Genomic DNA, 121,896 nt, shown 5'->3' with positions numbered 1-121,896 from the left:
CCTTCCCATAGCCATTCCACCCCATCCCGCTGGTGCAGCTGCAGCTGTTCCTCAGTTCTTCAGTGTGTCCTTGCCTGTGGCTCTCTGTACTTCTGCTTCCACTCCTGCCCTGCTCTGTACCCTCTGCCCTGCATTCCTGCACCTCTCTCCCTGCTCCTGCCTGGAACTGCCTGCCCCACCTCCCAGCCTTGCTTCTGCTGTGTCCCTCCCTCTTGCTGCTTTGCTTTCCTGGTGTAGAGGCCTTCTATCTATGGATGAACTTCCATGCCTGCCAGACAGCCCTATTGTTATTTAAAGATGCTGACTCTGGGAGCCTCATCGCCATCAGGCAAAGCTGAGATCTGTCTGAGTCAGAGTTATCTCGATCTGAAGCATATTCTAGGAGTGATTAGCTGCCTAAACGTACACTGTAATTATCTGTGCTGAGTGGCTTCTGCACATCATTGCCCATTTTTCTGAGTGTTTTTATTTAAGTTGATAATGGAAACGAATAAAGCCTTAGTTCCACTCTGATTTTGACACTTGTGCCAGAAAATATCTGAAGATGAACATTTTTGTGTTCACAATAGTTAGATTAATATTTAATTTGCTGGCATCCAGCAAGCTGATTAGTTTTCCTCTGATATGGCTCAACTTTGTAATTACAGGAACTGGCTCCTCCTGGTTTGTGCCGGGGATAAGAGGCTCAGAGACCGTCCTGACATCACTGTGACTACGATTTCACCAGGCTGACACACTGCGAGGTTATCATCATCTGAAATCTCTGCTCCTGGAAAGAGGTACAGACTGGGACCTGCTCCGTATCTTCTGAGGACAGAGAAGATCTGTCCTTGATTGCATTTAAAGTGAAGGGAAATAGAGTGGAAACAAGATGCAGCCATGTCAATCTCAAGGAACGTGTGATGTTTGCCTGCTGCTGCAAGCCAAGCCTTCCTTGGTGACACAGCCCATCTGGTGCTGCAGGCGTAGGGGAGATCCTGCATCACTACAGTTTGTCTTACGCTGGGGATGGGCAGAGCTAACCGAGACACAGGAGGTCCCCCCTTGATGGTGATCCTCTGCTGAGTCTGGGGAACGCTGCAGGTGGGTTCTGCCAGTGACAAGCCATTGAAAGACCTCCAGCACCACCATGGAGGCAATCTGAGAGAAAGCTCAGTGTGGCATGGAGAGCTGGCTAGTTCGGGGCCTCTCTTTGGCCACAGCCATTAGTAGATGCTTGTGAAAAGCCTACAGCAGACAGGGTGTGGATTGCATGATTATTTGCCCGCAGTCCTCAGAGATCCTGCTCACAGTCCTTCTGGAGTAGTGGTTGTGTCTGACCATTGCACTGAATTAGCAGGTGGGGCTGTGCTCCAGGAGTGTCTCTGAAGCCTCTTGAAACCCATGAATATGTCTGGGCTCCACAGCATTGTGGGCAAAGAGCTACATTTGATTCTGGGGTCATACTGCCCTTCCTCTTCCAGCCTGATATCGAATAATTTCACTGGCACCTCGTGATTCCTGCATTGTGAAAACAGGGGCTAGTGCACATTTGGTGTGCTCTTGTGATCCCTCCTGCTAGGGACTGTCCCACCTTCCTGACTGCATTTGTAGGCGAGTTGTCTGCCTGAGTTTTGCTGGACCCTCCCTCTGCCTGCTCTCGGGAAGGCAGAGGCAACAGGCAGACTTGCATCCTTTGTTCCCAGGACCACGCTCCCAATGCTTCTTTCACAAATGGGACTACCACCTGCGACTCAGTCGTCCAAGTGATTAAGCCTTTCCTATTTGCTCAGAGAGCAACTATGGCTCAGAATCAAATTCAGCCTTTAGAATTAACCCATCTGTAATGTCCACTAAGTCTGGATTCCCCTGACCAGTCATGCAAAGTAACATCTCGTCTTAGTGCCATATTCATCTTGCACTGTCAGTTTTACCCAACTCCTAAGCACTCAATAATAGGAAGGCTGTCAGGGTGTTAGTTATTCATTAGGTTTCCCTCACTTGAAGAATATATCGTTGTCATAATATGGCACATTGCACTGGGAACAAACTCCCCATGCAGACAGGGATTAGGGCCATTTTTCAAATGCTGCTGACTGTTAATTTGTACATTGTTTGAAGGGAAAAAGTCTTGTTAGAACTCCATTTTGAGCATTACTTTGATGGAGCATAGTGGGCAGTTTCGCATCCTCTCTGATAGCTAGGGGACAAATGGGTGCCGGTGACAGGGATGCAGAGCACTAACCCCTCTGGCAGTATGTGCCCAGCGCCGCATACACAGTTCTCATTCGTGCACCCAAAGCTAATCAGATGAACCTCATCAAAATCCACTTGTTCAGCAGCTGACTCTACAATAGCTGCTGGCTGCTCAGCCTCCATCCCTCATCACTGTCCTCCAGAACTGTCTGCCAAAACTTGATCAATGAGAAGTTCAGATATTTTGTTTAGCTGCAGTGCAATCCTGGCTGGGTGAGAAAAGCACCAGGCTAGTTCCACAATGAACCTAGCACTGGTAGTAGCCAGTCCATGGGCAGCTGGTCTGCTCAGGAGAGGAATGAGAGATAAGAGGGATAAGTCTGCTAAAACTGGGAAGGAAAAGTTGATCTTCTTATATGGAAAACGTGAAGATAGTCACAAGTCTGCAGGCTGGTGTGGAGGGAACGTGTCGGTAGTGACAAAGGGAGACCATTTCATGCCAGCTATAAGGTTCCTGTTGTGTCCCCACCACTGAGGAGTACTGGGACAAGGACCTTCTGCAGTAATATTCTTGCTGAGACACAGTGCACTTCAATTCCACCTGTGCAAAGGGCAAAGTGAGAGATGCACTATGCCTGTGCAGAGCTGGCTTCTTGTGGAGCTTGGGGAAAGCAGGTCAGGCAGCACCCTTAGGTCTGTCACCTTGTGTCTTCTCAGGCCAGAGGACTGTTGGGTTCAAGGGCAGCTTAATGATGGAAAGGAGAATTCATTAATATTCAGAACTGCTCCATTATTAACTGCTCCAACCAGAGCAGATCTTCTTTCTATTAAAGCTGCATAATCATAGAATCACAGAATGCTTTGGGATGGAAGGGACCTTTAAAGGGGTCTGCCTTGCAATTGGCAGGGACATCTTAAACTAGATCAGGTTGCTCAGAGCCCCATCTAGCCTGGCCTTTAATGTTTTCAAGGATGGGGCATCTACCACCTCTCTGGGCAACCTGTTCCAGTGTTTCACCACCCTCATCATGAAAAATGTCTTCCTTATATCTAGTCTAAATCTACCCTCTTTTAAAACCATTACCCCTTGTCCTGTCGCAGCAGGTCTTGCTAAAAAGCCTATCCCCATCTTTCTTGTAGGCCCCCTTTAAGTACTGAAAGGCTGCAATAAGGTCTCCCCACAGCCTTCTCTTCTCCAGGCTGAACAGCCCCAGCTCTCTCAGCCTTTCCTCACAGCAGAGGTGTTCCATCCCTCTGATCATTTTTGTGGCCCTCCTCTGGTCCTGCTCCAACAGGTCCATGTCCTTTCTGTGCTGAGGACCCCAGATCTGGACGCAGTGCTCCAGGTGGGGTCTCACCAGAGCAGAGTAGAGGGGCAGAATCACCTCCCTCGCCCTGCTGGCCACGCTGCAGGTGATGCAGCCCAGGATATGGTAGGCTTTCTGTGCTGGGAGAGCACATTGCCGGCTTGTGTCCAGCTTTTCATCTACTAGTACCCCCAAGTCCTTCTCCTTAGGGCTGCTCTCAGTAATCTGGGGAGAGGGGAAGGAGTAGGGCTGTATGTCTAAGTACCAGGGCACTTGCTATTCTCAGCTCTTCCGAGTTACTTTTCATCATCTGAACAGCTGCCCCCGGAGAGCTCTGGGAAGGAGGGACAGCAAATACTGTAGAGCTCATGGTTCAGCCACCAGTTCCCACAAGCTGAGTGTCCTGTTTGCTTCTAGAGCAAAGCAGCAAAGTGGAACAGCCGCTGTTGATGGGGTGTTCTGAGCTGTGATGTGTCTCTGGACTTCCTTCCCGAAAGGCAGAAAAATAAAAAAGGAAAATTAATCTCTCAGGGGCAAACAAATCAAACCAGCAACCTCTGCTACAGCTCGTAGCTTGCTTAAACACAGGTCTGGACTAGAACATTTGTTGCAACTGTTTAGTGACCCATGCTCTTCCCAGATTCATCTTATGAACTGGAAAAAGCAATTTGTCTGCCCATATGCCCTGAAGTACTGATATTTGTTAAATCCACATACTTCGAAAGCCCTAGAATTGAACTACTGGATATGTAGAGAGAAAAGCAAATAAAGCCAGCCGTGATATGTCCATTTCATCTAGATAATATTCTGATAAGTCCTGATTTATTATCTTTATGTCTTAAGGCCAGGCAAGCCTCACGGGGTCTCACCTTCATCCCAGTCATAAAGTACAATGAGGCAGGAGGAAGAGAGTTTGAGAAAGGAGAGCCAGAAATCCTGTTTGCCTGTGGAGGTGTCCGAGTGGTTCCTTTCCAAGCTTCCCAATTCACACAGTGCTGTCTACTTGATCAGCTAGCTGGCACATCAGCTGTCCCTCTCTGCCTTGGTGCCAGGGTCATGCACGCTGCCCTCAGCATGGCTGCAGTGAGTCCTGCCACCTTGGCTCTGGGGTGCCGGCATCTCCAGGGCGTGGTGCCCATAGCTGCCCAGGGTGGCTGTAGCACTCACCCTTATGCTCTGTTCTCCTTTGCAGAATCTGACCTTCCTTCTTTGAAAAATTATTATGGTAAGAAAGCCCAGGCTGAAACCAAGTTATCAATGACAAGAACAATATGAGTATCACCTGTGAACTGGGGATAAATAATAAAGCAAGACAAACACAAGGCACACAGAGGGTAATTAAAACCACAATACCTAGGGATATTTCTAAATGAAAAAAATAATCTTCACATTGAAATTGCAAAATGATGCATCTCAGTATATTAATTCTGCCCAAATTAGCAGTGCCTAAAGAACTTCTGACATTATCTGCTAGCTTCGGGGAGGCTGATGGGGTGAGCAGAGCAACAGAACTTTGGTCTTCCCATTCAGCATGGCTTGGTCTTTGGGACCACAGGTGGGGAGAAGGCGCTGCATTTCTGCATCTGGCTTCCCTGCTGGCCTGCAGCTCCCTTCCTCGGGTCCTGAGAGACAGCACATGGCCTCAGCTCTCTGTGCAGGTAGGAAGGGAGCAGACAGGCGCAGGATTTCCCCAGCAAAGTGCCTGCTCTTTCAGCCAGCTGCTGCTGCTGTGGCTGCCATTTTGTCATATTATTCCTTCATGTGTTGAAGTAGGGAAAAAACTGGAGCAGATGAGGATCAAAATCTTTGTGGTGTCCAGCACCTTTTGTGGGGAACTTGGAGTGAAATCACAGAAATCTTCCAGGAGATTGGTTCATTTTTAATGATACAGGATTATAGTTTGTCTGTTTAATTCAACCTGAGTGACATAATATCTTTCATTTGGACTTATTACCAGCAGAGCAGTTAGTCTGTTGGAAGCAGACCTAGGGCAGGGCATTTTGTCATTATTTTAAATTTTCTCTATCTGACAAACTTGAAGGCCTTGAAAAGACTAGAGCCATTGTAAAGGATAGAGCATCAGAGAATAGGTCACACAGTGTATTAAAGAATGAAAATTGATTCATTCTTTCCTCTGTTGAATAAGCAGCTGTACTTTGGTCCCTGTGATCCATGAAATAAGCTGTCAGGGAAATAGGAAATGTGCCACATTTGAACTTCACTCATTGATTCCGTTCTGATCTGAGGTGCAGTATTAAAATGCATTACAGTGGATGCAGAATCTGCAGCAGTGACAGCAGCTAGGCCTAGCTTGCTAGTCAGTTGTCTGGGCTATTTGTTATTAAATTAATCAGTGCTTTACAATGCTGGGACTCATTTACTTAGGTCATCTGGTCAGAGCCAGCTAACAGGAGGAATTTCACAAAAGCGACATTTGTTAGTTTTAAATAAAATCAAAGGCTACAGAGAAGGCTCAGGAGGAGTGGTTCTAACAAGATCTATTGGCCCTTTTATCTGGAGAAGCAATTTTCCGGCAATTCAGAGATTCTGACAGTAATCAATGTAAGAAGGGGTAGCAGAGACTTCTGGAATATGGGATTACTAGCTGGAGCATGTTAGGCCAATTAATGCCTGCAACTCTAATAGACTGTTTAGCTGCAAAATTAAATGGAGGACATTCCCGTTATTGCATAAAAACCATACCCAGTTTCATTTTTTTATAACAGAACATACCTTCTTCCTTTACACACATTTTCCCAAGTAAAAAATTAAGCTTGTTGTGCTGTCCTTAAGTAGCGTACAGAGGATTGCCTGCAACTATTATTTGCTATAGTAAGTCTATTTTATCCATACTGAAGTGTCTTTTGCTTCTTTTGTGAGTTCTTACAAGTTTTATTAAGTAAAACATTATTTTTGCTGCCTTTGCTTTATTTGCCTCAAAATTGTGATTCATAAAGATGGATTTTTATAATTAAGGTAGAAATGAGAAATAACCCCCTATATATAATTTAAAATGTTGAAATCATAGACACTATCTAACTTCTGCTTTAAATCACAGGAACAAACTGTTCCCCATTAGCAGCCCTAATTAAATCCATTTTTCTATGAGTCTTTGGCAAATTCCATTTTAGTAAAGCTGTATTAAGCTCGCTTTTATTTCCTCTTGCTTTGCAGAATTCTCTGTTTGAGATGAATAATAGGTCGAATATGGTATGTGACGGCTCTGTAGACTCTGAAGATATAACATGAACAAATATATTGTTCTGGAAAGCTGGCATAAGAACACTACTGAGGATTTAGAAGCATCTCAACTACCAGACAGGTAGGAGCACTACCATTCTGGCCTGGGGAGTTTATATGTGGTGCAAGAATTGGCAAACATCATGTAGCAAAGAGGCTGTGGAAAGGTGGGGGAGGCTTGGAGAAGGGGAAGAGAGGGAAAGTACTGAAGCAAGCAGCGTGCTGTTCCCCCTCTACACAGCACATTCAGGTGTTGCACTCCTGAGCTCTGGTCTACCACCTGCTGTGCACTGCTGGTGTTGTCCTAGGCCTTTTATGAGGAATGAGCAGTTACAGAGGAGTGGAGAGGAGAAAATTTCTGAGGATAGCCAGGTCTGCTTTTCTTCAGTATGTGCAGTCATATGGAGATGTGTTTTCTGCAAGGCTGTGCCGAGTTGCCTGTAGCATCTAATCTGAGTCTTTGTGTCGAACCCGTCTAGCAGGGGCCACGCTCCTGCTGAATTCAGACCTGTTTCTGCATGTAGATCAAAACCTGGCCTGGGTCACTGGTCCTGTGCACAGACAGCTTTGTTAGGGTGATGCTCACTGATGACTTGACTGAGGAAGTAGTGCACAGACCAGAGAACGCACCTGAAACAGCCTCTCATTTTGCAGTCCTTGTGTGTGAAGATTAACTTACTCCCAATAACCTGCAGCAGTCCCAGAGCAGCAGGCTTACTCCTATCCTCAAGCGGCTCCATCATTCATTTACTGTAACGATTGGCTTCAGCCTTCGATTTCCTCTGTGGAGCATATTGGAAAGAGGGAGGCTGAGCTGTGAACATTAATAACAATGAATAATAACAGTACGAGTTCCACAAGCTTTAACAATCAAATGAATCAACAATCAGGAGAGTTTCATTAATAAATACTTGCTGGGGTTAGATGACAAGGGAGCTAGTGCCAGAGGTGTGTATATCAGTTAAAGGCACTTACCGTGTGTGATCCGCCTCTCAGCTCCTTTGCTTACCCACCTCATGGTGGGTCCCCTATTCTCCTCCATGATGTGCCGTGGAGGGGGCAGGGGCCAGAAGGAGCAAAGGAGCAGACGCCTTGCACTGTGTTTTTCTGTTGGTATCTGTGTTGGGTTTACATGGCAAGGTTTTGGTAGCAGGGGTGCTGCGAGGGTGGCTTCTGTGAGAAGATGCCAGAAACTGCCCCCATGTTGGACAGAGATAGTTCCAGCTGGCTCCAAGATGGACCCGCTGCTGGCCAGAGCTGAGCCCATCAGTGATGGTGGTAGCGCCTCTGTGATAACATATTTAAGAAAGGGGAAAAAACTGCTGTGCAACAGCAGCCAGGAGAGAGGAGTGAGAAAATGTGAGAGAAACAGTCCTGTAGACACCAAGGTCAGTGAAGAAGGAGGGGGAGGAGGTGCTCCAGGTGCTGGAGCAAAGATTCCCCTCCAGCCCATGGTGAAGACCATGGTGAGGCAGGCTGTCCCCCTGCAGCCCATGGAGGTCCACGGTGGAGCAGATTCCACTCTGCAGCCTGTGGAGGACCCCATGCTGGAGCAGGTGGATGCACCGGAAGGAAGCTGTGACCCCGTGGAGAGCCTGCGCTGGAGCAGGCTCCTGGCAGGACCTGTGGCCCTGTGGAGAGAAGTCCATGCTGCAGCAAGTTTGCTGGCAGGGCCTGTGGCCCCGCGGGGGACCCACACTGGAGCAGTCTGTTCCTGAAGGACTGCACCCCATGGAAAGGACATATGGAAAGGATCCACACTGGAGAAGTTTGTGGAGAACTGTCTCCCTTGGGTGGGACGCCATGCTGGAGCAGGGGAAGAGCATGAGGAGGAAGGAGCAGCAAAGACGATGTGTGATGAACTGACTGCAACCCCCATTCCCCGTCACCCTGCGCCTCTGTGGGGGAGGAGGTAGAGAAATCGGAAGTGAAGTTAAGCTCAGAAAGAAGGGAGGGGTGAGGGGAGGTGGTTTTAGATTTGTTCTTATTTCTCATTATCCTATTCTATTTTGATTGGCAATAAATTAAATTAATTTCCCCAAGTCAAATCTGTTTTCCCCATGACAGTAATTGCTGAGTGATCTCCCTGTCCTTATCTCGATCCATGAGCCTTTTGTCATATTTCCTCCCCCTGTTCCTGCTGAGGAGGGCAGTGATGGAGCAGCTGGGTGAGCACCTGGTGGCCAGCCAAGGTCCACCCATCACAGTGTCATGCTGCAGGAAGGCATATGCCCTTCAAAGCCAGGGAGGTGGGTGCTGCTTCTTCTCAGCCTCTGGCTCACACAGAAATCCCTGCTGGGTGCAGCAACTCTGTGTGCCACCCCTGGTTCACTGCCCTTGTCTTCGCTTGATACCGTAGGGATCTTGTTACACTGCAAAGGCAGTGGTGCAGAGTCTGGGGTGACTGGTACTCCCCTAAAACACAGGCAGGAGTAGGTAACAGAAGTTGGTATAATGTTGTGCCATTTTACTTATAGGAATGGAGTAGCTTCTTCATGACTCAGGGTAAAATATTCCCTTTCCAAAGCCACCAAAGTAAAAGCTGGGAAAGACCTCTTAGGTTACCGTATATTCCCCTCAGGACAGAGTGAGAGGTGCAGAGTAGGGCTGTCTAGCTCATCTTTTGCTGCTTTCTCCTTGGGTGAGCTAAATCTGGGCTGGTTTATAACCTTTTATACAGAGCAAATTCCTGTGCCAAGGGGAGCAGCCCTCGTCATTAGGCTTTTACTATAGCAGCAACAAAAGGAAATGCAGGCTTTGTTCAGTCTGGTTTGAAATCCAGTATACAGCAGTTGTAATCCAGCTAAGGAGGGTTTGAGGGTCAACTACCAATGTGTTCATTCATTTCAGGAAAAGAGAATGACACTTTCTGTAATCATGATTAAAGGAGCTGTTAATGTCTCTTTCAGGTTTTCCTGTTACCATAAAAGCAAGACATGTGGTTTTCTCTTTTTGGATTTTGTAGCAAATATGTCATCTGCCTTTTTTTTGTCTGGGCTGTTTGAAGTCAGTTTTGTGAACTTCCATGTTTTAAATAACACAAACTATTTTCTACTAGAAGCCCTACCCCGAGGCACATGATGCTAATAGAAGGGACACCTGGTTTCAAGAGAAATCACAGAGTTCAGGGGTAAAACAGAGCTCTCTACAGTTGCAAGGGGTAAAACTAAGAGCTGTTGGGCTGAGGATCTGTGCAGGAGTTAGGCTGCTTGCCAGGAAAAGATGCCTCCCTTATAAAGGCATGGGGTTTCACCTCAAAGACAGGGACTGTGAACCTCATTCCAGCGTGTCTTCCCACCATTTCCTGCTGCCTTTATGCATTCAAGTGACTCTGCTCCAGTCTCTGAACCTCCTCCACCCTGCCATGCCTGGCATGTAGGAGCTTTCATCAGGTGCCACATCACAGGTAATTATACAGCACACTGCAGATGCTTGTGGTAAGCAGGTTTAGCATGGCTTTTTTGGCCAGGGCAAGTGTGTTACGCTGCTGGGCTAGCAGACCTGGGCTACCTCTGGGTGAGTGTGGAGAATATTTCAAAGCTCTAGTAACAGACATAAACCCTTTGCATACCTGTGCCCATGATGAATTGTGTGCAGATCTGGCCCCTGCATGGTAGTAATGGAAGTGGTGCTGGCTCAGATGAATCTTCACAGTGAAGGAAGAGTGCAGAGTGGCACTTGATTTCTGAGACCGTGGTGCCCTCTTTTCCTGCTCCAAAAGGAGTGTCTCTGTGCTTGTCTCCCGGTATGTCCTCTGTGATGAACGATTTTGGAGTGCAGAGGTGCTATAAGGTCACAATGTATGTGTGCTCAGAGAGAGCAGTGATGGGGCTTCAGGTGCTCAATAGTTTTTAAGTCCCTTTTCTCTTTGATGGCATCTGTTGGTTTGGTCACCCAGCACCTGGGTAGGTCAGCATTGCTGAGCACATCTGCTGACGCCCAGTGCAGTCCATACATTTGACCTCTAAGGTTTGGGCATTCCTATGGGCTTTGTTCCCAGACTGCTTTCATCTCACAGGCCTAACAGGGCTTGTAGTGGTAACATACAAAACCGCAAGTCTAACTTGCAAAATTAACAAATAGCTCATGAGAGAAAGCACTCTGGACTCTGGTGGCTTCTTGTGCTATTGTGTGCATGCAGCGTGGCCAGAATTGTCCCTGGGGAAACCCCAAAAGCCAGTGAAGTGAGTCACCCCACAGACATGTGTTGAGACCTGTGGCCTTCTGTAGTTTTTTCCTTCAAACTAATTAGTGCTGTGCAGATGTTGAAGCTATTTTTTCTTAGTGCTGTTGCTTTTCATCTTGTATCTGTGTTTTGGTATGCTTGTTGCCTAATTCCACTGAACCTTCCTCTTGGCATTAGGAATCTCTTTGTCAAGTAGATAGAGTGCTTGGCAGCCTCAGAGCTCTCCATCTTGTTCCCCTGTAGCCTTTGGGCCTCTTTGCCTTTCCGGATTGCAGGGACTATGGAGAGGTGCTGAAGAACAACTTGTAAAGTACCATGTGATGGTTCGTCTTTGTGGAAGTGCTATTCCTGAGATGCAAACAACACCCAGTGGTCTCATTTTTGTCCTTGATCATACATAGGTGTCCTTATTTCTTGAGGACCACTGGGACCCCTTTAAATTGCTCCTTTAAGTCAAGTCCACCTGACAGTTGACATCCAAACTTCTCGTACAAGATGAAAGTGCTTCTCCTTCGATGATAAAGCGCTGGCCATTGCTATTTGTGTGCCATGCTGGCATATGCTCTCAGCATGTGCAAGGGCACTGCGTCTACAGCACTGGCAGCTTGGGGCTTTGTTGCTTTAACTCCGCAATTGCTCTGACCTCACAAGCTGGACAGCTGAGTACACTTACCCCGTGGAGATCTGTGATCAAAAACCCTGTGAGTGCTCCTTGTCTGTGCATTGTAGCAGCAGAAGCTCCAGGCTCTGGATGAAGCTGATATGCAAAATGCTGACCAGTCACAGCCATTAGGGCTTCTCGCTCCACTGCGTAGATGAGTCAGGCTGTGAGGTGTGGTATCCAGGCTGGGCGCCAAGGCAGTGCTTTACATTCTGTCTGAAGCTCTGCTGAAGCTTTGATGGATAGGATATCCCTTCTCAGTGCCTCCCTAATCTACTAGCTGTATACAGCTGCTTCGTCCTGTTTCAGATGTGGGTAAAGTGATCCCGCACCAACAGTAATGCTGTAAAGGCTGTCAGACTTGCAGAAAATGTTATATAAGCTAAATAATAGTAATGATTTAATAAAGATGCTGTTAATGATTATGAGCTCAGCCAGAAATACAGCCTGTTCGGTCTCTTCTGAAGGTCGACTTGCATTTGCCTCTTCTCCTGCTGTGACTAGCTACTCTCAGGATTACCGTTGTTTTTTCAGCAGAAGGCCCCACAGCGTGCCATGCTGGACATTTCTAAGGACTCAGGAGATGCATCATAGCCATCCTGCTCTGGCATAGCACTGTCTGTGTTCCTGACATGTCTGTGCGCTTTATTGCTTGATTGTGTTGGTAGGTCTGTTACATCTTGCTCTAGCAGTCTGTTGGATTTCACTCTTTACCTACAGTCTATTTTCTAATGCTCTCAAGATCAGTGTAAGGAAATCTTCACTCTTTTTCCAGGCCGTATTTGGAGTTCTTGGTCTTGACAGATGCGGTCCCTGTGTGTTGGTAGTGCAACGGGAGATTACTGGGGAAGGCTAAAGCTGTTACTGGCTCACAAGAACATAGAGTCATGAAGCAGCCCTGGAATGTGTAATATCAGTTAAAAGTGACCAATGCAGATATGAATTATTAAATCTATTAGCATGGAGCTGCCATAATGAAGTGTCAAATTCTTCATAAAACCAATTCTTATTAAAAAGACCTAAGATGAAAGGCAGAGTAGATTCTAAAATGATGGGAACTGAGAGGAATGAGAGAACACAGTATTGATCATCCACACCAGTCATGTCTGTTTCTATTTAGAAATATGAAAAACAGATTAATGAATTAATGATCCAGTGTCAAAAAGGGGCCCAGAGGGAGCAAGTCTGTTTAAGTCATGTGACTGTGACTGTAAAAACCTCGGCACCGTCAGGAACTGGTAAGAAGACAGCAATGGGAGAGGGGCTCAGCAGCAGTGGTTACAAAACCCCAGCACAGACAGGACACGGAAGGGATGCATCAGATTTTAACTCCGTGACAGCGAATGGGCATTGAAGGTCTGGGTTCCCGGGACACGCAGCAGGCAGCGCAGAGGTAAAAGACAACCAGCTGTATCATCCACTGGGTTGAGGTTCAAGTTTTCCAGCTCAGCCATTAACAGTTGTGGTGAGTTAACCCTGGCTATCTGCCAGATGCCCACCAAGCTGCTCTCTCACTCTGCCACTCTCAGCAAGATGGGGGGAGAAAATAAGATTAAAAAGCTCCTGTGTCAAGATAAGGACAGGAAGATCACTCACCAGTTACCATCAGAGGCAAAACAGACTCGACTTGGGGAAGATTAATTTAATTTCTTGCTAATTAAAAATAGAATAGGATAGTGAGAAAGAAAAACAACACTAAAAACACCTTCCCCCCACCCTCCCTTCTTCCCAGGCTCAACTTCGCTCCTTCACTCCCTACTCCTCTCTCTCCTCCCTCTGCGTGGTGCAGGGCGACAGGGAATGGGGGTGGTAGTCAGTTCATTACGCTTTGTTTTGCTGCTCCTTCCCCCTCATGTCTTCCCCTACTCCAGTGTGGGGTCCCCCACGGGCTGCAGATGGATATCTGCTCCACCATGGACGTCCATGGGCTGCAAGGGGACAGCCTGCCTCACCATCATCTTCACCATGGGCTGCAGGGGAATCTCTGCTCCAGCACCTGGAGCACCTCCTCCCCTTCTTTCTCCTCTGGCCTTGGTGCCTGCAGGGCTGTTTCTCTCACATTTTCTTACTCCTCTCTCCCCAGCTTTTGTGCAGCATTTTTTTCCCCTTTCTTAAATATGTTATCACAGAGGCACCACTGGTGTTGCTGGTGGGCTCAGCTTTGGTCAGCAGCAGGTCCATTTTGGAGCCAGCTGGAAATGGGTCTGTCCAACACAGGGGCAGCTCCTGGTCTCTTCTCACCGAGGCCACTCCTGCAGCCCCCCACTACCAAAACCTTGCCATGTATACCCAATACAACAGCGATGGCAAGTCATAGAGAAGGACCTGCACAGACACTGCCACACCTGGAAAGAATTTGTGTTTGCTCTGAAACCTGCGCAGGTGTTCTGGCTTTTCCTTACCAAAGCTGAGCAGCTTTTCCTTGCTTCAGCCTGAATCTGTGTCCGGAAAATCAGAAAGTAATCGCAGAAGACGAGAAAAATGAAACCAAGGTGTGAGGCAGAAACACCCCAAATTCACCTTTTGAGACTGAGACTTATGATAGGAACTGGTAAAAGATGTAGAAACAAGGTTAAAGAGAGACTTTGATGGAACGTTTTGTTTCCAGGAATAACAGTTATCAGCATTTCTTAGCATACAGTATAAATTTGCATGTCTGACTTTGTGAATCAACTCTCATATTTATACTTATGAGCATCTGTGGGTTTGTGCTCCTGAATAGAGGGCCAGAAGTCTCGGGAGACCCACACTCCAGCTCAAGCCTTTTCTCCAGTTACCAGCTGATTTCAGAGAAGGTCCCACAGTCATACAGCTCTTGGGAAATGTATTTCAGTTGCCCATAAATTAATTTCTAAAGCTTCAGAAATGCCTTTTCCTTCAACCTTTTCAGTGTTCCAAAATGCAACGTGTGTGATCTGTGAAGAAGGGGATGCTTTCTGTCCCTACAAATGCAGACATAATCGTGTTTGAGAACATCTCAGCTTATTCATTATTCATCTAGGGACATGCATGTGTAATTCTAGCAATGTGTGAGTAACTTTCCCTGGTACTGTTGCCTAGGGGGATGCACTGTGAGGCAGATAGCTTAGGTTTTATTCTGTTACGTGGTGCTGATTGAAGGCATGGCCTTGGGAAAGTTATTTGACCTCTTTGTGGATCATTTTCTCAAAAACCAAAATGGGCACAGGGAAAATTGTCCACTTACTTACATTCCACTAGAAATCTAAATTCAAGTAGAAAGCCAGTCAAGAGATTCTGAGAGGAAATGCAGAAAATATTTGAGAATTTGGGGAGGCATTTGGAAAAATTCCCGTTGAAAATCCCCTATATGCCATAGAACGACAGCAGTTGTTTGCTACCAGCATTAATGTATCGAGTGTATAAAAGGTCCTTCTCCATTAGCCGCACGTATTGCTGTGATGTGGGGTACTGGTACATCTTCCATGTCACCCATGCCATGGGGTGATAGAACAGTCTCATAGGTTCTACTTGTTTTAGGGTGATAATGCTTTGTTTTGTGTATGTACACACACATTTCTGAAATTGCTGTGCAATATTCTACATAAAGCTCCTTGAAATGGTTTCAGTGAGATCAAGTAGCTTGTAAAAGCATGATTTACTCAATCAGGATTCTTGTCTACATGTAGCTGGTCATTTGTTGCACCTCCTCTTTTCAACTTGTGTCGGGCTGGTGTAATCTTTTACCGGCACCTATTTTGCACACCCGGCCTCTTTCTGGTTGTGCGTGAGCTAATGGTGCTGCTGTTCACACCTTCCTGTGCATGTATTGCAACACCTTCCCACACATACGATTAAAAGGCAAAACTTAATTTTGCAGAAATTAATTGTGTTAGCAAAATGGTTTTTAAAACACTCCGGAGAATGTTCTGTCAGCTTGACAGATGAAGGTAATGCTACAAAATGAATTTTGTTGACAAAATAATTTCAGGGTGTTGATAAAATGCATTTTGTCTTCAGAGTGAAAAATACCAGACTGACAAATACTATTGTCCTTAGAAGTGTTTTTCCAGCTGTCAGTCAATTATTCCCTTTTTAAGCCAGCCAATGATAGTTCTTCGTATCTGAAAAAGCTTTCGTAAAAGATAGCATAAAGCTCTGAAGGACAAAATAATTAAACTTTGATTTGTTGCTTTCAAATTGAAAACAGCTTTGTTACTTTGATGAACAAGGATTGGTTGCCTGCGAAGTGGAAACAGGTGGCAAGCGTTTGATGGAGATTTGACACGTGTTGTGGAGAAGAGAGGGTGGATTCGGAGCTGGGTTTCTTGAAACAGCTGTTTGTTTGAAAACTTACTGCTAGACTATTTGAATACGTTGCAAGCTTTTAAAATGGGTTTCCTGCAGATTTCACAAGCCATTTGCATGCACTTAGAAGTCTCATTTCTTCTTTCCATTATGTTGCACTTCTTGAGGGTGAGAGAAGGGACGCACAGCCAGTTTTCTGCCCGCAAGCATGCGGCGTTGGCTGTGGTCAGCCGGCGGCAGTGCGCTGGAGGTGGGCCAGGGCTGGCATCGCCCGCCTGCCCAGAGCGGGGCCCGGGGCCAGGGGCTCTGCTGCCTCTGCGCCTCCCCGCTCACGGCTGGCTGCGGGGCTGGAGCCCGGAGCTCGCCTGGCCTGCGGGCTGGTGGGGCAGTAGGGGTGCAGGTAGGGGGGCAGCAGATGGGGCCCAGCGGCCAGTGGCAGCACGTAGGGGATGGCAGGAGGGCCTGCGGTGCAGGGGGCCTGCTCCTGGGCAGCCACGCTCCTTCCCGGTGGCTCTGTTCTGCTCCAGCAGCGGCTTCCCACGGTTCCTGCCTGCAGGGCTGGGCTGCCTCACCCCCGGTGAGGTACTGCCTGCCACTTGCCACCCTGGCTTACAAGACTGACTCTTCCCACTGTGGCCAGAAGGCCCTGGGCTTCCATCTCACCCATTTTTAGGATGGAAAGCCTTTCCAGGGTGACAGCCCAGAGGCCACTGGCTCTGTGCAGACCAGGGCAGCACAGGCAGAGGCTTCCTCGCTGTCGGCTGCTCAAGGTGCTACTGCAAGGCAGAGGCTGAAAAGCAGAGAGAGCGGGTGAGGCTGCCTCAGCATGCTGCAGGGGTTGCACGGTCTGCAGATGTTGAGACTTTGCATCAGTATTTCCTACAGTGACATAGTGACATCAACAAAGACATGCCTCTGGAGCATAGGCAGCTGGCATGGCTTACAAACACCAATACCATCACCAGGCTTCTGGTTCAACCTTAATAATAATATTATGGACTTAGAAAAAAATCTCTGTGTCCTTTCAGCAGCTCCCAGGAACACTAGGCCCCTTCTCATGAGAGCTGTATCAGGTCAAGCCCAGAAAACCAGTGCCAAATCTGATGAGATTTTATTTTTTAGTTACTGGACCAAAGTCCTGCCTGGTGCAGCCCAAGAAAAAGTTAACCAATTTCCAGTAGGCATAACTGGAGTCAATATAATTATTTCAGTCACTAAGTACATGGAGCTGTTTCTCCTAGATGCTGTTTTGGGTAAGGATCTCTTGGGCTCTCTAGCCATTCTGCTGCTTCCCAGGAGGGTGGCATGCCAACATTTTTTCTGAAACCCTCTGGTTTCTTATTGGGATCTTGGGTTCAACAGACACATCCTGCAGCACAGAAAAGGAAGGAGCAAAATCTTGTGTTATGTATGAACTGGTCTCTACTGGGATTTTTGAGGAAGCTTGAAGTCAAGGAGATAGTCTTGTGTTGAGGAAATGATGCTTCGTTGCCAGGTTGTATTTTTTTTCTTCTTTATCAATACTGGCATAACTAATTACATTAAAGCATAAATGACCTTGTTGGAACAGCTAATCTTAGTCAAATGAGTGTGCCACTCCCACAAGTCACTGGAATGACACTTAGCATAATAGCTCCTTAATATGTGGAACATCTGTTCTTTGTTTTTTAAATAATCAGTGACTCTTCCTCATTACCTTCACTTACCAGTGCCAAAGTGAGCCAGCCATCCCTCGCATAACATTTAAACTTTTTCACTTCTGGCTGGATGGGGTTTTGAAACCACTGACAAGAAAATAAGCAATATCAAAACTATAAATTATCTGAAATCCCAGTTACAATTAATGTGTAATAATTAACTCATGGTAATTAATGGCACTGGCTAATAAATTAACAAAAGCACAGTTTCTCTTTTGGAATTAGAGTAACAGGAATGCTAGTAGCATGAGTTATGCTTTCAGTCTTGCTTTTAAGGGGGACTGTCTTTTGCTTTAGGAGCAATAGGATTGAAACCCCTCCAACAAGCTGAGCACAGTGGATAATCTTTTAAAACATGCTAAATACAAGAGCCCTCAGTGACCGTCCAGTCAAGCCACACCATAAGTAGAGCTAGCTGTCTACATAAATAGCTGCTCTCGCTGCAGCAGTGCACAGGCTACTCGAACACTGTTTCGGGAGAGCCAGGTGAAGAGATGGGCTTCCCGAGGCCCTGGAGGGCAGTGAGCTCTGGTTGTTTCCCTGCTGAAGAACAGCCCCAGCACTGTCTGCCTGGGCACTTCTGCGGCTTGTGCGAGGGACACTGCCATGGGCAGAACGTGCCTCAGGTGACAGAAGAGCCATGTTTGGCTCGTTAGGCCCAAACCAATCCCTCCAGCTTCGTTCAGGATGGCAGGGAAATACGATGTGGCTATTCCCTGGGAGAACCGGGATGTCTGAATATTATTTGCTGATTGAACTTCAACAGAACTGTGCTTTCCCCTTCCATGCTGTCTGTCTTTAGGAGGCAGATAGCAGCCTAGCTTCTCCCTGCTGGGGCGTGGAGGACAGGGAGAATCAATACACACCTACTAATCTGCCTTCAGTTCACTTCTGCCTTTTAAGCTCCTTGGTCCCGTGGTACAATCACAACAATGCTAGAATAACACCTTAAAACCAATCATTTTAATGGGAACACACATAGTATAAAAGGTCTGACTGTCTGTGCACACATATACCATCAGTGGCTATTACCCAATAAAGCTGTCAGATAGAGAAACATCACAGCAAGTCCTTGAACAATATCTCCTCGAGTTTAAACAGAGAAAAAGCTTCTCACAATTCATTTCTCATAAAAATAAAGAAAAGAGGATCAATAGAAGCTGGACAAATGAAGCCGGGTTGCTTCCTATAGACAAGGAGAGAAACAGGGTTTGCAACCACAGGTGCTGGCTTTGGGAGGGCAGCCCACTGGCCATGCAAATCACCCTGACAGACTTGGCAGGAGCCCTCAGCTGCTAAATGCCAGTGTTGACTGCATGCATTGTCTTCTCCCAGGATTTGACTTTTATTCTGGAGAAGAGCAGGAGCCCAGGGTCCTTCCTCGAGAGCTGATAGGCCAGGGACTGCCAGACAACCGTGTTCTCTCTGCTTCCTCCACAGTGAGAACACAGCCTTGGCACAATGACAAACCTGAAATAATGAGCAGGGTGTAAATGAGCTGCTCTGCTGCACTCATGCCCTCGTGTTGGTAAATGCTGTCAGCACCCTCCTCCACTCTGCGCAGATGCACCCAGAAATTCTAGGCTTCATCATCCCATTTTTGCAGCAGTTCTTGGCCCCAAAAGGAGGTGTAGAAAGTGCTTTAATTTCTCTGTAGCGATTAGGAACACAGTGCTTCCTTCATGACATACTGTCTGTGCTTCTGAGGCTCCTGCACACTGAGCCCTTTGTATTTCTCTCTTCACAGTGTGAGTCCCACGATGCTCCACTTAATGGATGTTATTTAGGTTGAAAGGTAAGCAGCTTAAATGCTTTGCTTTCTAGCATCTGTGTCCTGTTAGAGCCATCTCTCACTCACTCTCAATTGCACATTTTGTTACATGAACATGTTTAGATAGAACAAGGATTTTTCTCTCCTTCAGATATTTATAGTGATGACTTGTGATGTAATCAATAGGTTTGCAGAATCTCACCCTGCACCATCGCATCTTTATTCTTCAGAATGATGCTCACTGCAATATTATAGCTAGGACTGACAAGATAAAGCTGAGTTAAAACAAATTGCACATTATCTGCTTCCATCCTGCTGTTGAGATTGCAAAAGAGAACAAATGAAATTCTGCCAAAGAGAAGCTCTTCTCCTTCCTCCCAAGCAGACGAGCGGCAGCTACTGAGGCAGACCAAGAGCAGCTCTGACAGAAGCTGTGCTGAGATGGGGCTCCTGTTCCCTCACCCCCAGCACATGACCAAAGTGCTCTGGGCCAGGCTCCAAGATCCGTATCCATCTTGCCTCCATGCTAGATCCCAAGCACATCTTTCCAAATCCCTCTTCGGTCTTTGCTCACTCAGCTCCTGGGGATCTCCAGGATTCAGCACGCCATTATAGGCCATACAGGAGTAAGGTCTGAGCTTTCGTTCTCCTGCAGCACACCCCAGGAGGTATAGCAATAGCTCACACCCGCTGTTGCCTGGTCTTCTTACCTCCTCCCCCAGGAACCACTGCAAGGAGAAACACTTTCAAGGAACTGGGATCATAAGACAGTTCTTCCCTCCCTGTCACAGCCAGCAGTGAGACAGTTTTCATGGGCCCAAAGAACACTGATGTCCCACACAGTCCCAGCAAGAGATGCTGGCAGGATCCCTTCATGGGCCAGTCTGAATGCTGGCTGTCTGCTCTGCCAGGCCTGCACCACAAAGTCTGAGTATTTGAGGGTGCTGACCTGCTGTGAACCTGCCTCTTGACAGCACATGCTGGAAGCATTTTTTGAACGACTTTGGGAAAGCAGGCTGGCTATGGGGAGGTTTGGCTGATTAGCATTTGAGCAAAGTGGTGTTCAATATGGGTATGTGTACTCTTTGCTGAACTAAGAGATAACAGGAGCTCTTCATGTAGTGAGGAATTAAATGCAGCCTTTTCAGGAAGCCACATGCTCCCGTAGTTGATGAGCAGTTGAGGGCATCTTGCCAGAGAGCTGCCCAACTAGGGGACTCGGCACAGTCATGGGGCAGTGTTTAATAACTTCCACATGGCTCCTTTGTGCTGTGGAATTATCTGACTTTGTTTCAGTCAGTGAGAGTGGGATGCTCTTTTGGGCACAGAAACTGCATTAAAGAACATTATGCTATCACTGCTCTGGATGGAGCTGCCAGGAATTGCTGCTTCTTGCTCTTGGCTGGAAGGTGGCTTCACTCTTTTTGTTATATGAGGTAGGTATATTTAAGTTCACTTGACAGGAAGCCTCTTGACTTCAGCAAGAAGGCACTGCAGACAACTCTGGCTTAGAGGCCAAAGAACTTCCCACTCTGGTTGCTGCTACTGTGAAAAAGAAAAAAAGAATTTCTCAAAAATAAACCACATTTGACCTGTAAGCGCAGAGCATAGCTTGGCAGATGGCAAGGGAGGAAATGAGGGATCAGGCACTGGGAAAGATAAAGGCAAAATACCACCTGATTTCCATCTACTTAAAAGCCAGTTCTTTACTGGGAAAAGTTGCAGACTCTGCCTCTGCACAGCTCCCTGCCTCAGTCTGTGAGTGCTTGAACCATGGACACCTCCAGTCTGAGACTATGAGAGCTGCAGAGGAATGCTTAATGACGTGACTGCTATCCCAAAGGATAATTACTGATCTGAACTACCTGCAACGCCCCTGGAAAGCTGTTTGTCATCAAAGACATTATTTAGCTAGCCAATAGCAAATAGTAGTTTTCAAATACTCCAGGAAATAAATTTCTACAGATTTTGAAGATACTAAAAGGGATAGATCATTATTACTTGGTATTAGGAGTTATTTTTCCTAATTCTGTGTAGAAAAGTCAGGCATGTGCTGGTAAGCGGAAGGAGCAGCAATCCTATGTAGCCTTAGTGCCTTGGTTCAGAATATCCTGGGCATAGTGGAGTCGGGAAAGACACTTCCTCCTTCTTTTTAGGGACACAGAGAGGTTATCTCCAAGCCCATCATTCCTGAAAGGCCTTTTAATTGCTGCAGGGCCAGTTCTGTTTGGGACAAGTCCCTGAGCAGTGTCCTCCTGGGCACTGGACTGTGATGAGCTCTGCCAGCACCCAGGCCCCACACAGCCCCAGGCTCTGCCCAGCGGCTTGGTCAGGACCTCAGTGTCAATAGCCCACGGTTCCATGGCTGGGGGAGGATTTAATGGCCACACCAGCCAACCACCTGCTTTTACATCTAGCCAGAAGGACACAAAGTATGTATCACCCTTGGCACTGGACCATCCTGCCTTGGGAGGTGTATCTGGCACGGCACTTGGGCTGCCCTTGGCATTGCAGTCCAACATCAGTTAATGCAACTCAGCAGGGAGTGCACCACATGCACATAAGGCGAGTGCAAGATGTGGCATTTGTGGAAAGGCATGTCAATGCCATGCCAGTGTGCTTGCCTGTGGCCGTGGTCATCATTGCCTTATTGTTGATAGAGATTAATTAGTATTTTATAGCATATATGTGGCGCGCCACCCCCTATTTCTGTGTTAGGGGAACATAGCTAACCGCCCTGGTTCGGCTGCTGGAGCGCACCCTGGGACTCATTCTGCCCATGACTGCCCAGTCAACAGAGGTCCACAGCAGTGGAGCCGAGCGCATGTGTCCCTCTCCTGGCCTCCTTCAGATGCACGCAGAACCTTGTGAAGAGTGGATGCAGCCAGCTTCCTTGTTAATACTGGGAGTATCTTGCACCTGCAGTACTATCCCATTCTAGTAAGGATGCTGTTAGTAAATGTAGGGCTTGAAAGTGCCAGTTGGGTCCAAAATAGTAATGAAATTACATCATAAATGCAGCAGCAAAGCTGATGTGGTTCCCCGTTAAACAACTCAGCTGTATATCCCATTTCATAGAGCTCTGAGGAGGCACTGCAGATTCCCTCCCCCATCCCATTCAAAGGAGCCCTGTCTGCTTTGAAAGCCTGTATTTTTTCCAGCATATCAAGGGTTTGGTTTCTTTGGACCTGACTGCAGATCCAGGAGGCCTTTGTGTGTATTTCACAGGGCTCTGTCCCTGCAAACAGACTCCTTTGGTTTTCAAGCTAGTGAGGTCCAGGATCTGCTCTGTCTTCTCTCCCTTTATATTTGTATCACTGTTCTATTACAGCAAGGTGCTGCAGAGAGGAGATGAAAAGAAGCTTGAAAGTCTGTTTCTGTGAAAGCGTGAATTTATTTTTAAATCTCTTGAATTATTTACTTTGTCTGCCTTTTTTTAATGACAGGTGAATACGTTTATGACTTGTTCTCTTTCCCAAGGTAGCGCTTGGCATGAAGGGAATTAATTACATGCAGAGTAAATGCAGCTGATGTTAATTTTCAAGTCAAGTTTCAGCTTTGCTGAAATTTCAGAAAGAAAGTAGTGTTTTATAAATTAAAAGAAGGCTTGGCATTTGGAAAGGCAGCAGAAACAGAAAACAAACATACTAGATGAGGGAAACTTGTCTTTAAGGATGTACTCCGGCAGCTATCAATAGACAGCTGTGGGAGATCAGTGTGGCAGCCCATCAGCTGTACGTGGAGAGTGTAATAGACTCCAGCAGCATACCAACACCTTTGGCAGGAATTGGTTTCAGTGGCAAATTGCTGGTCTGTGGCACGAGCTGCTGCTCTGAACTGACAGGGTGATTAAACTAGTTGCTCCTTTCTGTGAGAGAGCGCATGCCCTGTGCACTGCCAGGAAAACCTCATTCTGCTTCAAAGCAGTTTAGATGCTGATACCACCAGAGCTTAACTGAAAAGGATCCTGCACTGCTATGTCTGCACTGCTATGCAGGTGCACTACTGGCAGGACAGGCGAGGCTGTGGTTCCCAGGAAAATCAAATTACCATCAGCATACATTGACAAACTGGTCCCCTTTGTTGTTCCATCTGAGGCTAACGCATTTTGGTTCCTCCCTCCAGAAGGCTGGAATGATCTTACATTAACTCCTGCGGTATGAGAAATCTCGGGAGCACAGCCCCAGAGCTGGATAGGTGCAGTGGGCTGGAGCAGTGGTGCTGGCTCTGGCTGGACTGGGTGCAGGAAATGCCGTGCTGGTCTCCAGCAGACAGGCTGGACATGAGCGCGAGGACCCTGGCAGCTGCTTGCCAGCCCTCAGGAACTTGCCCCTGCAGGCAGCTGACATGGAAAGGGTCATAATTAATTTAACTCTCCATCCGTCAAGCCCAGTTTCCATCCCTGGAATGACAACTCATACGTGGTGCTTTGGAAGAGAGTGGTTCCTTCCAGCCTTCAGTGCTGCTTATAGGCAGTGTTGCCCTGTGCAGCTTAGCAGACAGCAGATCTGTTTTAAATGTGGTCTTCTGATTTTTATGTGCTGTAGTATTTACTGTTCCAAGTTCTTATGTCCCAGGTTTCCAGCTGTTTTGTTTAAATCTGATGGAGAATGACCCTGGGAGCAGAGGGAGAATCTCTGCTGAGGTGAAACTGCTTTGGCTGTCCACTGCCAGTGAAGCACTCTGAGCTGAGTTGCAGTATAATCCATGTCTCATCTGCATCACTTCATCATCTTCTAACAAGCAGACTACAGTTTAGTGTGTCTGAGTGAATTTATTGCTCTGGGTCTTGTTCTGAGGAGCAATGACTACTGGGTGCCCCATTATCTTTTACCTCATGTGTGTATGAAACAAACAGTCATCTCATGCTTCCTGTAGCTTATGGCCCATATCTGATAGTGGAATGTAAAATGAGTTTATGATTTAGAAGTAGAAAAGGTTAACTTTAAATAATAATAAAAAGTTAAAATGCAGAATAGAAGTGTTACTTCAGTTTTTATGGGTTCTACACAATTTTGGCTTCTTCCCCGAAGGATTTAGTATAACTTAATGAGAAAATTGCATTCAAATCCTGTGGGCTGCTCTGCCGTGACTGAAGTGAAATTAGGGGAGATATACAAAGAAGTTTTACAGAAACCGTTGGTATGGCTGCCTGCCAGGGGAAGCACTTGGTGCCTGGGCTGTACTGTCCCTTGAACGGAACAGAGATGGGACAACAGCAGGCTTGTGGTAAGAAGGGAGGACACAGCTGCGTGCTTTTGAGGCCATAATGCTGCACTGATGGTGCCTGGGGCACCTGAGAGCACAGGGGCCTCTTCTTGCTGTTCCTGCCCCCGGGGATGTTTGCTGAGAGCTACTGGGAAGGAGCAGCTCATCAGATGGCTTCTTGCTCGGAGCATGGTTCTTGTTTTAAATTTGTTGTTGGCTTGTTGATGGCAACTTACCTTCCTAGGGCTTCTCAGCATCCAGTGCCACGGTCTGAGGCCTCCCAGAAGGAAGGAGTACCAGTGAGAGATTTTGCCATCTAGCCCAGACCCATGGGCATTGCTTCTGTCACCCTCCTTAGCCTTGCTTGAGGTGTTGTCTGAGATCCAAAACTTCCCGGAGCAGTCCCCTGAGCACATGCACAACCAAGTTGTGGCTTTGCCTGTCCCACACACTGTTCAGAGGACCATAGAAGGATCCTGCTGTACACAGGCAAGGTGCTCTGCCTCGTCCTCCTGTGAATGCTGTGCGGCACACAGCTCCCTGAAACTTGGGACAGTCTTAGCTCCTGGTCTTTGGGAACAGAGAGGTTAAAATCACAAAGTAACTGTGGGTCTCTGCCCATGAAGGGCCCTTGGGAAGGGCTGCTGAGTGAGAAGGACCACTAGGACTCAGCTCTGTTTGCACAAGCGGCAGCGGGGTGTGCTGCAGAGCTCAGTGCTCTGCAAGCTTGCCTGATGCCCCTAGCAGGAGCACTTGGGGGTGTGAGCACGCAAAGGACCTGGGTTGTTACTCAGCGCTGACATTCCAGACATGACTGAGCCGTTTTGATGAAAGAGATGGAATATGACAGTTTTACTATTCAATTGTTTCTTATAGATTTCAAATAAAAATAAATTGGCTTCTTTTAAAAGAACAAACTGTGGAAAAGCTTTTGTAAGCAGAAGTGAGTGGTCTCTGAAGCATGGCAGACAGCTCTGTATTCACAGCCAGCTAACAAGCTCTTCAAGGCCCAGTGCAGAGGGGGCTGGACTGAAAAGCCAATGCCTCTTCTCAGCTCTGGCTTTGCTTTGAGTCACTTGGGGAAAGAAATGCACAGGAGGAAGGGGAGGAGGTTTTAGAGTCTGAGCATCCCCTAGAAGGCTGGCTCATCCCCAACACCATTGCAACAGCACTGCAGACAGCACATTGCTGCCACTGGTAAGCTCCTGCCAATGCCTCCCGTCCCCAGCGGCGGGGTGCTTCTTGCAGAAGAAGCAACGAAAACCGGTGTGAGACTGGCACAGTCTCTGCCGTTTCTGTTGCAGTGGGGTGCAGGAGGCCAAACAAGATCAAGTGTAGCTGCTGCCCAAACATTCTAGGAGACATGGTTCCTGCCCTGGGGGGCCGACAGGCTCGGCGTGAAACTGCACGGCACAAGCAAGGAGGCAGCGGCCTTGCCTGCATGAGAGGGATGAACTCCTTGGCCCTTCCAAGAGTGGGTTCTTTGTTGCTGGAGTGCCTCCCTCTCAAGGGCAGGCATGGGGCTGTGTGAGCTGACTGTCTCTGGAGGGGCTCCCCATGGGTGCTGGCGTTCCCGGGGCTGCCTGTGGCAGACTTGGTTTTTCCAGGGTGCTGGAGTTGGTGGTAGAGTGGGTCTGCTTGGGTGCCTCCTGGACCCCTATCCCCTTTGTGAGACTGCTTTCCACAAATGCAACGCATCTGGGGAGCACCACATCTACAGGCACTGCGGTGCATTTGGTTTGCATTTAGAAGGAATTGCTGGCTTAGGAGGTTTATGTGCTGCTTTCATAAATCACAGGCCTGTCATTGCCCTCCAGGCAGCGCCCTGCTCTGCAGGACTGGTAGCCTCTGCAGACTGCCAAGCCTGGGGTGGTGATGGGGGACACTGTGCTCAAGCTGGGGCTGGCAGCGGGTGCTGGGGAAGGGCAGAGTGACCACCAGGCCCCCAGGTGCAGTCTGCCTGCAAGGGAAGGGTTTGGTGCACGTCCCCAGGAGCTGCTTACTGGCAGGCCGTTCCCAAGGAATTAGCAGAAATTTGTGCAGACAGAAAAGTCAGGAGGGCAATTGCCCTGCCATTAAACAGGCTGACAGAAAGTGCAGGGCCTGCATCTGGAGCAGTGATGATATGGACTGTGTCTGTCAGGATGGGGCTCAGAGGGCTGGATGCCTTGCTGTGCCCCCAGCCTGGGAGGAGGGAGCTCGGTGGGGCCAGGCAGCCCCCACTGCTCCTTGCACACATCTCTTGGGAATGCCTGTGGTGAGAACCACAGGCTCCATCCCCTCAGGGTGCTGTTGACCAGAAGAGCTCTGTGCCCTGGGCTGAGAGGTCACTGTGGCCCTTCAGCACTGAGCGGCACTTCCCTGGCACGAGTGTTGGCCAGGGCCAGGACTGCAGGGCCCACAGCAGCTGAGGTCCTGGATTCTCCTGCTTTCCTTAGTGCCTTCATTAATGTGGCAGGCTAGAGAGTCTGGCCATTCTTCTTGGGCTCTTTGCACCTTTTAGCTTTGCTGCTAAGGACTAGTGTATGCTGGGCTATCTGTTTATCAGCTGGAGTTTGCTAATGAAGGTATAAGCGTTCTGGATTCTTTGGAGGACTTTGTTTGCAAAGACCCTGGGATACATGAGCAAATGGCTGTAAGGAAAATGCCTTTCATCTTCATCACAAAGCCTTGGAGACATCACTTCATTCAGGAATTAAATTGCAAGAGTCATCTGGTGTCAAATAAGTTTCATTTAATAGGTCACTCACTTAAATAAAGTTTCTGTAGAAATCGATATCTCTTTCTCCTGCAATTGACAGCTCAAGACATTGAAAATGGCATTTTTCACATACGGTTTATTTAATTTTAGGAGGAAGAATCCCTCCCACACCTGCTTGGTCTAAGCAGCGCTGGTACAAGGTTAACAGTCTGCTGAGGTGGAAACCTGTCCCATCCTTTCCCATGGGGATAATGTGAGGTCATTTTACATAGGCTTGCCAGTCTCATGTGCAGCCAGGATGCCATTGTCATGGGGCTGTACCAGAGGGGTGTCCACAGCTCACTGAAGGAAACAGGGACAAGTCATTGTCTTCTCTCTTACAGATGAGTTTGGCAGGGCAAAATGCCTCATTATATATCTTAGCAGAACTAGACTTTCTGTAGAGGCAGATATCTGTGAGCTATGAAGACTGGAGATTGCAAAAGGGACGCTTCTGTGTCCAGAGTAGGTTAGTCTTGTAATCTCAGCCTCCCTTAAGAAAATGGGACACCTTTGCTCAGTGTTTTTTATTTCAGTCCGATAGTATCCCACGGGGAAGGGAGGAGACTCTGGCAGACTTCTGCACCATCTCCCAGGAGAACTCTGTGTAGGAAATGAGAGCTGTTATTATTCCTACTATAGTGAAATAATTGTTTCTGAACACTTGCTGTTTCCTCCACTTACTTTTCAGTCTTAAGCAATTTCTGAGATTGACATGCCGTCTCCAGTCACATTTGTCTTGTTGTATGGCATGACTGATGCAATTACAGCTGACATTGTCACAGCATTTTGCACAAATGCCTTCAATTGCAGGCTAGCAGATGACCCCTGAAATGAGCAGCAGGAGACATCAATGCCCTAAACTTCCTCCACAGGAAAGAGCTGCTGGCTCTCGGGGAACATGTGGCCAGTGTCAAGTTTTTCAAGCAAACGCTTTCCTGCTGGTTGTGTGCAAGAAGCAGCGTTATTACTCCACTCTTGCACAGCCTGCACGTGGACTTTCCCTATCAGCGTTTTTGGCCACGAGACACAACTTGCAACCAATGAGAGTAACTGCTTTGGCAGTAGACATCAGTTTGAGACGACTGGGCAGTGCACAAAGTGCTTTGCCTCCTCTCTGCCCCTGGATACAAGTGCCAGCAGCCACTGTGAGGTGTAGAGCGGTGAGGGATCGGGGACTGGCCCAGCGATCAAAGCCAGGCTCTGCAGGGGTGCATGTCCTCGCAGAAAAGGAAAACTGTCACTCCCTGGGTATTTACTGTGGGAGAGTGGCAGTGTGCTTGCAAATGCTTTTCTATGAAGAGGGACAGCAGCACCTCAGGTGGGGTGCTGTGCAGGGAGAGGAAACGCCTTGGATGTGAGTTAAGCAGTGGGAAGAGCACTGGAGGTGTTGGGGACACCTCTGCTAGCTCACGCCACAGGCGCACGGGATGCTCACTGGGTCTGAAGCATAAAACTGGGGTGGAAATTTCTTCTCCTTGGAGTGTACAGCTCCAGGAGGCAAGGCATCCATGGGACAGCAAATACTGGCTCTCGAGCTGAGAAGCAGGCAGCAGCTGTCAGGAACGCTCAGCAGGGCACCAGCCGGCTCTGGAGCCACCGGCGGGGGCTTGCGGCAGGGCTGGCTGCTGAACACGCTGCGCTCCCCCTGCCCCGGGACGGCTGCTCAGATGCAGGGGGCAGCTCCTGCTTTCCTGACAGCTCCTTGCTGTGGATGGGAGAAGCCAGTTGGTCTGCTAGAGGGACAGGAGTGGCTGTGCAGTCCTGCAGCATTCTGGCTGTGCTCAGTCTCATTGCTCTGAGAGTGTAGGAAGGCACTTTCAGGACACGGTTGGAGCAACTCATAGCAGCTAACCCAGATCTGATGGCAGTTCCCCACTCCCCGCCCGCAGACTGAATTAGGTGCTATGTAAAACCGCCCAAGCTTTTAATGACCTCTTTCAGACACAAACTGACCATCTAACTTTGCACAATTCACTGAGATTCCATTTTACTCAAGGAAATAAAAATAATAGTTTAAACCGTTTCAAATATAGCTGTAAATCCCTAACAACATTAACCTTTTCCAAAGCATTAAGCTGATCCCCGGTGGATTCTCAAAATTGCTATTAGGAGGAGGCACGAGATACTCTCTCCTGAACTTCATGTTCCCAAAGTAAATAACAAGCGACGCTGAGTGTGGGGTTTATTAGCTTTGTGACTGGTGCCTCCCTGTCTCTTCACCCTATTCTGAGTCATCAAACATTAGCACTTGCTGCATTAGGAAGGCAAAAGTTCATGCAGAGAATCACAGATGTGAGGAGGGGGACTAAGGTGATGTCTGGGTTCAACGAGGGAACAGCAGCTGCTGCAGAGAGCGTGGGAACAGTGGAGAGCTGTCTGGCTTGTACAGCCGTGCATCTTCCTTTGAAGAGATCTGAGGCTCCGGTGTTCGATTGTCAGAGGGACTTGGCGGAAGACAGCAATAGCGGGAAAGGTTTAATTAGGCTTCTGAGTCCAACTCATTCATTAGACAAGACCAGATCCAGGATTTCATTGTGGTGCACTGGCTGAGGGAAGGGAATGGGGACCGCTGAGCTCTCTGGGGCCACAGAGGATTGCCCCTAAAAGGGTAAAGTGGCCTAAAGGAAACACCTTTTTGATAATAACACTACAGTCCTGCCCACGCAGGAAAAAACAGATCAGGGCCTTTTTACTGAGAATATACTCCTGCTGTGGCACATCCATCTGGGGCAATTTCACAAGATGAATACTATCATAAGGGGACACTGCATTTAGTCTCCCCTGGAGCTGAAGAAGTCCTCTCCGGGTGGCAGTCCCAGACCGTGGGATGGGAGCAGGGGAGCAGGAGCCAGGTCTGAGGGGGTATAAGGGAAGGCTGATGCCAGCAGGAGGGTTTGCAGCAGGAGTGATGCAGATGTGGGGCAGGCAGTGTGGAGCAGTATTTCCTAAACATTGCCTGCCATGGGGCAAGAGAGCAGGAGTGGAACTGGCTAAGGAGAGATACAGGAATACATACCAGCAGGGACTGGTCTGAGATTAGGCAAGAAGGGTAGGTGAGCTGGGCCTGGGAACCAGAGCAGCAGGTGGAAGAGTTTTGCAGAGGGCCTTGCTGCAACCCTCTGGAGCCTGCAGCGGGGGAATTTTGTGTGCTGTCAGGGAGATGAGGAAGGGCAGGCCCCGGGGCTAGGGAGTGCTAAGCCTTTGAGATGCCTTTCTCTTTCTTGTTGAAAGAATCTGTACCAGGTACACCGCATACTGGGATGGGAATCTTGTCTGGGTAGCCTAGCTGCAGCCCAGCCATGCTGGTAGAGATAAGAGCTGTCGTAGCTCATCCCTGCCTGGTCCTGCCACGAAGGTGCTTGGTGTCCCTGCTAGGAGCAGTCCTTAGAGAAGATGCAGGGGCTAGCTGCTAATGGTAACGTAGCAAACCGCATCTCCTCTGATACGGCTCAGCACCATCTCTGCTTTGCTGTGTCCCTGTGGAGCCTGGCTCTGTGACAGACTCCAGGAGATGGAGCTCCTTTTCTCAGGCTTCCTTTGGTCACATCTGCACCTATCCTGCTGCTGTGCAACTTTCTGAAGCGCTGGCTCTACTATCCATTCATAGCGTGCTGGGAGAGCAGCTGCAATTGTATATCCAATAAGGACAGATTACTTCTAGGCTGCTTCAAGTGCCATTAAAAGACATTTAGTTCTAAGAAAGGACAAGTTCACATTCTATCTATCTAACATCCTTAATGCTTGTAATTTCTATGAGCAGTAATATTGATTCCTGGGGCTGTGCTGACTATAACACAAATGGACAGCAACTGGTAGGAGGAATTTCCTAACCCTGCTATATTGGGTCCCCTGAAGATGCCTGAAGAGTGATTTGTATGTTCCCAGCAGCTGTAATCTGGTAGTGACAAAGGCTTGTGACCTGCGTGCTATCAGTTACGTCCTGGTTGCCATTTCCATGGCAGAAGCTGGGCAGGGAAGCAGCTTTGTACGCTCAGTGCTCTCTAGTTTTCCTCTGTTGTAGCCCCTTGTCAGGGGCCCTCAGGCTTTTATGGCATTCTCAGTCCTCTAATGCAGGGCCAAGCCCCTGGATGTTTCCTGCCTCCCGGCAGGCGTCCAGTGCGGAGGCAGGAGGCGGGAGGCAGGTGCCTGTGCAGAGCAGTGCCAGCAGATGTGCCCGTTCCTGAGCCAGCCACGGGCGAGCCAGTGAGGGTCGGCTCAGCTCGTAAGGGCCCTGCTCCGGCATGCTGTGCCTCTGTGGAGTGGCCCTGCGGAGAGTGGGGTGGCTTTCAGCAGTGAGAGGCAGGCTGGAGGGGCTGGGTGTCACCCCACTGTGAGCAAACGGGGACGGGCCCGGCCTCTGATAATGGTGTTCTGCCCCGAATGGCAGATGCTGTGTTCATAACTTGTTTTAACTATCTCCCCACACTGTTTTTAGACTGAACAGCTGACAATTAACAAGCCTGTTACTACATTCATCCCAGGCACTTCACATTGAATTACTGATATGTTAAATATCTGATTACCTTTGAAGCTAACTGGCTTACAATAGATCCAGCACAACAAAAGCATTCTCAGCTCTGAGAAGGTGACAATCAAAATTGGTGCCATCTGTTTTTATTGGTAAGGAGCAGAAAACTCCTTTGAGCTCAGAGAAGATATCACAATTGGAAAGCTATGATACATATCTAAAATATGACTCCATATTTCCCATCTTTTCATGGCTACAGAGCTTTCAATAGTGCAAAGCCAATTTTTATTTGAACATATTTGTGAGATTAACCTAAACCATGGGCCTGGGCTGCAGTTTGCCCTTCTGATAAACAAGGATAAACATAACCGGTACTAGCTGAGAAAAGAGATCTGGCAGTAAACAGAGCATTATTGAAGAATGTTATTTTCAGAGGTGCAGCTGCTTGTCTCTGACAAATTAAAAAGGGAAGCATCTGCAAGGCACAATGGGAAGAAAATAGTCCAGGAGAGGTTTTATCAACACTCAGAGGTAATAGTCCTGTGGAGACAGTCTTCTAGTGCTCTGCAAAGTATTATGATGCTATATGTTAGTGTTCAGAGAGCTGAAGTAGGCATTTGTATGCATTGTGCAAGTAATGGTATGTTATTTAAACATGCTTTCCTCTAAGAGTCTGTATTCTCTAATTCTCTGTCAGTAAATACACGTCTTTTAGAAGGGTTTCTTCCAAAAGAGGAGGGAGTTCATCCTTCAGTGCTTCTGGTAGGAGAGAGGATCTATAGACCATCTCCCTGTGCCTTCTCCAGGCTGACACCAGTCCCTCGCACTCCCTGGTTTTGTCTGGACATTTTAGTAACAGGGTGAAGACAAGCACAAGAAAGCTCCTATCAAGTAGTATGCCCCGTGCTCTTGCTCCCTGTAGCACACCTCGCAAACACCTCCTGTGTCTCGCCTCCCTGAGCAGCTGCCCTGCCTCTCGCGGCGTTGTCGCCTGGGACCTCCCTCCAGTTCTGCAGCAGCAGCAGGTTGGGAGCCTGCGGCTGCCCCGTTCTCACACTGGCAGCCTGTGCCTTGGGAGGTGCATTTTGTTTGCACTGCGGCTGTGGGTTAGCACCGTTAGACCACAGAGGGAGGAAAGGAGTTTATATTTATGTGTGAAGTGTGTGCATGCCATTCGAAGAATTGCCTGAAAGTGGAAATAACATTTACAGTTGGCCAGGAGAACACCCTCTTAATTTGACTTGACGTTTATGATTTCCCATGTGTTTCTTAAAGAAGCATCTTTTCCCACTGTGTTTTAAGTTAACTGTGGTCCATCTGGTCTCTGTGCTGTGTCCTACCCAAGGCCCTACACCAGGTCCATGAACCTGCTAGATGTTTGGGTACCCCAAGCATGGCGTGAGCTCTCTGTGCCTCCTTTCTTGCAGCCCAGCAGTGGGAATCCCTGCCCGAGGCTCTCCTTGGAGCTGCCCAAGACAGGATGGTGACTCAGCAGAGCTGCTGCCCCATGGGAAGAGGGGGACATGGGAGGGCAGGCCCCCAAACACAGCACCTGCGCATGTGGGCTGTGGGAAACACCTGCCTGGAGCCCCGAACAGGTTCTTGGGTGTTCACCTGCACTCCATATTTAGTGTCTGTCTGTCTTCCAACCCTTCTCTAGGACCGTCATTTGACCTGGCTTCTGTAAATTAGAGTGTGGAGTTATTTCAGAATATGCAGACTCAGGCAAGTCTTGCCTTTGACTACACTGGTAGTTGAGATTGTATTAAAGAAGCAGCTACAGCTCCATAGCGAAGACCTACGGGGAGACAGCATTGACCTTGCAACACTGGCTTTCAAAGTGTTCAGAAAAACATTTGGAGAAGCGTTTGGAGGTCTGTACACCAGAGAGAGCTGTCCTGAAAAGGCACAGGGCACTCCAGACTATCTGGGCTGATAAAGCAAATTCCCAAGGGAGCTGGGACAGCCTGATTTGAAGCAAGTCTAGGACAGGAATTCAGGAGATATCTGCCACATTCAGACAAGAGACCAAATGCTCTGCTGCTGACAGTGGTTGAACAGCGTTGGGGCTGGAAGGGAAGGTAGGAAGGAGGTAACCACCCGAGCAAGGGCAGGGAGGGAACTGTGGCAAGGTAGTATCTCTTCCCTTGCTACAGCATAAGTTCACCCACGGTGCAGAGTGAGCGCATCCAGCCTCCCCAGCTGCTCCGCACGGCCACTCTGCCAGGACTTGGCAGGACCTTTAAGGGGGACTGCAGGGAAAATGTGGCAGGCTCAGCTAGTGGTTGGAGCAGATGACTGCAAATCAAGGACTCTGTCTCCTGCTGTCACACACATGTAATGGACGCATGTCTGTTACTTCTTTGAAAGGAGTATTCATGCTTTGTAATGCAGATGTATTCTTTCATGGAGATGATCTATAATGCATCAGAGGGGAACGTATTTGTAGAGGTGCGACAGAGGTGTTACTCCTCCTGCTGTCTCACACCTTTCCTTAACAAAGTGAGTTTGAGTTTTACAGTCAAACAAAAGGTGGAGATGAACCTTTTGTAAATGGTAACACTTAAAATTCCTGCTGCTTTGAAGCTGGAGGCTGAGCAGATGCTGCATGCTACAGCCATTGCCCTCCTGAGATCCTGGGTTTTAATTCACCTCCGTTTATGTCATCTGTTCCCTTTGTGCTGGTGTGACACTGTAAAATGCGCTCAGCTCCCAAGGTGCCTGTGGAGCAAATGAGTTCCTGTTCCAGCTCTTGCTGCTTGTGTCCTGCTCATCCTTTTACAGCATGTTGGGCAGCTCCATCTGCAGCCAGGTTGAGCCCCTCTATGGACCAGTACCTTTCCTTGAGAGAACCAGACGTTCCAAACCAGTTCCACAAAGCTGTCATCTGAGGAAAATCTTGATCATCTAGCCATGTTTTTACACCTCCTGCAGCATAAGCTGCGGGGGTCATTGGGGAAGTTGTCAACAAGTTTTCAGAAAAAAGGAGCCTTTTGGGGGGGGTCAGACTACCTTCCCATGTGATGAAAGCACTGACTTCAGTAATGCCTCTTCCTGGGAACCCATTTGCATGGGGAACAGACTGCATGCTCTGAGGACTTCCGTGTGTTTGTGCTGGAGATGGCATTGGAGATGACACAACTAAGTCCTTAAGTCAAGTCAGGCTTAGGTCTGCCACTTTGCTAAGTGCCAGCCACCTCCTTGGAAGGAGGAAGAAAAGCGTGGGGAGCAGGCAGGAAGGCAAGCTCTCAGGTGGCCCTTGCAGAGATCTTGTCATCCGAGGACCAGGGCAGTGTGCTGCACAAATAGGTTGTCCAATTCTAAGGTAAATGTTAAGCCTGGAGACGGATGTGGTTGTGGGTACCCAAGGAGTTTCTCTTCCAGAACTGCATTAAGCATCACCTGTGGGACTTCAGAGAGCCTGCAGAGGGGAGCTGGATTGCCTCACAGACTTGCTATAGCTAATTCGTGGCATGATTTGTAATAATGGTAAGGCAGAGGAGGCTCTTAAATCTGCTTATTGCCCCAGAGGAGTGTCTTACATTTCTTGTGTTGGAAGACTGTTGCTCATGAGCACAAGGCTGCATCTACAGCATCAGGCTTCTTGGCTCTGAGTAAGAGAAGCAAGCCACGTGCTCTCACTTGTGTACTTGTGGCAAGCAGAGAAAGGATATTTTATAGAATTAATTCTAATAGCACTTAGATGCTTTCTCCAGTGTCCATGACTCAATCAAAGGGCTAGTGAAAGAATGGCACAAGCCCATATTCCCAGGAAACACTGCCAGGTGTCTCATGCTGGCTGGAGTAGAGCTCTGACCCTTGTCTGCTGGACCTCAGTCCTCTACATGAATTATGTTTCCCTGGACAAATCCAGTGAGATGTAGATGAATCTGAGATAAATACGGTTTCTATAGTCCTTGGCACTTCCTTAGCAGAAAAAAGTTAACTGATATAGTTTATTAAATGTCTTACAGTTCTTCTTTGGTCATGTTTATCCATAGGTGACCATCTATTTTCAATACGATTATACTGGAGGGAACTGGCAGCAAATTCCTTCAGCTACCCAAAGCTCGGTCTAGGGCTTGGTGCTTAACATGCTGCTGCAGTACAGACACATCCTTTAAGCATCAAGAAAGAGATGTGGATTGGGATTTTTTTCTTCAAAAAATGACATTTTGAAGTAGGTTAAATCTACCACTTTTCCACATTTTCTCAGAGAGAGATTTTGTCTGGCTAGTGTACGTGCTTTCCATGAGAAATTATTTATGAGCTCCTGAGTCCCTCGTCTACTTTTCTTGATGTAACAATAGTAGATCTGGAGGAATGACCAAGGTTAGGTTTATAGTCTCACTTCAGATGTAGTGCCAAGTTATTCAGTGCTTCGTTTTGTTAGTGCCTGAACCAAAGGGCTATTTATCTCAGCAATGTCCTTCAGATTATACCTATATACCATTTTACCAATAAGGCATGCACCTGCTGCTCTAATCCCAGAAGAAATCAATGTTTCATTTCAGAGATGCCAATTCTTTTCTCTCCCTCCTTTTGCCATTCTTATGAAGACAAACTTTTTTAGGGGGTGTGGGAAGAAATACAGAAGGATTGTGGAAAAACCTTGTCTACTTCAGCTACTGCATCCTGTTCAATTATGAATAATAGGCCAGCTCACTGTAGGGCATGGTCATCGGGGTTTAAGTGATCAATATATATGAATGGGATAGGACATATTCTTTGTTGGAGTCCCCTCCAAATAGCTGGCCTAGACTTCTACGGTCCTAGTGGGACGTGTAAGATGTGACCATGTCATTACTGTCTTTGCTGGCCAAATGCAAAACTGTAGCTCAGCTCCTTGCTCACAGCCAGTTATCTATCCTGGCACTTGTATAATTATAATACATGCTTTATTGCTTGTCAATATTTTAACCTTTCTGACACATTATCCCCTAGGGCAACTGAGCAACCTTAATAATATAGCTGATAATTATCCTCCACATGAATAAAGTTATCACTAGGGTCCTGTATAAATTACATGGAAAAGATGACAGATTTCACTGGCTGGTCATCACAAAAATGGGAAGAGGCACAGATTGTGACAGCTTAATGGGGAAGGTAATAAAACCAACAATAAAGTCATTTATAATATAAGCAGTGATTCTCAGGCCCTTCTATTTGTTTTCATGCTAATAGAAGATAAATGTCAGATTAGGAACAAGACCTGAAATTTCTATTAAAAATATTTGGAAAATGTCATTAAATATCAGCAAAGAAGTGGCAGCGTGGGTCTTAATTACCTGTATGAGGTCCTTGGAAGCAAAGTGGGGATAATAGTATTTGCTTTGCTGTTTCCTGGGGGGCTGCAAGGAGTAATGTTTCTACAATGCAGGACCCTGTGCTGTCCCTGCAGGCAGCAACTACCCCTCACTTCTGGAAGGAGCAGGGTGTTGTGTGGTGCCTCAGCAAGAGGAAGCCTCCCAGCCACTGAAGGAGAGCGGGACAGGGACCCTGTCAGGGATCCCAAATTGGGTACATCACGACTGTTTTGGCAGGCTGCAGGTTTCACAAGGAACCCAAGATGTCATTATAAACAAAAAAAAGACTTCAATGCAGGTGTGAAAAAGCCCTGCAGCAGTAATGGAGTGGTGAGAAAGGGGAGGGTGCATTATAGTGTATATGAAGGTATAAGACACACTCACTAGAAATCCATGAAGGACTGGTGTTTGCATCTTTAAGTTACATGTCAGTATTGCTGGTTAGTCATCTGGAACGCACACTGTGAAAATGCATGTGTGCAGCCCTTAACATTTATACTCCACACTAACAAAAGGTTTGGGAGTGCGAGTGAGCAATGGTGGGAATATGGAGTGAGCAGAAGTGTCTCAGGGAATGGCTGAGACTCCCTGTGTTGAGACCAGGGTAACAGCTGAAAGAGTGGCAGAGCAGGAGGCTGCCGCCCAGCTCTCCTGGGGAAAAACCTGGGTGGCCTGGGTACGGTATGGTGCTGCGGCAGGAGGTGCCACGGGCTCTGCCCTGTGCCATGCAGGTGCTGGGGAGCTGAGCAGATTGGGGCTGGCGTGGTGCTCCCCAGCAGAAAAGCACAGGTGCTGCCTGGGTGTCACCCCCTGCATGCCAGCTGCCAGTGAAGCCAATGCTGCTGAGGCTGGAAAGGCAGGAATGGCTCTTCCCAGCGAACAGCCTGGCCTGGGCTGCCCTGGCTCTGGATGGTCTCTTCAGCATTCGTCTTGGCACAGGGATTAATCTGAGGATGTCTCTGGGACGCAGGCTGGGGAAAAGGTGGGGAAGGGAGAGTGATGGAAATTATATTTGTGTCTGTGCATAACATTCGTGGTGTGTTCTCTCGCACTTCTTGTAAACAAGCGCTTTGAGGTCTGAGCCCTGGTGCCTCCAATCTAGCGAGTGCCTTATTGATCAAGTCTTGCCATTTGATCCCCTGAACTGCCTAGCATTGCACAAAAGGGGTAAATTGCTCCTTATACTTTAAAACAACCAGAGTGTTTTTAGTGCATGTAGACCCATATGATAAATACAGAGGCACAGCTGGGATGAGAATAGCAAAAAGCAGAGGGATAATTAACAGCTGGAACACCACAAACCAGTTCCCTAGCCCAAGCCCTGGAGGAATGCAATACATTCATCATGTTGCTCTCTGGGCTGATGCTACATCTCTGGGGTGTGAGGTATTGAATTACAGTCTCCAGAAAATATTGTTTGGGGAATGTTGAGGAGAGCTGGTAAACAATGTGCTGGAAGGTGACAGATATGTTTGCAGCTTCATATAGCGCTTTCACAATAAAAAGAGCCATCCGGGGTTTTCCCGTCGCTGCCCTGCCTGTCAGAACTGGCAGGCAGCAGGCTGTCTGCCAGGCCTTGGTGGGGGAAGTCAAACTCAGCAGCCAGTGGGCTTGCTCAGTTCTGATGACTGTTTTCTTTAAATGATTATTTTATTACTGAGCGCAACACTAACAATGGCTGATGAACCTCAGGTTTAATGAAGCACCATCTGTGATTCAGCTGTTGTAGAAAGCAGCATGAAGAGAGCTCTTAACACTGGCTTTGGGCATAGTCTAGCCTGGACACTGCTTCTGGGCTCTCCTGTCCATGGTGTGGTGTCACGGAGGGTGCCAAAGAGGTTCCTAGCTCAGAGCTGCTGTCCACACGATCTGGACATAGCCAGCCATCTCCCCTGTGCTTGCACCAGGAGCTGCACCACAGCCACACAAAGGTGGGGATGGTGGAGGCAGCCAGGACCTGCTTTGTAAGATGCTTTCCTTTCTATTCCCCTTCTTCACAGGGAATCATTCAGAAGACTTTGATCTAGGATGACACTTCACTCCTACAAACCTGCCAGCAAGTCATGGCAGTCTCCCCGAGTCAAGTTCAGGGCTTTCTCTGGTGCTGCCTACCTCTCAAGCATCCTGCATAACCTCGTCAGTGGCTCCGCTATGCAGTGTTCCAGATTAATGGTCAGATTTTCTCTGTGTGCTGATGAAAGGGGGAGTTTTAAGGTGGTCTGCTACCTGTTAAAAAATCCCATGAGAATCTCAGAGAGAGAAAAAGACACAAAAGAGCTGTTTACGTGGGAAAATCTACCAACAGCAGTATGTTTCTTCTGGGGCAATTTTCCCGCACATGTAATGAACACTCCCAGCAGTACCAGAGCATATGACGCCCACCTGGATGTCTGGTGGGGATGCATCAGATGCTTTCTGCAGAAGATGTTGGATTTAAGGTTATTCCATCCTTGCTCATGTGCCACCTCCAAGGGAGATGGGTTGTAACTGGTATGGCATTACAAATACTGCTGCAGAAATCCTGACAGTATGGGAGGCCCTGAACTGGAGAGCTCTGAGCCACCTGCTCTTGCAGGAATCCTGAGAATCACAGCGTGTCTCTTTGCAGTGCCATGACTATGAAAATCCATGAGGACCAGGTTATGGACTTTGAGGCCAGAAGAAGACACAGCAATTGCCTAGCCTGATGTCTTGCATAGGCCTGGTAATAGGTCTTCCTGCAAAAATTGGAGAGCTTTATAGCCAAAGGGAAAAAATTGTCCAGTGCTGGAGCAGTTCCGGCCTTCCTGGGGAAACTCTTCCCATGACGAACTTCCCCTGCTATTGAACTGTTCATTTTCAGACTCTTGCCCACATGCACTCCAGGACTGCCCAGGTACTGCATGGGAAAACAGGGTATTCTCGGGCGGGCAGTTGTCGTTGAGCTGCAGGGTGGACAGAGATCAGGGTGCTCATTACAGAGCGTGTCTCATGTCAGTAGCCCCAAGAAGGAACTGCAGTTCTCAGGGAAGTACAGTGCAGGGTTTCACTGGTCCTCAAGTGTTTGCCTTGCAGTGCAATCTCAGTGTAAATTTCTACCCTGTCCCTGCACCTTGAGGAGCACAACGTGTAGTAGTGGAGAAAGACAGGTCAAGGAAGAGCAAATACATTCAGCAAGTCCCGGTGCACCTCCGATGTGAGAGAAAGGGATGAGATGTCACAGATGAGGTGGGAAGTGAGATGTTAGACAGGAGGGAGCATTGTGGAAAAGCAAGCAAGAGTTTTGGTTTTATTTTAAGACCTGCCACTATCTAGTTGTATTTCTTCATCTTTCTAGGGAAGCACCTAGAGACCTCAGAGGTGGGAGGTTTTCTAAAAACATAGACAAAATTTCTGCTAAACATCAGCCTGTGCTTCCTCGGTGCTTTGGTGATGCCGTGCAGGTGGTTGTTTCCCAGGGCACATTGCATGAACAGAGGACTGAATCCTGCTTGTGCTTGGATCAGGTGCCAGGTTTGCAGTCTCCTCCTTGTGCCTGCATATGATGTGCACATGTTCATTTCCACATTTGTACCTCTTGCTTTGCCTTGGCTGTTGCCCTGGGCTGTGGTGGGCCTTCTTCCCCAGCAGGGAACTCTGCCTTCTGAGGATGTGTTGGCTGGAGATGCTTCCATAGGAATTTTGCAAGTACTTCTATTCACAACTCCTTTCATTGTCATGTGGAAGAAAGAGGTGGTGGATGGCAGCAGTGATGGGAGGGCCTAGGGAGATAGGCTTGTTTGTGCCATGCCTCCAGCAGAAGGGCTACAAATCCTGCTGTATGTGCAGCAAATGGCCTGAGGCTACAGGCGGCATGTTGCGTGGTGGACCAGGAGGGGCTGACATAATGCTGAGCATCAGCTGCGTTACACTCCAAAGCATTGGAGAATTGCCCCTAGCAGAGATGCTGCAGCCCGAAGTGCAGTTGCAGCCAGCAGAGCTGGGCAGGGCTCCCTGGGAGAGCAGTGCCCACAAGTATTGGCCTCCTGACGTTCACTCGGGGCTGGCTCAGGCAGCTGGCTCGGCCAAGGGCCTCCTGCCTGGCTGGCTGGTGCGGCTGCTCTGAAGCTGTGCAGAAGTGGTGGTGATGCTACAGCTCTCACTCATGTTTTGGCACAGCGTATTTTAAAAATGACCGGTTGTTCATGCTGTTTCTGCGGGGAGTGACGGGTTAGCCCTTGGGGAGTTCAGAAAGGTTTTATTCTGCTGTCAAGGATAGGAAAGTTAAAATAACCTTGAATGAAGTAAGTAAATAAGCAAAATTGATGAATCTCTGTTCCCTTTTTGCTCCTTGCTGCTTCAGCTTTCCCTCTTCTTTGTCTGCATTTCTCTCTTTCTCTTTTTCTTTCCACCTCATTTCCCCTGAAAGGTTTTCAACTTGCGAGTCAGGTTTCCCAGCATGGGTTCACCTGCAGAGTCTCCCGTAGCAGGTGTTGAGAAGATCAGTGTGAAAGCTGCAGTTCTCCCCCAGCTTCTTGCTTGAAGGAGCAGAGGGCAACATGGGGAAGACGAACCTTTCTCGGAGAAAAATATGAGTGCGTCGGGAGCCCAGTCGCTTGTCCCTGGCAGCTCAACTTGAGAACACGGCAGAGAATGGTTTCTGAAGGGAGTATGTTTCCAGATATCCCTGGCTGATGGGTGTGCTCTGCAGCTGGGGCTGGGCCACGAGAGTCACCCGGAGCTGTGGTGGGGGGATGCGCAGCTGCGTGGGACAGAGCAGAGGTCCTGTCCTGGGCTGCCTCCCACCGGGTGCTGCGCTGGCTGCACTGGCCAGCCCCTTGCTGCGGTGATGGAGCACACCCTCTGCTCCTCAGGGTGCCCTTCAGGGTGGGCTTGATGCTGCACTGGGGTGCGGACATCGTGGCCTGCCTTATCCCATGTCTCTGGGGCCTGGCCTGGACACGGCCTCTCTGGGCAACAGAGATTGGGATGGGATGAGCCAGAGAGTCAACAGGAATGTTTTCTGATGCCGCCTGCCACCAGCCAGAAGAGGTCTCAGGTTTCTTCTCTCTTGTGCGTGGCTCATAAGGGCCTGAAATCCTGTGGCAGGTTGCTGAGCTTGGTGTGCCCCTACATGGGGAGGGACCTCTTGGTGGAGACGAGGAAGGATGGGTTCTTACTTAGCTCTGACCTGGCAGCCTGCAGTGCTCAGTGTTGGCCTCTGCAGCCCGGTCCTGGGAAAGCCCAGGCCTGCCTGCCTGCTCTTGTGTGGACCTCTGCCACTCCGAACAGAGAGCAGTGTCACACCAGCAACAAAAAGCTGAAACAGCCACATCTTCTCTGTGATTTTTTTGCCTGAACATGAAGTTTTTTCACTTCCACGCTTGTGGGTGCATTCCAGAGTGGCTGCCTTGGGCTCACTGCCATGTCCCCCAGCTCGCAGGGCTGCTGCTCAGTGTCTCTGTCCATCTCTGTCCATGCTGTGTCTGCTCTTTGTTTCCTCTAGAGCCAGCGGCTCTCTTAGCAGGTAGTTCTGGGTCCGTTAATTGGGTTCGTGGCCTCAGCTCCATAATGATACTCACCCCATTTCAGCTCCTACAAGCTTGGCACTAGCTGGAAAGCACTGGTGTATGTGATCATTTTTAGAAGCTTAAAAGAGAGGTGAACTCTTCTGTTAGCCCTAATAAAGGTGCTGATCAATAAAGCCTAATTAAGGTGCGAGTCAACTGGCCTGTGAAGCAAGGGACCCGGAGGCAGAAGAAAAAATGTGAGGAAAGGAACTCTGCTGTGTTTTGTTCAAGAAATAGCTTTCCTTATCCCAATTTTTCAAGCAATAAAAGCCATGCAACTGAAGAGCAATAACTGCTCTGGGCATTTGCATGTGGAAGTCTAGAAAACACATTTCTTTAGTTCTGTTCTTATTGGAGGTTTCTGGTTAGGGAGAGAACCTCTAAGTGCTGCCTACACTGGAGCGGCAGGGTCCCTGGGCAAGTGAAGGCCTGGGCTCCTCTACCTGCACATGATATGGTCTTCTGTTGTGCCCATTCCTTCTTCACTCCCAGCAATTGCTCACGTTGTTTGGACCCAGGGACCTGCTCTGCCCTGACCGAGCTCAGCTCAGCTCAGCTGCAGCTCCGTAGGGCATGCATGGAAGTCAGCTTTGCAGAGGGCTGGGCTGGTTGGAGCCTTCCCGGCTCGTGGGAGAGCTGAATGAATGCCCCGTATGCCTGCTCCTGAAGAGCAGCGAGGTTGCCTCTGCCTCCTGAGGAAGGCCGAGCTCATCCAGCAGACTCTGTTGGAAGCAGAGCAGCTGCATGGTGCCTTCCGTGCAAAGCTGTGGATGCAGAGGCTGCTGGCAGGTGCATCTTTCATGAGCACAGCTGAGCTGGGAGCACAGCTGAGATGGAAGCAAGCAGCACGGCCAAGAGCTGAGAAAAATGAATGTGTCCCACTTCCTGATAGCCCAGTCCTTTCCCAGCCTGGACTGCTACTCAGCTTACAGCTCCCAGGGTTCTTGTGGCATCAGGAGCAGCGTGGTGCGGGTCCACCCACAGGCTGGGCTGCTGCGAGGGGAGAGCAGCCTGTATGCAAGAGCCAGCAACCCCTGGCACATGTGGTGCCTGAGCAGAAGAAGGCAGCCGGAGCAGTTTTGGAAGGGCGGGCATCTGCTTCCCCTCCAGCATGGAGCTGGCTAAGCCAGCAGCTTTTATGGGCTCTGTTCCTGCTCCAGAGCGGCACTGTGATTACAGGACAGACATAAAGTCACAGAATCACTGTCAAAACCTAAAGTAAAGAATTTGGCTCATAAAAAGTGTGTCACCCAAACAAACAGAAGAAGAGTTATGACTTTCCATTTTCCCTTCCTGGAGCCAAGGGGAGAGTGTGCCACTATAGCACATGCCCGAGGAGCTGATAGCGGCCAAAGTGGAGCATTTCACTGCCCCTGGGGAGGCCCTTTCAGAGTTATTAGTCATAAGTTTCTATTTAATGTACTGATTAGGGCCAAGACTTGTAGACAGCCACTGACTGTGCATGTGAATTGACTTAAGCATTATTATGTACGACCATCATCAGCTCTGCTACCCAAGAAGATTGATACACAGAATGAATCTTCTCAAGCTGTTTCTGAAAAGATTCACGACACTGCAGTGAAAGCAGCTTCCAATGGGAACCTCTGTGTACTGATGTCAGCATATATTTTATTCCCCTTGACTACAAGGGCTGGTTAGGTTATGAGCCTCCCACTGAAATGGACTGCATACAATTGCCACATAATTGGTTCTTTTCCGTGTAGGCTGATGAAGTTATGATTCACCCCTGACTCCCCCAAGAGCTGCAGTCACAGCACCATGGGTTGCTTATCTCTCATCCAGCTGCACTCACTTGCCTTCCTTTCCACCTGGTATGCACAGAAGGGAAGCCCCAAGAACAGAGTGCAGGGAGCAGCTGCTGGGCATGGTTTGAACCCTGGGCTTGCTGTGTAAACCAGCAGTGGGACTGCGGGACTGCACAGGTTCATAGGGTGCTGGTCCCGGCAAGCAGGGTGGGGATGATGTAGCAGGTTCAGCTGCAGAGTGATGCTGAAAACGGACTGCTGTGACCATCAGTCTTTGGCAGGTGCTGCAGCCCAGCTGTCCTGCCTTTGTCCCAGGACCACATAGTAGTTTTCTGCTGTGGCATGTCACAGCTGCTGCTCGTGCTGGTGCTGCTCAGGGCAGAGGACGTGGATGCTTTCAAATCTTGTGCTGATTGTATCCAGCTCTGGTGAAGGCTCAGGAGGCCTTGGGAAAGAGCATGTCTCTTTGCCTCTTGCTCACTTCCCTGTCTGATTTGATCCTACCAAGGGGCTGTGACTGACCCTGAAAATCTCCCTGACTCCCAACTAAGCAGATACATAGAGAAGCACAGGATGCCTATCTTCCTCCTTTGGCCTTGTCCTCCTTCAGACACTGCCCCTCACCCCAACACAGCTCCTCTCTCCTCTGCTAGGCCTACTTCATTCTGCAAACATGTGGCTGTCCTCTGGGCTGGTGTTTTACCGTGGGACTGAGCAGTGCTGCTGTGTGGAGCCATCCTGCTTCTTGCTCCTCCACTCCTTGCAGGCTTGTACAGCATCTTCACCCTGTGTGATTAGAGTCTTGGGGTGAAGTGGGGTAGGGTGGTGGGGATGCTGCTGCTGGGAAGACTGTGCATGATGGGGAGCAGAGCCCTCTGTGAATGCTGCCACACTGCACTGCTATTTGATAATGTCGGCACTAATTTTGTCATCCGTTTACGCTTGGTGGTTAAAATGTCCTCTTAGGTCTTCCTCTAGGAACAAAGCTTTCTCTAAAATCTGTGTACTGATCCTGTGTCCTGAGTGCTTTTGCCTGCTGGGGGGAGAGCAATGCTGAGATGCTCTGGAGGTCTGTGGCACTAGTACCCTGGTAGCTGGTGCTTCCCAGCCAGAGCTGCAGCCAGCCATACTTTCTCCTTTTTCAATCTCTTGGTCTAAGTAGGATAGCATGGCAAATAAGGGTTCCTTGTCCCAGCCCTCCCTCACCCCACTTGCTCCCTTCTGCAGAGTTCCCATGCCCTAGTTCCCCAGGGCTGGATATGGAGGCAGCTTTTGGTAGAATCGGGGCACCTGGGTACTCGTCTGCCTGGCTTGAGTGCTTGTCTGAGAGCAACACTGCCGTTACTCGTGGGACAGAGTCAAGATGCAAATGAATACTCATTATTCTTCAGAGTAAGTAAGTCCGTGGCTTGCAAGTACAAGCATGGGTAAATGTTTCATGAACATTTCAGGGTTTTGGTTTTTTCCTCCCAGACATATAAAATCTTGTAATAAATGCAAATTTATAAACAAGTTATTAATTGGTGTTAAAATGCCAATACAAACTCCATCAGAATTCCAATTACCAGTGACCATGGGCAGTGTTTCCTGTATCAGTCAGAATAAATATCTTTTCAGGTAAACAGAAACAGCTTGCTAAATGCCTGATTTTTGTCCCTTTGAGTAGCCATGTTTAGATCAGCTTTTCAGAAATCTTTCTTCTATTACAGCAACTTGAGAGAATCCATCTTTAATAGATTATAATGAAAATTTAAATGTTTTGTATATTAAGCAGTCTGCTAGATCTGTTTGTTAATGTAACTGTAAATAATTGCCAGATACATGGGCAAGGTACTTAGCTTGCTTACTGGCATGAGCTTCTCTGTTAGGTACAAAGCAGGCAAAGGGAATGAAGTCCCAGGAGATCCATTGGAATGAAACCACCTTAAATTGTAACACTGCTGCTGTAACTTCTCTCATGGTACCCTGGCAGGGCACGTGCAGGTTTGCTCCAGTGATCACCACCTGGGAGCCCCCATCAAGGCTGGCAAGTACTCCCAGGGTTCCCAGGATCTCAAGGTGCATGGGCTGTAAATAGCCATTTTCTGGCCGTCATGTCTTCTCATCTACGTAATCCCCCTTGTCCTCAGTCTTTGGCAATTAACCCTAGATCTGCAGCCCTGCCCACAAGTTTTGCATGATGGTGGGGCAGCCTGTGTTGGTTTCACCTGCAGCCTGTGAGCTCTGCTCTGTGGGGGGAACAATGCTGATTTATGCCACTGCAATCTGGCCTTCCACAGTTAGTGTGGTGAGGAGACCCTTGAGTTAACTGGGACAAGGTCAGCCATTCCCAAGGAAATGCCTGTCTGCATGGAGAACTGCAAAACCCAGACGTGAACTCCTGCCAGCCTGCCATGTGGGCTGCAGCAGTCCCAAGCCCTCAGTACTGCATCTCTCCAACACAGGCAGTGACTGGTCTGGGAAGAATGCCGACACGCAGTCCCAGTGCCTGCCTCTGTGCTGACTTGGTACCCTGTGCTGCTTCATGTTGGGACTGCAACAGTGCAGGGTCCCTTGGCTGTCCTGGGCTTAGCTCCCCAGTATAACACTGGGGCTGCTCACCAGTGGCGTAAATTGAGTGATTAGCTCCTTCCTTGCTGTGTCCCTTGGGTAGCTGGCCTGGGCTGGACTCCCCACAGACTGTGGAGCTGTCCCTGCCCACAGGGAAGCACCCCCAGCACTGCATGTGCTTCTAGCAGGACCTGGCTCGCTGGAGAAAAATCCCTGCAGCCCCTTGGGGAGTTCAGCTGAATGCATGCTTTGGCTCCAAGTTCCTAAATGGTGCGTGCCCTTGTGTTCTGGGCAATTTTAAAATGCATTTCACCAAGAAATGCCAGAAGTAAATAAGAAAACACAGGTAAGCTTAAGAACAAGGCTGCTGCCCATACACCCGTGAGCACCTGGTACAGTCCAGGCCTTGGGCCATGCTTTGTCCTGCTCATGAGGAGCACAGGAGTCCCAGACAGCATTTCAGTGTTTTGCTTCAGGGGAACGTGGAAGAAACTAATGTTTTTAATGGCTTCCATTTTTCTAACCAATTAATTTGCAAGAGACATAGTCTTGAAGCTGAATTAATCAAGACTGTGCAGAAAAGGAATATTAAAAAAGCGACTCTGACAAGGGAAGGATTTCCTTCTTTGGCCCATGACAGCTCCACTTGGTGAGCCAGGCACTCCATGCTGAACACATGGCTCTTCCTGCAAAGCTGGGAGTGTTTCATGTGCCTCTGAGGTGGTTTTTGATCATGTATATGACGGTTATGACACATGGTCCCTTCAGACTAAGGCCAGTATAGAGAGGGGCTGCTGCTCCACTGTCCGGAACTGTGCCCAGACCCCAGATCTGCCCTTGACACTGCGTGCTGAGGGCACCATGCTCAGGCTGCGTTGCCTGGGGCAGGCAGCTTGTGGTCAGTGCCTCCAGCAGCCCCTTGCCTCCCTTCCCCTAACCGCAAAGGTTTGAGTGGCTGCCTGCTTTTCATGAGGTCTCAAGGTCTGCTGGCTTACCATGGCTGTGTTGCATGTGGAGGTCCTCAGCTTTACAATGGGAGACTTCCAGTGTTCCCAGAGGACTGGTTTTGGAAGAGTCAAGCTGCCAGGACAGGATGGCACAGCGTGACGATGCAGCTGGATGGCACCCCAGTCTGTAACCCCCAGAGAGGGGCCAGGCCTCCTGGACATGCTTTGGGAGAAAGGGGCATCCATGCTGCCAGTCTTCAGGCAGGAAGGCGAGAACAGGACTATTAAAAACATTTTCCCATTGAATGGAGATATAAAACACTGTCTGAGTGTTTATGGAGTAGATTAAGTCCTTGGTTTAGCAGCTTATAGGGATCAAGCTTGTGGTGCACAGGGGCCTGCTCCCCACCCCATACTTTTTTCAAGGAGAGACGAGCCCTTCATCATGGAAAACTCTGCTCAGAAAGAAACAGCAATGGTGCAGTGCCTCATGTGCAGCAGATGGTGGGGGATGGCCTCGTCTGCAGCAGAACAGTCTGAGACACATGAGAAGGTGATTCAGTGATCCAGGCTGGTGCAGACCACCTGAAAATGGGATAACATTTGAATTGCAAGACATGTACCCTGCTTCCTTGGCTGGGTATCCATCTCCCGGAGTATCAGTCTGAGAGGCGATGCGTGGTGAAAGTCACCCCAACAAAGCCAGTGCATCCAGCAATGGATAAATACATGCAGCAGAGGCTTTAGCCAGGAGTTTGTATATGTAGTTCTCCTCGTGGAAGTGGCAGCTGAGAGCAATGCGAAGTGGAGGGTTATCCACTGCTGACAAATGTAGAGCAAGGCACACTTCAGAACGAACAATCTGAATTATTCATGTGTCTTACAGGTTCTGAATTAAGTAAGTGCAGCATTGTTGCAGGCAAGCCAAGGAAACTCTGTGTTCAATGTGTGCCAGTAGTCAAAATACAAAACATTATGTAAGAATTCACAGGAAATGTGATAAGAAACAATATTCAGAACATCACACCTTCTTGTAAATGGCTCCTCCACTCTTGCTTTGCATACTGCCTGAGTCCTTGATCATTTCCCTCTCCAAAAGGCACTGCAGGTAGAGCAAAGAGGGAGAGATGGACATCAAAACTGATGCAAGATAAATGTGTTTTGGCTGACTTGGGCAGGGACAAGTATAAAAGGGGGACATGAGAGAAGGGACAAGCATCTCTGTTCAGAGGATATAATGTCCTAGCATCACAATACCACACGATATAGATACTGTATTTAGCAGGCTTTTCCTAGATACGCTGTCTAAAGAGAAGTTGGCCTCTGAAAGGCACTAGTTATTTCTAAGCAATGAAATCTGCTCTAGGAACATAAAGCTTTTGCAAACTGCTGTCCAAACATTGTCTCATCCATCATGACATGTAGCCAGTTTATCTGCTACTCTTCATTCTTCTGCTCTGCTATGAAACTGGAAACTTCTCATAGCCACGGGAAAATGCTCCCACACCTTCTCTACATGGAGTCCATGATTCCTCCAAGAAAACTGCAGCAAATTGTAATATCCTATTCAAGACCAGACTTGTAGAAAGTTGTTGCCATTTACTTTGTCACAGCAAGATGCCTCATTTTCAGTATTATCAATCATTTTTATGACATCACCAGCAAAATATCGCACTTGTTTTTCACCATCTTGCATGATGAACACAGGAAATCCCTTTCAGGAAGGCTGGCAGAGTCCTAATCTCAGTCTGCTTCCCAGTGAGTATACCAAGCACATCTTGATTAAAGAAGGGAACCTCACTGTTTTCCTTTCCACCTGAGGATGCTGTTGGATAGTAGATGTTGTCACTGCAATGCTCTATTGGTTTGCATATTCAGAGAGTGTATGTGTGCTTTCAACAACTAATGCAAGACATAAAGTTACCTCTATTGCAGTACAAGATATGGCTCGCTAGAAGCAAATGTGTATGTGGAGCCTCTTCAGGATAATTCTGCAGAACATTTGGAGTTAATTTGTACTGCATGCCCTTTTTATATAGAGAAACAATATTCTTTCTGGCCAAATTACATTCTTTAATAATTGTGCACATGTGCCTGTGTGACAGTGCCATAAAGAAGCACAGTTAGGAAACAACTAGTTCTTGAGTTACTGTAACATGGATGCTCCCAGCATACAGAGTTGCCCTGTCAGTATGGATGAGGGTTAAACAGGATTTCTGTATTGCTGTGGAGGAGCGTTGAGCAGGCAGAGAACAGAAAAGATGAATTTCCAGGAGTGTGCACCGTGCGGTGTCCAAACCCATTTCCAGAGACAGGACTTGGGCAGATCTGGTCTGCTGATCCCTGTGAAGGCAGTTTTGAGACCGAAAGCAGGCCTTGTCCATTCACAAGTGGATGTAGGTGAGCATGTAATGAGGGGCTGCTCGGTGCCCAGTTAACCAGAGAGTGAAGGCTCAGGGAGGTCAGTGCAGAGAGGAGAGAGCTCCTGTCTCCTTCAAGCATGTCAGGTTTCCAGACCTCCTATAAAGGTCTCTGACAAGAAGAGGGAGAAGGGAGCAGGGAGAGAGACTCCTCAGTGGAAAGCTTTGGAAAGCTTTCAGTGCCCTGTCATTGGCATTTAATTAATAGATGGTCTGTAATCCTTCAACAGAGAGGTGTCTTATAATGCAATCTTGTCAAAATAGACTGTTTTAAATAAATCAAGAATTAATAATGTTCCTTAATATTAAAGGTCACCAAGAAAGTACAACTGAATGATCTGAACAGCAAATCCCCCAGGAGACTCGGAACAAGGGATTGTAAAAGACCTGGAAGAACAGAAAAACAGTGCTAACTGGTGCAAGAGAGATCCTTGGTTCACTGTGGTGTTTCTGGAAGTGTGGAAATGGGGGCTCAAGCCCCATCCCTAGTGGATCTCTGTTCCCATGAAGTTCTCCTGAGCAGCAGAGGCCATGTCTCCTCAAGGCTTGCCTGTGTGTAGTTTCCCAGGTTGGGCTTCCCTCTCTTGGCTCTGCTCACAGACCTGTTGCAGAATGGTGTGGGCAGGACCCTCCATGACTCTTTTTCTTCCATGCCTACCTCTGTCCCTTTTGGCGACCCATTGACATCCTGTGCCAGGAGGGAAGCCCAGCAGCTTGAAGTCAGCCCCACCAGGGCTCAGCCTTGCGGAGAAGCTGGTGTTTCTGGGCAGGACAGTGAGTGTCGGGAGTCCGTGCAGGCGTGGGGCCAGGATCTGCCCTGCAGTCCCGTGGTGCTGCCCAAGCAGGAGACCAAGGAGGCAGACAGGCGGGGATGCTCCATGCAATCTTGCCATTGCATGTGTAGAGCTCTGTGTTTCTTGGGGAAGAGAGAGAGAAAACCACCAGTAAGATTTCTCTTAGGATTGCTGTAACAGGTTCAGTTCTTTTATTAAACTACACCTAGCTGAGGATTTTCTGAGAGAGGAAAAGCAAGTAGGAGGTTCGATCTCTGAAAGGCTTGTTCGCCTTGTTCATCTGTTCATAATCCCATTAATGCTTAGTGCATATTTCCTGCACTGCGTTTGACAGAAAGTATCAAAAATGATCACAACTTGCTTTGCTGGGGAGTTTGTCATTTATCCATCTAGAAACACCAGTAAGCCCTACATTGTCCCCACAGTCTCCCTTCCCTGTGGTCATATGGAGAATCACTTGACCTCTGCCATCCTGTAACTCGACAGTGATTACAATGCAGTCACCTGTATTTTGCCAGCTGGAGATATCTGTTGTCATGAACTCGGGGTTATGCAAGTGGTCCCTAGGGGGGATTACTGGAAAACAGAGATTTATTTGTGTGGCAATAATTGAGAAGCTCATTTTATTCCAGTAAGGATCTTTCAACCGCAATCAATTTCACGTGCCATCATAAATAATGGAGGTCAGCAGAGCACTGCCAGTACTTCAGCAAGCTCTGTTGACAATGTTAAAATGCAATAAACAGCAGAAAGATGCAGCGCTGCATGAGTGGGTGTATGTTAATAATTGTTTAGAGAGTGTTTGATTGGCAGACCTAGTTCTGTTAGGATCTTTCTGATGGAAAATGCTTCATATTTTTGTAGTTTGGCTATTGGGGTGTGTAGCAAACACTACACATCAAGGTTATCCCCCCCTAGATCTCCAGCCGACCCGGGCTTTATACCCCCAGCAGTAGGTGTGTCATGTTATAAGGGGCGGAGACAAGGGAGGGTCGACCCTTAACTCTTTCCGTACAGCACGTGATCTTCCGGTCGCCAGCCCTTATCTTTACTACATTTCCCCCTCCCTTAGCTCCAGTAATTCTGGATCTTGCTGGGGAAGCTGCGTGTAAAATAATCGATATATGGTAAGACTTATACAGACACGCATCCGTTACGTTCATAGATTTTGCCCAGTCCAGCCAGTAGTTCGTCGCGGCTCCCTCATTACTCCCCCACACCATCAGGATGCATAGGGAAATGGTAACCTGTCAAGATAAGACTCAATAGATTGATTAATGTCTATACGGTCGAATATTTCGACTGGGTACCCATTCTAGCGTCCCTTTCTCGGTTTGCACACACGCATACCCACGTCCCAAGCAACGGAGGGAATAAGGGCCCCCCATTCACGGGTTTGCAGGTCCCGTACTTGAACCAAAGGGTAAGGCCCTTCGTTCTCATCGAGCCGGAAATGTGCCTGGGTTGCAGTCTGGGTTTTATAGGTGTTCCCTCGAATGGTATGATTTAAGGTAATTAGTGCCGTCGTCAACAGACGCTGTGCCCGAAATAAGGGAGGGTCAAGGGGAGGGGGAACCCCTGTTCCTGGGCTTATCTTTTCCCCCTCCCTAAGTCGGTCGAGTAACTCTTTTAATGTGCGGTGCGCGCGTTCTACAATGCTTTGGCCCGTACTGTTATAGGGAATGCCATGACTCAACTGAATATCCCAGCGCGCGCAAAAGTCCTTTGTCTTCTTGCTGACATATGCCGCTCCATTATCTGTTTTAATTTTTTGTGGGATGCCAAGTTGCGCCATACAGTCCTGCCAATGTAAAATAACTGAGAGAGCATTTTGTTTAGCATGCATAGTCGCTAAAATAACTCCACTGCAGGTATCAACTGTGACATGCAGATACTTACGTGGATTAAAGGGTTCATAAATCGTAACATCAGACTGCCATATTTGGTTGGGCTGCAACCCTCGAGGGTTTACCCCTGCCTCCCAGAGGGGACCTTTGGAACACACAGGACAAGCAGCAATCACAGAGCGAGCATCTTGCAACGTAATGCCAGCGAGCCTAGCTAAACCACGAGCTCCACAGTGGAGGAGCTCATGCAGGCGGAAAGCTCGCCTTAGGTTAGAAGTTTCTTCAACCGCCAGTACGCTCTTTGCTAAGCTGTCCGCTATTTCATTCCCAGCAGAAAGAAAACTCGGTATGGAACTATGACTATTAACATGGATAGGACAGACAGGAGCGGTTCTCATTTGCAGTGCGGTGAGCAACATTCCGGCAATCTCTGACGTTGCCCCAAGTGCCCATCGGCACTTCTTCAGTAACTTATATACATAGCAAGAGTCTGTGATTAGATCCAAGGCCTCTTCGGGCCATTGAGTGAGAGCCATCCATACCGCTTTGGCCTCAAGATACTGCACGGATTGCCCTTGATCTTGATAACTAATGTGGGTCCACTGACCATCCTCCTGCCATGTAACGACAGCTTTCCCAGTAATCGATGACGCGTCGGTAAAAACTGTGCGGCCTCCGGTGGGTTGTTCAACTATGGCACTAGCTGGCAAAAAATGGAGTACCTGGATTATCTCCCCACAGGGGTGTGGTCTTAGACCTTCAATACGACCCGTAAATTCAGCTATCGCCGCTTGCAGGAGCCCCACTTGTGGAAGTACCAACTCCCACTGTGCCAAAGAACAGGGCAATGCGATGACCTCCGGGTCCTTCCCTGTTAAGTGTTGAGTTTGCCTCCGACAGCGGAGAATAAGCTGGGATAATAATGTTGGCCAAGAAATTAAAGCCGTCTTTGGTTTGCCTTGATACAACCAAGCAAAAGGCCAGCCTTTTTTCACCATTATTTTGAATTAGTAAACCATGGCCAGCGGTATCGGTCATGTAAATCAGGGCAGTGACCGGTTGTTCAGGTGTAAATCGAGCGAGACCCCAATGCTGGGCTCGCTCCATAATTGTCCTAAGAATCTCCTGATGGTTTCTTGAAAGAGTCCTTGGAGCTAGGGGGGAATCTCCTCCTTTCAGGAGTTGATATAAGGTACTCATTTCTGCCTCAGATATTGGAATAAAGTTTCTAAGCCACAATAGTTGTCCAATTAATTTTTGTGCCTCATGGAGTGTTGTCACTGTAGTCCGAATTTCAAATGATTGTGCTGTCACGCTTCGTGGCCTCAGTTGAGTACCTAAATACTTTACTGCACGCCCTACCTGTGTTTTCCGAGGCTCAATGTGTAACCCATGTCGCTCCAAAGTGACTATCAGCTGCACGCGTGCCTTTTCCAGTAACTCCTCTTGGTTGGACGCCAATAACACGTCATCCATGTAATGGAAAATGATGACCGTAGGGAAATTTTCTCGAATAGGGCGTATCGCAGCAGCTACAGCAATTTGACACAAGACTGGTGAGTTTTTCATGCCCTGGGGTAACACCTTCCATTGATATCTGGCGCACGGGTGTTGATTGTTAGGCTCAGGAACAGTAAAGGCAAAGCGTACTCTATCTTCTTCATGCAAGGGAACACTAAAAAAGCAATCTCTAATATCTATAACCACTATTTGATAGTCAGGTGGAATCATGGCCGGAGAAGGGAGGCCCGCTTGTAGCGGACCCATGTCTTGTATACATGCATTAACTGCGCGTAGATCATGTAGCAGTCGCCACGCTCCCGATTTTTTTTCTTTATCACGAAAATGGGGGTGTTCCAGGGACTTGTAGAGGGTTCGATGTGTCCTGCGTCAAGTTCTCGTTGTACCAATTGTCGAACAGCCGCCCTCTTTTCCTCTGTCAATGGCCACTGCTCTACCCACACTGGTTTATCTGTCAACCAGGTGAGTTTTAATGGGCGGACACAGGCAGTGGCCATTATGATAAATTTGTACGCAGCACTATATTCATCTTCTGCAAGCAACATCGTCCCAAGATGACAATGGGTAACTCAGCAATGACAGGGTTACACCATGCTACCCTAGCTTGTCCAGATTCCGGATCCTTCAACATAATTTGCATTGGGTTCCTGCTTTGATGCGAGGTCTGCATGCCTCCCACGCCTTGCAGCGAACCTCTCGGTTCGAGTGGCCAATCATCTGGCCATAGATGTGATGGGATTACTGTAACATCCGCTCCTGTATCTAAAAGGGCTCTTAACACGAGGCGTGGTGTTCCCCCAACTCTGGGAGCCATGGGGTAACTATAATATCTACTTCTGGTCGTGTGGTCATGTTTAGGGTGAGTGCCACATACGGCGAGGCTCTATCCCCAGCCTCCTCTATTGCGCGCTCCCATCTCCCCAAGGCAGCTGAGTTGGATATTGCATCATTGGGACCGCAGGCGACTGTGCTGGTCCCGGGGAAGGAGAGACTCCCTGTGCCATACATTGCGCTGCTGTCGTCGGGCCTGTTGAGCTGATCACTGGGGCAGGTGGGGATGGCACGGCCCTCAGCCATCCCCTCTTCTCGTTTCCCCAGCCTGGTCTCCTTTGCTGACTCCCCGCTTTGCACTGTCGAGCTCTGTGGCCTAGTCGCCCACAGCGCCAGCATCGTAGGTCTCTCTCTCCTTCCCCTGTTCCGGGGGTGTTTATTTTTGAAGGGCATTGTCGCGCCATGTGTCCTTGCCCCCACACCTATGGCACATAAGTCGTGCGCCGCGGCAGGCCGCATGGACTGCGGCCACTACCGGTTGCATACTTTGCGCCTGTTCCTGTTCCAGCACATAACGAATCATCTGTGAAAGCGTGGTCCCTATGGGTAACTGTCTTAGCAACACTGCAGTTTGTGGGTTTGCTTGCGTACGTGCACAGTCAAGCAATATTGCCTCCTTAGCCTGCTCAGGAAGTCGAGCAACCTGGAGCGCCGCTTGCAGCCGGTCTAAAAACTTTGTGAAGGGCTCACTTAACGATTGCCGTATTTGGACCCATGGAGGCTCCCTTTTATCAAGAGCTGCGATGATGCGTATTGCTTCCTGGGCAGCTTTCGAAGATGCAGCAAAATCGCGCCCCCGCATTCGCTGAGCCTGTGCCTGAGGAGTTGCGAACTGCCCTTCACCCATCAGCTGCTCTAAAGTCACTCCTGCCATGGGATGGTTGGCCTGTTGCGCCTCAATAACAACTTGGGTGCACCGATTCCTCCACTCCTCCCTAAACAATACCATCATCGAGGGGGTCAATACGGCCCGCATCAACTGAATGATATCAAAAGGTGCAAGTGGCGTTGCAAAAACACAGTCTAATAGGACTTGGGTCTCTGGGGAATTTAATCCATGACTTTTCACCGTTGTGACCAATTCTTTCACCAACTTTGCATCTAACGGTTGCCACTCATATCCTCCACCTGGGGCTGCTCGGATAGGAAATGCTTGAATCGGAGGGGCCTGGAATCGCACTCCTTCCAAGACACAATTTTTTGCAATCATCTGCCAATCCGTCCCATTTGCCCTCTCTTTCGGCATTCCCCCTGGCATAAGACTTTCCGCATTTGCCACCACCCCTCTCAATCGGCTGATCAATGCCTCGAGTTCCCTTGAAACCTCGTTAGTCCGTCTTGGAAGCGGGGGCGGATGAGCAACAATCGAGGATCCCTCGTCACCCCCTTCGCCCTCACTGCTATCAGAGCTCATGGGGTAATCGTGTACAGGCTCCCTCCACTGTGAGGGAATACCAGTTTGATTTCCCATTGCCCCAGGGATAGGGGTTCCCTCTGGTGGCTCAGGTATCACTGGCAGTGCCGGGGGAGCCCTACCACCCCCCCTCGATGTCCTGCGCTCCGCTCTCTGTGTGTCCAGCACTCGTCGATCACTGGGATACAATGGGGCGTCCTCAGGTGTTTTGCCTTCTTTTTGTCCTTCCCGCCATCTTCCTTCACGTAGTTCACGATACTGCTGGGATCCCACATCAGCCCCCGGGACCCAATCCAGCAACCTATCAGTCAGCTCCCTTTCCACACATTGTTGCAACTCGCCCCAGGGGTACTGAGGAAGTGGCAGATCCGCCGGTGCAGGAGGTGCCGAAGGTTCCGTGGGCGGCCGCTCTAAACTCCCCACTTGTATCGGGAACACCTTTCCCGACTCCTTTGTTCCCGCTGCACCATAGTCTCCCTGCACCTCCCCTTCCTCCGTTGGCTCAGCCCCCAGTAACAACGGTTCCGTCTGTGTCCCACAGGCCACTCCTTCCCAGCCAGCCTGGGTCCCCTCCGAAACTAAACTTGTTGGCTTTTCGTTCCCAGGAGATTCCTGCCCCATCAGCACACCACGTGCAGCAGGTCGGCGCCGCCTTGCCGCAAACCCCCGCTTGAGCACCCTTGTCGTTACCGACTTTAGTACCTTTATGAGTTCCGCGAGCTCCATCGCTGTTGCCTGATCACGTCGGGGTCACCACTGTGTAGCAAACACTACACATCAAGGTTATCCCCCCCTAGATCTCCAGCCGACCCGGGCTTTATACCCCCAGCAGTAGGTGTGTCATGTTATAAGGGGCGGAGACAAGGGAGGGTCGACCCTTAACTCTTTCCGTACAGCACGTGATCTTCCGGTCGCCAGCCCTTATCTTTACTACAGGGGTGGATTGTCTGATTTCCTGGGCACCCTGTGGCAGCAGGACAGTCCAGGTCCCCAAGTCAGTGCAGGGGGAGAGGCAGTGGCTGCTGCCACCCATGCTGTGTGGCTGGGGATCAGCCCTCATTTCCCCAGGAGGTTAATGCTTCATACTTGCTGGGTGCTTTACCTCGACCAGTGTGCATTCTGTAAGTGGTCAACCCTGAGGCAACAGTAGAGCCCACAGAAATTAGAAAAGTCCACCAAATCACAATTCCCCAATTTCATCCCCACTGCCCCTCCGTATGGTCTTTCCTGGCCAGGTGTCACTCACAGTCACTTTTAGAAAAGTGAATTTCATTCCCAGTTTTCCTACCTTTCTCTTCCAGGTGTCAAATCTAATTAGACATTATTTGAATATCTCGTGTTGTCCCTGTATGAGGGTTTATGGGCTGTGATCAAGTCACCTCTTAAATTTCCCTTTGATGTGCTGAATCTGCACAGTAACTTCAGTCTGTCACTGCGCAGCAGGTTTTGTAGATGTGAAATCATTCTTGCTGTTCACTGAACCCCTTTCAGTTTTAAATAACTGGAGAAGGCTCTGCTTCTGCTCCCTGGAGGCTTTCTGTATCCTTGGCCCAGCTGGCAGTATTTGCGCCTGCTGGAGGTGTCTCCCCAAAACGTGGCAGGCACTGTAAACACTGAGAGTGCAGAAGAGCCACTCAGGAGTATCCCTGCTAAGGCCTCCTCCTTCTGCTGCCGGTATGTAGTGCTCCAGAATATAAAACATGGAAATAATTAAGTAGATTAATTAGCTAATGTTTGCACAGGACCTGGAAAATATAAAGCACTATGTAATTGCTAAGTACAGTAGATTGATTAGTTAATGTTTACACAGTGCTTTGTAAATATAAAGGCAGCATGGCAGTGCTAAGTGTTATTATTAATTAAGTTTTCACTATTTGTAAGATTCATTACAGGCAACAACAATGCCAAGCGTTTAGTTTTCCAGTTTTGCCGAATGCATCCTGGCTCGCAAGCTCCAAAGGAGCGAATGATGTGTGGGTCCCACCATGGGCTTCGGGGGGCGGCGGTGGGGTGTGAGGTGACTGTGCCTGTCTTCTGAGGGTGCTACCTCCTCCCTGCAGATGGGCTGGGCCGCGGAGACCGTGAGTGACACGGTCACGACCACGGAGCAGGTCAGTGGCAGGGCTGATGGTAGAGCTGAGGTTTGAAACTGCATGTTGCCTGGCCTTGCCTTCCGTGGCTGTCGGTGGGTGGGTGGGAGCCAGTCCCTCCGCAGCCCATCTCCTGCGCCTGCAGCACACGGTGCGGGATGGCGTGGAGCCCTGCTACGGGAGGCCTTTGAGGGCCTGCTTCTATCCATGGATCAGGCCTGGCTGCTCTATGGAGTCAGATCTGGACTCTAGGGCTCCAGCTGCTGCTGTAGGGAAGAGCTCCTGTGGCCTATGGAGGGGCAGTGCACCATGCAACACAGCCTGCATCTGCAGCCTGCTTCTCCTGTGACTTTTCAGGTCGCAAACCAAGCACAGTGGCAGTGCTGTGTGATGTACAGGTATTTATTTATCTTGCCATTCAGTGTGAATAGCCTACTTAGAGCTTGGAGCAAACCGCAGGAAACTGGGGACCCGAGTGAAAGATTCCTGAACAATTTCAGCTGGAAATTCCAGGGGAACAGAAGTCTTCGCATTGTGTTGGTGCCTATTACTGCTTCTTTGTGCTGTCCAAACTCATCTGGATGCTGCGAAGGCTGGTTCTCAGCATAGCTATGCTGCATCCTGGTTTAGACACTCAGAGGGGGCATGCTAGGGCTGGGGGGCCATGGAGGAGGATGGGGGTGTCAGCCTTGCAGCAGACTCCACTGGCTTGCTGCATAGTAGTCCCATTGCTGCTCTCATGCTTATTGCCTGGAAGACCACATGAACTCTTTCCTTGGGGCTCCAGGAAACCCTGCTTTTGGCTTGCGTCCTAGGGTGGTTTGTGTATGCACTTGGGCTATTTGGGCACGGAAGACTAATGATTATTGCCTGATGCAGTCAACTATATATAAATGTAAACACACATTGCGCTGTCAGAGGGCCCAACATGAAAACAGCAATTGCTGTCTCGTTTGTCTCTTTTAGCTGTCTGTGGCAGCTGTTAAGAAGGGCCCATGTGGATTCTGCGCTTGGGTGTCATTTAGATGCAGTAGTTCCTGTGCAATTCTGCAGGATGCGAAACTCTTTAATACTTGTATTTCCTGTGGACCAATGTAAATAGCTTGAAAAGGCTGAAGCAACTCCTAGGAACTATGATGACCTCTTTATTTACAAACGGTTTACTGCAATGACAAATCCATACCACCCCCTGTGACTAATAAATACTGCAAAGAATTAAAAGCTGCCTTTCATCTTTCTAATTTTCTTTACCCTGTCTTGTCTGTGGAGCTCAAAACCAATTCAACAGTTCCTGTATTGTGCTTAGAATAACTTCTCCAGATTCTTATTTTTTTTAAACAGCTAAGGAGGCAAATTACTAGCCATCCATTCATTAAAAAGCTGGTATTTTACTATTCCCCTGTCTTCTACATATGCCTGGTATTTCCTGCAGGATCCAAGGGGGATTTTTAAAGTTTGGCAGGCTTGTGAGCTTGCCACACAACCACTTCCAACAAGGACAGGGCAGCCTCGGTGTACTCCTGCTCTGCAAAAGAGCAGGGAGGTAAGACACTAACTCTGTATTTATTAGCAGATAGAAACTTCTTCGGTCTGTACATTTATTTGGGTAAATAATGAGAGCAGGATTTCCCATGCTTGTTCAACAAGTTAATTCAATTTGAATTCTGTCTCCCAGACATATGCTCCTGCACTGTTTATAATGCTCTGGGTCAGTAAGCAGAAGGCACTCTTCTTCCCAGGCTTATGAACTTGGGGGGGAGGTGATGACACAGAATCATAGAATCATAGAATCGTCAAGGTTGGAAAAGACCCTTAAGATCATCGAGTCCAACCGTCAACCTATCACTGCCAAGTTCATCTATACCATGTCTTCAAGCACCGTATCTATCTGTTCTTTAAATACCTCCAGGGATGGAGACTCAACCACTTCCCTGGGCAGCCTGTTCCAATGCTTGACATGGTATTTGTCACTGGTGGAGACCTCCTCACAGACACTGCAAACCTGATGCTTTTCTGCAGAAGCAACTGGGAGAGTCTGTGTTAATCACACGCAACCTTTAGTGGGCTGAAGTGGCAGGCAAGCCAGGAGATGCAGGGAAGGTGAGGCTTGGAGTGTCGAGCCAGCGGCCATGTAAGGGAACAGCTTTAGAGGAGGAACACCGTGGCTGCGTCATATCACCACTGACTGCCACATGAGTGTAGAAGCACAAAACCAAGGAAGAAGAATCTGGCCCTAAATGAATAAGAAATTTGGAGCCTCCCAAAGTTCGCTGCCTGTCCTGCTCCATTTCCAGTTTACTCTGATCATCTTCTTCCTTTCTTGCTATGTATTGTGCCGGTCCTGATGTGTAGGACTACAGCTCTCTGCAGAGCAGGGCATGCAGAGACCCTGGGATGCCGTGCTCCAGCTCTGGAGGTAGGACCTTGATCTTCTGTTCAGCTGGAAGCCATGAGCTGCCATTGCTCTGGCTGGCTCTCTCCCAGCACTGCATGCCCAGGCATCAGTCTGTATATGGAGGCATGCCAAAAGCCATTCTTAGCTTTTAGTCACCGATGTTCTGGGTGGTAAATGGCAGCGGGAGCAACATTGCTTTGCTGAGCATGCGAGGAGCATTTAACACCCAGGCAATGCTGAGCAAATCTGTGCTGCAGGGACATCACCTGACCCCACACTGGTGCATCCTTCCCAAGGAGGCGAGGAGCTGCACTTGCAGGCTGTGCCAGTGCCAGTGCATGCAGCTTTGTGGGAGAAGGTGCAAGGACGTGCTGTGTCCCCGGGAGATCCAGGTCCAATGGGTGTTGGCGGCTCTGGGAGCGAAGGCAGCCAGGCAGGCTGCTGGTAATGACATTGCCTTTGACACATACATTACTGATTCCTTCATCTGTCATAGAGCAGTGCCTCTACCATCTGCTGTCACTTAACACTTGGAGAAGGGCTTCCCAGTGCCTATCGCCGACTTCTGTTCATCTCTCTTTTTGCATTTTGGTCTTTGCAGAGAGTAGAAATGTGTGAAGAGCTGGAGGCTTATGGGAAGGGAATGAGAAGGGAATGCAGTCCTTCCCTGAATGGCAGCCAGCACCTCACAGCTGGCATTAAGGGTGCTCCTATCTGTAGCCCATGCCCTGCCCTGCACCAGGGAGTTGTGCTGGTGCGCCCATGGGCTCATAACTGACAAGGTGCAGGGGCAGAGATCTGAGAGGAGCTTACTACGTGTACTGAGAAAATAGGTCTTTCTTCAGCTGCTCTTTTAGATGCTTGGAGGGCTGCGACTTGTTGCAAGTATGGGCAGATGTCCTTGCTACATGGTGGTCTGTGCTTGTTTATTGACTCTGTGCTTGCAAGACCATGATGTTTTCTGCCCATCAACACCTTTGTGAAAATAGGCTTTGTGAAAATAGGCTTTCCTGAAAATAGCCAGGAGGTGAAAGGATAGAATTTGTCTATTAACTATATCCTTGGTTTATTCCAACAATTTCTTCCTCAGATTCAGTGGCAAAAATGTACAGGAGGTCTGAAGCAGCCGCAATTCAGCAGGGAGGGAAGAAGAGTGCCAGGTGCAGGGAGGCACGGAGCAGGCAGGCAGTCCTGTTGCAGTGGGGATGCTCTGTAATGCCTAGTTGCCAGGCAAGAGGGAATGGCTTTAAAGAACATCTTTATTAGGGTACACTACTTAGCACCAAAGAAATGTCAGGGATGCTCTATTCTGAGTCCCTGCCTAAGGCACTAAACTAGCCTGTCATTCAGCAGTCTGAGTACAAACCAGAAGAACCACTGACAGAGTCCTGGAAAGATTTATTTTTCCACATTTAATTGCCCTTTTTGCTTTGTAAACATAAAGGTTGAAGCTTAAACTCTGACAGCTCCAGTAGCCTTTTTCTTATCTCCTTAAAAAAAAATGACATTCAGCTTGTTACATTTTTCTTTTACCGCAGTCCAAAATCTCACAAAATCTGCACAACTTTTTTTTAAGGATCATTGAAGCATTTCAGTACTCACTTTGGGAAAAACTCTTCAGCTCACAAAAAGACAAAAGCTGGAGCCTGAAGAGCCAAGACCTTTCCCCATAGCAATGCAGGATAAAAATGCTTGGCCAAAAGAGCAAGCAATCAGCATTCCACCTTTTCACTGGGAGCAGATTAAAGCATGCTTATCTGCTCCTGTTACTGTTCCAGAAAGAAATGAAAGACCAAAGACAGAAGTAAAAGAAAAGCCAACATTAAAGAGCAAAACTGGATGTATCATAGCAGCCTGAAAACTTCCTGACTTCAGTTTCTTCTCTGAAACGGGCTCCCTGCACCTGGAAGGTCTTCCCTGGGGTGGTGGAGCTGCAGGCTGTACTGGCCTGCGGTTAAAGAGATGCATGTCCTGGATTGTTTCAACTGCAGAGGAGTGTTTCTGGAGCTACAGCTCTTTAAGAAAGTGCCTCAGTTTTGGGAGAGGGGCTGCCTGTTCCCTCCATCTTACATGAAAACAGGGCTGTCGCCTCACCACCGCCTTCTCTGTGGAGCGCCGTCCTGGCCTGAGCTCCACTTCCATCCGCCGGCAGGAGATGGGGCGTGGGGACTCGCCCTGCCTCTGGCCCCGGACTGGACCTCCTGCTCCTTGCACTGCGCTGCGCAGACACTCTGCACGTCCTCTTCCATGTACCCAGCCTCGACTGTGCTCAGCTACCTTTGGCTTACTGAGTTGTTTCGATTAACAAGTGACAGGGCGATCGATATTGTCTGTATTTCAGACCCTAAGCACACATGCAGTCTGCAGGAGCGGCAGCTCTAACGGGCTGTGGGTCTGGGCCAGATGAAGAGGGATTTTTCCTGCTTGTCCTCCCTGGTACTCTTTCCCATTTGCTGTGGGTTCGTGAGGGATGTTCTGTGATCCTGGAGTTAGCCCTTCATCTTAATCAAATGGAGCATGCTTTCTGTTTCTATAAGGACAGGCTGTGTCAGACTGTGCCTAAAAGTAGGTCTTAATCAAGACCAGTGCAGGAGATTCACAAGTTTGCTGGTAGGATGCTGTAGGTGTGATCCAGCACCGATTATTTTACGGCGTCTGCGTTGCTGCACTTTGCTGTGTGCTGAAGACGACTGAAACAAGGCCGTTTCAGAAACAATTCAAGCTTTTTACATACAGAACAGAAATGCAGAAAAATCCTTGAAACACATTTTGCACAAATCCTTTGATTCAAACTGCAAGCTTGAAATGACAAATGGGAGAGAGAAGCTTCGTGAGAATCTATGTCTATCACAGATCCTTCATCTCCCCATTGTCATCAATAAGGAAGCAACAATGATTGGTGAATTCTAATTACCATTTACTCTGCAGAGCTGAGCACAGGCAGGGCTGTGCTTTGTGGTGCTTGAGGAATAGCTGTCACAGCTGTTACAGTGTATATGTCTCTGTTAAGTTTTCCAACTTCTTTATCTTCCAGTTTGCCCAAAATTAAATATTGGTGTTATTCAGGTGGGGCTTTCAGCAAGGTGTTGAAAGAGAACAACTCTGAAGCAGGTCAATTAAACATTCTCCTTTCCACAACATCCCTATCCATGGGTACTATAGTCATGAGGTCCCATGGTTTTTGTAATAATCACATATTTCTTCCTCTTCCTTCTACATCCATGTTGGTGGGCTGGATATGTTCCAAAAGTCCTGCCTGGTCCCTCCTCTCACGGCCGACAATGATGGCTTGCTGCAGCTCACAGGGAAAGCAGGTGGAGTGTTGCTGTTTCTGAAGATTGACTGTCTGCCCCTGAGTGTGCTTCATTGAAGGATGAGTCTGGTGTTCTTCATTTTTTTCAGGCTGCTGAGTCGTTTGTCCATGCAAAGTCCTTTGATGTTTCTTCATACAGACAATTATGGACTGCTGGTTTGGATGCACAGAGTGTGAATGGGTGTGTGCTCCCTGGCGACTGTCAATTGGCTGGAAATTCAGACAGGTTGGTGAGGGTGAGACTATCTGTCATTGCTGACTGATTTAAAATTTGGCATCTCCTTGGGTTCAAATGCATTTGCTGTGTTTATCTCCTTCCGGAGCCTTGTTATCCCAGGAGCATCCGTCCACCCACCAGCCATTAGTGATGTAGGTGCTCCAGACATACTGGGGAACTGACCCCAGAACAGTTCTTTGAGCAAAGATTTAATTCCATAATGAATTTGTCACTTCCTTATTGGGCTAAATAGTGAATTACCAAGCAATGACACATTACTACTTGTTACTGCGACATCCCTCTTGGGGTCAAGCAGACCAGCAACCCAGCCTTACTGATCATGAGCTGTCAGTGTCCTTTTTCGCAGAACACCGTACATACTTTCCCATAGATTAAGCTTTTCTATCCAGCGCATATTTTAGTTCCTGTGCATCGTGGTTCACACGTAGCACTCAGTTCCTGCCTCTGTTGTAGGCTTTAGTTTCGTTCACACAGATATATTTCACTGCTTCCTGGCCTACCCATTTTCCCTACTGTTTAATGGTGGATATGAATTTAACCAGAGGTGTGCAAGTGCAAGCAGAGGAACCTTGTGTAGCTGCTCCCTGGTTTTCATTGGACCACATGACTTTAATTAGCCTTGTTTTAGCTGCCTGCTCTTGTATTTCTCCCTCAGCCCATCAGATACTTCATTTCTCTCTTGCAAGATGCTCAGCTGATAAGCCTCTTAGCTCTTTGCCAGACAGCGTGTGCGCTTGTTAGCTGCCAGCCAGCTGATTATGATTAGACTGTAGTTTTGATAGTTGTTTCCTGTCTTTCAAGCCTGAACAGATGGCATGCTACTCCCAGTGCAAGCTTTGACTTTCATAGTACTTCATGGCTTGGACAAATGGCAGTTGTGTAGTCTGCACATGTGAAGCTTCTCAAGGGGATCCTTGCAAAGGGAGAGGAGCAACTGTGTCCTCTAAGGACCCTGCAAAGTTAGTATTCACTTTAGAGGAGTGCTGGGATTGTTTTATTTGTTGGATGCAGTTCTCCAAACTACAGTTTTGGTCTCCAGCTTAGCAGTCTGTTGCTGATATGCTGTCAGTATCATATTTAGGCTCTGTATTTTAGAGAACTAATAGTGTTATGTCTAATAAGAGATGCTACTTTTGGATTTTATGTTACAGGATCAACACACTATATGTTTGCAGAACAGACAACCACAAGACCTTTGTGAGAACGAGACAAGGAGATCTTTCTCTATCATGAAGAGAAGAATCATTCTGTGTTTGCCAATGAATGCTAGACTATGTTGGTGTCTGTCTGCATGGATTTAGCAAGGGACTAGAGTTGGTTAGAGGCTGTGAGGAAGAGGGCAAAGGAATGGGGAGCCTACAGAGGCCTGGTAATGGATTTGCTCCCCAGATTTCCAGATCTTCTTTTTCCTGGGACAGTTTTCAGTTCTACCATATCAGGTTTTCACATCTATCTGTGTTGGACCCGCAGCCTTAAGTAAATCTCTAGCTACTGTAGGGGGTAACTTGACTGGGCTCTTTCTGTCCCTGCCACACCTGGGGCTTGCATCAGCAAAAGGGGGCCCTCCGTTCCCTCCTGGCTGATGCCGAGGAGGCGGGGAGGGTCTGGTGGTGACAGAGCTGTCAGGAAGGGGCTCCCCCTCAACAGTTCAGCGGACTTGGGAAGTATCCTGACTGCCTTTGCAAAGATCCTTGAAATGAAAGATCATCAAACATGGCCACTGTCTGCCAAAAAATAACATCTCTCCAGCACCTAGTCCTGTAAGAAAACAGCTCCTTCTTATGAAATAATAAGCTTTCATCTCTTCATTTATTGCGTTGCATGAGAACAACTGGCAGCCTGCTCACATGAGCCAATTTATTAACTAAATCTCATTTACTAACTGGGAACAAATTCTTTTTACTTGCAGCTTCTGAATACAAATGAGGTTGGGCTTCAGAGCTGCCCAGGTGCCAGGCAGCTTCCTTGGCCCATTTGTCCTTGTGTCAATGGCAGTGTCACTCTGCCAGTGATAAAGCTCTTTTCTGATGGGCCCTGCTAGACATGAGCCGGTTGCTGAATCCAACCTAATGAATGCTTAAACAAGAGGAAGACCAGACTCACTGGGAGACCCATCTCTATGTGCTGAGTTAAAGCAGTCTGTTCCAGCTTGGAGGAACACATTACCAGCACTGGCAATCATTTCTTCCAAACTGTGTGCCCTGCCCAAGTAGCAGAGAGAGAAGGGACAGCATTGGAGCAGGCAGCTTCCTAAGGGCAGCCATCAGCCCTGCCCTGTGCCCAATCCTGACAGGCATATCTGTAATGACATAGCAATGGAAAAGAGCGATGCTCTTTGAGCTCTGTGCTGAGCGCAGCAAGCACTGCCCCAATTATACATGCTTCTGATGAGGGCTATCCGCTCTGCTGCTCCTGATCCAAGCAATAGCATTTCCACCCCTTTCTCAGGAGAGGTTTTCACAGTTTGTGACCACTTATTCCTCCTCCTGCAGCACTCACAGCCATGTCTGTCCCTGCGTTCCCCCACCCCCTTTGGGAGCCCTTCCCTGGCACAGGGGTATCAGGAGGAAGCAGGCAGGGTGCCCAGACTGCTCGCTTTCCTGAAGCCCTTCCGCTAGCTCCCCTGTTGGTAATTTTCCCTGGATAGCACCCTCTTAGCTCAGCATTTCCAGCTGCTCCCTGGGGCAGCAGCTTTGACACCCGCTCCTCTGTTACGCCCTGTGCCTAGGTACAATTCCCTGACGGTGGGTAAAGCAACCTTTCTAAAACAGACGGGCACTCACTCCTCAAGAGAAAGTCACTGTGCCGGCACTCGCTCTCTGCCAACAGACAGTCACTGTTCAGAACATGGTGGTGCCTCTCGGCAAAGGCTTTGTCAGGAGGCAAACAGGCATGTTTGGTTTTGAAATCTCCAGACAGGGTCAGTCTGCTGACAGCGTTTGCTTCCTCTTCATACCTGCCTCCAGGTTTAATGGTTTCTCCCAAGCAGGAAAAATAACAATAAAGATAATTCTTTTAAAACTGATTATCTGAGAGTACAGATTGTCAAGCTTTATGCTGTTGGATAAATCAAACTAACCGCTGAGAGTTAATTTGTCTGACCATAAAGTGGATTCAATAAGTGTAAAACAAAACTAATTGGTTCTCTTCCATACAAATTTAATCATACTATAAAATGTGATCAATGCAAATAAAAAGCATTGAGTAGGTTAAGTGTCAAGAATCTATAAAGGAAAAAATGGCTTATATGCTTTCTTGCAGGAATTGAAAACTGGATGGGTTTCCATCTCTGTACTAATCATCCCACGATGCGGTCCCAGTCCGAACATACTGAGTGCTGGCATCTGTGCTGTGTGTGTCAGAAGTAACTTGGCCCTCAGTCTTTGTCATTTCTGTTTTTTCATGGGTTGAAGCTGTTGGTGGAATGATACTTGACTCTTGTGGATGCTATGCTTAGACACAGAAACCAGATGAAACACACCGAGCAAAATGTAGGCCAACAGCTCTTGCCTGTGCAGGCTCTCCTACAGCAAAGGGGCAACTGGTACCTCCAAGAGGCCCAAACATGGACCCTGTCCCAGAGCTGATGCCAGGTGTGGGGGTGCATGCAAAGCACCAGGACTTCTGCTGCTTGGGCTCTGCTGTACCCCTGCACCATTCCCTTCCCACCAGGGAGCGGTGGCACTGATGGGACGCAGTATCCTTGCCCACATGAGCCCCCTCCTCTGGGCTCTCCATACATCTCTGATCCCAGAACAGCCACCTGCTGATGATTTCTCCAGAAGAGCTGACTTCATGGGCCTGCCAGGCCTCGTCAGGGGGCTGAGGCACTGCCCAGAGCTCCCCGACTCCTTCCATACAGACAAAAGCTTCAGCTAAGGATGGGAAGGAGCACGGTGCCATCTCCTGGGGCTCGCCTGGTGGGCACTCTGTGTGTTGGGCCTCTTCAGTTGATATGCAATTGCCAAGACAGCCGTCTGGTGAAGTGAGAGGAAGCTGCCAGGACAAGAGCTACAGCTCTGCCACAGCATCCTGACAGTGGTTCAAGGCAAATTAGATGCAATCAGCCAAACTGAAACTTTTTAAATTAATCTGTTGAAAGACCTGCTGTGAGAGGCTGACATAGGCTGTAGTTATGGTGATGGCTAGAGTGTGGCTGGGGTTGCTGCAGTTGCTGCCCATCCAGAGAGCTGCTAAATCCCTCAAATATGCAGACTGCCAAGAGCTGACATCTTTTCTAAAGAGCATCTCCTCAGTTTCCCCACGTGGACGTCCAGTTTGGACAAGACATGGAGGAAGGCACCTACAGCTCGGCAGAGAGGAGAGATGGGGAAGGAGGGAAAGGAAAGGAGCAGCCTGAGACATCTGGGAAATTAAAGGATGCAGCTTCCAGCATGCAGGGTTCCTGCTGTGGAAATTGTCAGAGCTGGGGCGGGAGAGAGAAATGCCAAAGCTGGAGGTGAGGAAGAGGAGCTGTTGCAGCACTTCTGCCATCCTGGGCCTCTTCACCGGCCTTCCTGGGGCTTCAGGGGGCACGCTGAGGAGGGCAGGGGTGGCTGCCGCTGCCCACAGCCTCCCTCCCCATTTTGGCTTCCAAGTGTTGGAGCGCCCTACGGGAACACTGAACCCCAGTGGTGCCGGGGCCCTCCGGGGTGGGCATGCACTATTCCTGTGTGGGGCTGGAGGCAGCCCTGCCCAGGGAGGTTTGGTGACCCAGGACCTCCCTCCTGCCCCGCAGGTGGCGGCTGTGGGCAGGACCCTCAGAAGAAGCACTTGCCTTGCAGTGATCTTCGAGTTCACTGCTGCAGCACTCTTGTGGAGGCCTCTGAGATCCCAGGAGAGATGGGGGACAGGAGGGCTGGGGTCATTGTGGGGATGACTCCGCTGGCCCTGAGCCAGGGGAGGACCGGAGGAGCCCTTTGGAGTTGCATTCAGTGCCCTTAGCCTGGCGTGGCAGTCGTGCTGGTTTGTCTGTTGCTGCCCCACCATCAGCTGCTGCCCCTGAGTTTCCAGAAGAAGTGCAGCTGGGAGCCTCTCACTATGCCAGGCAACCTGGCGAGCCTGCTTCCTCTCACCTCCTTTCTCCCTCCTCCCAAAATTTTGGAGTTAAGTTCTACTATCTCATAAAACATCACGCTCATATCATAATTTCAGCCTGCAAAAAGCCCTTTCCATGCAAGGGCCAGGATGCATACAAATTGCTGCTCTAAATCTCCAGCTACAATAAGGAAACTTCAGATGCTGACAGTTTACTTGATAAATACCTAATATAGCTTAAATAATTATTTAATGCAGACAAATGGAAAAAGAGAGCATCCATATGCTGTGTTGTAATAAATTACAGCTTGCAACTTGCTGGGCAATAGCAGCAGCAGCTCTAATGAAGGCCTCCACCATGGCCTGCGAAGGAGGGCTGAGGCTGAGGATTTACTATGGGAAGGCCCTGTCAGGAGCTAATGGATATTGGTGGCAGACTAATGAGGGATGAGGACCCTCTGCAAGCCCAGTTAATACAGTGCTGATCACCTTGGTGGAGTAAATGAGCACTTTGTCCTGCTGCTTGCCCCATGCTGGCCGTGGGGCTGAGTGCTGGCACAGTGGAGCAAGCGCAGCCCCAGGACAGGCAGGAGCCGCTGGGAGCTGGCCGGGGGCTGTGGGCAGAGGGGTGTTTCCAGCAGCATTGCCTGGGCAGGAGCAGTGGGGAGCGGAGTGGGTGGCCTCTGCACAGGCTCTCTGCACCGCACCTTTCCCCCCTCCAGCCGGCCACCATGTCCTAGAGCTTCTGTTGCATGCAAGCGCTGCTCGCTGCCTCTGCCTCCCGAGCAAAGCTGCGCCAGGCTTACAGAGTGCGCTGCGGGAGCTTGGGTTAACCTGGAGCAGGCAGTGAGCGTCTGTCCCCGCAGGCAGGTGCAGAGGTCGGGTTGTTGCTGTAGCCTGGAGGGAAGCGTAAAAGAGCGTTACAAGGCAAATGGCTCCCTGTAAGCTGAACAAGCTCCCAATGCCAAGGGCATTGCTCTGCCAGCAGCAAAGTGTGTTCCCTTCTGGAGCTGCTCATGCACTGCATTCCGAGGCTAATTTTGTGGTTTTCACAAGCGTAGCTCTCAGTCTTTACCTCCTTTGAGCTCCACAGTCACTGATCACTTATGGGTTTTTGCTTTGTTTTATATGCTCAGTGGTATTTTGGAAAGCATGCGGATCTCCTCCGTGAGCTGACAGATTACAAGGGCTGCACTTGACTGAGCTCCGGGTGTTCTGCCGTGTCGGCCTTACAGCAACAGAGGGCTGTGGATATGCGCCTTTGCATAGCAGAGGATAAACACAGCAGCAGAGATGGAAGATAAGTGGCAATAAAAAGTAAAATGTGGAGTGCCTGCCCTTTAAAATATATTAGGTGGTTTATAAATAAAGCTCTGTATTTTTAGGATGCATGTGGAATTGTTCAGCCTGTAGCCCTTAACGAATCTGACCTTGAAGAGAAGAAATACAGCTGTGAGCAGCCTTCAAAATGTTCTGGGAATAGACAGACAGGACAAGCACTCTTGCTTATTATTCCGGCTGTAGGTGAGCCTTGTTAGGCTGGTGCAGTTTGGGGAAGCAACTCAAGCTCCAGCACTCCTCTTGCTATCAGATAACCTCGGTGTGCAGTCAGAGGCAGAGAACTTGGGGGTAAAAATACCAAGTGTCTCGTGAGATTTCCAGGGATCCTTAACTCCTGGCAGTCAGGACAGTCTTGGCTGGGTTGCTTCATGTGCTGGTCCCAGACACACAAGCTCTGATGGTGTGAAACTGAACCAGACAGAAGCACGCAGCCTGGTTCCCACCACCTCGCTCGGCCCTCGTGTGCTGCAAAGCTCTTGCCTGGCAAGCTGTGCCGTGCGGGTGCGCCGTGCCAGCAAGGCTCCTTCCGTCGCCCCTCATTCTGGTAGAGCATCTTCTAGGATGTGAGGGCCTGGGCTGCGCTTTACCTTCCCTCCAAGGGCGGGTGAACACGTATCTCCCACCTCCTGTATCAGCGCCCTGTCTGCAATAGCAGCCTGTTTGGAGTGAGATGGGCTTTCCTCTCTTACTGGAGCTGTTCCACTTTGTGCAGGGTAGTCAGCTTTTTGGTGGGGAGAAGAAAAGAGCTCATGAGCAGGGGATTTGGTCAGGAGTGGGGAGAAGTGGGTTTCAGGTTTTGTTTCAGTGAATGCTGAGGAGTCAGATGCTTTCTCTGGACAGGCAGAAGTTATGGCCCAAACTGGCAAAAGCAGCTGCTGATTTGGGATGCTTCTGTTTTCAGGCACCCTGGGGTGAGATCCAGGTCTTGTCTTCTGCTGCAATAGCTCAGTCTTGCTAAAGGATGAATGGCATCCTCCCAGCCTCTGTTTTCTGGACAATATGAAAAATAGTGACCCTGCAGATTCCTCCAAGTATACTGAGCAAGCAGAGACAGCTGTGAGGTGAGCCTAGGGATCTGAGCCATAGCCACCTCATTTTAAATTTGTTCTTAGAGAAAACACAGATGATTCCCTATGTGGAAGAATAACCAGTAAATCGATCCCTGCACGTGCTGATGCTGATAAGCCATGTTGTTGATGCAGGGAGCCAGAATCTCCATGTGCTCTGGGCTCTGGCAGAGAAAATGTAAACAAACTCCAGTTTTACGTCTGACCAAGGAGATGTAAATCAAACACGTGTGTTGAAGCCTTTTAAATGTTTTGACGTTTTCCAATCCATCAAGGCCTTTAATTGTATTTTGAGTGAGTTGTTCTATATGTAAATACCAGTTAATGTTGAAATTGTTTATAGCCAAATTGTCTGTTTATGCAAATTGTGTTCCAAGATCACAGCGCTTCTATTGCAGAATAAAAATGTCTTTTTTATTTAATGCTAGAAATGTTTCCTTTGGCTGCTGCGGCTTTCACAGATAGTGTGGCTCTTCTGCATGTCGGAGCACGGTGGAGAGTGCCAGCCTCCACAGGAGGGTAGTTACGGCAGCGGGCAGGGGAACAGCCGGGCTTGGGGCATGGCAACTGCTCCAACTGCTCATGCTGCAGAATTAACTCCCTGAAACTGATCCCCTGGGATTGTGTCAGTGCTTTGTTTCTGCCTGCCTTGCCCATGGGCTCTGGTACCCTCCACGGACCTTGGGAAGCCTGATGGCTCACGCCGCTCGGCTCCAGCAGGCGTATCAGCGGTGCCCGGCATGCTGCAAATGCCAGCCAGGCTTCCCTCTGCCTCCCTGCCCGGCTTGGGCTCAGGCAGAGCCTCTCACTGGCTTGGAGCAATGTTGTGCTCAGGTGAGGACCTGTCAGCTGGTGGATGGTGTTCTCTGGGATTCCTCTGTCTGGCTCATGCGTTAATTCAAGATTCTGGTGCAGAAGGCAGCAGGCATTAAAAACCGCTCCTGCTGGGTGAAAAATGAAGAGAAATCAACATGCTGCTCCCACTTGTGCTGTGCCTAAGCAGTAATCAAGATCATCACCTGGAGATAAATCTCTTCCTGCCATCATATAGAAGAAGAGGAGCAGTTACTATGGGCTTTGCCTCCAGGTTTTTAATCATGGGGGAACACATGCAAATTAATGGCTCACCCATGATAAGAATCAATAGTGCTGGAGTGTTTGCAGGCTGCGACTCAGACGCTCGATGTATCTGATACATAGCCAAGGGAGCAGAGTTCACATCGGATGCAAGCGTGCCTGTACAGCTGCATGCAGAGGCTCTTACTGAATCCAGCCGCCTCTGGAGCTGGCCTCTGTGCCCCAGGACCACACTCCCTTTCTCCAGGATTTTTCAAACAGCACTGTTGGTCTGGCCTTTGTGTTTGCTTAATGTCAGTGTTCCTTGGGGAATACTGTAGAGTAATAGCAAGCTGCACAGCCTGAAGTTGGGCTCCCGTATCATTTCTTCATTAATATTTGTTGTTCATAAATATATATTCACTCCTATTTATCACAAGAACACCAATTACCAACCATAAATTCTAACTGTGGGGAATATTTCAGTCCAGTTTTATTAAGAAGTGATTTTTTAAAATGTTGCTGAGGCTTTTAGCCAGTTATGTGCTACTAAATATTTAAACCTGTATCTCTTGCTGCATGCTGAATTACAGCAAGGGGATATTTAATGCTCCCATTTTTCCAGCGTAAATCTGTGAAAGATTGACTGGAAGAAAAATGCAGTCATGAACAGCCCACATACATGCCGAGTGCTCGCTTGCACCATACGCCCACTGGTGCATACCCGCTACAGGCAGTGATCCAGCCTGGAGGGGGGTGGATGCCCCCACAGACATTCTGGGGGCTGCCCCACTGCGCTGCGCCGGCGGGAGCGGGGCCGGGGCGCTGCCAGAGCGGGCGACATAGCAGAGCTGCTCTCAGGCTGCGCAAAGCAGCCGGCTCTCCTGGCCCGGCATGCGGCGTTCCTGCCGTCAGCCGTCAGAAGCTACGAGTGCCTGGAGGCCTGTTACCCACCAATTAAACTGTGAGTTTTATTGTTCGACCGTGAGCCTGGTTTATGATATGAAAAGCTTTCGACAGTTAAATAGTACTAATATTAACCACTCTCGCATAGGCTCTAACAGTCTCCCCCATTAAAAGTGTGATTAAGAAATTAATTCATCTGGAAGGGATTGGCATGTGGTGCTAAACAATGGAATAATGATTTTTTTTATTAAAGCTGTGTGGAGAGAGGAAGCCCTGTAGCTCTTGCATGATGGCTATGGTGGCAGCTAAATGGAGTAGGAGGACCAAGCCCCAGTATGGTGCCGGTTGCGGGTTCGCAGGGCAGGGAGGAGGCAGGTCAGGACAGCGGAGACTTTGCAGAGGCTGGCGAGGCGGATGGACTGTCCTGGCCCCCTGCGGTGTTGTGGGGCTCACTGCGGTGTTGCGGGGCTCCCTGTGGCAGGCCCGTGCCAAGCTGAGGGCTCTCCACCGGCTGCGGGCACTCTCTGCCCTTTGCCAGCCGCTGCGGAGACTCCACCAGCCCCGCAGGGATCAGGTCGCCAACAGGTCACCTCTCTGCTTTGTGGCCCCGTACTATGCTTGTAACATCCAAAGAGGCTTGAAAAAAGTGGTGCTTCAGGAGGTTGCAGAGCAGTGGTGCAGTGTTTGCTCTCGGCAGGGGAGGAACACCTGATGCCCCCATCGAATCTCCCGCACAGAGCTGCCACTGGGCACAGGATCAGGGCTGCCCAGGCTGTCCCTCCTATGCTCCGGTGCAGCCCTGGCCCCGGAGGCCGTGAGGGCTGGTGGGTGCTGTGGCCACTGATGGGGGCTGCAGAGCCCAGCGAGTCTGGAGTGGGGCACTGCTGGCACTGCATTAACCTGCTGGAGAGCTTAGCATACTACAAATGGCAATTAAATTCTGACAGACATGGTAAAAGCTTTAAAGTCCATCAACATCTGCTGGCAGGTGGCTTTAAAAAGCTGTTATTTGCTTCAGAAAAGCAATCAGAGATTATTCTTAAACAGCCCATTTGGGAATGAGCAGGGTTCTGGGTCTGGCAGTTTCCCTCCTGGCATCCCCTCTTCCTGCTGCTCCTCTCCCCTGTTCTTTTGCTCCCATTTTCTGACCTGTGGTGGTTCGTGGTCTGTGATGGGTCTCACAAAAGCTGAACTGCCATGGGGAGCAGCTCCTTTCCCACCCCTGCCATTTGTGTCCCAGGCTTGTCCCCAGCTCTTGCTCTGCAGCAGGGAGGCCCCAGGCATGGCAGGTGAGTGAAGGACGATGCTGTATGTTGCTGTGGGAAGCACACACTTCCAAACCAAGTTTCCTGATTGATCAAAAGACTCAGACAACTCCCCTTCACCCCTGGAAAATGCCAAAACCAGAACAAAAGGAAAAATGGCTTGTGAGACTGCCTCCACAGCAGTGCTGGGGTCTGTCGGGTGGGGGGTGGTACCCCTCTGCATAGGGGCAGCGCTGGCCAGCGAGGGTGGACTGGCTCCAGCCAGCGAGGGTGGACTGGCTCTGCTGGCTCGAGGGGCTGCCAGGGGAACGAGCTGTTTGCCCAGCACAGCGCACGCCGTCAGACTGTCTTCCCCGCTGCTTCCCATCTCCCATCCTGGCAAAGATTAAGCAAGGGAGGGAGAGAGCAGCCTCCAAAGTGGAGCTGCAGTGCTCTGAAGAGCTGTTGTTGTTGGAGACAATGGAGGGCAGAGAGGCTCCTCCGTGTCTTGAAGGAGTCACTGAATGCCAGCAGGAGCTGTGTGCTGTGCTTGCATACAGATACTGAGAATATTCATATTGTGATTTATTCCATTCTTTTTCTCCATTGATTTTAATTAAGTTCACTCTTTCCTGCCAAGCCTGGGGAACACAAGCAAAAATTAAAAATGCTGAAAGTCAGCTTGCTTTGCACTGGAGTCTTCCCAGCCTTCCAGAGAACAGAGGGAAAGGGGGCCCACACCACCACACAGGCATTTCATGTGCTTTGCTAGTCCCCAAATAATAAACATAAAATTAAAATCCTGTTAGGAGAATCACAAAAGCTATTATAGCTCAGCAGCTGATATTGACTCTGATCAAATCTTTTATGTGATTTCACAGCATTCTGGGCTACTCACCGTGCACACCCTGATCATGTTAGCTGTGGCTTAATTTTTTTTTTCTCTCCCCCACTGAAACAAAGCAAAAAGAATGGCAAGAAAAAACAATCTAATCTTGTGATATAAGTTTGTGTCACACTTTTAAAATGAGCAGCAGAGTAGCTAGTGCTGCTGTATCATCTTTGCAAGCAGAGTCCTCCTGGGAGCGGATGCTCACTCCTGCATTGAATGTGCTGGCCTCATCCTGCACATCGCATGGGCTGCTGGCATGGGAAACCCCCATGGGGGCACTGGCCAACGAGGATTTTATTTCCTGCATTGTGTCCATCACTCAGAGCACATCAGTGATGCTACTGCTGTCCAGTGGGGGTAGCAGGGATGCTCTGTAGTGTCACTTGCATGAAGTAACGTACGATGTTGCAGTGGTGCAACATACAACTTTTTAAACAATCTTGACTTTTGTCTGCCAACAACCAGTGCCTGCGGCGAGGCGAGGGTATCACTGAATCACAGACAGTGGCCTGGTCTAACCCTGCTCGAAGCAGGGCAGGACGGGCCCAGGTCTGCGGAGCAGCACGTCGCTGGGGCAGGAGTTGGGCACTGCACTTCACCTGCCGCTGATGGGCCGTCCTGGAGGCAGGTGGCAGCGGGACCGCTGGCTCTCCCAGCTCGAGGGAGTTTCCTCAGTACCTTCACTTAAAAGCACCTCATTGTTTGCATTGCTTTTATTCTTACAATAAATATTGTGATAGACACTGAGAGTACCAGAAATGAGATTAAGGTATCCCAGACCTGCATCTCTGCATATTTATATAGCCACAGCTTGTGCAGCTACAAACAGAGAAAGCAAAAACATGGAAACTTTTTTCACATTTCTTTCAAATATCACAGGCAAGCAGAAGTAGTCCCCAAAAGTAACATGCCTTAAATCAGAAACTGGGTTAAAGAACCTGCATTATATAGGTATCTATCTTCATGCTATTTTTCAACAGTTAGACTCATTCTTCATATCAGATAGGGTGATAAGAGGATAAAGGTACCTCTTATTCAACTCTAATTTTAATTAATATGGTCATCAAATTGGATATGAAAAATTAGGAAACCTCAGCAAAAATTCTGAAGGGATATAAAACAGGACAATTTACCGTTTGCCGACCTGGGCTCTCCTTTAGTCGCAGGCAGTCATGGTGACTTAGTTTCCAATAGATGTCTGGAAATACCTGCAGCAATCTCTTTACAAAGTTTAATGACCTTGGGTCATTTAGTTTTTGAAATATTTCAACTACTAGGGAATAAAAATGGCAAGAATGTTACAATTACACTCTAGAAGGTCATATCCATCTACCTTTGGCTAAAGGTCTGGATTCCCTCAAAGCTACCACCATCCAGCAGAAGATGAGCCCAGCTTGTTTAACTTGCTGCACGTCTTGCCCAGATGGATAAATGGTGAAATACCAGGGAGGATATTATGTTTCATGGTACTGGCCATTAGCTGGTGGGTATCAGCTTGCCCTGAGGGGACAGAAACCAGCCACAGTCCATTTTCTCCTATCTGAACCCACTGGTTATTTCAACAGAGCAAGAATTTAATGGCTCCCAAGGACAGGGTTAAATACACAAGGAGAGTGGGGGCAGGGGAAGCTCACGTGGCCCCACAGCCAGAAGGATTCAGTCCACGTTAGTGGGAACTTCCAGAAGTCTCCTGCAGACTGTCCCCGCACCTCGTCCCTGCAGCTCCCCGGCAGCCAGAGCCCAGCTCTGCGCCCCAAGCCGCTGCGCCCTGCCCCAGAGCAGCTGCTCAGGCTGCGATTTCACAGCCCAGCAGGGCTTCCTGGGAGCTTCTTTTGGAGTTGGAGGGTGATTTTTCTCCACCTCTCCTTCTTCTTTAGCAATATCCTTGTCTTGCTAGCGCTCACAGGACCCAGCTGGGTGGTGGCACTAGGAAAAACCAGGTATATGAACAGTTCATGGTTGTGGTTTCCTAAGACATCTGGTTTCTTCTGTCATGGCTTGAGCAAAACAGAAAGTGGGTGCACTCATCTCTTCCCCAGGGAAATGCTGTTTTGACTGGTTATATTTTTGGCAGTATGTTCCCAGTTAGAAATCCAAGGTTAGTCCCAGTTAAAAAGCCTTGGTAACTGCTCACTCCTTGTGACCATGTAACACACCATAGCTATGGCAACAGAGCGCCAGTCCAGATGCTGAAGCCTCTCATGCGCTTTCCAGGCGGAGGTGATCTCTGCAGAGCCCTCCTGGCCCTGTGGTCAGAAAGCGCCATGCCGCTGCAGCAGGGGCAGTGGGCTCCACTGCCCACCAGCCCTTCCTGAGCTGTGGCACCTGCCGGGCACAGTGACGTGTCCTGGACATGAGGAGAGGAGCTGACAAGCGTCACAGAGATGGAGGGACTGGAAAGCAAGTGTCACTGGGTCCAGCTGTGACCTTCATGCCGTCGCACACTTGCTGCATGCACAGTGGAGGGCACAGCTGTGCCAGGGACTGGCTCCTGATGCTCATTTTACCCCCTGATAATGCAGGGTTCAGCACACGGCGGGCCGGTGCCACGATCCTGCTTGTGATGCTGGGGGACAGCCACAGCTGGAGGAGCAGGCTCGTGGGAGGCCTGAAACCGCAGACACTCTTCTCCGCCGGCAGAACAGCCAGGACGAGAGAGGAGCCCACAGAAACAGGCTAGGAGTGGAGCCGTGGGCAGGGTGACGGGGGCGCATGGCATGGGGCAGTTCTTCCCTGCCGGCCCCGTGGGCTGTGACAGCCTGGTTCACTGCTCCAGGAATTAGACAAAGCTGCCAGAGAAAAGCTGCCTGGGACAGCTACCATGGCAGAGGTCAGGGACACCAAAGGTACCAGCACCCACAGGAAAGCAGGAGAAAAGTTGTGGATGCTGCAGGCAGCCCTATCTGTCCTCGGCAGGCTGAGGCATCTCCAGACTCTCCGGGACAGAGCAGATGCAGGCAAAGAGCAGAGGGATGGATGACAGCCAGATGCTTTCCATGTATGAGCTTGGCACCAGCAGGAGTGAAGTGTGGGTTTGAGACTGCTTGCATTTCCTCCTGGATGTGACTTCCCAAAGTGCCTGCCATGTGGCTTGGCACAGAGAGCTGGGATGAGATGGGAGAAGTGAGGGACACTGGCAGCCCCGGGCTGGCAGCGCTGGCGGGCACAGGCTGGGTTGGCTGGTGCCAAGTGGCTGAGCCTGCTCGAGGCAGAGGAAAGGGGGCACAGCAAGATGGTGCTGATGATCCTGAATGGGAGGGTTTGGTGGGGATGCCAGGGTCAGTGGGGACACACTGGTGACACCAGGGCAGGCGGTGCACTCCTCACTTAGATGATTGCATCCTGTGTGGCTCTGTCTTATTACATAAAAAATCAACTTCGGCATAAATGTCAGCTGATTCTGAGCTGGTGTTACACAAACAGGCTTCTGAGTGACAGAAAGAGTCTTCATTAAGCACATTTCTGGAGTCCTCTGGCTGGATCTTGTGCAACGTCCACAACAACATCACTGCAGACAGACAATTTGGGGCCCAGCCTTTGGATTAACCCATGAAAATCAATCCTCACTCAATCTCAGCCTTTGTATCGTGTATTAATTACGTTATTAAAAAAGGGGATGATGAAATAGTCTCAAATCAGTCACTTTGACCAGAGGGAGGTAATCTGGCTCCTCCTGGCCAAGGAAGATGCCCTCAGAGAGAGCCCCTGTCCCTCATCACCACAAACCCGTGCCCCTCTCCAGCCGGTCACCTCTCTGGACGTAGGGGCTGGTAGGTGCTGCTCCAGATGAGCGGGCTTGTTCTGCCTCCCTCAGACCGCAAGATTCTGCATTGCGAAGCGTTGATCAGGGCCACTTCCATCCTCCAGTGGCCAGGTCGGAGGAAACCTCTTCCAGGGGTGCCTGGACTCTGGGGGAGGCAGCAGTGCAAGTGTCTGAGCCCTTGAGAGGAGCCAGAAGGGCCAGGCTGTGTTACAGGAGCTGCGTTACAATAAGGCAACAAGGGTTCCGAGTCTTTCAAATGAATGTTTGCTAAATGCAAATGCATGTGTGAAATGCAGATAAGTGTGTATTAAACCTATCCTAGCCCTCTCAGCAGTGTGCAGTGCCTGGAGCCTGTTTGCTTTGCTGCAGTTCCTTTACTTGCTAACTGTTGAGCTCTGCTAATCTCAGAGGTAGCTGTTGTGGGGACAGTCAGCCCCTGTAACCAAGGGTGATTGGGTTAATGGGAACCTCTTAGAGCTGCCAGGAAAGGGAATGTGTGCTGAGGTTTGCTATGTTTGATCCTTTTCTCTCTCTGGTGATGGTCTGCTGGAGGAATATCCCTTGTGGGCTTTGCACAGGCTCTTCTCTTGCTGCATTTCATGTTTGCGTTGGCTGTAAGACAACGCTTCAAAACCAGGGCTAAACCCAGCCAGTCTATTGTGTGCCAGCGTGCTGTTGTCTCTCATACTGTTGTCAGTAATGAAAGTGGCCCGAGAAGCAGGGTGTCCCTGGACTGTGACAGTCTGACCAAACTCTGAGTGCTTTTGGGGGAGAACTGGCTGTTCTGCCTGCTGCCTGACACCTTCCTGGCTGCAGGGCCCAGCGATGGCACCCACAGCTCAGGAGCTGGGCTGCACCAGGGCATGGTGGCCACGTCAGCCTGCCCCGGCATGCCTGGAGCAGTGAGCTCACCCTGCCATCATGGCAAACTATTATTTATGCTTTCAGCTACTGCTAACTCACAGATAATTAATGTCAGAAAGCTGCCATGGTGCCATTGCTAATAGCTCAGCAAAAGGAGACGCATTGGTCAATTAGCAACTATTTGAAGTGACAGTACCAGCAAAGGGCAGATCCAGCTGCCAGCCCCCTTGGCGAATATTGTTAAGATCAGAGATTTGTCAAGGCTCTGGTTGGGGAGATGGTGGGGACCATTGGAGGAGGAGAAGGACCCGCAGGCAGAGCCTTTGCCCTGTGCTCACTGTGGCTTCCTTTGGGGCTGGACCAGGCACTGACTGCCTGGCCCGGTTGCGAAGGTGTCATTGTCCTGCTGTCCTGATGTGGGAATGTGGCGGAATTGCGGAGAATTGGCTGCAATGACAGACTGCCCTTTCCTAGGAGAGAAGCTCTGTTCCTCTGGAGAAGTCCATGTTATGACTTTTGCAATATTGGGGAAGTATTAAATTAGAGAGAGACCTCTGAGCAAAGGAGATGTAATATCTGCATATGTGAAGGCCTCCAACTGTAGGCACAGCAATATTAGAGGATTTGTGAAGTTAAACGCTATTCTTTCATCCCGGGGCTGATGCCATAAAATGAGACACCACGATTCACTCGGAGATAAAAACACATGGAGGATGTGGGTAGATCTGTTGTATCCCCTCGCCAGGGGGATCAGCTACCTGAACTGCTGTTTGTTGCTCCAGCTCTGACACTGGGATCTTTCCCCATCGCAGTGTTTGGAGCTCAGGGTGCAGCAGGGCTGGGGAGGTGCCTGATTTGCTTTTAGCAGCCTGTGCTGTTCTCACTTGTCAGCTCTCAGGGTGGTCTGGGACCCCAGCAAAGGGGGGAGAGCGGCAGGGGAGAGCGGCAGGGAGCAGTGCCTCGAGTGCCAGCAGAAAGAAAGAGCAACTGTCAGCCATTGCTGGAAAGGCCATGGGAGAAGCTTGGGGTGCCTGGGTGGGTGCAGAGAGCAGAGAGGTCAGAGTGAGGGTGCACGTTACTTCATGTCTGCATACAGGTACCAGCCTGTGGACACAGCCCAGCAGCAGCATTTCTGCCAGACTGGGGCTGGCATGTCTGCAGAAGAGGGACTGATCCCCCTTCCTTCAGCACCGGCTAGGCAGATTTCCCATGCCCATGAGGAGCCTCAGAACTGCCTGAAACTGTGCAATCACCTGGAAACCAGCTCCTGGGAGCCCCCCATGCTGCGCCGGGGGACTGGTCCGTGGTGCCAGGAGGAGGAACGCTTTTGGAGCCGCTGTTTCCTGCAGGACTTGTGCTCCCTGCCGCTGGCACCAGCTGTAAGCAGAGCATGCCCATGGGACCTCGCAAGGAGGCTGCCGTCTCCACAGGGCAGCTGTCCTTTGCAGAGTTGTGTGTGTTTCCACGGCCGTGGTACCTTTTTCTGCCGTTGTCTGAGCGATGTTGGTGTCAGTAGCTGGGATTATTTTTGCTTTCGTATAGCAGGAGACTCTGATTACAGCCGGTCTCCTTCAGGAAATCAATGCTTTAATATTCAGTCTCGTCCGATGAGGGCTAAATTTTATTCCTAGAATAACATTTAATTAAGCACTCCGGCTCTCTGTCTGTGATGCACTAGTGATCTGCACAGATGCACTTACCTTCATCAGCTCATTTAAAACTAGCCGGAACTGAAGTTAGAATAAACTGTAAAATTTATGGGCTGTTCCCTCCCTTTTTAATTAGCACCGTAAGTGTGTGACAAGAGGCCTCGGGCCAGGGGAAGGAGCCATTTACTTGTTTACTGGTACCCAGCTTGCTCTGCAGCCTTGTCCAGCCACATCCCCCCCTAGATGGAGCTCTGCAAAAACATTTGAAAGCAAGAAAGCAGAAGTCTCCTGTTGCCCTGCAGCCCCCCTACACCTGTCATCAGAAGAATCTTGGGTTTGACCTTTGTGCTGGGGTGGGAAGGAGCTGATCCCATGGTCAGCAGGCAGGAGTAGGATGGGGCACCCAGGTCCCCTGAGCGGGGTGAGAGCCGGGTGGGTGCAGCGGGGCGGCCTCCTCCATAGGTAACGGCTGCGTGGCACCTGCTGCTTAGCGGTGTCGGCAAAGAGGAGCCAGCACTGGAAGCAACCGGGACTGGGCCGTGCTCTACCAGCAGAGCAGCCCTGGGACCAGCACTGCGCTCTCTGCTCTGGCCATGCCTCTCAGCTCTTGCTCTGGCCCTGGGGACTCTGGGGCAGTTCCTCAGTACCAGCACTGTTTCCCTGAAGCCTGCCGTGCTGCCCTGCTTTCTACCTCCCATCTCCCTCCCTCCCCTCATCTTGCAGAACAAGCAGAGGGATTGGCTTTTGCGGTGTCAGCTCCTAGACACCAGGATCCCCCCTCGTCCTTTCCATGAGTGCCCTCCAGCACACCAGTCTCTTTCTGGCATCAGGGGGTTTTGCTCCAGGGACAATGGGATGATGGTATCAGAAGAAAAACAGATGTTTGACATAGACTGGTGCTGCCTTTGTGCCTGAGCAGTTTCTGCCTTGCTGTGCCATGACCGTCCCTCCTGCCCTCACAGCTCACAGCTCTGCTGGCCCCTTGCCTTCCCCTGTGGGCTCTGTGCAGACCCACTCAGTCTGTACTGCTAGTTAATGGATGGTTGATCACTAGATGGAAACCCAGCTCAGATGTAAAATCTGGCATTTCACAGGTTGCAGACCAGAGGGGACAGCTCTGCTTATCCAGTCTGACCTCCTGCCAAAGACCTGCCAGAGCAGGAGGGGCAAGAGGAAGCAGCTGCCCAGGAGGGGCTGCAGCAGAAAGAGCAAGAAGGGAAAGTGCAGCTGGTTCTTCGAGTGCACCCTAGGTGTTCAAAAGCGCAGCAGATGCAAGAGGCAGTCAATTGAACAAAGTGATGGGGATGTCCCTCATGATGATTCTTTCATTATCAGCCAGAAAATCTTAGACTGTAATAGCAAAAATGTGTAAATGAGTGGAAAAAAATCTGCCTATGTCATTGCATGAAAGGGAGATGAAGAGAGATGAAGACTGAGTGTCAGCACAGCTGATAAGGAGAGAAGCTGAGTAAAGCAAGAGGGGTGGGGGCAGCGCATTTTCATACTGCAGAGGAAAGTACATGTTGCATCAACATGGTCATTACTGGTTGTGAGACATTACAAAAGCCCTGGGCAGTTTTGCAGACAGTTTGGCATTAATGCATACAAAGACACTGGAGGCTGAGGACAGAGTTGGAAGCAGGGAGCGATGCTGAGGGAAGGGGTGGTGTGTCTGAGATGCTTCCCAGGGCTCCCCAGTACTGGACCCCCCCCAGAAATGAGGAGCAGTGGGAGGACAGAGACCACAGCAGGGAAGGTGCTCTGCAGTGCAGGAGAAGCTCAGTTCTCCTTATGCCTAGCTTGGAGGGAAATTAAACGAGTTACTCCTTTCTCTTTTGTTGCCTCTTGGGACATTTCAGGTAACCACTCTGGACACTACTGGTATGAATCTCTGGCAGGCAATGCTGCACAAAGCTTCGTTGGTATCACCTGCACCACACAAGGACTGACACAAGCAACTTCTACTTTCATGAGTATCATGCCGAAACTGGTGGAGAGTTTCCTTCTGAGGGACCGAGCACTTAAGTCCCAGGAAATAACTGGTGCCTGACCTGGAGGGCTGCAAGAGCAGGGCAGCTGCATTCCTGAATGTGGTACAGGTGGTATCGCACACGGTGCTGTGCTGCCTCATGGCCACAGAACGCTGACCTATCTTTCCACCTTATCCCTGGCTCTTACTAGTGCTATTACTCCTTTGGTTTCACAAGCACTAAATTCACTCACAAATTTTATATATATATAAAAGACATACTGTCATAAAATCAGCTAGCTGAGCATTCCCCAATGAAAATGAAATGCTGCTGCTCCTCAGAAGAAGTGCTGGTTCTGGATCATTTGTCTATTAAATATTTGGCAAAGTCTGACTGCATCCCTAGTGTCCTTCTCTCACTGCTCAGCACTTGCCAGTCCCCGGATGCAGCCTCATTCCTGCAGCTATGAAGGCAAAATATCCCATGCTAGAGGTCTGTGCTGCCAGTTATTGATTGATCTTTCTTGCCACTAGAGCTGGGCAGCGTGAATTTGTGCTGGTGGATGTGTTTGGCTTTGCAGGGGCAGAGCTGTGTATTGTTTGATCAAAGCGGGGCATCTGCAGAGCCAGCCTCGCATGGAGCAGGGCAGCAGGGTCCTCATTGTCCATTGGGATGTGGGCTGCAAGTCTGCATGGCAGAGATCCCACCAGCGGCCCAGTCATCTTGACTGCAGTCCATCCTTGTAATGATGCTACTTATAGAAAGCATGGATCTCCTGTGGCTGGGCTCAGGGGCTCCAGAGCGTTTATAAACCCAAGGAAAACGCTGTGAATTCTGCTGACTTGACAGACAGTGAGAAAGATGTTGGATCGGCTGCTGACCCCTGGGGAAGCGGCAGAGGTAGGTACAGTGCTCAGAGACTCCCTGGAGGGTTGGAGTTAATGTGTTTGACTCATACCGCAGGAGCAAAATGTTCTGCTGTCTCAAAGCAGCACTGGGGAAACGAGGGCAAGAGAGCTGTGTCTGGCCTGTTTAACAGGCAGGAGCAGGAACGTGGATGTCACTTCAGAGAGCCGCTCCTGCTGCTGCTGTGCTCTCGCAGAGCGCGACCGTTCCCTTCCCCGCCTGCCGTCACCGTGAGCTCCCAGCCTGCGGGGGTGAGTCTGGTCTCCCTGCCCTGTGTGCCCCTGCTCTTAACGGGACATGTGGTGTTGCTTATCCCTGTGCTGCTCCCATTGCGACTCAGCAGAGGCTGTTCTCGGGGAAGCTCGAAGCTGCAATTGCTGCCAGTGGTCCTTCAAGAGGTGGCTGGGTGCAGCTTTTGCTCCTGTACCCCATTGCCATGGAGACAATGGTGCACTGCAGTGGCACGGGTGCCCGATACCATTACCTTCACAGTCTGACTTTCATGCTGATGTGTCTTCAAAGATAAAATGCTTTGATTCTACCTAAACTTATGAAGGATTCTCATACACAGCTGGGATGGGGCAGCTGAGAGAAGAAGCTTTGTTTGGCCAAGTCTCCATAGTTCCCTCGTTTCTGATGCAGGCCTGATGATAGGGAAGTGGGATACTGCCAGCAGTCCCAGCTCACACAGCTGTCTGCCCGTCTGAAGGTGCAACCTGAAGTGAAACCAGGAGCCAAATGGCGGCTCGGGGGTGAGGTCGGTGTGTCCTGGAAGCACTTTACAAAAGCTCCTGCTGCCTGAGCAAGCGGTGAACCAGCACAGCGAGGAACCTGGACTGGCTGCGAACAGGAGCTGGTACACAGCCCAGATCCCTGTAACAGCTTTCCCATCACTCCCTCGTGGACCGTGATGATTTTGATGGGCACATAACACAGTTTGAGGATTATTATATTTTTAGAAAGACTGAAGCTTTGAAAGATCCCCCCAAACCAAATCCAAACCACAGAATGGTCAACTCTTGTCAGCATTAATGCCACTGAGCAGCTGCTGGCAAGGACAAAGGGGATGGGGTTTGCAAGTTCAGCTCTTGGCCTTTTTGGGGCACCTTGGCTGCTGTGCCAGCAGGTAGAGGAATGTTATAGCTGAGCCTGAAACATTTTGCCGGGGCATTTCTCTTGGCAAGTTCATGATCTTTTCTGCCTCAGCTGGGAAGCCAGCAGGACTGAATAAATCTCCAGGCCAACAAAAGCCCAGGATGTTTTCACAATTGCCAGGATTTTATTAATTTACAAGTACATTGTTGAATTTCTTCCTTCCTAACAACAGCTTTCACTTAGATGGGGACTCCTTTAGTGTGTTTGGGTGTGCACAGTAGGCAAAACTAGTAAAACTCTGCAAGGAAGTCACCTGTCAAATACTTGTGCCATTAATGCCAGTAAACTGCAAATGTGATAAGACCGATTTGGTGCTTTCATTTGTCAGGTCTTGCAGCGTTTTGTAGAAGGCGGACTGCCTGCCTCCCCGGTACCCTGGGAGGACCTGACCCTGGGAGGAGCTGGCCCACGCCACCCACCTGGTGGGGCACGAGGCTCTCACACAGTCTGCAAGTTCCACCAATGCTTAGTGCAAAAAGAGGCTCTTCCTTCACCCCATTGTCTTTAAGTTCTTTGTGTTTCTGGTCACTGGAGAAGTTAATTTGGCATTTTTGCCTTTTGTAGCTCAATAGTATGACCTGCTTTAAATACATACTGGCACCTCCATTGAAAGGACCCAAGTGGCCCCAGAACCTGAGCAAGCTGATACATTACTACGATATTTCCCACTGCTTCCAGGGTGAAAGACTACTATTTTTATCTATGTTTTGGGACCTGCCAACCCATTCCATAACGAGAGTTAAATGAGCTACTGAGACCAAAGCAAAAGAGCAGGGGTGTTTTAGACTGGCAGATGGTGTGTGTGGGCTGATTGTCAGGATTACAGTCCCTGCCTGTGCAGGTGCACCTCTGCCTTAAGGAGGGGTGAAAAGCCGGGAGCTGAGCTTTCCCCTCGGAGGTGGGCAGCACATAAAGCAGTGCCTGCAATCACCTGTGGTGACAGTGGCTCTGTCTGACTCAGAGAGACAGCAGGATCTTCACCACCCACGTTTCCAAACCCATCTTTGGTGGGTTGTTGCATCCCTTGCAGTGAGCAGCACTGCAGTTTTGCACCTGTGATCCAAGCACACCCTTTGCTAGTGTCTTTACCCAACCCCTTAACTGAGTTTCTTTCTATTGCCCACTTAGTCAAGGTGGGCAACAATATTGTCCAAATTTAGCTTGTACCTGTGTTCCCACTTGGGGCCTCTCAGCCATAATAGGTATCTCCTCTGTGCACAGCCAGAAGGAGACTGTTCAGCCCCGGCTGCTCCTTGGTCGTGGGCGTTGTGTCAGCTGCAGCTCCTGCATCTGCAGGAGAGCAAGGGGTGGCAGATGTGGCTCAACAACTTTCTCTGCAGAAGTGATGGGGCAAGTGCAATTTTTAAGCTGGTTTCTATCCATCAAGAGCTGGTGTCCCAGACGCATCTTTTTCATTCTTAGTGTCTAATTTACCTACTTTTGTCTTTAAGGAATACCTTCTCCAGATCTCACTTTTTCCTGGTCCTGGTCTCCACCATCGCTGTCTTTTCCTGGCCCACATTTTTTACACCACGTCCATCCTCAGCGGTGCTCTCAGTCAGATTCCACGTTCTGCAATAAGCCTGCAAGAACAGTTAGTGCCTTCACAGGCTGCCTCACTCTGCGCGCACAGTGTCCTCTCCATGCTGTAGCCAAGGGCAGTGGCCCATCCTGCTGTGATGTGTGTTCAGGAGTACATGTCCTGTCCCCTGAGGTGGCTCTCTGTAGAGCTGCTTGTTAATCCTAAGGGTTGTTTTCGCTAATGGTTGATGCTGCGATGTGCTGGTGCAACTGGCTGGGGCCAGCCCTCAGTGCTGAGTGTCTTAGCATCAGTGGCTGGGTAACGAGGAGCGTCTGACAGGAGATGCCACGACCTGGCCCCCTCCCAGCCTGGGGACATCTGTCTGCACAAATCCCCCTTCCCACGGGGCAGCCAGGCACAATCCTTGACTGGAGCTGAGTTAGGACTCAGGAGGGTGCCTTGCACTGCCATTACCATTGCTGTTCTGATTAGGGACATGGTTACTAAGATAGTGTGGTTTTCCTTTTTCCTTCTTAAATTTTACAGGGTTTTTTAGCAATATTTTTCTCTTGTATTTTCCTTTACTGCTGCATTGTGCTCCCTACTGGAGCAGGCTGCCAGGGGTTATCACAGACTGCAGGCTGCACGTCCCTGCTCACGTTTATGGTACGAATAATGTTCCCAGTGCTTCTCATTTGTACTCCTGAACAGCCAGGCTGGGTCTGCTTAGCATCTCCCAGCCAGCTGCGGAGGAGCAGGTGACAGAGAGAGGCAACCCGGTTCCTGTGCTGGGTGTAAATGAACAGCTGTGCACTGGGGATGGGTGGAGCAACGCCGAGCCAGCAGCAATGGGGCCGAGGGTTTGCTTCAGCGCAGAAGATATCCATTTCCACTCTGCTTTGGTCCCAGAGGGCTCCTCTGCCCTTCGCCCCCAACCTGCCCATGTTCAGGGGCTCTGGACGGGCGGGAGGATTGGCTTCCTCCAGCTGCTCCCCATTGCTTCTGCCGTGCTCGCAGCACAGCCGCCCAACCTGCCCGGCTCCCGCTGGCACCTCTCCAGCCGCAGGGCTTGGGGATCTGTTCTGGTGCCAGACGGCCCTGCTTTCAGGGGAGGAAAACAGGACGCAAGCTGATGCAGAACAGCCTCAGTGATAAGGACCTCTGGCAGGAGGGAGGCGATGTGGGTACAAGCTAACGTACAAATAAGGGGACCAGTCCTGTTCTTTAGAGCCTCATCTCCTCAGGGACAGGCTGGCGTGGCAGATCCCACCCAGGGAATGCTGCGGGAAGCTGGGATGTGAGGGTCTGGCCCAGCAGTGGAGCGTGGCCATGAGGTTTCCCACAGCCGATTCCTCCCTTTGGAGTCTCCCGAAGCTGGTGGGCTTGTGTGGCAGGCAGGGCCCCTCCCCTCTGGGTAACAATTAATGGGAAATACCTTCAAGTGATTAAAAAAATCTAAACAGGTTAATTATTTCCAAAAAGAGAAAAGAAGAATTAAAATGGTTTCTGTGGGTACATTTAAAATACAATCAATAATTTATCAGACAATTTTCATTCAACGATGAGGAATTAGGAGGCTTCAAACCCTCCAAAACTTTATCTGCACGGGAAAATGTTTAAATTATTTATTTTCCTTCCTGTGGCGCCTGCCGGGGGAGCAGCCTCACCAGCCAGCCCTGCACGCCTGTGCACGTTTCCCAGGGGCTCCGGGAGCAGTGTGGGGAGCTGGCCAAGGCATGGTTGCTGCTGCCAGTGTGGGTGCAGGACCTGGAGGGTGCTGCTGGGCAGGGTTCACCCGGAGATTGGCTTGCTGGCCCCCCACACGTCCTGCAAGAGCTCCAGAGATGGGTGGCCTTGACCCGCCCATGTGCCACTGGGAACCTCCTGGGCCGGGAAGGGGTCTATCCGTCCGCCCACACCTTGGCATGGGGCTGGGTTTGTGGCAGGGGCTCAAACTGGGGCTCTTGGTGGAGGAGGGTGCTGTTCCCAGGGCACTGAGTGGCTTTGGGCAGGCTGGATACCAACAGCAGCAAAGCTGCAGGAACCCAGCCCTGGGATATAATTAACCCCTAGGGAATTCGGCAAAGTTGGAAATGAAAGAGAAGCCAGCTGGAGTTCATCGTCCACCCCATGAAAAAATCTGCGTACCATAAATAACGGAAGGGGCATAGGAGCTGCTATGAAGAATCCTTCATCATCTGTGGAAATATGCCTGGTTTTACACAAAAAACAAATATAGTGAATTGAAAATAAATGGCATTATTAGCAGAAAGGGAGTCCCTAATTAACCAGATATAGTCCATTACTGTAGCCTTCAATTCATTAAATTGCATAATTACATAAAAACACTGTTGATGTGCTATTCAGTATATCTGGTATTGTCTTCCTAACAATTAGCTCTATAATTGTCAGTTTGACAGGGTAATTAAAAATGTTTAAAGATGTTGTGTCAGCCTTTTCTCCTTTGCTGAGCGCAGTCGGATGTCTCTGGAAGATGATTTTCTACCTGACTGGGCCACAGTTTTGTTTTTGATTTATACCAATGTGTTACAGGAATGACCAGACTCGTGGATTACTTTGATGTTCCTGCTAGGCTGATTTTTAGAAGTCGGAGAAAAATAACTCCTGATGTCATTTTCATTTACTTTTAGGAAATCTGTGGTCCCATCCCCCGGTTCACGCTACTGGTGACGTGACTTTCTTCCAAGCAGTTTTACAAGACGGAGCGTTGTGAAATCTGACATTTGTAGCCCTAGATCTTGGTTCTGTTTGCTGTGTAAAACCTTTCACCCCACATGTATTTTTTATGAATGGATTGAAAAACACAAGAAATAAAGCCTATAGCTCCAAGTTGTGTCGCTATGTGCGGAGCAGGGGCTGCTCAGCCAGCGCGGGCAGCCCCGGGGAGCCGGGCAGGGCCCTGAGCATAAGGCTGCTCCGGGTTGCAGGGAGCTCTTGTGCAGAGACGCTTCCAGCTGTGCCAGGCTCAGGCGCAGGCGCGATGGTGGCAAAATGCTGCGGAGAAGCACAAGACCAGCGGGTCTGCATGGCGCTGGAGGGGTGCAGGTGGCATGATGCCCTGGGCACGACGGCGGGGAGCAGGACAGGAGCCTGGACGTGCTGGGAGCCCAGGAACGAGCAGCTGACAGCTGGAGCCGTGGGAGGCAGCCCAGGAACGCGCACACCCAAGCCCTGTGTTGGGAACGTGCTGTAAAGGAGGCAGTTTCTGGAGCACTTCATGGCAATCGCCCTCAGTTCTGTTCTTTTAGGGCGGTGATTGCCACTTTGCATGGTCAAAACCCTGACTTATTTCCCTTTTCAACAAAATAAACCTGAATATTCATTGCTGAGAAGTGATAAATAAATCTGTCCTCACACCCAAGAGCTTTGCCAGCTGGGTTTTGGCTGGATGGGAGTCTGTTTGTGAAAGCTTTCAAGGATTTCTGAAAATACTCTGTTTTGAATCATTAAACGAACGAAGTGATCTGGTCTTCTGGAATAAACAGTAATCTCGTGGAAGTGAAGTCTGAACTTCTTTCTTGGCAAAACAATTTCCAACACTTCTCTCTCTCTCTTATTTTTACATTTTTATGTGTATTTATGTTTATGTTTATTTTTGTTCTTGGACATTGTTTCTTACACCACTTCTTTTTTGCTACAGCAGGCTCCGTGAAGATCACACACTTATCCAAGTACTCAACGGCATTCAGCTGAAGGAGTCCCCTCCCCGCACGCCTTCCCCTCGTAGCCAGAAGTGTGACTCCGAGTCCAGATGGCCCTGTTCCACCACTCTCTAGCCATTAGTTTGTATTCAGTATTCATAATTGCTTCACTAACTGAGAAACTTTACAATCTGTTGCAGGCCATTATATGCAAAACCATGCCCAAATAATTGATCCCCTGCCATCCAAATTGCAGAAGTGCTCGAGCGTTTTGTAATCTTACAGAAAAGGTTTGTATTCTGAGTATTTCAAACATATATTAAAATAAAATTGACAATGAGATAACAAGGCATAGTTTTACAGCGGCTCTGTCATTAAGTGATCACGCACCCATACCTGTGCACTGAGGCAGTGTCCTGCTGAGAGTGTTATCTCTCTAATGCGCAATCTGGAGCTGAACCGATGCAATTTACTCCTCTGATATTCCACGTTTGCCAACCCCATCTCGCCACTGCTGCGGCGTGCTCGTCCATTCGCCACGAAGCAGGCAGAATGCCTAATGTTCGGGTGGGAGAAGGGGGCCGCAGCCCCGCTGCGGGGCAGCTCCCTGGAGGAGGCACACGAGCTGTGCAGCCCTAGCGCTGTGGGTTTCAGCCCGCTCTCTTGAGCCCAGGTGGGAAGCCAGCTCCATCGTGCCCTGCGATGCTTCAGCCACTGACTTCGGGAGGGAGAGGAGGCTGTGGCACTACCAAGGGCTGGTGCTGGGGCAAAGCTTTGTTGGTGCATGCCATGACTGCCCAACATCTGCCCTGGTTGGGGCGCGGGGCCAGTGCTGGTGGCTTCAGTCCCCTCTCGGAAGGTGAGCCATGTGTCCCCAGAAAGCAAGTAATTTTCCAGAAGATCAAAATGATGTAATCTCTGCCAGGAGTCCCGTCTTTCTGGGACGGTGCTGCCTCCGTGGGTACCCGGAGGTAGCCTGAGCCCAGTCCCAGCTCCACAGCCCAGTCCCTGGGCACCCGGAGGGGCTGCGGGGACCCAGCTCTGCAGTGCAGCACTGGCAGCTCTGGACCCCTCCATGCCGAGGCGGGACCATGGTGCCGCAGAGGCAGCCCCTGCTGCAGGCAGGGTGCCTTGCAGCACATGTGGGTCCAGTTCCAGGCTCCGGCATCTGGGTTGTGCTTATTGGGCTGGGAAGGGAGGTGTCTCTGCCCAGGGGTCCAGACAGCCCATGCTGTCATGCAACACTGGAAGAGCTGAGCACGTCCAGCTTTCCTCTGGCAAGCAGGTCTGGAAGGCGGCATGCAGCAGTGGAGGAGGGCACAGGGAGAGGCAGGGTGCAGGCCAGGAAGGTTTTAGGAGAAGGGGGCAGAGATGATGCTGTTTGCGTTATTCCAGGGGCTTCCTCTCCAGAGCTGATGAGGCCCTGAAGAAGTGCTGGGGCTGGCAGCCATGGCGGGAGGTCTGTGCGGGAGCAGTGTTGGCACAGCTGGCCCCAGCGGTGCTGATGTGCTGATGCTCAGGTTCAGAACGCCTTGTTTATAATGAGTGATTCATGTTGAATGAATCCTTAGGAGATGAAGGTAGAGAATGTGACATAAAGCCTTATAAAGGTTTCCAAACAGAGAACCAGCAAGGTCTCCTGTAGGATGATAGATGTCTCGTTAAGTCATAGGAGGAAAGGCTCCCACAAAGAGTAATAAATTCATAAATTCCTCTAGTCACCCGGGTTATTTCCCACAAAAGAATTTATTGCATGGCATACATTTCTCTGCTCGCAATAATGAGATCTGGGCTCCAACATGTGACATTTATGACTGGCATTATTAAAAAAAAAAAGAAAAGACATACAGTCTTTGAGGAAAATATGCGGGACAAATCTCCAGTTCACACATACAGCATATTCATGCTCCAGACCAGGGCAGGCTGGGCTGGGTTTCAACCGGGGAACCAGAAATATTTTTGCAAATGCTTTCCTGAGGAAACGAGCCGCAGTGGGAGCACTGATCCTGGATGCTCTCCAGTCTGCTGCAATCCCTGCCACCACTAGAAGTTTCAGAGGTTTGCTGGGCTCAGCCATGCCACCAGCCTACATGCAGGTTGTACGTGTAGATGCTCAGTCCCTGGTGCCGTATGCATGTCTTCTGGGCTGCCCTCAGATGTGGGGCTACCATCCTCCCTTCAGAGCGATGCAGACACCACCGAGCTCTGTTTGGGACCAGAGGCAGAGATAGTCATTGCCTCCTTGCTCCAGCACTCCTGCCTTGATCCCTGGAGCCCAGCACTCCCCCGAGGTGGGATTCTCGGAGCCCCTGCAGAAGGACAGGGCAGGCTGGCAGCTCAGTGCGGGAAGGCACGAGGCATCCCTGGCTTCTTCCAGGCCAGCAGAACAGCTGACCTGGTAAGAAGGGCTTTAAATCTCTGACGTGCTGAGACCATGGCCCAGCACACCTCTGGCGCTGCAGGAGAAGCCCCTTGTGCTCTGCACTCCAGAGCTCCCCATGCATCTCCCTGACATCACACGGAAGGACACTTTGAGCTGCTCTTTGCCTAATGGGGTAGTTTGGATGTTACAGCCTAAAATTAAAGAGCTCATTAATTACTATGTTGAAAGCCAGGCTCTCTTTAAGCCTGTTCTTTATCATGATTAATGAGGCAGCACCATCTCCCTCCCCCTTTATGCAATCTTCTGCCCTGCTAGAGTGGGATCTACAGTCCTACCTCCTGCTGGTCCTCTCCTCCCTGCTTGGCAGTAAAGGCATGAGCAGAGTTCAGGGCTGAGCGTTGCCCCAAACTCCACACCTCTCACGCTTACCAGAGCTTGAGTTGCTCCTTGCTCGTGCCACTGTCCTTTGATCCTCCCACCTGGTATTTACCTCCTGCTGGAAAATACCCTTGCAGTCCGCCCTGACCGGAGGAAAGGGACATCAGCTGGCAGTGCTGATGGGGCTATCAGACAGCCCTCAGGTGCACGCCAGCTCCCATGCCTGGCTGGGCTGGAGCAGGTCTCAGCCTGCTGGTGCTGACGTATTTTCTCGGATCCATCTCATCAGGGACTTAAGTGCCACTCATTGCAGAAACTGGTGCTTGCCACCAAGGCACTCATATCCAGTCACCTGTGCAGATGAGTTGTACCCGCCTCACTTCTGGCAACTCTCCTGTGCTCAGCAAACACAGTGCTGGCATGGCTTGGGAGCATGGGGTATAACTGCAGCCTGCCATGGAGCTGGAATTCCCCTCCCGCCATCATGTTGTCTGTTCCTGAGGTTTTCCAGTTTTGCAGAAAAGGTGGTGGCAGAAGATGGGCATGCCTGTCTGCAGGATGGTCACTTACTACCTGGGAGTTTCCAGTTAGATTCGTCTGCAGAAAGCAAGCAAAGACATTACTGCGCAGCAGGGCTTGTTATGCAGCTTAAACCTTGGACAGTGTTTTTTCAATAAAATAGATGAAAACAATATCGGTGGCAGCAGCATGCACAGCGCAGTGCAGCTGCAGGAGCCCAGGCTGGATTATGCAGATGTGTCTGTCGGAGAAAGAAACCAGTCTACCTTTGTGTCTTGTAATAAAACTTTACACTTGCTCAGTGCATTTTAATTAACTCTCTCTGCCCCTCCTGCCTGTGGGAGGCATCCAAACCCTCTGCATGGTGCTGGCAGGCTCCTGGCTTTTCGCAGCCTGCAGCAGCTGCATCAAATGCTTTCGGAACTGCGAGGGAAAAACAGCTGCCTTAGTCCCCTCTCTGCCGTGCACCCTGTGCTGGGGAAGGTACCTGCCCAGCTGCAGGGCTGCCTCCACAGCAAACTGTCCCGACAGCAGCAGAGGGCCAGGAGAGCATCTCCATCTGGGGAAACAGCTGCCAGATGAATTGCCCTTTGCGAGCAGGATGCCCAGCAGTGTGTGGGAAAGGTTGTGCAGGTAAAACCTGGTTTATGGGAGAAGATTAAAGTTTGACCCCTGCTCTGCTCAGATGGAGGATGCAACTGCCCATTTTTGGGTTGGGGGAAGGGAAACGAGAGGCTGGCAGAGCACATGGTTACCCTAACATGTGATACGGGCTGCCCCCTCTCAACTTCCACTGTGTGCAAACGACGTGACCCTTCTTGATAGAGTGTGTGTCTGCAGAGAGGCTAATCCCATGGCACACTCCAGAAATTGTCTGCATACATAATTGTCAAATGTGCTCTCTATATTAATCTCTTAAGTTTATGTACCTCGGTTATATGGACCTCGGTAATGTCAGGAAAAAAACTAGGAATTATAATGCAAAGTTGTTTGCAGGATAAATCCATCTAATAGTACAGGATTTATAAAATGCAGTGATGGCATTTGGTGTGATGAACCCTCTCCAAGAGCACTTTGAGTAGTAGAGGTAATACCTCCCAGGGGAGCACCGCATGCTCCACTTGTGTTCAGAAGGGATATGTTCTTGGGTGTTAATCCTCTGATGATAAGGCTGTCAATAATTGATACTTCATGTATAGCTTTTATACAAAGCTAGAGGTCTTCTGGAAGCCTTGAGATTAGCAGAATGATTGAATAATTGATATTACATGATTTATATGATTTTGAAAAATTCACAGTGTATGTTGTCTGGGGAGGAGTCCAATTAAGGTTGCAATTCAGCTGACCCACCTCCCTCCTTGTTCTCCACCTCCTAAATCTTGGAGGCAGGCAGGTACAGAGGGAACACACGCATCATTTGCATTGCAGAAAGAGTGAACTTAATGACAACACTTCATTTGCATTTTTACTGAGCAGAATGGAGGTAGGGAGAGAAACAAGATAAACATCCCCTCAGAAGCCTAAGGATATCTTCTGTACTTTCACATGTGGGCCAGGTAACCTAGACCATAGCGTGACGTGCTTTCCTACACCAGGGCGAGGGGTTCCTGGAGTGGGCCACCTCACGCACTGCCAGGGAAATGCGATCCTGCCATGCAGATGGTAGGAGGCTGCACTTGGGACCAGGCAGTGTGCAAGCAGTGCTTTGAGGATGGGACCACCACTCGAACTGGGTTTTTAATGGACAAGAGTGCACCCTGAAAGTTGTGTCTCTGCACCCACTCTGGAAAGAGAGGTCTGCTGCACTGGTGCCAGTCGCTGCAGCACTGTGCATGTCAGAAGGGAGCCCAGCTGGCAGCAAGCAGAGTGTCTGATACCGGCAACGCACATCGCTGTTCCTTCTTTTTGGGCTTCTGATCCTCACATCAATTGCTTGATCCTTTAATTCAGCTCAGCAAACAAGTGTGGTTTACTCTTCATTCTTACCTTGTGACATGCATGGTCTCTCTGTGAGCACCCGCGCCGGAGGCAGCACTGCTCGGGATGGATGGGGCGCTCACACAGCACCTGAGGCTTGGGGACTGAGACACACGGGCTCTGCCAAGGTGCCAGGGCTGTTCAAGTTACTGCCAAAAGCCACGTGTGCCAGAGGAAATCTGCTTTGCAGGACCGTGCCGGATCCCCTTGTTCGAGGCAGGGTGAAAGCCCCGTAGGTGGGCAGTATGGCCCCTCCCAGGGGATTCCCTATTCCCAGGGTGCTGGGGTGGAGCACCGGCAGCGTGGGAACGCTTCCTCTGCAGTCAGAGAGGCTGGAGCTGCCTGGTGTCTGCGGAGTCCCTGTGCCAGGGCCCGGAGGTGGCAGCCAGCAGCCCAGGATGGTGCCGCCGGGGCAGGATAGGCGGCTGCTCAGAGGTGACCCACAGTGTGGCCCAAGGCAGAGCCCAGGAGGCATCAGCCCCCGCAGCCCCCCCAACCCTGGGCGCAGCTGCGACACCTTTGAAGAGGGGAAACCTGGAGCACTGTTACTATAGTTACTGCAGGGCTGAGGGTAACAGGCAGAGAGATATTTAAAAATTGATTGTTCTAGAAACAGCTCATCCTTGTTTGGCAACATCAGGCACATGATGTCAGCTTGCTGAGCTGAGGCCCCGCAGCCTCTGACAACCCCTTGTCCAAGAAGCGCTGGTGTACAGGGAGAGCCTGGCTCCTCAGGGATGTGCACAAGAGCTGCGAGCTGCTGCAAGCCGGAGGGATGCTGGAGGGTGCTGTTGAGGCTGGACTGGTGGGAGCACTGTGCTGCAGCTCTGAGCCTGGAGCAGAGACAGTAACTGCTGCCAGCTGGTGCATGAGGAAAGGGCTTTTTTGATCCTCTCTTAATGGGTCACCAGTAGTGAGTCTGAACGAATACTCCAGCGGCTCTCATGGCTTTGCAAGGCAGCTGCCTCCTGCAGATGTGGCCTCATACTCTCCTCAGTCCCTGCAGGCCAGAAGAGAAGAGCAGGGGCCAGAGAGGGATGGGGCAGGGAAGCTGGAGTTCCCTGGAGCTGCCTCCCCAGCTGGGACCCATCCTGTGAGACCCCGACTGGGAGGAACGTACGGCTGGCAGGAGCTGCGGGCCAGCTCCTCTCCCCAGTGGGCAGATGATGTGCTGCCTCACCGCACCCCACAGAGCCAGCAGTGCCCCATGTCTGCCTCGTCATGGACCCAGCAGCGCCCTGTGTCTGTCTCGTCACGGAGCCAGCAGTGCCCTGCGTCCGCCTGGTCACAGCTCTGCCTGGGATGCCGAAGCGGTGTCTCAGGGGAGTCTGCTAGCTGGGGCTTGCAGTTGCCAGGAGCAGCTGTCAAGGCTTGGGAGGCAAACGCGTGCTGTGCAGCCCTGTGAGGATGGCACCTCGTGCGTGGCCTGGCCAGCCCCCTGCCCACCCAGCTGGGGCCCAGCAGGGACCTCCACTTAAATGTCCCTGTGGAGGGGATGCTTCAGCAGCCACAAGTAATTTAGCAGCACAGGGGATGCGTAAGAGCACTTCAGAACTCTTTCTAGGGCAGGAAAAGCCTCACTGAAAGAACAACAAATATTGGATTTGTTTTGTGTAGAGAAAATGGCTGCCACAGTGTCAGGACATTGTGTAGAAAGTGTTTTCATTCCTTGTAAATTAGCCCAAGGGCTTGTCCTCCTCCTGTACTTCCTGCAGAGCTCCGGGCTGGTTTTATTCACAGCACTGAGCACTGTTGCTAGGTGCCAGAGAAAAGCACGAGTATTTTGTGTGTTTTCTTTTCCAGACACCAAAACTGAAAGCTGACCATGTAGGCTGACCTCTGGATAGATGTCACCTGGAAACAAATAGTTTTCACTAGGCAGATGCAGAGTTAATTTTCTCCACATCATATGGCAGTGTTGGTGCCTTAGTCTGGGATGAAAAAAAGAAGGCATGTTTCTGTCTCTCATTCTTTCTTGGTGGTTCTCTCTGGGGCTATCCACCATCCCATGCAAAGGACAGCATTGCCAGGGGAAAGCAAAGCAGCATCAGCCAGCAAAAATCTTCAGGATATCTGGGTAAACAAGGCTGAGAGTAACCTCAGGAGGTATCATGCCAAAGGGGAGCTTTATCAAAAGCACAGAGGCAAAAGGGCACATGTGCTTTGCTCCCTGGCAAACCCTGCCTGCAGTGAGGTGTGGGTAGCACCCATCGGCAGGGTGCACGCCCGTCCCCTTGCACTTGGGTCTGCCTCAGAGCAGCTCTTGGGCTTCACCTGGCTTGTGCCCATTCTGCAGGCTTCATTAGGCACAGGTGATGCTGCTGTTGCCCTCATCATTAGCCTCACTGCTGTGCTCTCCCACCCCTCTTAAGACCAGAGACCAATTGTTTGTGAGGGGTTGTGGGTTTGTGTGGTTTTTTTTTTCTTCTCATAACAAGAAATAAAAGGGAGGGCAGGAGAGGTTAGGCTTAGGTAGTGCTGGTGATCAGCCAGTGCACGTGGAGAGGAGGTGAATGCAAGAAGACTGTCCTGCTAGAGCCAGGAGAAGATACCAGAAACATCTAGCAGCAGGGATGGACCAGCCACCACTCCTCTCAGATACTGAGTCACACAGAGCCCTGGAGAACAGAAACATTTTGATCATTTGCATTTTATGCGTGAGGAGGTTAATTACAATGATGGTAAAGACAGTCATTGGCATGACAATTTGATTAGAAGGGAACTTTGGTTCTCAAAGAGATCTAGCTAGGGGCAAAGTCTCTCTCTGAAGCAGTGGGTTTTTTATCCCAAAGGCTGCAGTAGCCTGTTGTGGGGGGACCGGGGAGAGCTTTGGTATGATTTCATGCACCAGTTGGAGTATCTTTATCTGAGTCACTGTCTGTGCTTATAAGTCCCTGACTGTGAGCAGGGGTGATAAGATCTCGAGGCATTCCTGTCTGTGCAGTAAGGAATTAGGAAAGATACGTTCACAAAGTTATTTAGTTGCTATGCATCAGTACCAGGAGCTTGAGTAATAAACAAGAAGATTCAGAATGGCTTGTTTATGAGAGCCAGTTTGAACTATTTGTTGTTGCTGAGACCTTCTGGGAAAGTTAACTGGAAAGTTAACGTTGGAAAACCTATAACCAGCAAACTGTTGGGCTATACCTCTCGGGGAGAGATTGGGAGGCAAACGTGGTGGAAGGTCAGTCTCTGTCATAAATGGCACTTCTGCTGCTGACAACTCAGCAGCAAGTGATCTCAGATACGTGCCGATGGATGTCCTGGTATGCAGAGCATAAGGTGGGATGGTAGCGGGTGTTTGCTGTGAAAAACAGCACATGTGATAATGCAGGAGGATCAGCTCCATGCAAATCTACAGAAAGAGAAAGAAAAGACCAGGTTTGCATGGGATATTTTGCCTGGAGTAATGTGTTCTGGAGGTCATGTACTACTAGAACTAAAATGGCCTTGACATTTCTAAAAACCATACATGATACTTCTCTGACTCAGGAGTTGCATTCAGGAGTTCTGCATTAGCCCTCGTTTCAACAGAGAGGGACTGGTCACTGAACTAAACCTTCGAGGTAGCTTTGATGCAGGGGGCTGTGACTCAACTATGTTTCTTATGTAGGAACGCAATAAAATCCAAATCCATATATGGAGGTACACTTGCTGTTTTAAAACAGCTAATTTCACAAAGTTGAAAATAATCATGAAGCTTATCATTTGGGAGCAAGAATTTTAGGAGAAAGATGTAAACAAGTAAAAGAAAACAAAAATGTAAATGTAAAGAGAATGTAAATGAAAAGCCAAGTCTCACAGAATGTTGATAAAGAGAGAAGAAAGCTTTGCTGGTAACTGGTGACCTTGTGAGGGAGGAAGGGGTGCTTCCAGCTGGGATCCTTTCATGGATGCAGTAGAGGATAGGTAGAAGTCGGAGGTTATCTCCTACTGGTGTGGCTGGAGCAACGTGCCCAGTTCTGCTAGCTGTGCTAAGGTGGAAGCTGACATCTAAGAGAAGAGTTAGGAAGAGCTGCGAGATGATTACAGAGAATGAAATCATGCCATAAGGTGAGAGCCTGCAGGAGAGAGATCTCTTGTTTTCTATCAGAGGCAGACTGCGGAAGCAACTTACTTCTGCCCGTAAGTACTTATGTAGGGAATGGAGCTCTGAGAGCAGACAGCTCTGTTGTCTGGCAGACAAAGGCCTGTCTAACTAGATGCAGCTGAAGACAGACAAGTTCAGATTAGAAAGAAGCTACACAATGGAAACTGTGAGTGTAATTAAGCACTGGAGCAATGCACCTAGGATCTCTTCCTCGCTAGAAATGCTGCGGTGAAGATCAAATGTTTTCTTTCTAAAAAGACTTGTGGTTGTTCAAACTGGAATTAATCCCAGGCAGTCTGATGGCCTGTGCTTGGCACAAGGTCAGGCTGGGTGATCAGCAGGTCCCTCCTGGCCTTATTACCCACAAATGTATATGCAGATAGCATACAGACGGTTCTCTAAAACATCAGCTTGGCCAGGCCTGAGCACAGGGGAAGCTCTGGATAGGCAGCTGGAGTAGGGCTGTGTCAGAATGAAGTGGCTCGGGGACCACAGCAGAGAGCCGCTCCAGTCCTGGTGCTGTGCTTAGCAGGGATGGAGGGGTCTCTGGGGAAGCAGGGAGGGCAGAGGACAGCACAAGGTCAAAGCCAGGTGTGAGGGTCTTTAAGCAGCGCAGAGCGGGGGAGAGCAGCAGGCTCTGCCCATGCAGCCTGTCTGCAGAGTGCGTGATCTCAAGGTGATGTATGGGGGCAGCTCATCTGGCTGCAGGGTGCCTGCTGGGAAGGCAGCTCTTCCTTGGGAAAAATGTGCCCTGGAAGAGCTCCTCCCTGAGAAGATTCTAACTTTGCTTCAGATGGCATCCCTTGTTGATTTGATTTTTTCCTCTGGCAACTCCTTTTTAAGGGGAGAAACTGAAGTGCCAACACTCTGACCTCTTCACTGAGCCCTAGACCTGTGCAGGTGAATCACCATTTCATTTCCCTTTGAGTGCCCAGGAGGATTTCCCCATCCGTTTCCAGGGCTGACTATTGGTGCATTTCACTTTGCATTTAAGTATTATCTGTGTTTGTCATGCCCATGGCAGTCTCCCCCAGTTTTTAGTAGCTGTCAGTTTAAGTTATGGCTGCCTAGAATGGATTATATAGAGTCTTATTTGCATGGAAGAAATATTTGAATACATCAACATGCCTTGAATGCTTAAGATTTAAACCACATGAGTATGCAGGTTCAATGTATGGGAATAAGGAGGAATGAAAGCAGTGTTATTGCCACGCAGCTCTTTCAGTTGTGTTCAGCAGAGTCGAGCCTCAGGGACTTCTGAACGGAAGGTTCCCACGTGTGCTCTCGCTGCCTGCTCCCTCTTGCCCGGGACCGCTTGGCTGCTCTTGCCTTGGCAGGTCCCAGCAGAGGAAACACAGGGGTTTTCTCTAACGCGGTAGGAAGCAGAGTCCAGGTTTGCAAGGGAGGGTTGCTGGAGCAGGTGCTCTCCTGCCAACAGCTGTGCTTCTTGGGTGGCTTGTCACTGTCCTGGGTTGTGCCTTGCTCCCTGAAAGCCCTGCAGGTCCTTACTTTCTCTGTCCTGGCAGTCCCTTGGTGCATCAGAAAGACCATGAAGGATGACTGTTTCAGCATTGGTCTTAACCTTTGGAAAGCAGTACTTTCCTGCTCCCATGACCCTTCTGCTCGCTGTGATCATGCTACTAAATAAATCACACCCTGGCCTTGTCCTCTGAGTTGGGACTTGCCTTGACCCCGGGTTCCCCTGTCTCGCCACCAGGAAGCTGAGCTCTCTAGAGCAACCTGTGGAGAGCTGGGTTTGGCACTTGTTGGGCGTCCGCATAGCTAGTGCTTCCCAGGGACCGGTTCAGCACCTTCCCCTTACCTCTGCCAGTACTAGTTGCTGACAGTCTCTTTTGACAGTCTTCTTGCACATCTTTGTCAGTATTTGCACATTCTGCCTTTTCACTTGCGTTAGACTATACTTGCCTTGGTTTGTAAAAACCTTTCAGACAGAGGCTCAGTACCAGCCTGTGGCACTGTCCTATTAGCCTGCGCACCCTGTGCATGCTTCTCCTCTTGCTTTGGCAGGAGCAGAGGCAGTGAGACTTACAGGGCTGTTAAATAAATTTGCCACTACTCTAGAACCTTGTTTAGTTCTTTGTGCATTTTCCTTCCCTGCGCATAAATGCACAGACATCTGGGTCAGTCAGTGCTGTCCTTCTGTTTCAGCTACTGCACAGCATCTGCTTGCTTTCTTACCACTTAATAAGAACTTCCTCTCCTTTTGTCTCCTACATGCAGTTCTTCATCCGGAAGCAGCTGATGGACTTGTTAGTTCTGGAAATGCTTGGCACCTGCTCCATGCTCTGTCTCTGCCCAGGTTTCTGAGTGGGTACACCTATGATATGTTAAACTTATGAACCCTAAAAGTACAGTTGCTTTAGAGGATAAATCAACCCTATAGCAATGCCAAGGGACAGAGAGTGGTTCTTTTATGACTACTTCTGTTTCTATAATATAGCAGTTAAGTTTGTTGACCTGCAGCACCATCATGCCTGGATGCTGTGGCCGCAGCCTCGTTGCACAGGGTAGGACAGGAGCACAGAGCACGAGCACAGCCCTCACCCTGGAGAGCTGACGGGGCACATTCATCCTCCACTTGAGCTGCTGACCTTTAGCATGGGCCTGTCTAGAGACCTCTGATAGATCAGCAAGGATCGCTTTATATTGACAAATACTAAATATGGTACCTCATGTAAATGGCTTTTCTCCAGACTAAATAACTCCTTTTTTCAGATTTTCCTGCTGTATAATCCCCCACACTCCATTTTCTTCTTTTTTTGACCTATATTATTCAAGCTCCAATTCAATTCTACCATTGTGCAAATCAGGTGACGAGATATTCTCCTCCACTGATTCATAGCTGGCACCACAATACCCTCTGACATATGTAAAATGTTCCTCTCTGTACGAGCCAGGATCTCGCTAACCTTCTATGCAGTGCTCGCGGACCAGAATACAAACAGAGGTGCTGAGTCTGACACATGCAGCTACTCCTTCTATGCTGTGCTAGCTTCTGCAGTGGCATTTAAGCTGTTCTTAGTATCAATATTATTCCTACCCACATGTACAGCTTCTTATTGCTGATAAATTGAAATGCATTCACAGCTTTTTGCCTTTTCACGGAGCTACTAAGGCTGGAGAAGTGGATCCAGACAGCAAAGTTTTCGTCCAGAAACCCTGTTAGTGTGGGGGTTGGAGTGGGCACACAGCTATCAGACTCCTGTGACTGTGCCTCCTCTTAGGCTGTTGGGGAGCCCTGCAAATGTCTCTCCTATGAACCTGGTCTGGTGAGGCTGGTCTCCCTCCTGCCTCTCTGGAGAGGAGCAGTTGCTACATGCACTGAGCAGGAGCCCCCCCAAATGCTGAAGATGCTCTAAACATGAATAAGCCATTTGAAAACTTTGTGTGAGGACTTTGGGTGGTGTAAACTGAGGAGCTGGATGGAGACCTGACACACAGAGGGCACTGCACATAGCAGCCTGAGTAGCCGGTTATCCAGAGCACCTGGCAGTGCCCAGACCTTGGTGTATTCAGAGACAGCCAGACAAAGACAGCTCACCCCAGACGGGGCAGCAGCTTTCTTTGCTCAGTGCATGGCAGAAGTCACTTGGTACTAAGTCCCACGGCCTGGTGGCAGAAGGACCCTCCAGACAAAGGAAGCGGTGGTGAGGAGCCATCTCTGCTGGGCGAGGTGCTAGCTGCCAAGCACGTGGAGCTTTGTCTCTTTGTGGGTAAGTGGGCATCAGAGAGGCGTAGCCTGGCAGATTGGAGGAAAAATGGTGCCCCAGCTGCTGTGGGGGAAGGCTGCATTTCCCGCACCCAAGGAGAGCTCTGCCCATTGCCAGACCCCCTGGCAGGGGACTGGGTAGAGCCCAGGCTCTGTGGGAAGGAGATGCCCCTGGGAGCGACGGGGGGAGCAGACAGCAGAAATTGGCTGTGTGGCTGGCCAGGATGGTGCGCAGGGACTTCTGCTCACAGGTTTATTGCAAGGAGTTGGGTCTGATCCTTCAGAAAGGCTTCTCTTCCCCGAAGGCTGGTCTTGCACATCACCCTGCTGCTCAGCTGGGAGCTGAGGAGAGCAGCTCGTGGAGTGGTGGGTTTCTTCTGCAGTCTGTATGAAGTGATGTCTGGAGGGTTTTCAGTTTGTGTTGTCATTAGGACTTACATGAAAAAAAACTTGTGACTGTAACTGGGAGGTGAAAGCTAACAGCTTGTCTTGGCTATTATTATACATGCCAGAAGCAGTAATGATTAAAGGGACTGCACTGTGAGGTAAAGAGATGCCATCCTGGAACCAGATGACTGGGTGATACAATTAAGATAAAGAAATCGCATATTGTTGGCAATAGGGAAGCAGAAGTGATGAAATGTGTGATTGGGAAGTGTGGGAACAAGATGAAATTAAAGAAAAATCACAATAAGGAACAGAAAATGAGCAGGACTTGGAACAAGAGGTGCAGTGGTTGAGAAGATAAGAAGAGCAGAAATAAATTGAGAGCAAACATCCTTGGAGTAGAAGTGAAGACATACAAAAAAAAATCTTTCCAAACTCTATTAAAAATAAGTTGCTGTGCTAAAATGAGAGCATTACAATCTAAAAGAAATGACAATATTAAGCTATTGGACTCTACGGTCAGTGCTCAGGGAAGGATGGGACAAAAACCCTCACAGGTTGAGCTATGCTAGTGTGAGGCTTTCTGCAGGGACCCAAACCTGTGTCATTATTGCACCTTTCAGGAACGGAGCACTTAGGATTTGTTAACAGGGGTATGGTTGTGACTTACCCCCCTTAATAAGGGCTCAGTGACCACAAATAAACCAAAGCCAAAAGCATTTGGTGGAAATGAGGGAGGAGGTGGCAGTGCTGGTGAGATGACCAGAATCAAGAGCACGGGGTGGCAGTCAGGCAGCGAGGTGTGTCCGTGTGTGGATGCATGCTGCTGGCAGCGTGCGTGCTCACACAAGGATGGGGCCACCGGAGGTTTGAGGAAGAGCCTTAGGTGAGGTGGGATGGGGCGCTCCTGAGCTGTACTGGAAAGACTGATGCCTACTGATGGAGCAATGCCCAGTGTGTGCATCTGTGAGTGTGTGCTGTGTTATAGCCCTGCAAAAGCCGGGGAAGGCCTGATCTGTCTCTGCAGACAAATGTGCCATCAGCGTTCCTGCTATTGACTAAAACAGGCAATGGTGAGTGGTGTAGCTACATAGTCATGTGCTGCCAGAAGAGGACTGAACAGTGCCATGGAGTGTGCAAGAGCAGACTGAAAACCTCAAAGGGTGTGACGGCACCTGGGGTCACAGGTGGCTGGGGGTGAAGTGCCCATCACCTCTGGCAGAGCTGCTCATCTGCGCAGCTCCTCCTCTGGGGCTCCCCTCTGATGCTCCCAGACGGCAGTGGCAGTGGCCCCGGCTTGCTGACAGCTCACTCACTACATCGTCCCAGGAACAGCAGCACTAATGCAGCCAGCAGGACTCTGCTGCACGCAGGGGTCAGAGCTGTCACTGGACCAGAGTCAGGGCTGCACTCAGAAGTAGATGCAAAACATCCTTGGCACAATTTCCTCCCAGCAAGATATATACGTATATGTACGCACAGTCTCAGGGAGCTCCTGTAAAAGAAGAAGAAGAAAAAGGCCTTGTGATTGCTATTTCTAAATCCTGGGGAGGCTCTGGGACATGCTGGTGACAGGGCTGCATAAGCAGGTCGGTAGCACTGAAATGTGTGAAAGGAATTCTGTCCTTGTGCTGAGTACAAGATGTCTGTGCTGAGCTGCAGCTCCGAACCCTGTCACAGCCGATGAGAAAATTGGCTGTCTCCAGAAGGCAGAAGGGAGCTGCTGCTGGTAACCGCTTCCAGCGGGTGACTGAGCACAGAAATGCACTTGCTTTCCAAGAGCCTGCATGGCCCTGAGCCACACCAGCGCAGGGGAGGATGGGGCAAGCAGACACTCATGGCTGAGAGGAGCCCAGGACCTCTGTGGTGATGCAGCACCTAATGTGTGCGAGCACCATTAGCATGGTCCTCCCCAGCATCTCTCCCTTGGACAAACCCAGTGGTGGCACCTCTCTTGTCAGGGTCGGGATGCCTCTGTTAAGGCTTCAGGACACACTAACCCCACGGCCTCAGTGACATGCTCCCTCCTTGTATTTGTCTCCACATGCCCAAAGGGTGTACCTACCTGCTCAGAAGATACATGACGCAGTGGCTTGAGAGCCTCCTGCCCTTTCTGCCACAGGAAAGGGTTTGGGTTGCGTCGAGATGAAAAGCAATACTGTATCAGCTCCAGGGTGCTGGGGCAGACCTGGGGGCCACGTGAATTTACCCTGCGTGGTCTGTAGGCCTGGCAAGCCAGGTCCTTTCATGTATCTTTGTTGTATCAGAGGAGTCTGCCACTGCTCAGGGGATGCTGCATGCTGCCTGGCTTTCATGAGGCACAGTCCCTTGGGATTCCCTCCCACAGATCTGCACGGGAGGTCAGCATGCCATGTTCTCCTTGAAATTATCAAAGGGCTGGCAGTGTGCTCCTGAGACGGCGGTGCAGGCTGGCTCCCTGCACTTCCTCGCCTTACAAATCACTGGTTTAGAGATATTGCAATTACAGAGCAACAACAATATGTTTGCATAGTTAAATCCTAAATCTTGTTAGTGTGTGGGAATGATTGGTTGTTGCCCTCCTGCTTTTGTGATGCTTTCAGTGACTTCTCATTTGTTTTGAGGAAGTTCTATTAATATACACAGCCCAGAGTCCTGTGCAGGGAGAAGGTTTTATCTAATTACTGAAATTAAAACTTTTGAGCTTGGTAGATCTCCGAGATGGTTGACAAGTAAATTCAAGTTTATTTACAGTTCCCAGAAACTTGAACTGCAAAGTACTGCTCTGTTCACGCAGAAAACGAATGTCACCTGGGTGCCAGGCAGCACAGGGGGTTCTCTGGGAGCAGCCCTGCGGCACAGCTCGGCTCCCTGGGCACCTCTGCCCAGGTACTCGGGAGCAGAGAGCAGGTCCCAGCATGGGTCTGCACAGGCCGTCTGTAGGGACAGTGGGTGAGCCCTGGGCTGCTACAGGACTGAGTTTTGCCTTGGCCACTGCTCACCGGGATGGTCTGTTTGGACAATGAAACTCAACTTTCTCCATAATGTTAAAAAGCAGGTTTAAAAGAGAGCATTTTCAGCCTGGCAATAGGAGTGCTGTGCCACCCGCTCCCGTCCTGGCAGGCTGTGCTTGCTGTTTCCATCCTGCGCTATCGATCCAGCCAGTGAGTCCCTCTCTTCTCTCACTGTCTGCAGTAACACGCTTTGGAAATGAATCTTCTTAAACCTCCAGTTGGTGATTCCAAGACACATTTTTCCACCTGTCATTTTCTCCTTGACCTCTGCAAAGTTATGGGATAGGAGTGAAATTCAAATCAGGCAACTGCTTTATCTGCTCGCTCTGCATTTTCTTCCTCTCCAAACTAAAAATGAGAAAGTACTATGACACCTGCACAGATGGATTGAGTCAGGGTGAAGATTTTAAACTTTATTCAATAAAGTGTTGGAGCTAACCAGGAAAATATTGTTTTATCTCTTTAACACATGTGCTCTGAGTTGCTCAGGGCTTCCAAGCGATAGATCTTCCCCAAGACTTTGTCATTTGCCATTGCACCTCACAGAAGGAGCCGTGCTGACATCTCTGTTGGTTGGAGCAGTGCAGGCGTAGCGATGCTGTTGGTACTGGGTGCTGGACGTGTGGAGCAGCTTGGCTCTGTGGCCTTTTGCCTCTGAACTTTTTGCTTCTGATCAGCAGAAATGTGTAAGGATGGAAGTGTCTCGGGTAGGATGGATGCAATCTTTCTCTCTTTTAAGGATCTCCTTCAACTCCAGCAGTTCCTCCTAGTGAATGATGTTTTGTGCAGTGCACAGAAACCAAAACTGTAGCTCCATGTGACTGAATTAATTTAAAATTTATCGACAAGAATAGCCTCTTGCATATTAGGATCTAAACCTAAAGCTTGGCTGTGGTCAAGAAGCCGTTTCCTTTGCTGTGATGGGCTCAGGGTGAGGGCAGGACTATCCCTGTGGGCTATGGGAATCCTGTGCCATTATCCTGTGCATTTTGTCCCCATGAAAGCTCACAGGCAGATGTTAATAGCACAATTGCAAACACACAGGGCTTGCCTAATTCTTCTCCTTTTTTTCTTAATTAGCTGTGGATTACCACATTTTCTGGCACTGAATTTTGGGAATCCCCCTTATCTCCTAGGTGACCAAATATAGTTAGTACTCATCTGGCACTCTGAAGCTGTTTTTAAAGACAACAGTAAAGTCTGTCAAGCAGGGGAGAGTGGAAATCCAATGACCCTCATTCAAGGATGCTATGTTTAAATTGGGAAATTCATAGCGATGCTGAATGAGGAAATGTAAACACCAGAGCAAGGACTTCCATTTCTTTGGGGTTTTTGTTGCGGGAGGAAGTCGCAAGTATAGCATGAGTCCAGCAAAGTCAAGAGTGCCCAAAAAATGCTGTGGCTGAGCCTCCTTCTTATGACTTTGACCCGCCAGTGCCTCAGGTTCAAATCATTACCATTAGTGAGCTGCTGCAAAGTGCAATTATATTTTTTTGGTACTGTCTGAATTACTAAGCAAACTTCTGTGGATGACAGGGCTGCAGCCTTGACCCAGACTGAGGTCAGGATGGGAAAGGATGGCTCTTGTCAGGGTCCACAAGCTGTTCGCTTATGCAGGTAGCTCCAGAGCCCTGCAGGAGCTGCAGCCCTTTGAAAAGCTGAGCAAGAGGAGCCTTTCCTCCCTGTGTGATTCTGCATGCAGATGGTCTCAGATCTGCATGTCTCAGTACATTAGTCTCGCTGCTGCTGATACACAGGCATACTGGCACAGGGGAGCTACCACCAGTTCTGCCTGTCTCAGTGTGCAACATAATGACTACAGGGGGGTGAAGGCACAGATCCCCATGTCCCCCCAGCTCCAGACGTTCAGGGTATGGCAGTGTTACACAAGCCCTGTGCTGTCCGCATCCCTCAGTGGGGGTTGAGGACCTGTTGCCCCTCTGCCCTGTGTGCTGCTTTCCTTGTGGGAGGGATGGGGCAAGAAGTACTCCTGGATGCCTGCTCCTCCGTGGTGCTGGAGCTGCCTCTCGCCTCGGGGCTGCCAGGCAGCCCTGCTGCTGGAGCTGCCTGCCCTCCTTGGCCTGGATCCAGCATGCTGCTGTGGCTGCCCGGGGAGGGGATGCCATCAGGCACCATGGGAAGATTTGTGTCCAAGGTGTTGGGGGTTTTGATGGTTGCGGTCTGCACGGGAGGGACGGGGAGCAGGCTGTCCCTGGTCCGGCAGCTGCTGGAGGGGCTCGGTGTGCCCTGAGAGCTGGCACTGCTCCCCAGGCTGCCAGCCCTCATGGGTGCTGGCCTCTCTTATGCCATTACAGACACATTAACGTCGGCAGCTCAGACCCACAAATCACTTCCAAATCATCTGGAGATTGGTGGAGCGGGTATAGTGCTGTGTAAGGCACAGGTAGGCAGGAACGATGCAGCCCAGCCCCCCCCTCAGGGGGGCTGCTTTCCTGGGCAGAGGTGTCGGGGTGGCCAGGGGCAGCTCACCAGCAGGCGCCCAGCATCCTCCCACCCCTCCCCAGCGGCTGTTTCCTTTTTGTCGTTTGAGCCTTTCTGCAGGCTTTGTGGCTGCTGTTCTCTGAAGTCAGCACTGAGTTTCCCTTCTCAGAATAATGGAATTTAATGGAATTGAATTCCTGCTGGGCTAATTTCTGTGCAGTAAAAATAGCTGCAGTGATGATGCATGTAATGTACGTCCACTGCCACCGTTACAAGGGGAAATATGACTTAGTGGTGGCAGAAACAAGGCACACGTGACAATTTCTGGCTCATCTTGGTCCTTCAGCTCCACAGAAGTGCTCGCAAGTCTGATTCCTGCTGTGGCAAAAGCCCTGGTGTGACTGCCCAGGGTGAAGTGTGCCCTGCCCCTGCCTCATTGCCTGGGGAAGGCCCCTCCCAGCACGGTGGTGTCCAGCTGCAGTTTGGGGGCATGACCATGGCCATGTTTCAGAGAGGTGCTAAACCATGGCAGTAACTGGGTGGGAAGTTGCAACGAGGAGGCTGATGGATCCTGTTATCAGAGTGTTGCTGCATGGAGCCATCCTCCGCATCTCCCTCCAGTCATGCAATTTCTTATGGCACTCGGCCACGTGCAAAGAAACAAAGCTGTGCTCCCACAAAAATAATGCTACTTCTGCTCTGCTCGGTAGACTACATCACACAAGTGGAGATGAGACAAAGATAAGAAAAGCAAATTATTGGAAAACTGGTTTGTTTAATATAAGAAATTTGGGGGTCTACCAAACACTGATGTGGATGAGGGCAGAGCCTATATGCTTATAAATCTTGTAACTCTGGCCCATGTCATGTAGGCAAGAGTCTAAGCAGTCCCCAGGGCACAGTTAGAATTGGAAATGGGGGCTTACACCAGCAGAAAGAAAGTCAATATAGAAAACTCCAAATTCTGTACAGGAAGGAGAAATCAAAAGCAGAAATACGTGTGTGTGTGTGTGTATATATATATATATATATATACAAAATATCTGGCAAGGCAACATTTTTGCAGGAAAAGATGTGGGTGTGATAATGCCCTGCTGTTGCCAAAAAGCAAAGCGTTATCATTTTAGGATGCATTAACATGATTGTTGCCTGTATGGGCCTGGGTGTAATTGTTCCCCCTGTATGTGATGTCAGGGAATAAAAATATTTTATTTAAAAAAATACTAAATATACATTTCTTCTAAGAAAAATATAGAGAAATTGGTGAAGCACTGGAGAATTTAAAGAGTAATCTGAGAGATCCAAAAAACATGGCTCACAAGGAAAGGCTGAAGTAATTGAATCTTGTCAGTCTGAAATGGGACAACCAGAGGGAAGAATGTGACAGTCTTCAAATACAGGAAAGGTTATTACACGAAGGACAACACTCAGTTGTCTTCTGTCCTTTACAGTCTTAAACTGGTATGATTTTGACAAACTGGGCTATTGGTTTCTTGCAAACGAGATTATAGATGAGGACAAAAAAATAATCAATTTTTCTCTGAGTCTGCCGTGGGAAAAACCTGTTTGTTCTGAAGGCATTTGTTACAACAGAAGAAACAAGAAGGAAGAAGCTTTAGGAGATCTGCAGATGACGTCAGCAGACCAAAGCCAGACATGGTTGTACAGCACTGCGAGATACACAGCAGGGCTAAGGGCGAGAAGAAATTATAGCTGGATTTGAGGGAGGGCTAAGATGACTACCAGGAGACTCTTTATTCAGTGCGTCTGGGGACGCTAGCTGGATAGGTAGGTTTGCAATCAGCATGTTCAGGGGTCTGCCTAGGCTAGTAAGCAATTGTGCACGACAGGAGTGGATCAGTAGATTGCAGCAGTTGTTGCCGAGGCCCCTACACCACCTGCATGTGCAGTCTGGGGATTTTATTTGGGACTAGATTTAGTCTCACCTCCTGCCCCTAACATGCCCTGGCCAGGTGTACGTTTTGAAGCTGACCAGTGATTTGTTCAGTCTGTGGTACCCTGATTATGGATTGGAAATGTCTGATGTGCACCTGTGAATCAAGGGAGGGAGAGGTGCAGTAAGATGTTGAGTGGGAGTTAACCGAGTTACCCAGAGCTGTTGGCTGGAGCTGTGCTTCCCCTGGCTTCCTGACTCCTGTTGGGTGGGTGGGTGTTTGTTTCCCCTTCTCCCACCCCGGCACAGATCCCATCGTGGCTGTGGTGCTGATGAAGCAGGCAGCCAGTTGCTGCCCACTGCCCCAAGGAGCAGATGTTACCGTCCTTGAACTGACAAGGTGCATGTCCCACAGGATGTCTTGCTCCTCAGTCCCCTGTAACTCTGATTTTAGCTAGTGGACCTCCTCCAGCTCCGTTCTTTGTTGCCAGGATGGACCTCAGCAGTTTATAATCAACATAGGCACCCTCTTTACCTGCCTAGCTAAAGGCTACTGTATTGTTGGCTGCTCTCCCATCCTGAGGAAGGAGGAGCTGCTTTGGCAATGAATTATGCTTGCTTGTTAGCAGCCAGGTTATTTTCACTGTTCTTTTCTCCAGAGCCCCTGAGTGATGCTGTCTGCTCCTGAGAGCTTCATGCAACTGCAGTTTGCAATTTGTTCCATCACCTCGTGCTGTTGCTATTGTTACCTCTGTGTCCTGGAAAACATGTCCCACATGTTGCTTCCAGGAGAAGCCTTAGTGATGTGTGGAGAATGGGGGAATATTTAGTTATATGTGCACTTTCAGGGCTATGACTTTGTTTTCCTGCTTTTTAGGTATTTTTCCTAGGGGAATGTACAGGTTAAAGCCTGGCCCTGGAGTGAAAGACAGAGGTTTGGGAATTGGTACTTGTGCCTGGTTGCCTTGCCTAGTGTTGCATAGGTCTCGTTGACTCAGACAATGTGTCTTTAGCTCCTTCATGGGACACAAGGACGAGCTCCTTTCCTCAAATGATGTGTTTGTGGTTTCAGATAGACTCCTATCCTGGTGATCTGCTCTCTGACTGAATAAGGTTTTGCTATATGCATTCTCCCTGAGAGACTTTCCTTCTGGACCCAGATGGCCAAAACACCTGCTTTGTCTTGGAAATGTTACTGTGCTTGTCTATAGCCAGGTCAGGTTGCAGGGCTGTCCCTCATTTCAGGGCAGATTTGAACTCCCTCCATGGTGGATGGTGCTTTGCAGGCCAGTTTTTGCTGGAGAAAACACTGACTCATGCTGCATGGTCCAGGGCTTGCCCTAGGGCAGGAGATGTGAGAAATGGTGGTGGAGGAGATCAAAAAGGTGCTACTATCAACAATTCCAAAACGTGACCAAGAGGAGATGACAGGAGACAGAGATGTGTGGGCATCTCATAGCCTCAGAGCAGAGGGTGCAGCCAGGAGCGACGAGCCTCCTATCCCCTGTCTGCTGGTCCATGGTGTCCCGCTCTGGAGCCGTGGCCCAGGAGAGCCCTCAGCTCATCATCTCCAGAGACATCTGCTTGCACCATCACAGAGCCACAACCATGTCAGATGAGACAAGCTTCTCTCAGAGCAGGTCCTCACACTCCTATAAAAGAGCGTCCACTGTGGAGGGAAGCAGCACACCTCTGTTGATAGCCTGGCAGGGAGGAGCAGAGATGTCCTCGTGGCTGGTGGGAGGTCCCCATTCTGCAGAGTAAGCTGCCAGCTGAGCCAGCAGTGGCTGCTGCGGTGCAGATGTCCAGAAGCAGACCCTGAGCAGGAGGGGGCGGACACCTGCACGGTAGCCTCAGTAGCCAAAGCTAGAATGAAAGTCTCCTGGAGAAGTTTTTGCTTCAGATGACTTTAAAGCTCTTTATGCAATATCCTCATGCTTTTTGTAGGTACAGGTATAATTATTTCATTATGCTTTCCTGTGAAGTGTGAAAACTATCTTTACCAATCCTCTTAAATTAGTTAAATATAATATTCAGTGAGACAGGAGATAGAGAAATGTTAATTGAAACTGGAGAGGTGTTTATAGGGTGATACAGTGTGGCCAACTGTGACTAAAATTAATGTTCAGGGTCCTTGATAGTGATTCATATTCCAGAGTTTATTAAATATTTTCAACAGCAGTCAAAGCCACATGGAGTAGTCCACTACATTTGTGAAAATCATCTGTGCAGATATATGGCAGTCTCTAGGAGCAGGCCAGCCAAAATAATTTTTAATTGGATCAGGTTCTCCCTGGGCTGCTGCAAGGATGCTTTCGAGCGCTTTCTGTATTAGCGGGCTCACAGGCCTGTCACATCCCATATGCCTTCTGGGGCCAGACCAAGTCCTTCACAAACCATCCTAGCCACGTGCAGGGCTTCCATAGGCTCTTTACATACAAATGGAGGCCCAGTTCTTCCCCAGAAAAATAAGCCCCATTTTGATGCCACAGGGCAGTGAGGACCCGGTTCCCCCTTGGTCCTGCTGCAAGGGCTCAGCCATCCTGCCCTCAGCAGTCACCCTGTTTATAACGTGCCATGGGGCAGATCCTCTTGGAGAGCTGTCCCCCCATTCCTGCTCTGCCACTCACCCTCCTCCAGGGGGAGGACCTGCGGGACAGTCCAGCATCACCCCCTGATGCCTTGGCCCCTGGCGTTGGGTGTCGCTGGGGACACTGCACCAGACAGAAGATAGCATCCCCTGGGCAGAAGGTACTTCCCAGCCCGGTGCTCCTGAAGTGCCTGGAAGCTGCTGCCGGCCCCGGCTGCAGCACGGCCCTGCTGCTCTTGTCTGAGCCACCCCTAAACTGCTCAAGGGGCTGCTGAGCTTGGCAAGTCAAGTCATAGAAATGGAATCTGTGACTCATTAGCAGCTGCTCATTAGTAATGAAGACCTGAGCCTTCACCTCTGCTTTCCCATGCAGCCATTGAGTAAGGGGGCTCTGGACATTGCTGCAGGGCATGTCATTGATTGTGGGCATGTGAGTCTTCACGGGGAGCAGGGACCCTCTTCTCCCCTGGCAGGTCAGGGAGGTTTGTGTGTGGGCAGGCAGGTCACCTCACACGTGAAGATGTCTGATGCTTTTAGGGTGATCAGTGACTCTTCCATTGAAGTATGTCCTTTTCTTTGCACCCAGGTCTTTGTTGCTTTCACCCATCTGTCTCTGAATAGTGGAAATGGGACTGTCCTCCTGACATTTAGTCACCAGGCAGCCCGTGCTAGCCTAGAGAGATCATCTCTCTAATTCACTGCTGTGGCAGTTCGGAGTTACGCAGACTGCATGGGAAGGAAGAGGAAATGCAACTTAGCAGCTGATGAGTGACAATGATACATCACGGGCGACGGGCTCAGCATTTCTGCAAATCTTCTGCTTGCCTAAGGCACCAGAAAACATTTTAAACTATTGAATACTGCAGCCAATAAGAGGCTGCAGTAATTTATTGATGTTCCCAGCTTGCCTTATTCCTTTCATCTATCTTTATGCCTGCCCTGGAAGGCTGAAATAACTGATGTTGCTATTTTTTTAATGAAGTTAGGTGAGCTGTTCACCTTTCACTAGGAGGTCCTGAGCTCTTTTTTTAGGGTCTTGACAGTAGTGAAGGTCAAGAAGTGACCTTTCTTTGCTTTTCCTTGGTGTGTGGTGTGGTGCAGATGCCTGTCTTTGCAGGAGGGAGCACAGTGGTTGATGCAGATGGGCTGACCAGCTTTCCAGAGCTGCTGCTGCAGCAGCTGCTCATCGGTGTGCTGCTATTAGTTTCTGTTATGCATGCTGCTAAAAATCCCTCCCTGTCCTAGAAAGCCTAGGTGCTCCAGGGATGCCCACTTTCTGTGGAAGCTGGACTTTTTCACTCTGAAATATTGAAGATGTTCAGGCTCTGTGTGTCTTTTCCTCTTTAGCATAAGGCTTTGGGGCTCAGATCTCATTGCCTTTTCAGTTAGGTCCACGCAGACTTGTGTTTCCGGCAAATGCCATTTCACACAGCTACTGAAAACCGATGAAACGATTCTGCATAATCCCATTGGCAGCTTGTTAAACTGATCAGCACATCCCATCACCATGGAGAGAGCCGGCTTCCATTGGAGGAGAATGTACTAAAGAAGAAATCAGTTTCCCATACAGCACCATCACAGCTGACACTGAACAAACTCATGTTAGATCAATGCCCTTCTATGAACTTGTAACTGGCAGGAGCTGCCAGGGCATGAAAACTCATTGCTATTTGTGCTGTTTTTCTGTCTTTGAAACAGAATGCCATTGTGCCACTTGCACTACTCAAGCTGTCTGGTCTTTGTTGTTGTTCTGGTGTTTGCTTCTTGGATTTTGGAGTGTCCTGTTTGTGCAATGGGTGGTTCATTTGCTTCAAAACAATGGAATGAATTACCCTTGTTGTCACTCCAGTAAATCAGGAGATCCACGAGAGAAAGAGGTAGCATGAGCTTGGTGTGCCAGGGATTCCTGTACTTCCAAGTTCACAGGCACAGATTGAGTGTTTGCCTCCCCGGGGAAGGTCAGTACCCCTTTGACAATGCAGATATGAGATTGTTTTTTCTTTCATTAAGCATTTAAATTATCTGAATTTGAATTATTTTGCTACTAATATTACGACAGTAAGCACTGACAAAAGGAACTGTCAGCGATCCTCAAATTCCAAAGCACTTGTCACTCACTGGAATATTTGCAAATTACCTAATGATGGTCCACAGAAATCAGTAACTATTTTAGTGTTTCTTTTGAACTTGCAAATACTAACCTAAGTTGCTGCCTGGTCCCAAGAATGTCAAGAAGAACAGAAATGCCTCCACTGCTGTCTTACAGACAGAGTGGGGAATCTCCCCCAAGTTTGTTGTAAAGACAACTGTCTGCAAGAAGCCTTGAGGCATTAAATGCTGTGAGATACGTTTTTTGCCTGTCATATTGTCTTCTGAGTTCTTTGCATTAATGCACTGGTGGTAGAAGAGAAGAATCCCTTCATTACAGCGCAGTGTTCTGGCACATGAAACACGCTTGTGCCTATCCTGTCTTTGTAAGTGAAGATCATAGCCTTGATGCAAAAGGAAGTGGTCATGACTTTTTCTAGGCTATAAGAGGTTAAAAAAAAAAAGTCCTTTAGCGCACACAGAAAATTCTTACCAGATAAATTAATTTTCAAGCTTTCATGGCAGAACAAACAGCAACTTCGGGTTTTCAACCTTGCTGCTTTTCTCTTAGAAAAACCTTGTCATTCAATAGGTTGAGAGTTGGATGAATCTGTTTTGTCTGGAAAAGTGTTTCAGTGCAAGAATGAAATGTCATTTCCCCACTGGAAGATAAATCAGTAGAGCAGCTGGGTTGTTACTTTGACTGTTGTGTTGCTGCTCTCAAATTTCTGGACCCCATATCTTGATTCTTGACCTGTGCCTCTTTCTGAAGATATGTAGGGCAGCCCCTGTTCCTCTGCAGGCCCAGAGCCCATCCTGTGGCATGCAAACATTGAACAACTTGTGTGATCTCCACTGACAGCTCAGCCAGCTTCTGCCTTTGCTAGGACCTTCCCTGGGCATGTGTAGGATAGAGCTGGAGAGTCAGGCCATAGTGTCTGTATGTCAGCAGTAGGAAAGATGGCTGGAACTGGGGACAAAAAGGGGGATCCTCCCAGTCCTTGAATTGGGTGTTCCAGCCCAGTACTGCATTAAAGATGCAGAGGGACAGGCATGTTTGAGCCACTTACAGCTGTCCAGTTAGCCTGTGCACAACAGAAATTCCCATAGATCTTTATAATTCTTAACTCTTACTGCATATAGCACTTTCTTTTTGTGTCTGTCAGTGTTTTATAGCCATACAATTTTACAGATAAAGCATCAAGGCTTTGCTTTTGCTACCAAACTACTGAAAATGTAACTTTGCAAATTTGTGCAAATGAGTCTACTGATTATTTCATGGCAGAGAATGGGAGACATTTAAACTACTTTCAGGAGAAGTCTTAGTCTGAATCTGAGTGCTGCCCTATGAATCAAGGTCAGCTGGTGTAAGCCGTGCAAATGTTCCAAGCCTCTGGAGCTTAGGAAGGAATTTAGGAGGCTTTGAAGTGCTCTTGATCTTCAGAAGGACATCTGCAGCTAATGGTCTGTACTAGCATGCCAAGAGCTGTAAGGTTACATTGCTACTGTCTTGAGCCTTCTCAGTCCCAGTAGGTTTCCAGGGCCCTTTAATGCAAGTTCAGAGAAAAGCAAGTTGTAAAAAATGCACTCTCGGGCCAACAGCTGATAATCTAGTGCTGGTTAAGTCAGGTGTAAAATGTCATACTGGGGTTTTAACCATGGTGTTTAAATGCATGATAAAGTACGGCACACAGTATTATAAGGATTTCAATGAAAAGTTAAGTAAGCAGAGACTCCAGACTCCTTGCTGTATGACTAAAGGTTCATTTTGTAATTGTGTCCAAATAGACAAATATCTGTTTACTAGATATGCAAAGTAGCACAATAGTTGGCCAGATTGTTTTAGTTCCAACCCTAATAAGCAGAAAAAAAAAGCTTTGCTGTGAATTCAGGATTGATCCAGGTTTTCAGGAATAGCTTTTTCATCTGGCTCCCTTCTCTCATTAGCTGATGGTGCCAGGAAGTTCTTTGCTAATGAATGGCTGCAAAGTTCCGTGAGGCCTTCAGATGAAAACACCCACAGAAGCACAGCACAGGGTATAGTCACCTCTCAAAGCACACTGTGTGATACGAGCCAAGATGTAAAGGCTTTGCTCTGTTGGATTTGGCTCAGATCTGGAGCTGTGATCATCTCCTGGGGGAAGGGGAAGGTTCTGTCTTCCAGTCCTGGAAGTTATGGGTCTAGCACCTGGTGAAGCTACACGGAGGTCCTGGATGTGGTGTCTGGGACATAGATTGGTCTATGTGACACAAACACCACCTTCACCCTCCATCACAGTGTCAGGACAGGAGGAGAAGCCTCTGATCAGACATAACACTCTCTCAAAGTCCCCGTTTGCTGTACACCTCTTCTCCTGCAGAAGCTGTCACTGGAGCTGGTCCATGTCCCCATTGCCTCCCTCCATCCATGCAGCTGGCAGTGCTCATCTGCGCTTGTGTTTCTCGGGCAGGACTTACCTGCAAACCCTCCTGTTTGCAGCTCAGAAGTGAAGCAAAAGGTTTCAAAGCCAAGATGGGGTCTTTCTGGCTCCAGACCTTCTGCTCTGCCCCGGAGGTGGTGGAGACCATGCCCAGCTCTGGCCAAGGCAGAGGAGGTGCCTTTGTGTCCTGCCTCAGCAGGTCTCTTGAGCAGGCTGGAAGATGTTTTTTGCATGGAAAGCCCAGTCAAGGCTGTGGCCGCTGCGTTCCTGGCCCATGGGGTGGCTCTAGTGAGGTGCCACAGCATGGTGGGAAGTGCTGGGTGCCAAGGAAGGAGATGTGCTGTGACAGAGATGACTTCTCAACCCTCCAAATTCCAAAGTGGTGCTTTATTAACTAATGAGAGCATTAAAAATGCACAGAGTGACTGGGCTGAGCGTCAAGGTCCATGACAGAAAGACAAATTGGACAACTAATAGGTTATGTGAGTGGCAAGTTTTGGTGATAAGCTGACAGCGTGACACAGCAGAGTCGGAGCAAACAGATTACTCGGTGGTTCCTGAAAGGTCATATTGTCAGTGTCTCCGTCAGTGGGCGAGCGGCCGTTCATCGCTGCCAAACGGGAAATGACAAGGGGCTTCGCTGCCTCGGATGTTAATGACAGGCTCTCCTACATGCTCTGAGTGCTCGTGTGAACTACAAAGTTTCTTGGTGACATTTCCAAACAGCTGCTCCTTGGTCAGAGCTGTGGCGAGTGCCCCTGCGCTGGTGCGAGGAGGGGGCTTCTGCCAGGTCCCAGGCACGTGCTCGCCACCTGCACAAGACAGGCAAGCCCAGCCAGCTCTTTGGGAATGGAGGGAGGGTTTCTGTAAGCAGTGGTGAGTGCCACATGCTCACACGTGGTCTTCAGCTGCTGCTTTCTGCCTGACATGCCAGCAGGCTGCTACTTTTTATTCAGGTCACAGCATTGGCCACAAGCAGCCGGCCGGGAACCCGAGTGCCTGGCTGGCTGCAGGGGGGAATGGGGCAGCAGGTCTACATACATGGGCTGCCTCGTCTCTGCCAGGACCCCACCACAGGAGGGACTGAGCACAGCACAGAGTCTTGTCTCTGCCCCAAAGAGCTCACATGCACCGTTCACTCCAAATCCTACCCTGTGAGACCGTGTCTGGCTGTCACTCACCACGTCCAGGCAGCTGGTTTTTGGCTGTGACTCTGTGTCATGGAGGGAAGAGATGATGGGCATGGGAGCAGGAGGCAGAGGGTTTTGTGCTGGTGTTGGCAAAGCAGAGGGAACCGGGGGGAGGCTGTTTGGTTGGAAACAAGAACGGTTTGTGAAGAATAAGGTGCTGGAGGCCAGGATTTGGAGCATGGCCTTGATCCTGCAGAAAGAGACAGAGGCAATGCATTGGTTATCTAGCACTTCATGACTGGTTTTGACTGGGAATCATAAGTGAGGACAGCAACAATGCAGCCACCCTTCAGAAACAGTGCCACTAGGGAAGGGAATAATTTCCTGTAGGCAAGCAGCAGTTACAAAAATAGTGGCCTTTTGAGATGCGACCTTGGAGCCTCCCCAGCATCCCTGGTCTGTCCTGGGGTCTCTATGGGACATGCTGCATCTGGGGGAAGCCTGGGTGATGTCTCTGTACTGCACAGCCAGCAAGACCCATAATTAGACTGTGTTTGCTTTGAGTCATCAAAATTTTAAAATGGTTGTCTAGGATCTCTTGGTAAATGCTCATTTCTATCCCATCAGGCCTGTTCATCTCACTGGCAAACTGTTTTTCTCTCGGGAGGGACCAATGCCATGCTAGCACAGGGATATCACACCAGGTGTGACTCTGGTCAGTGCTGTTTGCCCTGGAGTCTTGAGGAACCACCAGCTTTACCACTCTTCCCTAGTTCTAGGGGAGGAGAAGTCAGCTTGGTGGCCTGACAGTAGAGGTCCATCTAGAGCATCATGCCCATGGTGTGGCAGAGCTGCCCCTTGGCTGATGGGCTGTATCCTGCTGTGCGCTGGCAGGGCGCCCGCAGCCTGTCTCTGGCTTGTTGCTGCTCGACTGCCTTGGGAATGCTTGTGCAGAGGACGGTCACCAGGGCTCAGAGAGCCAGGTCCTCCGAGTACCAGAAGAACAAACCTTCAAGCCACCTGTGTTTTCCCAGACAGAGCAGGAACCTGAATTTCTTGGTATTTGAATGTTGTGAATGAGGACAGTCTTTCTTCCAGCCATCGTCCAAATGAAAGTGGGGTGTGCAGACATGCACGAAAGCTAGATTGAGTGCACCAA

At 49.5% G+C, this 121,896-nt stretch overlaps 1 long non-coding RNA gene across 1 annotated transcript; it reads left to right on the top strand.

Annotated features, from left to right (window-relative positions):
* The first annotated feature begins 645 nt into the window (after window positions 1–645).
* LOC148052066 (uncharacterized) lies at window positions 646–91,441 on the top strand. The gene is made up of 3 exons (XR_015699137.1): window positions 646–779; window positions 6,657–6,804; window positions 90,706–91,441. It is a non-coding gene; the product is annotated as an uncharacterized LOC148052066 (long non-coding RNA).
* The last annotated feature ends 30,455 nt before the right edge of the window (window positions 91,442–121,896 follow it).

Source organism: Nipponia nippon, unplaced genomic scaffold (genome assembly GCF_047370975.1).
Source record: "Nipponia nippon isolate SJK-2023a ecotype South Korea unplaced genomic scaffold, ASM4737097v1 scaffold_5, whole genome shotgun sequence".
Classification (NCBI taxonomy): Eukaryota; Metazoa; Chordata; class Aves; order Pelecaniformes; family Threskiornithidae; genus Nipponia; species Nipponia nippon.
Note: the sequence above shows the minus strand (reverse complement) of the source record. Positions and strands in the feature narration are given on the sequence as shown.